The sequence below is a fragment of the Melospiza georgiana genome, chromosome 5 (assembly GCF_028018845.1).
Source record: "Melospiza georgiana isolate bMelGeo1 chromosome 5, bMelGeo1.pri, whole genome shotgun sequence".
Classification (NCBI taxonomy): domain Eukaryota; kingdom Metazoa; phylum Chordata; class Aves; order Passeriformes; family Passerellidae; genus Melospiza; species Melospiza georgiana.
In genome coordinates, this window is record NC_080434.1 from 53,608,760 (window position 1) to 53,730,831 (window position 122,072).

At 39.9% G+C, this 122,072-nt stretch overlaps 2 protein-coding genes across 3 annotated transcripts in view; both read right to left on the bottom strand.

Moving 5' to 3' along the window:
- The window catches only part of MSANTD1 (Myb/SANT DNA binding domain containing 1), a 20,095-nt gene extending 18,547 nt beyond the window's left edge, over positions 1–1,548 (bottom strand). The window contains exons 1-2 of the mRNA XM_058024600.1: positions 1,496–1,548; positions 1,113–1,377 (exon numbers count right to left, since the gene is read on the bottom strand). Coding sequence (XP_057880583.1) covers positions 1,113–1,366 — 254 coding nt within the window. The 5' untranslated portion in view covers positions 1,367–1,377; positions 1,496–1,548. The remainder of the gene's footprint in view (positions 1–1,112; positions 1,378–1,495) is intronic.
- Positions 1,549–38,949: 37,401 nt separating this feature from the next.
- HTT (huntingtin) lies at positions 38,950–120,213 on the bottom strand. 2 transcript variants are annotated; one of them, XM_058025367.1, is made up of 67 exons: positions 119,915–120,213; positions 114,299–114,382; positions 113,719–113,839; positions 110,143–110,202; positions 108,140–108,219; positions 107,587–107,725; positions 107,213–107,354; positions 105,630–105,808; positions 105,056–105,260; positions 104,166–104,213; positions 100,811–100,891; positions 100,090–100,454; positions 98,156–98,279; positions 97,762–97,880; positions 96,766–96,877; positions 96,103–96,243; positions 95,289–95,447; positions 95,100–95,197; positions 93,512–93,651; positions 92,635–92,698; positions 92,131–92,231; positions 90,447–90,593; positions 89,294–89,414; positions 88,970–89,046; positions 86,671–86,822; positions 86,076–86,278; positions 85,086–85,212; positions 84,287–84,414; positions 83,533–83,643; positions 82,898–82,975; positions 81,591–81,814; positions 81,006–81,084; positions 80,711–80,872; positions 79,751–79,806; positions 78,775–78,923; positions 77,982–78,118; positions 75,894–76,010; positions 74,379–74,501; positions 73,576–73,814; positions 72,118–72,260; positions 69,029–69,236; positions 67,386–67,527; positions 65,960–66,139; positions 64,350–64,526; positions 63,423–63,499; positions 62,053–62,191; positions 60,404–60,526; positions 59,338–59,551; positions 58,990–59,135; positions 58,272–58,449; positions 57,893–57,985; positions 57,284–57,471; positions 56,523–56,649; positions 55,569–55,669; positions 53,587–53,741; positions 53,081–53,220; positions 52,829–52,911; positions 52,424–52,554; positions 52,128–52,257; positions 51,211–51,366; positions 48,454–48,644; positions 47,904–48,018; positions 47,518–47,731; positions 47,268–47,373; positions 45,746–45,908; positions 44,947–45,107; positions 38,950–43,964 (listed from the first exon to the last, which is right to left on the bottom strand). In XM_058025367.1, the coding sequence occupies exons 1-67, from the start codon at positions 120,013–120,015 to the stop codon at positions 43,751–43,753; spliced, it is 9,288 nt and encodes a 3,095-aa protein (XP_057881350.1). In that variant the 5' UTR covers positions 120,016–120,213; the 3' UTR covers positions 38,950–43,750. The 2 variants fall into 2 exon arrangements, with proteins under 2 accessions (XP_057881350.1, XP_057881351.1); XM_058025368.1 differs by lacking the exon at positions 104,166–104,213.
- Between the last annotated feature and the right edge of the window lie 1,859 nt (positions 120,214–122,072).

Below are 122,072 nucleotides of genomic sequence, written 5' to 3' on the forward strand. Positions count from 1 at the left end.
AAACATTATGCTTGTGGATCACAGAAACGTGGAAGGACATTCAAAGTTAAGGGGTTTACAGGATTTTCCCTAGTTTTCTATTTGATGAGCAGTCTCTGCATTAAATACAGTGAGGGTGCCTTACAGAAAAGCGAGCAGTTTTAACATGGTTGCCTGCTGTAATAACCTTTTTTATTATTAATATGAGCTTTGAGGAGAGATTAAATAAAAGAGTCACATATTTGATTTTCTTGCATTACAAGCACCTAGCTCAAATCACCACTCAGGATTTCCAGTATGAGGCAGTTTGTGCTTCGCAGAGATAAGAATTTAAAAAAAAAAAGAAGAAGAGAAAAAAAAATGGAAATATTTCTGTTAAGTTCTAATTATTTTTCTCCCTGCAAACAACAAATCCACAAATGCCTCACGTTTTCTGAAGCCAACTTCCCCTCCTGACTGCTTGCCTGTTCTTTATCATCCCCTCATAGACACCTCCGCCCTCCCCCCGACTCCTTTGGAGCAGTATTGACGGTGCACATTGATTCTCTCTGCAGATATAATAGTTCTTTCACTGCTGCTGCTTATAATTATAGCAATGTGTGTCACTCAGTAATAAGACATTCAATTATTCTTGGCCCCGTGAAGTGTAACCCTTCAACTCACGAGACCAAAATCGAGGAGCATCAGCCCCCCCAAACATTATTCTGTTCTAGTTTTCTTCTTTTTTTTTTTAACTTTGCCTTGCAATTCCGATCCTCAGTGGCCACTTGAAACTGCAGGAGTTTCACTGCAAGGAATTGGCTGCCAAGCTAACACAATCAGTCCCCTCAGCAAAGACCAAAAAAAAAAACAAAATCTCTTTTCCCCATTAAATACATTTCCATCCCTCTGCATCATAACAGTGCCAGCTAATTTTAAAGCAACAAAGTTGTCCCAGAGTTTGACATGAAATGGGGGGGACAAATTAACAATGACGTAACAGCATTGGCAAGAGAGAATTTTAAAAGCGATATGAACAATCTTTAATCTTTTATCGACAGATTTCCTCCAGGAGACTTCTTTCTGAAAGGCAAAAATCACTGCGCCGTCCCTGCTAAAATCTCTTAAAATAAAAAGAATTAACTGAAGCTTACCTGTACTGGAATGTCATATTTGTAATTTTTATCTTTATTTCCTCTCCGTGGCGAATTTCTCCAGTCATTTCAAAGAGTTTGTTAGCCATTTTCTCATAAACTTTGGCATTCCTTTTAGTTTGTTTCAGCTCATCAAAAAATTCTTCCCAAACCAGCATTAAACCTCTCATTTCTGCATCAGTCCAGTTCCTGGCCCTCCTGTGTTTCTCAGTCTGAGAGGAGACAATGTAACTGGGAATTTCTGCTGCAGCCATTGCTGACTGACCTAAAAGGGTTTTAAAAGAGGACACTTAATATAGATTGAGTTTTTAGTTTAGGTTTTTTGTAGTGCAAGACATGCATATGTGGATAAAGAATTTGAATGACAACAGAACATATGAAACCTTTTTGCAACAGCTTGAAGCTTGAGTGCACAAAATGGGGCCTACATCTGACAGGCAGGAATTTAGTTAAAAGCTTTTAAACAGAGAAACGTCATTTTGATGTCACGTTTCCATAGCAACAGAGCAACTGCATAAGCTACAACAACAAAAACCTTTTAACTGAAAGCCAAAGAATCAGGACAAAGTTGACAGGCCATCAATATTAAAGCTTTTAAACACTTTAGGTTTAACAAAAAAAAAAAAAGATCTATGCAGCCTTTGAGAAGCTACTTTTAAGTTTCTACTTCTTTTTTAGCTTTCCCTTACCTTTTAGGCAGACAATCTGCTAGCAGGGGGTCATGGTCGCCTGAACGAGCTTTTAAGTTGTGCCTTGACAGACTCTCTAGGAGGTTGCAAGGACTGAGGCCATGTACACAAAAAAAAAAGCTTTTTTTTTTTTTGCAAAGATATTCTGCAAAAAGAATCAGCCAGCTTTATGAAAACTATACATCTCTAAGCTAATAAATGTTTAAGCAGGCAGGCTCATTAAAAAGGAGCCTGCATCTGGGCTTTAGAACATGCAAAAAATAGTATTTAAGTGTTTATATAGAGAGAAATATATACAAAATTTCAATATAAAGCCACTTTTTTTTTTCCCCGAGATGTTTTGCTGCTGATAAGCACACACTGCAGTCCTGTCAGTATGAATTTGCCTTTGTAGGTATGTATTACTGTATGTGTATTTTGTATTCCTAGTAATTTAGATGCTATTTATGCAGCCTGTGTTCTGCCTTAGGACTGCAGCAGAAGCATTTCACCTGCTTTATGGGCAACCTAAAAGGATTATTCAACGAGTTAAAAAAAGGCTGCGAGATGCTTAGAACTGTGAATAAATTGCTTTGCTGTAAAACAAGCATTTTGAGCTGGTTTTTATATAGGGCTAAATTGTGCCAGCAGTAATATCAGAGAAGCAGGGCATATTCATTGTATTAAACACTGCAATACAAGCAGTGGGCCAAATCCTGCCCCACTTACACTCCTGCAGTCTGACAATAATCTTCCACAAAAGAGTGAGATGCAGGAACTGCATTAATTCCAGCTTACCACCAGCTAAATAGAAAGATGTTCATTTCCTACAGTCCCAATAGAATTGTGTTATGTAAAATATAAATAAATAATCCACGGACATTTCTTATTATTATTTTTGTGTTTCAGCATATAACAGCAATAACGACCTCACTGCAGGGCATTTCCTGAAGATTAATGGCAGGCAGGGGTTAATGGCCCGAGGCTCACCCAGTCAGTCGTTAATCCCCAGGAAATGTTCCGTGCCTCAATCCTTAATGCTTAAGTATCCTATAAATTGTAAGTCTTCTCATAACCACATCCTTGATCTTAACAATAGTTAAAAAATGCAGAGGCTTGGTTTGCATCCTGGAGATGGCAAAGAGAGTACATACTGTTCCTAAAAGGTACACTAGTGACATTTGTGGGACTATTGCCTTCTTTCTATTTTATTTATTCTACTGCATATTACAAAAGGCACAACAGCATACCACAGAACAGGGTGGGGGTATGAGGGGGTAGAATTACATGTACTTTACACAGGAACTTCCACTGAATCCAACCCTGAACATGTCTCTGTCAGAAATATACCTGCTGAGTCACTGCCTTCCTAAGGGAAAAGATGAAAAGGAGAGAAATAAAGAAAAAATCCTCTAGCTTCCAAATAACTGCTTTTAACTACTAATATGACAGCCTAGCAACTATTACCTTTAAAAATGTGTAAATAGCAGCATATGTTGTGATGATGATCTTGCATGGTTTGTCTCTTGGGTGGCCAGCTGGGAGACGTCACATGATCAGGGGACAGATGGTGGTCAGAAGAGGATCAGCTGATGACACATTCATTTTATTAATTTATTGTTTTGTTTTGAAATTCCTGTCACTTAACCTTGGGCTTCAGGCAGCTCTTTTAATAAAACCGAACCAACCTCGGCTTCCTGTGGTCACAGCCACTGCTGGACATCACCAGGACAAATTTAAGGAAGCAGGGCAGAGTCCAAGAGGAAAACACCATGGCTTTGGGTCTGATTTGGAGCTAATACACATTAATGTAAAGCCAGGCTTGCTGTTCAACCTTTAATCATCCATTAGAGGTTTGCTTTTCTCCCTCAGACTTTAAACCACCTATGTTGTGAAGATGCCGATTAACACCAGGGAAACCCATAGCATGGCACACACAACTTGTCAAAACCCAAAGGTATGTGTGGTCTCTGCTTTAAGGATATTTTTAATCCAGTTACAAGTACAACAACAAGGACAGGGTCAGTGAAAACCTTTCCATCTGCACCAAGTTTTTCCTGTCATAGTCCACAAGTTTCCCTTCCCCTCTCCACCCACATGTGCCTGGCATATGTGTGGCTGCTCCTTGGGCTCTGTGCTGGCCCCCAGACCCCAGGATCCTGCAGAAGGGATTGTTCCCCTGTGAAATTCACATCTCAGCTTTTCTAGATGCTGTTTCCTATTAGTGTACTTGACAGATTGATATAGTGGAATAGTGCTATTTAACGTCTGTTAAATAAAACAAATGCTTTCTACTAATACCTCCCTTATTCCCCTCCTCTCAGCACCTGAAGGGGATCTAAGTTTCAAGGACTCAGGTTCTACCCCCTCCTCCTTTAAAAAATCGTTGATAATAATTATGGACACCCCACATTGCCTACATTGCCTCCTCTGCCTTGCCAAAGCCCATGTGCCAAGTGGTTGACAAAGTGACTGTTTTCCTATGTGGGTCTGAAAGCAAGAGGAGTTTTTTAATCCCCAAGTAATTCCTGCAGTCTTTGCCAGAGCCAGGGGAGGGAAGATACACCTCTCCAGGCTGTGCCTCTGCAGATGTTCTGCAGATCTGTGCAGTCCCTAGGCATCATTAAGCCCCTGTCCTGGTCCCTGAGCCCTGGATCTGTTTGTCCTGGATAAACAGCTAAGGCAGGAGCAGCAAACTTTTCAGGGGAAGAGCAGCTCTGTGTCAGCAAGAGCAGTCCCTGCCCAGGAGGAGGGCACTGGCAGGAGAAGCTCTATTAGCATTTGGCTGCTTCTTGTCCCTCTCCAGCTAAAGGCCAGTCAAGATTTGTCATTTACCTCAAAGACTGGCTGGTCACCAAACCCAGAATAACTGCTGACATGGCAAGCTGCAGCTCTGCCAGACTGAAGGCACTGACACCCCTCCTGCTCTCCCCTCTAACACCTGATGGCAGAGTCCTCCAGCACCAGCTTCCTCCAAATCAAGGACCAAGCTGGCACCAAGCACCACACAAGCAACTGAAGTTGCAACTGTTCTCATCAATAAAATAAGGATATTAAAGTCTTGGAAACCAGTGAAATACAAAACTGAGGTACTGAGTACACCTTTGTACATGACTTCCCTCTGTAGGGGAAAATTGTTCTCCTCCACTCTCCTGCTCACCCCAGCCCCTCCTCTGATGGGCAGTGACAAGTTCAGAAGATATTCTTGTGAACACCTCACTGTGCTCGAGTATCTCACTTGTGCTTTTTCCTTCCAATGCACACCAGCTCAGAGGAACATGAATTTAAAGATCTTCTTGCAAATCTGTTCTTCATATCTGTCTAAACACCCTACCTTTTTTGCAATCATTATATATCAGCTTGAATAATAGCTCTCACAGCTGTTCCACCTTTCATGGTGATCTCTAAAGATAACAAACCTCAAACAGGGTAGAACGGTTTATAATTTGCAGCTGTGGATCTAATGAAGTTCCCCTATAAATGCTGCTCTCACAGAGTTAAGACAACTCCATTAATCCTTACATATCTGTTGACTAAACCTCAGGTGATCTCTGCTAACTGACTGTGTATACAGCCTTCAGCTTTGCAAGGGTGGGATAATGCATGCCAAATAAAACTTCCTTCAGCCAAGTTTTAGGGAATGGTGTTTTCCCCTGTGCCTGCAGGGGAATAACGGCTCCAGTCACTCAAGCACCAGAGCCCAGCCCACAAACTGAGCCATTACACCTTGATTACAGCAGAGCATGTCCCGTCCTGCTGATAGGGACTGTGGTAGAAGCCCGGCAGAAACCTCTGTGCAAATCAGAATTTATTCCACTAAAGACACAAGAGCTTTCTCCAACTTCTCCTAAATGTGCTTCTGTGTCTGAAATCCCCACGGGAGCTGTCTACAGGGATGCTGACACACAGGTCACTGCCTATAGGGATTTTTAGAAATGGAAGAACACTAGCTTTGGTCCAGGAGAGTCTTGATGCCAACTGGCAGCAAACACCAGTGACACCAGGAGGAGGAGTTTCCTGCTGAAGGAGCATCACCCCTCAAAGCCACAGGTCCAACTCTACAACACATGGGTACCTCAGTACCGACCTGCAGTAGACTATTTTGTAATGTCTTGATTACATTTAAAAAATTTTAAAAAAATCCCACTCACCAATCAACAAAAGCTGCTTTCACCTTTTGTGTTTGGGGCAAGCTGTTAAAAACAAGGCTATCCAAAGCACAGGCTGGTCGCTGCCCTTTGCAATCCTGTGGTCTGGCCCAACAGGAGCTTAACACATGGATAATAACACATCTTGGAACTGGATAGTAACAGCAGAGCTTTCTCTGGGAATTTCAGTGCAGACACACCTTGATAACTGCTTAAAAGGGTGCAGTACTGTGTACATGTTTGTCTAAAAGCATTTGGAGTTTGCATTGCAGGGGGGATACTATTTTGTAAGTTCAAAAAGGCTGCATGTGTTGGGAGGCTGCCTCCTGCCCCACATTTTGCTATCCACTGGGCTAAGGCCCACTTTCTAGAGTCTTACAGAGAATTTAGTATCTCTGACTGCTGCCTACTGCAATTTGCAAAGATGATTAAATGCAATGCCAGTGCAGACAGACTGGGGAATGAGGCAGTGGAGAGCAGCAACTGTGAAAAAGGACCTGGGAGTCTTGGTCAATGGCAAAAGCTGAGTATGAGTCAGCAGTGCCCTAGCAGACAGGAGAGACATCCATGTCCTGGGCTGCATCCTTGTGGATCCCTTCCAACTCAGGATCCTTTGTGATACTTTGATCCTCTCTGAGAGAAGAAATACTCTGTGGGAGAGGAAACATTCTTCCAATACCTCTGAAAAGCTTGGCCAGAGAAGCTAGGCTAGGACAGATGATCAGGAGGAGAAGTTGCCTTTTTTTCCTCCATGAAACCAGCAATGAAGCTGCTGTGCTCAGGAGGAGCTGGGAAGGAGGAGCTCACCCAGAGGTAGGGAAGCACCCTGCAGGCAGTGGTGCCTGGCTTAGGAACTCCAGCAAGGTCCCTGCACTGTTCAGACTGCCAGTGTCCTTGGGTGATGGGGTCATGGGGGTTTGTAAAGGCTCAGAAGTGACAGAAAACCACAGGGCTGTGAACACAGAACCATCAGATCAATGCTGTGGAGCACAGACACAGCTCGTGCAGCCTACTGCCTGTGAGGGAATTTTAACAATACAGCAGCAAAGGAAGCCCAGAGGTATCCAAACTGCAGAAGAGTGCATTACAAATACAGAACAAAAAAAAATTATTCAGGCTGAGGAAAAACAGTAGCTGTCTCGAGATACATAAAAAAGGGCAATCCCTTTCCTCAGAGGGCCTGCAACTTAATTGGGACATGCCACAAGGGACACAAACAGGAGAGAACACAAGAGACAAGTGACAGCAACACATCACTGAGCAAAGGCCATTGCATGGCTAGATAGCTTTTATGTATATCAAAATAAATAACACCTGCACAGAATTCTGACAACAGACATGGGTGCTGTGCAGGAGGCTGGTTGAAGGGAAGGCTGACATGGCTAACGTGGGGCAGAGAAGATTTTGACAACACTTAGAACAAAAGCAAGAAAAATAAATGTTTCCACCCAAAAGCCCTGCCACAGGGCTGTCTGAGTGACAAGTCTCCCTGATGGTGGAGCAGGGCACTGGGCAGCCCACAGGGACTGTGTTCTGGGAAGGTGCAGGTGAGCTGCAGGAAGCTGGAGTGGGTTTTCTATTTCATTTTGCAAGAAATGTCCTGCTTAAATTTCACTGCATTCAGAACATTTCCCAAAAGCATTTTGCTCTTGCTGAACTGGCAGATTCTGACCAAAAATATCTGCTTTGCCTATTTTAGCAGTAACCATGGAAGCCAGCTTTGCACCGACATTCAGTTGGAGAGAGGATGGCGAGAGACAGCGAGGTGAATGCAGACAAGCTGGGAAATGAGGCTTCAGCAGTTTTTGTGGTCAGATCAGGAAGCATTAGCAGGCAAAGGGGAGAACTGGAATTACATGGGGCTTTAGAAGAAGGAGCTCATGGACTGCAGGGAACCTAGAGAATCCACTGTTTGCAGAAACCAGGTACAGACTGCTATGTTCATAGTAATTAGATTAAAAATTACAACACTGAGATTTTTCTTAATGACTTTTTTTTTTCAAGTTTAGCAGAAACACAGACACTCGTGTTACAGACCCTAGTTTAGCATACTGGAGAGGGGGAAAAAATTCCCTTAAGTCCAGAAGGTACAAGTAATCACTGCCCAAACGTCTGGCACTTACGATATTACGCAGGCAGGATGCCAAACTAGATGGACTTTGAGTCACACATGTTCCTAAATTTTCAAGCATACAGGAATAGACAAGCCAAATTATTAAAAATTTAGCTATATAACATTGAAAACAAAGTACATCAGTTCTACATGTGTCATATTCCCAATTTATAACAAACAGAGAATTCCTAGATTTCCTTACTCTTTCGAAATAATTTGCAGGTTGTTAGCATATGGAACAACTCTGCAGAATGTAGTACTGACATACTCCTTTTCTGGCAAGCAAGCAACAAATCATATTACAATGAAAATCGCTCAGTTCCCAATGAATGGCTTCCCAAGTCCCACTTGAAAAAAATTATTTTGGCCCTGCTTACTTAGAGGGGTTAGTCAATAAGTCCTCCTGCCTGGTTTGGTTTTTAGCACATTTGAGCAAATTACATGCTGAAAAGTGTCTAATCCATTAAAAACTGCTGCTACTATGCTATGCAAATATTGCTCTTCCAGTAGCAAATTCCTCTGAGAACCTGCCCTAAACATTTCACTTTAGACATAAACCGTGAGTTAATCCAGTTCGAATTTGAGATATATCACAAAAGAAAAAAAATAATCCCTGTTGTGCACAAGTGTGCCTTGTGCCGAGTGCGGTTCCCATGACTCAGCAGGGCAGGGAGAAAAAGCCGCGTCAGGAACACGGCGATGAGGCAGCTGTTCCATCGGCTGCTGCTGCCGCCGCCGTGCCCCGGCAGGAACGAACGAGCGCTGCCGGTGTCACCCCGTGCTCGCTGCACTGTGAGGGGCAGTGGGAATCACATAACGGTGGGAGGAGGTGATCGATGATCGATCCTCCAGCGAGGGGTCAGCCCCGGACCGGGCAGAGGGAGCCGAGCGCCCGGAGCGCAACGCTCCGGCCCAGCGGGTTCGGGAGCGCGGGGCTCCCTCGGCCCTACGGGTTCGGGAGTGAGCGGGGCTCCCTCGGCCCGGCGGGTTCGGGAGCGCCCGGCTCCGGCCCAGGGGTTCCAACCCGGGGCCCCGGCTCGGCGGGTTTGGAGCGAGCGGCAGCGCTGCCTTCCCCAAGCGGCTTCCAGCTCGTTGCTCTTCCCGAAGAAGAGCGTGTGGGCCCTTTTCCAGCCACCTCAGAGGACTGCAGTGCAAGTTGCTGGCAATTCGCTGCCAGAAGCCCGGCCTCGTCACAGCCTGCTACTGGCTTGGCAGCCGGCTGCATGCACCTCCAGCTGTGCGCATCCCCTCAGTGTGTCCCTGACTCCCTGCCAGGGCTGGCAATGGACGCGGGAAGGCCGCAGCAGTCCCTTGTCACCGCTGCCCTCAGGCCACAGCCGCGCTCCAGGTGAGCTCCCGGGAACACCTCGCACCATGGGATCAGCTCCTGCTGCTCTGCACTTTAAACACACACAGGTTTTCAAAATAAAAAGCATTAAAATCTAAAGATATCTGCCAAATGGAGAAAGTCAGAAAAGCTCCTGCCTATCTTGCATTTCTGCTTGGGGACCCAAGACTACCCCCAGCTGCAGCCCTTTTGCCTGAAAAGGTTCATTCAGCTCTTGAGCCCCTCAGAGGAAAATTTACAGATTTTTAAAAAAATATTTCAGATAAAATATTTAGGGCACTGGAGATTTTCATATCAGTTCATAAAAGATTTAAATACTAAAATGTAAATGGTGTTTTGGGTATTGCTGCAAAGCAGCCTCAGGAATGGAAATTCAAGAAAATTGTTGCAACCTATAAAGTTCAGACAGTACTCTTAAAAGTATTCTTACAAGCCTGTCCCACCTGAGAGCTGCCAAAAACATAAATTAAATCAAATTCACCAGCACCCTAATGCTGTGATAGAAAACAAGCATAGAGCATATCCACTTCAGTGGCTGCTGATGGAAGCTGAGACCATAAAAGAGGGAGATGCCAGTTCTGGGATGGGCTGACAGCAACATCACCCATCCCACACCATCCATGTCCTGACACTGGAAGCATATACATCTTCTGAGCAAACTACACTTTATTCCCAATGCCATGCTCAAACTCTTTCAGGGGAATTAAGTTTCCCCGAGAGTTACTGATGGTGCCCGTGAAGTCCTCTGTGGTCTGTGTTTGCAAATCTTTGCCCCAAAAGGATGACTTCTGCCTTTGTGCAGATGGTCCACACAAATTCTTCAGCTACCACAACACTGGGCAGCATCTCCAAGACAAAGACAGGATTGGGAACCTAAGCATCAACTCTCAGCTCTTGTAAGAGTCAGGAGGATGACCCATCTCAATGTAGAAAGGTTTATTGCAATATGCATGTCTAACATTGTCCCTTTTAACACAGAGGTTTGCAGTATTTGGGGTCCTGTGATCCTGATGCCTTCAGAGGGTACCTAGAACACAGGCTAGATGGTGTTAAAGGAATAAAATAGGTATTTATTAAAAGGCTTTCAAAGGATACACCTTGGGCAGTACAAGAGCTGGGCCATGGCTCCATCCAATATGGGCCCTGGGTCACGAGTTTTCACACTTTTATAAGTTTTGGTCCATTTACCAAATTGGGATTCATTGTCCAATTTCAGCTTCAGGTTAAGAAGTGCCACCCTCCCAGACTGCTCTCCTCAATTCACTGTTGTTTATACTCTTTGGGCCTGAAGCTGCAATGGTGTCCTTGGTTCTCAAGGTGTCCTCCTTGGAAAAGGATTGTTTTGTCTAACTAAACTGTGAGGAGAACTTGCTTACACTTTATATGAAGTTCAGAGTTATATATTAATGCAGTACAGAATCTGGAAAATATGAAAGCTAAAGCTTAAGGCATCAATCCCTCTTGATTAAAGGATCAAGTCTTGTTCCCTGGTCATCCCATGGACAGTCAGGAGGGATCATCCACCCCTCTCACCTCCAAGCGTGCCCCTCCAGCCAGGACCCAACATCTCCCCTTGCTGCCTTCACCATAAGCCTGCACTGCAATTGCTGTTATGTTCCTCATTGACTCCTGGCTTCTCCCAGCTGTTTTCCCCTCACATTGGCTCTCTGCTGTTTATCACACATTACTCTGCTCCAGTCACCCTCCACCACCAGGGTTCAGTTTATATTCCAGCCTTAGCATGCCACTCTGATCCAGGTATTATCTTCCATTGTTCTGGCTAAAACTAAACCAAGGATTGTGTCCTTGCTTCCTCTCATGGCTGCAATGCTGCCAGCAAACCCATCAGCCCACAGCCCACTCCCAGCTGGCACAGGAGCATTCTAGCCAGCCTGAGGAAGCTCATCTGCCTCCTTTCATAAGTTCTCCTGAACTAATGCACACCCACAAACCACATTTGGATGCAAACTTCTCCAGATTCAAGACCAGCTGTCCAGTACCGCCAGTGGTTTTAAAATCCTGCCTGGTGCTTTTCATTCAAGGTGGCATTCAGTGTTGTAGCCTGGAGGATATGCCCCAAGTGCAGGTAAAACAGCATAATTTGCTTGGCTATAAATGCCCAGTGCAATAGGGTTATTCACAGAATCATAGACTATCTCAATTGGGAAAGGACCCATCAGGATCTTCAACTCCCTGCTACTCACAGGACTACCAAAAACTGAACCATACTACCAAGAGCATCATTTAGACACTCCTTGAACTTAGCCAGGCTTAGTGCCATGGCCACCTTCTTAGAGCCTATTCAGTGACTGACCAGCCTCCCAGTGAAGAATCCCTTTCTAATGTCCAATCTGAACTTCCCCTAATGCAGATGTGGATGCAAGCAAAGCTAAGACTACACCAAAAGGAGTGACAGTGTACCTGCCATCATCCATTTCTCAGCTGAGTCAATTATGTAATCAAAAGGATTAATTTAAATTATGGATTAACTGGCCTCAGTTCGCCTGTGGCAAATTAGCAAGCACTCAAATGACTTCTTTTTGGCAGAAAAACTGCCTTCAGTAAGTCAGCGAAGATTTTTCTGAAGAGTAACAAAACTGAAGAGCTTCGGACCAGATTTTCAGTACTGGAGAGCTGAACCTGTTTCCAGCTGAGCTTCATAGGGGACCAGCTTAAATAAGAAACCTAGGTGGGAAACTTGAGGGGGAAGTGCAGACCTGAAGTGTATGGAACCTAAAACCACCCAGATGCAGGAGACACGCAGCGTGAAGATGCAAGTACAGACAAGCTGTCTGAAGGGAGTCTGTGGCAGATGTGAATGGCACCAGGGAATTCTATTTTTGTTTCATCCCTGAATATTCAATTGACAGATTTCTGCACAGCCAGAAGGATCCCCATCTTCTTAGCAATTCTTCAATTGCTCAGAAGGTTGGGATTCTTCTGTTATAAAATGCAGCTTTAATGACTGTAGGACAAGGGACCTAAACAAAGAAACAAGGAAACACCATCTGATTGCAGAGAAACAAGACTAAACAATTTACAGAAAATCAAACCAGTTCACAGCACAGTGTCTCATTCTCTTTTAGTGGCCAGTGTTTTCCATTCTCTGTGCAAACAGGAGGACACAGTGTGTTTCCCAGGGGAGCCACTCTCGCAACTGCTATTAGAGGCAATTGCCAACTCCAAAAGACTTAAAAAGTCAGCCCTCTTCTCCCCCCCATTGTAAAAACTACTTGGACTGGCTTTAGCTCCTCTTTTGCTGTGGTTTTAAAAGAGCTCAACAGCCTGATCCACAAACCTTGCCAAGCAAGGGCTGAAAAAGTACAACTGCCTCTTGTCAGCATCTCACCAGCTGTACAGATGAAAATATTCCCCATGCTGACTTTAATGCCCAGTAGCAACATCCCAGGGGCTGAAGCCACTCAAGCAGACCAAAAATGCATCACAGGCAGCAGTCTAAAACATTCAGGGCTTGTGTCATGGTTTTCTCCATTTGCTGCTTCTTTCCTCTCTGCACACTGCACTTCATGATAACTGGACAGGCAGATTATATTAAAGCTCATGCCTACTCTGTCAAATGATTTCTCATCAAGTCTCAGCAGGAACTAATTGAAGATTAACCTAATCATTCCTTGAGGCCTCTTCTGGAGTGTTTTATCACTTTTTGCGAATCCATTAAGGAGAACTTAAGTGAAGTGCTGATCTGGCAGGACCACTGAGCACACAAGCTGGAGTGACTGGACAACCCAACAAACATGTGAGAAACGAGGGCTTCAGACATTCTCTATAAATGAGGCAAGACCAACCTTTATCAATTTCTTTGGCTGTAAAAACCAGCCTAGCAAAACGGCAATAAGTGTTTTCTAAAATAACATCCTGCCTTCCTGTAAACAAAGGAGCAAGGCTGACAAGAGCTGCTTGATGTTACAAGAAATATTCCTGCAGAATTCTCTGATCTTCTCTGCCTGAAATCTGGAGAATACCACAAGCAGCCACCAATTACCAGCCACTGTAGCTTGTGTTGATCCCTGCTTTAACCTGCTTCCACAATAGCCAAATTCTTCCATCAACAGATCTGTAGCTTCATCCCTGACCTCTGATCCAGCCAGCGCCTCTCTGGGTATTGTACACAGCTATCAGATAACGACAATTGACATCCAGCCCTCCTCCAGCCTCAGGGTAAAAGCCATAACCACTGGGGCATGGCAGACCCCCAGATGAAAAAATTAATGTACTTTTTCTGCAGTGCCTTGCAGGGTTAAAGGAGTCATTTATCCAGACATGAAAGCTGAAAGAAAGGTCCAAAAAGCTTTTTTTTTGTTTTGAAGCAAAAGAAAACACCCCTTGGAATGGCAGAACCAGACACTTCACTCAGTAATAAGATTCATAGTCCCAAAAGCAGGATCAGACTTAGACTTACTAGTGTTTGGTTTGAAAAAAAATACACATTTTGAAGCCTCTTCTACATTAAAAGCAGAAGAAAACCCTGAATATTGGTCACCAGAACTATCAGGATTATTTTGAGAGTATTGTATACATCTCATTACTGTAAATGTTTTAGAACCATTTCTGTGCTATATTCTACTCTGCCTCCCATGTTGTTTTTATCATACAAGCAAGAACTCCTTAAGGCAGGCATCTCATCTAAGTTCCATCTAAGCCTTTAAAATACAACAGGCGGTGTGAGTTTCTGGAATCAGCCAAAGTTTCTGGAATCATTCTCATTTTAAAGATAATTTAGATGCCTCTCAATACTTTCAAAGTGCTACAATGCGAGAAAGCAAGATCAGCTTTGGTTTAGATTATTAACATAATACGATTGCAGTGCACTCAGAAATGGTAAAAAAATCAACTCTCTTTCATTCCCAATTGCTCAATTCAATATGCAACCACAGTAAAACTGTAAGCAAATCTTGTGAATAAGGTTTTCATTTGAACTTGACAGAGAGCCAACATCTGTGTTGCTATTTATTTACACACATATATATAAATACATGCAGTTTTCATACTTATATATATATATACACACATGCACATTATTTAACCTGGTTGCTTTCTAACAGTAGCTATTCCTATGCAAGTCTTGGAACAGAAGAAAGAACAGCTGAAGCAAGACCAGGCCATGGCCTCACCACAGAGCCCAGGGAAAGGTCTCTACAGGCACGTTAAACCTCACAAAGTGGAAAAGCATTGTATTTTCCCTCCAAAAGCTCAGAAAAGCATTGTATGTCCTTACAGACTGCACCATCTCAGGACAAAACCAAGACTACTAAAAATCAAAACCATGCTTGTATGCCACAAGTCGTTTTGCTGTGTCCTGCAGCGTTACATAAGCATCACCTAAAAAAGAAATTACTTTGCCTGTCTTTAAAGCAATATTCTCATCAGGGAATTCTGCAGGTAAAAGCTTGGGGAAATAATAAGTCAAATATGGACCTGCAAGAAGGCCTTTCCTTCATGAGGCACAAAAAAATGCTGGACTCATAAACCATGAAGAAAAAGGTCAACACATTTCAAAATACACCCCTTCATCCTACTGGCTAAAATCTCTGAAATGGTCCATCCACAGAGCACCCCCAGAGCCAGTGCATCAGAAGGAATCAAATGGTTCAAGGACAAAGCCTTGCCAGTTAAACCCTGGGAAAACTCAGGTCAGTGATCACAGAGAGCAGGTGTCACATCAGGGGCTGCTCTGCCCAGGAGGTACCAACCTCCTGTGTGAAGTGACTCCCCACAAGGGACTGAAACAGTGACCATCTTGACCTCCTCTGGATGAAGACAGCACAGCACCTTCTACACACTCTCAAGTTGCAGCCCTGAACCACTTGGCTCCATTCCCTTCCCCAGCTTTTCAGAGCAGCACAGGCTCAAGCCCCAAACCTGCCCTTTTATAACTGTAAGAATTTTATGGTGTGGAAGTAAAGCTTCAGTACCTGCTGTCCTAGGAACAGAAGATCCTCCATGAGCCCTAAAGTCACCACAGGACTCTCACAGCAGATCACAGACCCAGAGCAGAGCTTCACATCTGGGGGGAGAGAGTTTGGCAGGACAAGGCTCTGTGTGGGGAAGGGACTGAGGGGACACTTCCTACCAGCCCAGAGAGTCACCCACACTCTGCCAGGGCTATCTTGAAAAGGTGTAGAGAGGTAGGTTTGGTTTAGTTTTCAAACTCTAGACTTTCAAACTGCACCAACAAATGCCTTCCCCATTCCCATCATAAGTGACCTGAATCAGCCCATAAGCCTTCAAACCTGTGTCCTGAAAGCTGCTCACTTGAAGCCTAAAGAATATGACAGACACTCTCACCTGCACATCTCACCACTGCCAACCAAAGATGTCTCCTTAAAAGTCATTCTCACCCAGGGCACCAGCGGGTTTAATTCTTCCCAACTTTTCTCATCTGCCCAAATCCTCCATTAGCAAGTTAACACTCAATGCTCAGCTTGCTGATCTTTAGAGGATCACAGATCTTTCTTTTACATATGGTGGGTCCTCAAGGTTCTGTAGTTGCTATTTTACGCAAGGAGAAGGCAGAGACAAGCAAAGGGGAAAAAATTTCTAAAGCTTCTAAATGACTGTGAAACTGAAGTAATTTTCAAAAGAGAATTGGACTCTCCAGAGCTGAAGTTAACCTTGCATGTCCTTGAGTCACATCTCACAATGAAACCCCCTTAGTTCACTTCAGGCAAGGTCCTCAAAGCCACACAGGGACCTGAAAGGTATCACAACAGGAAATTCCAAATCTAAAATGCAGAGCTAAATGAGCCATGACTTCTCCCTTCCTCCAACCCAAGAAAATCAACTTTTTCACCAAAAGAAGGTTTTTGGGTACCTCAAGTTTCCTTTCCTCCATGCTGAGATCCAGACATTGTGGCTAAGCTGAACCTCTCAGCACTGATGCCCGTGAAGCCCCCTCGTGTCTGGGAAGTCCTGGGCACAGCCAGCTCTCCTCAGCTGGCTCTGGGGTCCGTGTGAGGGAGCAGCCACTCGAGTTCCATTTAAAGATGTGGCTGGGGCAAGAGGGTGTGGCTGGGGTGGCACCAAACAGCACCCGCTGCCAGGGCAAGGTGGTTGCAACCTCTCCCTGTGGATAGAGGCACTGGGCTTGGACTCTGCCTCTAGGGCTGGTTTTGATTTTTATCCAGAGATGTTTTAATGCAAATTATATAGTAAGCAGCCTTGGGAATGCTGCCAGATACCTGCTCCCCACCTCCCTCAGGTAGGCAACAGTCAGGCCCCCACTTGCTTCTCCTCTCTGGGTCTGCGAATCCTTCTCTGCGCCATGGCACAACTTCAATAGGAAGGGCTGAGAGGTTGCCTACAGCCTGGGAAGGGACAGGTGGATTTGAATATCCCTTGGGAGAAGGAGGACCCAAACCCAAGTTCGACCACTTTTGAGATGAATATTAAAACCATTAAGTTATTATATGAAAACCACCACACCAATCATTTGTATCTTAAGCAGCAAGTGCAGGGCTGTGAGCTCAGACCTGAGCAGCAGGGGCAGGTTTGACTCACCTGGCTGGGTTTGGAGCTCACAGAGTGTGGGAGCTGCTCATGGGACACAGCGTGAGAGCTGGCGTGGGGATACAGGTGGGAAAAAGGGATACATGGGGATACAGGTGGGAAAAGGGTCTCCAGGAGCCTCAGCAGACACGAAGGATCTGGAGGGAACCAGATCCTGCAAACATCATCTGCTCCCACCATTTGAAGTCCTCACCTCACTTTAGGGTTAAAATGTCAAACTAAAATCTCTCTTATCTCCACCAAAGTGCTTTTACCTTGAAATTTTAAGCATTTGTTTAAGCTGAGGTTAAAAAGAGTCTGGGCTCCTTGACTGCAAAGCAGATTGTCAAACCCTCTGGATTACAATAGGCTATAGAAAGTTTTCTAAGTTTTCCCAATTACTGAGTGCCTGATTAGCTTCTTGCACCTTCTTCATCCTCAAACTAAAAGAGCTTAGCTGCAAAAGTTTAACTAAAGGCATTTCTTAAAGGAATTTTGAGAGTAGCTGTTAAAAACACATTGTTAGCCAATGTGTTTTTATCACAACCCAACACAATAAAGTATCAGCTAGCTCTACATTTTATTGTTAGGAAAAAGGCTTTAATTAAAGAGAAGGTCTACACGTGTGGTTTTAAATAGTGTGAGCCTGATTTTCTTCAAATTTGTTGTTTCTTCCAATTCTTTAGATACACATTTGAAAGAAGAGAAGGGCAGGCAGCACTATTTGGAAGTTGCATATAAGTATTTTTAGAAAATAAATATATTTTAATCTCACAGAAACAGACTAACCCTAAAAATAGGAGGTATGAAGTAGAAAAGTGGTACTTTTTGACAAAACAGAGGAGGTGTCCCTCAAAATAAGGATAGATGAATAGGCTGATTGGAAATGGAATTATTTACAATTAATTTTAGATATTAGCAAGATAGTTTTGTAGGTAGATGTGTACAAGATCTCCAGAATTTGTTTCAGGCCCACTCAGAAATAAAATCTGACACAAGACTTTGATTTAGATTTCAGACTCATCTCGGTGACACAGTCATTAGTTTATCCAGCAGCATTAAAAGTGAACAGCAAGTGCCCTAAACTTCCTCCCACACACTAAGAAAGTGAGAGGTAAAGATCTCTGTCATTCCACGCTGATGATTTTTAGACAGAATTTCCCACTCACCTTAGCAAGGTGATAATTAAAAAATCTGTGCCAAGGAACACAACCTCCTCACTGGCCCCCCGCAGCTCTGAGCACTCCTGCTGCTGGAATTTCATATCCTGTACCTAGAGCATCACAAAGTGCTGGGGACACTTGTGTTAGCAAAAAGTACATGGTTGCACAGAGATTAAGTTCTTTGGAAGTCCTTTTTTTTTGAATTTTCATTCTAAGGAAAAAGAAGAGGGAATCCTGCATTTTGCTAAGTCTGAACACAAGGACACAGACACAGCTTATGATCCATCCAGCCAAGCACCTGATGGCTACTGAAGAAATTCCACACTGCTGTGTCTCCAGTGGCTTGATACAGTTATTTTTTCAGCATTTGCTGTGGTGTGGGAGCCTTACAAAGTTTAATATTACTTTTGTCTTTTGGAGAGGAATGCCAGCCAATCCTCCTTGCACTATCACATTATTTAATCAAACATCCAAAAATTAATTACACCACATTCCAATACAGAGTACAGTTTTACTGGCCCTAAATTAAGGCTGGGTTGTGCTTTTGTAACTAGTACTCTCGCTAAATATGCTCAACTTGAATGAGCTGTACCCTCTGCCTGTTGGGAAGGATTTCCCACGTGTACTTCACAGGAAGGATCCACACCCCACAGGGGATATCTGAGCTCAGACTTTTATTTTCCCCCACAGAACATCAAGGTGCAGATCAGAGCTTGCCTGATATCCACAGCAGTTGCTGTATTATCTGTCAGTGTGTGTTCTGCACCACAAAGAAGAGGAATCCAGGCTGCAGAAAACCCTGCTGCACACACTATCACCTTCCTCTGAATCCCACGGTGAGGAAAGCCTCTGTGCCCACTGAGCCACTCTCCCAGCATGGGCTGCCACCCAAACCCAAGGCTGGCACCACCACCACCACTTATTGAGAGGTAAGCAAGCTCCCATTGCCCTGCATCCCTCCTCTTTCACATCTCAGTTGAGAATTTTCCTGCTTGGCACTGGAGCTCAGCACTGATTTAACTCCCCATGATTTGGCAGCGTTTGTTTTCTAAGACTGACCACCATCATTCTCCCAAAACATGGAAGGCAGCAAAGATCATGTGAATATCCAAAGCTCCCACACAGCACTGCAGAGGTGTCTTACAGCCCTCAGCAGCCTGTCCTTCCTCAGCAGCCTGTCCTTGCTGCCAGCCTACAACACCTCCCAGGCCTTCAGCCCCGCTCCTGGGCAGATGTTCCAGTGAGAAGGACATTCACTGCAGAACTTTGTCAATGACACAGTTGCTTCTGTGGTTGCAAAACACAGCCTAAATCTGAAAAAATACCCCCTCTAGTTCACACTTCTGTCTAGGTCAGTCACCAAGGATGCTCCACATAAGCTAGAGATTGGGTGTTGGTGCAGCACTCAGTAGCCCTAAGAAGCAGAAACTCCCAAAGAATGCTAAAAAGACAGCTTCTACTCAGATTCAAGCTATGTCCCTAGACAGAAAGGGTGGTTCATCAGGAGACTGGTCTGGCCCCTGAAACAAATGCATCAAATTCTAAATATTACTTGATTTGATCCAGATTGATGCCTTTAATTGGGCCTGGCACTAACCAAGATACACCTGCATGCTTCAAACAAGAAGCAGCACCAGGATTGCAAATACATTTTCCATAGACCAGGGCAGCAGCTCACCTTTTCTCTTCTGACACAGCCAGAGAGTGCCCAGAGCCCTCCCAGTAGTTCCCCTGACCCTCAGAACAGTCTCTAGGATGTATTGTAATAGTATAGATCTAAAATGGTTATGTGGATCACTAAAGGCATCTTCCACTGATTTGTGATGCATTTCAAGAACTTTGCAAGCAAGAAAGCAACATGCCTCAAGTAATGAAAATGAAGGAATTTTTTTTTCGTATGTGGATTATATAAATAATTTTGGCCCACTTAAAACAGACATCCTCAATTAAAATTGTATCAGGCCACAATGAGGTAGTGCTCTTCTTGTGACTGATTCATTATTGCACAGACTTGATTTTTAGGGTGGGGGGAAAGGGGGTTCACTGGTATGGAACTGTTTCTCAGATAAAGTAAGGAAAACTGATATAACAAAAGGGAAGAATTCCTTTAACTATGGCTATATGGGGGATTTTGTCAGCCTAACTATTCTGCAACAGAAACAACCATGAACTCTTCTCTCCCAATGATTATCTCAACCATCTCTCTGTATGAGCAAAAAATTCCTCTGTATCTTCCTTCCTTTAATGAGGGCTATGGGAAACAGCAGAGACAACAGACATTTTACATGCTTACCTCTCCCCATATGTCCCACAGATGCCAAAACTCAAAAATTTCCTTTCCTTGATGTCAAAATAAATATGAAAAAGGATTTTCACAAACATAAAAGAGACGAGGAAGGGAAAATTGGGCAGCTTTTCAGTGGATATGATAGATAATTCAGATGCAACCAAAAAAAAAAATTGTTTTAGAATCTAGCTCAGTTTTCAGGATGAGTGACACTGCTGAACAAGGGGGGAAGGCACAATAGGTGGTGTAACAAGACTAGGACAGCTGTCTCCTGACATGTAGGCAGAGCTGAACAAGCTTTATGCATTCAGGGACCAGACAGTTCTCTGGCAGCATTTGAGAAACACATGAAAAAGCTGAGTGCCATGGTGCCAGCAGGAGGAGAGTCTGGACACAGTGATCACAGGGGTCCTTTCCAACCTGTGCTTAAATCTCTTGGCAGAGAAACCCTTCTGTGCCTATGGCCATTCTTGCAGCTTTCATATGTCTTATTTCTACTTCTCCTCTATCCCAGACACAGTTATCACACTGTGCAACACTTGGGTACATTGTGGATTTACACACAAACCTTTTTTGGTTTTATTTTAGGTCTATTTAAAGTCTTTAACATCCCATTTACCATCCTGATCACTCCTAAGGATTGAGCTGATACCTTCCAAGGGCTACTCACAATGACAACAAGATATTTTCCTGAGTGGTGACATCTCTGTGGATGCCTGTGTATGCTTCTATTCCCTTTCTGCATTACTTTGCAGATGTCTGGATTAGGTGAGAAAATGGAGAATATTCACAGCCAGTTTTAATTTTAACCTACCTTGTAAATTTCTTACTGGTGAGTTTGTCAATACTCCTTTTTCCCTAGAGCTTTAGTGGGTAATTTAACAATAGAGAAACCAACAGAGATTCATCACCACCTGGTGATGTCCTGAAATTTGAAAAAGGATGACTCAGTCCTCACCCTGTGTTTTGCCTTTACCTAATTAGAACCATGACCAGTTCAAAACTACAGGAACACATTCCTTTTTATAGCTTGACTATTTAGGGGGGTTGATGACTATTGCTAAGGGACCTTGGAAGTCTAGCTATGCCTTATGAGCTGAATCATCTCTGCACAGGGCCTGCTGGGCTTCAAAACACATAGATATGTGACAGCTTCCTACTACAAAATTCATTTTTACATTGACTCAATATGTCATATTTACAGGTCTTCATTTTATTTTCCATAAATAAAATAAAAATCAACCAGTGCAGGCTCGATTTACCAGTGTAGCCAGCCCTTTAAACATCAGTTGCATTTGCCACCTTCACTTGCCACATCAGTTATTTAGATCATATCAAAGGAAACCATTAATTTAAAAACTCCACATTTGGGACTCTTGGGTGGCTACCATGGCTACCACCTATTTTTATCAAAAGTATTACGCATTTATCCAATTGTTCTAAACCTGTTCTGCTGACACTTCAGTTTAAAACACACTTTTAAATGCTTCCAGATACCAAAATTTTCCAGAAAGGAGAGTTCCCTGAGATGTTTTGTAATGAACAGCAAAGCAAAGATTTATTTAGCCTTGCTGTAACAGCCCTGTGTACTTTGAGTGTTCTTATTACCCTGCAATTGCCTATCAAGCCTGCTGATGGACAGACTCCCTACCCTTCATGTGTTTGAAGGGGTTTTCTCATTGCTTCTATGAGTTTTGCAAGTTGCTCCTCAAAATTGATTTTACCTGCCTTGTTTAACTTGCCTTATTTAACTTGCCTGTATGCTCTTTTCTATTTTCTCTGCTCAAACATAACCTCCACTTTCTGAAAGATGTCTTTGCACTCCTAACATCATTCTGCTCTTCTACTGAACACCACCAGCTTTTCAGAGTCCTCCTCAATCCTTTTGATGGAAGAGGATACATGCTTTTTCAAGCTCATATTATAAAGTTTTCTCACCAGCTGCCCATTCTCTGCAAGTATCTTACCCTTTTAGCTGCTCCTTTGAACAGCAAAATTCATATAATCATTCATACATTTACCCATTCCACCTCTTAAAAATTGCATTGTTGGCACAGGGACAAGAGAACTGAGTTTGTCATGCTCATTGCTCTGGGTTAAAAATCAACATTGTCCTTTCCCCCTTACAGTAAATCACAGAATCATAGAACAATTTTATGTTGTTTCACACCCCAGCATTGCTTTCCCTGCTGTCTCTTACATCAAGGTCTCTCTCCTTTTCTGATCCTCAGTTCAGTTTGGTATTTCTCCATTCACCTTGGCAGAGAAAGGCCCTTTCTTCCCTTGGACTTCACTGATTTCTCTGGATAAGAAGCGTCTCAAACAAACACCAGTCTCTCCTCCAAATTAAACTGCCCCTCTTGCCAAGGCAAGGGCAGCCCGTATTTCCAAAAGGGAGTCCTCGCATTTCCTCAGCAGCATTTTAACAGAGAATTTCCCAGAGAGTTTCACGACCATGTTTCAGTCATCACTGCAAGGACATCAATTACAAACACAGTCAACATCAGCACCAACACTGCCCCTCCACACCTCCCCAGGACAAGAGGGGAAAATGGCTATTCCTCCAGCCATTTTTTCCTTTGTTTCCCACCAGAGAACTGAAGTTCCCTGGAAGGGCAGTTTCTTCACGCCTCCAGGATAGTTTGGATGACAAGCCTAAGAAGATTAGCTTTTGTAATTCTTCCTAAAAACCACTGTAAGGAGGATCACTGACACGGATGACTGATTTTCATCCAGGAGATTCCAGCACTGTTCCACTATCTCATGCATTTCTTAGGATTTCATTTCCTTCTGGAGCCTCAAGGGAAGTTTCATAATCAGCACACCTGGTATGTGTAGTATAAATAATGAAGGGGATGCCCTCTCTAACAATCTATGCAGAAAGGCTGTTCTGCTGTAAGGAACTGCCTGGATCAGCCTTGTTAGAAGAAAGAACTATTAGGATTATGAGATCCTTTCCATTTCCAGACTCAAACGACCTCATGAACGTTTTCTGAACCAAATGGAGTCAAGGTAGAGGGACCTACTCAATCAGTGTTTTTATGAATTTTTTCAACATTATTCTTTCTATGCTGTCAGCATAAATGGTATGTTGTCACCATTTTTCTATCCCACAATTTAATTTATTGCTTGCCTTAAGAAAAAAGAGCATGACACCAATTTAGCTTATAATCACATCAAGAAAAACATTTTATGTGACAAATCTGGTAATAATCCAGCACTACAAACTGGTTTGCTGACAAAAATATTTAGGGCAGACCATGTAAAAGGGGATAGAGATCACAAGATGCCCTCCACGTTTGGCTTTATCTGTTCAGCAGTTTGTGAGGGCAGTATCTGTTACAGCCCAGGCTCTCGTGGTCTCTGGTGGTTTTTCTCACAGAAATTAAGAGCATCAAAGTCCTCACAGAGTGGACATTACTACAAGAAGGAATTACTTTATTATCACAAATGGATAAAATATGCAGGACATACAAATGCATGTCTGACAGCTCACCCTAACATGGTGGTAGCAATCTTCACAATTTTGATCTGAAAGAGCACTTTTGATTGGTTTGGGGTTTTTTCCTCATAAAAGTAAAGCCCTTCAGTAGCTGGATACAGATGGTGCATCTAGAAACTTTCACTTTAATGCTTTATGCCTCTCTCTGCTTTACCAAAATAACCCTTTGTTCTGAATTCTTCTTTCTGCTACTTTTGATCAATCCCTTGTCTTTATCTGTATTTATTACTTACTCTACAGATCCCTCATTGGAAACATTTCTTTTCTTTCCCTAAATCCAAACTCGGGTTTTACTTTAAAGCTTCTAAAAACAGTTTTATCATATCGTGTGCTTCACTTTATGGTGCCATCTGTAACTAAAGTACAGCACAGTAAATGACATATTTGTGATTTGGAATCCAGTTTTACAGATAACAGAGGTTAAGCAGCTCATTTAAATATGCCTTTTTGATACATAACTGAAATAGATTCAAACACTGAGATTTGCTCACCATCATTACTCCCACTTTCCAACACATTAATTGGATATAGGAAGTCAAATCAAGAAATTCAGCTTCTCATCAAGGACTGTGTTTTAGATTCTGATTTTTTTTTACAGCTGAAAAAATTATAATGAATCATTTGGCACCAGAATATTACACCTGATATGAACAGCACCAGACATGACATTGTGTAAACACACTCTCACCCTTTCAACTGGCCCACTTACCTCAGGTCCATCTAAAGCTCTTACATGTTTTTTTCTAAAGCAGATTTGAAAGACCTATGACTAATTAAATGTATTGCTATTAGTGTGAGTTGTCCATACTTAAATTAAATTTTTAAGAAGTTATGAACCAGCAGCACATTCATTACCAGAGTTTCTCTCTTTCTAGAAGATAATTGGATGTCATAATTGGACTGATGGGGCACATCCTTACACCTGCATGTTGCTTCAAGGGGACTCTGCTTGCATGCAAGGGTTCTCCAGACCCTCCAGGCACAGCATGATGAACTGTCACAGGATTACAGTCATTCTGCCAAGACAAGGACTCAGCTTACCCTTCTAACTTTGTCTTGGTAACACCTAAACCTTACCCCTCAGTTTTGAAAAAGATAAGGAAAAAGTTACCCAGGTAGAAGGATCCAGGCACCCCATGATAAAATTCAGTATTTGGTTTCAGTGCAGCAGGATGCACGAGATGTGTTAAACCCATTTCAGAAGCCTCAGCAAAAAGTGGGTTTCAGTGTAGGGGGTGGTAACAGGTGGGCTCTGGGCATGTCTGCAGTGAACAGCCCACCAGTAAATCTCCCCAAGCTAAGCAATATTTTCCCCACTTTGAGAAGTACATGTGTGATTAGAAAAGTACTTCCACAGAACAAGCACCGAGGAGCTTCAGGTGCTCTGTGCAACTCAAGACTCCCCTTTCTCCTGTGCCTGCTCCAGCGGGGTCCCCCTGCCCTGCCCTGCTCCCCTGAGCCCAGTTCCTGCTCTGCAGGGCACAGCTGTAAGTGGTGCACAGCTCCAGCCCACTGACACAACTGTGAGTGCTGTGAGTGGGGACTAAGGGGTTAACCCGGCTCGCAGGCATGCATTAAACCGTGCTGAGAGCATTCCACAGAAATACCATCCCAGAAGGAATAGCCAACCTGACAGACTCTGTGTCTGGGCAACACACAAATCCACTGGCTTTTGAGGGCAGCAGCAATAGGGCATTTTGTCGGGTGCTCAGGAACTTAAGAAATCCAGGGCACAGAAAATTAGCCATTGTATGGACAGCTGCAGGGGGGGAAAAAGCCCTGGAAAGCCATTTATGCAGTATTAGCTGTGAAAGATGCACTCTGCTTTAAGCAGACTCATTTCGAGTTCTACCACCTGTTTAAAAGGCAAAATACTTCCTCATTCCTTTTAAAAGCTGTGGCTCTGTCCCCCCTTCTCCCTGCACACACCTAGAGGAGAGCACAGAACCTGTGGCTGTATCCCAGACCCTGATCCCTATCAGGCTGCCCAAACCAGAGCCTGAGCAGCCTCTCAGGAGTTTGCTGTAAAAGCAATTGGAACTGCAATTAACAACAGCACATCTTAGCACAGGGAAAGACTTCTAACTAGAAGCTAATTAGGAGGGCAAACACTGAAGCTTGTTAGCTGAGATGCTAATGAGAATTATACTTGAGTGGCAGCAGACTAGCTATTCAGAGTTAATTAGAAACCTCAGCTGATGGTATATTGCTCTTAAGAGCTTTCAAAACAAACAACTGGAAAAACTGTCCTGCAGCTAAGGATCCAGCATGCCACGTTGAGTAATTCATGGGCAGCCAGAAGATTACACTGAGGCATCAGGGCAATTTAACAGCATGCGGAGATGGAGGAGAGGAGGTTTTTAGGAGGTGCTCCCCTGGATTTTCAGAGGATCTGCTCATCCTCATCCGTGGGTGGCAGCCCTGCCCCTGCACCACACAGTGCTGATGGAACAGCACCCAGCTGCACGGAGGGTGGGCAGGGCAGCTGCCACATGCCCAGGGAATCCTCACCAGCCTTGTGCAGAGTGGGATAAGGACCTGGGCTGCCTCAAGAGCACCTGGCAGCTTTCCTATCCCAGCCCTCAGCTCTCCTCCAGGACAGCTGCTGCTGGGAGCTGCACCAGGTGAAGCTGCAGCTGGGTGCAAGGTGCTCTCACCATGCCTTTGCCTTCCTGGGGCACAGGAGGGGTTTACTCTCCTCCTCTCTTTGTGCAGCGAGGGGGCAAAGAGTAAATCAGGGCGCTTAGAGGGGGAGAACCTGTTAAATGTAACGTGGCTGCAATGGGGATGGTGAAGTGTGGCCTTACCTGGGCTGAGTTGCATGGCTGATTCCTGCTCTGAGCACAGCCAGGGAGGCTGAGCAAAGGGGCTGCGTGTTTAAATGTTTCCTCTGAGCCTGATTGGAAGCACAAGAGCCAGTCAGGGGCAGGGGAGAGGCTGCTAAACTCAAAGTAGGTTGCTTGTTTCAGGAAAAGGTTGGATACTGGAGAACCTCCACAAGGCGCTCATGAAAACACATGAAAACGTTCAGTCTCACAGAGGAGAGAAATGCTCCAGAATAATTGGGGGATTTTCAGTTTTGCAGAGGCCCTGTTTGCACTAAAACTTGCAGCAATTTAAGCAAAACCTGGTTTTAATTCTACTTATTGAAACCAATTGCAAACCCATGTGGGTACTCTTAAACAGATTCAGCTTTTCCAAAAGCAAAAACACTGCAAATCAGATTTCAATTAAAGCACAGAGGAGCATCCACAAACGGTTTTACACCAGTGTAATTAAGTAGATTTCAAAGTTTAACTTCAGTTTAACTAACTTAACTTAAAAAAAACTTTAAAAAGCTTAACTTAAAACAAATGTGACTTTTAATGCAGATGGGACCTGGCAGTCACTGGCTGTTGGAATATGGGAGAGTAGGGATCTTTGCATACTGAAACCTCCCTGTGAGAGTGCTGGGAGTGAATAGCTGTAAATACACCCTTCACACAAACCTTTAAGTGTCTGCAGTAGTCAGTGTGAAAATATAAAAATGAAGAGTCGACACTAACACTGTCAACTATAATCCATACATCCATTTCTTTCATAAAGGAAAAGAAAATCCTGGTGCATGAGCAGTATCCTGAAGAGAAAAATTTACTTCACTAGAGCTTTGGGAGCCCTCATTTTCACTCAATGTATTTGAAGCAAGAGTCCTGGATTGTGGCTATTCAGGTTTAACAGGACTTGGAAATGCTGACTGAAGCTAGAGGCAGAATTCCCCCACACCAGAGGGATGCAGCTCTGGGTCTGGCCACGCTGCAGCTGGCTGGAGATCATCCCAGCCCCAGCCAGAGGCTGGGCTCAGCAGGAGCATCCCACAGTGACCAGGACATGATGGGGGGTTTCACAAAACATTTCAAACTTTTCCAAACCTACCAGAGGCTGTGCCTGCCATCCCAGGGCTGGATGCATGGCCTGGGGGTCGCCTTGCACAGCTGCTCTGGGTTTAGTGCAAAGTGTAATAAGCTGCTTGGCAACTCAAACCAGGCTAAATAAAAGCAGCAGAAGAGATTTAAGTAACTCATAATAATGCTTCAGAGAAGATTTACTGGTGGGTAACTAAGGGTAGGGATAGAGGTACCTGTAGGCAGTGCTGACAAACTGCCTGGACACAATCCAGCACGGCACACGATGAAAGGCAGCTGCTGTCCTCTCCAACCCCCATCACCCAGGGCTTCTGGTGGGTTTTCCCTGTGTGAAAGGCTGTGAAAGGAGCCTTCCCAGAGCTGCAGCCCAGCTTGGAAGCAAACCAGGGCGAGGCTCTGGGTGTTCCTAGGGTTTGTACTGCTGACAGCAAGCAGGTACAGCTGCAGGGACAGGTGGGCAGAGCTTGGCCACAGCCTTGTTGGCATCTCTCTGCCCTTTGTGACCATCCCAGGGCCTGGAGTGGGAGGCTGGGACACTGCTCTCAGACACAGCTTCATCCACAGGGTGTGTGTCTCCAAGAGTGCTGGACAGCAATTCCAGAGCCTGAGCTGACAGTATAAAGTACTTACCCATAAACTGACCACTAAAAGGTGAATTTAGCTAAGACTAATCTTTTTCTCAGAATCAGAGCTGAAAACTGAGTTCTCTGGTTACTTTATGCTATCTTGCTAAGCAATCTCCTTGTTCCACTGACTCCCCAAACACAGCAATAATTTTCCCCCATGGATTGAGGAGGATGGCACCGTCTCTTAACATCCTAGCAAGCAAACTGTAACTTTCCCCATTTGTTATGTGTGCTTGTTGCAATCTTCCCTCTGCAGAGATAAATGTACAGCTTTAACCCTGAATTTCATCTATTTCCTTTCTCCTGACTGTGAATCCCTTTCAGTATTGCTAACTTCACACTGGCTTGCACACAGCATCCAGCTCCACAAGAGCCCAATTTTCCTTTCAGGCTGATGATCTCCTGCTGCAGCAGCATCAGCTCCCCCTGCCAAGGAGCCCTCCCTGCCAGCCCTCCTCTCCTGGCCCACGCTGTACACCTGCAGCAAAACTACACAATCTGTGGCAGATTTTGCCTCTTTTTCTCCCCCAGAACGGGGCTGCTGCTTGGCTTGCATTGCAGCTCCCTGGGGATCAGTGTTTTAGCTCTGCAGGACATACTACCCCAGGTCTCTCTCTTGTAATGGTTTTAATTTTTCATCATGCTCAGAGCACTGCCTGCTGTCTCTTAAGCTTTCATATGCACTGGGGAATTTCTTTTGCTTGGCAAATATTCATGGGTTTATCAAAGATTATGTCTGGGTTTTCTAATAAAGGGGTTTCTAGTAATGCCTCTGAATTGACTTTTTTTCCCCTAATTCACAGTCTGATCTCTCACAACTGATATAATGCCCCAAAATTGCAACACTGCACCTTTAATCTTAGATCACTCACCAGTCCTTTTTTCTTCAGGGAAGAAAAGAGAGAGAAAAAAAGGTAGTATCAGGAGCAGAAGTCTCTTCTTTGTTGAAGTCTTTGGCCTCAGGTCAAGAAGGCTTTTCATGGGAAAGCCCTGCCTTCCCTGGAGAACTTGCATAAAACCCCATTCTCTGCTGCTGCCTTCACCCCTGTGCCCTCCAAAGGCAGGGCTGTGTCTGTTTTCCTGTGCTGCTTCCTTCCCTCCACATTTATTTTTTGCTAATCAGGTGCAGCTATTGCATCACGCAGGAGGTGACTGAAGGAACTTTCAGCCTAGAGAAAGTAGTGAATTCATGATGCTGCTTTCACTATTCTATGGATTACTAGTATCTGTTTTGTCTGGCTATGTGTTGCTAAAACAATTTGGCCACAGTTTAACACAGGCAGGTTCCTACTTTCACATGTGTTAAGCAGTTCTGTATTTTTGGCATGACTGTAATCCCAGCATGCTGAAATTCCCAAACTCCCTGTATGCCACTTATTCTGTCCTTACCACACAACAGTCACACTGTCACTTGATTTTCACTCAGCTTCCTGCAAGTTTCTCTTCTCTCACACAGGCAGAGGCAGTCCCTGGACCCCACCTGTCCCTCTCTGCATCCCTGCCCTCTGTGCTGATGGCAGCAGTGCAGCTTTCCCTGAGTATTTCCTTTTTCCTTTTCCCTGGCACTGCTGTGCTCTCCACTGATCACTTCTGCTGCTCTGCACTACTACCTGCACAGTCTGATTCTCCAAGCCACCACTTGTGTCCCTTCTCTAACTTTATTCATTTTATTGCATTTTACTTCCTCGATGTCTTTGTGTCTTTCCTTTGCACAAACACAGGAGCACTACTCAAAGCACTTTCCATTATGTCTCTGAGCTCACAAATTTCCTTTGCTTGCATCCCTTCCTTCCCAGAGGTTCCCCATAGGCCCTGCAGGCTGTGGGAGATGGGCAGGAGAATCCATGTGTGATTTTCTGGGCAGAAGGAAGTTTATTGTACCCATGCTCTACCAAACAACTGCATCAGTGCAGTGCTGGGGCAGAACCAGCACACCCTGCTCCTCACTGGGGCTTCTCATCCTGGCCTTGGTTCTGCAAGAAGGGCAGCACTGCAGGGATCACTGGGCTCACATCTGCCCAGTTTATACTGGTGCAAACACCAGCAGCAGGAATCACAGACATTAGTGAGCTAACACCAACTTCAAGTACTCTCCAACATTTTTGCTCAAGTTTTTATTCTCCTTAATCACTGCTGAGTTCATCTCGAAGATTTGTGAACATCCTGCATAGCTTGGCCATTTAACTGCCACTTTTCCTGATTCATGTTAATACTTGTCAATTTTCCTATCAAAACTCATTAAAGGATTTTTTTTCCCTTCATTTTTCAAAAATAGGATTTTCCCTTAGCTTGGCAAGTCTGTTCCTGTTCCCATCCTAATCCTGCTAGAGAATGGGTATTGCTCATTACCCTCAACAACACATCTACTCTTTTTCTTGCTTTTCCCTTTTCTGCATGTCTGGCAGTTCTGCAGCTTTACTCTTGTAAGTTGAATAAAGCTCAGTTTCTGCACCCATTTCTTTTCCTATGAGTCCAGCTGAGGCAGAAAGCCAAGGAGCCTTCACTGTGCCCTCCACTCACAAAGCAATTCTGAATTTCTGGTTGTATGCACAGATAGATACAACAGCTCACAATTGCCACTGGGTGCAAGCACAAAAAGGTACCTGCTCCAGAACAACAACTCAGTTCTATTCCTGTGAGTATCCACATGGGAGACAAGGTGATCAGCAGCCAGCATGGATTCGCTAAAGGAAAATCAGCCTTGACCACCTGACTGCCTCCTACAAAGGAACAACTGCCTGTGTGGCTGAGGGGAGATTTTTGTCTACCTTGACAAAAAATGGATTTTGTCTACCTTGACTTCAGCAGGGCTTCATGACATCCTTGTAGGCAAACTCAGGAGTTGTGGGCAGTGTGAGTGGGCAGTGAGGTGCATTGAGAACTGCCTGAATGGCAGATGCCAGAGGATCATGATGAGTGGCACAGGGTCCAGCTGGAGACCTGTCACCACTGGTGTCCCCCAGGGTGCTATACTGGGCCCTGTGTTGTTTAACTTGTTTATCAATGGCCTGGATGAAGGAACAGATGCCTCCTGTGCAAGTTCCCTGCCAACACAAAGCTGGGAGGAGTGGCCAGTGCCCCAGGGAGCTGTGCAGCCCTTCAGAAGGACCTCAATAGGCTGGAGAGGTGGGCAGAGAGGAACCTTCTGAAGTTCAGCAAGGGCAAATGCAGGGTGCTGCTCCTGGGCAGGAACAAGCCCATGGAGCAGCCCAGGCTGGGGCTGATCTGCTGGGGGGCAGCTCTGCAGAGAAGGGCCTGGGGGCCTGGTGGACACAAGGTGTCCATGGGCCAGCAGTGTGTCCTTGTGCCTGAGAGGGCCAATGGGGTCCTGGGGTGGGTTAGGAGGAGCAATGGTGCCAGCAGGTCTGGGGAGATCCTGCCCCTCTGCTCAGCCCTGGTGGGACACATCTGGAGTGCTGTGTCCAGTTCTGGGCTCCTCAGGACAAGAGACACATGGAGATCCTGGAGTGGGTCCAGTGACAAAGATGATGAAGGGACTGGGGAGTCTCTCTTGTAAGGAAAGGCTGAGCCTGATCAGCCTCAAACTGAGAGGGGACCCCATCAATGTCTGCCAGTTCCTGCAGGGAGGGTGTCAAGAGGGTGGATCAGGCTCTGCTCAGGGGTGCCAGCAACAGGACAGGAGGCAATGAGCAGAAACTGGTGCACAGGAAGTTCCACCTGGTTATGAGGAAGAACTTTACTGTTCTGAGCACTGGAACAGATTGCACAGAGAGGGTGTGGGGTCTCCCTCACTGGAGATATTCAAGAACCATCTGGACACAATCCCATGCCATGTGCTCTGGGATGATCCTGCTTCAGCAGGGTAGGACCAGATGCCCCACTGTGGCCCCTTCCAACCTCACTCATAGTTTGATTCAGTGGGTCTCCTCAACCATGTCCTGAAAGGAAAGTTCTCCCTCTTCAGCACAGCCCCCTGTTGCAGCACTCCCTGTCATAAAAACATCTACCTTTTGCTTGTAAGTTACCAGATACTGCAGAAATCCCCGTTGAAGTGTGTGCAGGACTATCCCCCAGAATGAAAGGCTCTGTGTGCATTTAATAATGAAATGCCCATTTGATGTGTAGAACCAGATGAAAGCACAGATAAGAGCAACTGGAAACAGCTTGGATATTCCAGCTTCAGCCTGATAAGACTATGCTTTTACCCTACTATTCTAAATGTCTTTTTTCAAAACAAAAATATTTCATAAGGAATTTTATAATAATGGGGGAGCTTTCATGTCCCATCTGAAAGGGCTCCTTGAAACAGATTTAAAAAGCAAACATCAAGGAAGACATTAGGACTGTACCTCACTCTTTCATCAGTATATATAGTTCCTAATGCACATCAGGTGCCACGGGAACTGCTGCTCAAGGTTAAAGCAAGGTCCCTATGAAAGGGGCAATTACTCTCTAGTGACAGATAAGGAGAAGAAAGTCAAAGCTAAACCGTGCGAGCGGGAAAGGCAGCAGTGCTTAAAGTGAACTGGAAAAGCTACAAAAGCCTTTAGCTCAGGAAGAGGCCCCTTCAGCACCTGGCTGTGAATTCAGGTTTTAATCTGTCACCAACAGTCCCTGGCAGGCTGTCCCTCAAAGGCAGCTGGCAGGAGCCCCAGTGTGGAGCAGACCTGCAGGGATGGGGGCTCATGGGCTGAGGGAGAAAAGCCTGGCCTCAGCATTCTTCTTCAGTACTAAAAGCATAATTAAAGCATGTTTTTGAAAGGAAAATGAAAACCAAAGCTCATGTCCAGGAGCACCAAGTTTGGTGGACGATCCAGGAATCCCCATTCCACCCATGGGAAGGTCTGGAGCCAGGAAGGCTGACCCTCAGTGGGGGAGAATGAAACTGGGGAACATTTAGACAAGAGAGGCAAACACAGGATGGTGTGGGATGCATCCGTGGGGCTGAGGAAGCTGGCTGATGTCACACAGGCTGTGGCCATCAGAGGAGGTTCCTGAGGACTGGAAACAAGCATCACTTCTGTCCCCCAGCAGGAGGATCTGGGAAACCAGTGCCTGTCACCATGATATTTTCTGAAAAATCCCTTTGCCAGGATTTTTCTCCTGAGCTGAGAGGCCTCAGAAATGAAATGTAAACAATGATTATCTGCTGCTGTGGAATGCAACAGGTGCATCTGTGATTGGTCTCATGTGGTTGTTTTTAATTAATGGCCAATCACAGTCAGCTGGCTTGGACTCTCTGGTCAGTCACAAGATTTTATTATCATTCCTTTCTATTCCTTGCAAGCCTTCTGATGAAATCCTTTCTTCTATTCTTTTAGTATAGTTTTAATATATCATTTTCTTTTCATATAATATATATAATAAAATAATCAATCAGCCTTCAAGACTCTCATCTCTCCCCTCGTGCTGGGACCCCATGAACACCATCACATGTGTCTGATAAGCCTGAATGTTCCAATGGGCACTGGTACATCAAAATTTTGTAACACCTTTTCAAAGAAGAAGCTCTCTGGAATGTGATCAAGAAACCAAATAAGGCAAGAATAATACCTGTGAAAATTCAAATCATCAGATTCTCACTAGAGAAAAATGCAGCAATATGAGGAGATGCAACTGTAACTAGAAAAAGGAGAAAAACTTTTAGTATTTTTGATTTTCAGGAGAAGAAAAAAAAGCATATTTGCTTTCCTCATTTCCTCATGAAAGGATGAAAGGCACCTGTATAAAAAGAATAAAGACAGTTCTGGCTGACTCTGGAATAGTAATTTACAGGGAAAATTGTAGTTCAAAGAAAAAATTAAGTATTTATTCTTTTCATAATCAAATACAAAGGAACACTCAAGGTCTAAGTCGAAGGAAAAAGAACACTACTAAGAAGCAGTTTCAAGTTCTGCAACCTTCTTTCAACTTATGTTGGAATGCATGAAATAAAAACCTCTCTGAGTCCCTCAGAGAGAGAAAGGAATGCAGGGATTGAATTGGAACCTTTAGAGAAACTGAAATATATTAAAGCACATATTAATAATATAATATAGCTATATAAAATAATAATATATGAAAGTAAGAGTGTAAGTTTTAGTTTTAACTAGAAATATATCTTAAGTGCCTTAAGACACTGTGTTAGCCAGTAAAAAGCCCTAGAGCCTAGTTTAAAGTTCAGTATTGATATCTTTCACAAAATTAACTTAGCTCCAGACATAATGAAAACAGCAGAACATTGCTTGCATTTCTAGATAGATCAGAGAGAACTATTTGTGTGAACAGATAGAACTACATGGGTAAATTTTGTGTAAGAACTGACACTACTTTCACACATTAGAATTAAGCTCAGAGGGCTGTAGGAAGAATGTTTTAGAATTGTGGGTTTAGCTGATTGGATGATTTGTGAATAAAATCTCAATATTGGGGTGCAAAAAAGGTGGCAATAACTTCTGCTGCTGCTGGGAACATCAGGACTCTATGCCAAAAGCTTTTAGCACAGACTTTAATACTCTGAACTCTTTGCCTTCAAGACTGATGTATTCATGCAACAAACAACTTCACAACAAATGCTCCTGTCTCTGTGCAGACCCAAGACCCACTCAAAACTCAATAAACTTACTACCACAGCTTACTGAAAATGGGTTTCTTTCCCTTGCTGCTCTATAAACACCTAGAGTGCAAGAGAAAGCTAAACACAACAATCAAAAATGCTCTCACACCTTTAATAACAGGCATCTTCAGGCATAATATGGTGAGGGGGACAAAGCCATTGAAGGTGAGGAATGAGAAGATGCTGTTTCCTACCATCCCTTGGTCCTTGGGCTGAATTTTGCAATCACATTACATGAAGCCTCCCTTTCCCAGGAGGAACCATGCTGGCTCTGTCCTGCAATGTCCTTAAAAGTATCGTAAATGCTTCTCTGTCCTTGGGTGCACCACAGCTGTTTGTTCTCCAAGGAGACCTCTTCAAGGTCTGCCTGGACTGTGATATATTCTATAGGATATAGCCAGTGATGATGTATCATATATTTGCACAGAGAAAAAGTAATGACCTGCAGCAGGCAGCAATGAACCATGCAACTGTGGGTGGTTAGGATTTTTTTTTAAACAAACATGGATACTTTTCCCTGTCCATAACTGGCCCTCAGCGGACAAAAGGTCCTTTACTCACAAAAAGCACACACCAAGCTGCTGCACTAATCCTATCCTTTCTTCCTGCATCACATCCTGGAGCTTTAGAGCAGAAAAGCACAAGGGAATAAACATATGTCAGACAACCCTCATCACTACCCCTTTTTGGGCCCTGTAAAAAGTTAACTTTTAATTATTTTCTTTTGAATGCATGCCCATCTCATGACAGGCTTTGAAAATCTCTTCAAAATATGTAATTTAGAGGTAAATTCTTGTTTATGCTACTCAACTTCTAAAGTTATCCTGTCTACATGAGATTTTATAGCCAATAAAACATGACTGAGTACACATGAAATAATAAATTTGATCTCCTGTCCTGATTTTTTTTTCATGCAATTAAGCTACAGAGAATAATACAGTTTAATCATTGTTAGTTTAGGACTGGCATTTATATTTCATCCAGAATTAATGCAGTCAAACTGAGAACAAAAGCAGCACAGACAAGGAGAGGCAGACCTCACTAAGTTAATAATTAATAACCACTTTTGATGATATTTAACCCATCAGCAAAAACACAAAAGAACTTTGGGCACTCCAAGTCTCACTGTAACAAACTGAGCACCTCATGCTTTCCCCAGTGCCCATGGGGCAGCAATCTTTTCAAGTGTAACACGATATCTCAATGTGACTTCTTGCAATGCTCCAGCATCACCCCAGACTCATCATTATTTTCACAGGTACAATGTGCACTTTGGATTTTTATGGATCTAATAGAAATAGATTTGCTTCATCCTGTCATCTGAGACAACTCAACTGGAATCAGACCAGGTTTGCTGTATGTTTCCCATGCAGGGATACTCTCCAACCCCACAGTGGGAGAGCTGGAAAATTAACCTGTCAGCATAACACAAGCCTCTGTTTACCACTGAGAATGTGACTTGGTCCCAGATAATGTTTTCTGAAGCAGCAGGTCCTTTCACCATTACTGTTAGTGCTGCCTGCAAGTGTCCCAGCTGCCAGATCACGTTTCTCACTTTTTTTTTAATGTTATCAGATCACACAGCAATGGGAACAGGTATTATCCACAAGCTCACATTTAAATAACTGCAGTATATAAATATGTTGCTTCAGTAAGCACAGACAGAGCCATCCCCAAGACAACCACAAAAGCAGCAAAAGTATAGATTGAAACATTTGTGGAAGCATTTGATTTTGGTACTGATGAATGTAAACATCTGAACAATATTCTTAGATTGCTACATTAGGTAGTAAAAATTTGCAGGTTTATTTGGTCCCCTTCTAAAGGTTCACTTCTTCAGGATTTCCAATTAATTAATAAACTCCAGGTACTTTGGATCACTCAGCCATATCCTGTTAGTCACATACCAATCTATTGATGACATACAAACTTTTATTTTAAAGCATTCAACAGGTGAAATATTTACTCTGGCAGCCAAGGCAGAGGAAAGAAGACAGGAGGAGAAGGATTGAGCTTAAGCCACATTACCAAGAGATGGAAGGATCAGAAGCCTGGAAAGCACTTAAAAATACCTCCCAGATCTGCAGCATCCAGTGTTCATTTAAAACAGTGGTAGTCAGAGGCAGTTAAGAAGGCAAAGAAAAATTGCTATGAACAAAGTGTAATTAAGAGTATCTGCCCAAACTTGCCTGAAATAAAAGTTAAACAATGAATCGTGTTATTTTCATAGATGTTAAATCAAATGCCAAAGATGATATTTGAAATGTCAACATTAACAAGACACACCAAGAAAAGTTAAGTGAGCAAGCTTTACACTTGCCTTTCCATTGGACAAGACAGATGCTTCAATCCTAGAGCCATTTAACAGCAAGACAGGGATGGAAACACATTCAGTGCCTCTTCCTCAGGGGAAGAAAGGGGTGGAAAAGACTAAGATTCTAATTTGGAGATGTTATTTCAACACTGACTTGAAGTTTTACAGTGCATAGAATTCAAGATGAGCTAGATTAGCAAAAATTTTGTATTTAAATGGTCTGACTTAATCTGGCTCACAGCTCTGTGGGCATCTGGTGCATGGTCAAACCCAGCCCTCAGGGATGCATTTAGCTTGGAGCCCAAACACTGCAGCCTGGCTGAAAGAACTCCTAAATGTAAATAATGAGATAAAACAATAAGGTTGCACTTGATCAAAATCTACCCATGACGTTTGCAGCTTGAAGGGTAAGAAAATAGCACCTGGGGTAAGGGACTGTTCTGCCATATTTGGATGTGTACACCATGGGAAAGATCAGAAACAAAATTAAGGTGGAATTATGGCTGCAATAGAAGAGCAGAAGGCTTGGCTCACCCCAAAGATAACATTCTATATAAACTGTATTAACTTTTTCATGTTCATACTTCCAAGTTTTTAACAAACCTACAAGTTACAAATCTTTTCATCTCTTCAAACAGTTATGCAAAACTTATGGTATAATTATGTTTAATTCTACAGGCAATCAAAGCCTTTTGTCTTGTAACTGGGGTGGAGCCATGCCAATTCCCAAATGATGGCTGCAATATTCTTTACAGCTGCACTGTGAAAAAGCAGGAAAAAAAGCACAATACCTATACAGGGCAGGAAAGGCAGTGGGGAAAGCAAAAAAGTTCTAACAAATTAAAAAGTGCTAGTCTGCTAAGTGCAATGCTTCATCTGCCTGTGCCTGGCAATTCATCTTTAGGGGTAATACCTCCAGAAATTAAATGTTTTTTCTTCTCTGAGTGACAAAACAATGAAGGCTTTATGACTCCAGCAAGTGTCCAGCTCTGCAGACAAAGGCACTTACCACAGCCCAGCTCTGTCCCCCAGCTCCACGGCTGCACTCAAAGGTGGCACAGAGGCCGATCAGCCGCCACCAACGCCGACAGGGAACAACAAGATGTACAAGAAGTTACTTTGACTCAGGACAAAACCAGCACGTGCTTTCTACATTAAGCTACTACTTCAAACTTTATGCCAGAGTTTCCAGGGAACAGCCAAGAGCTGCAAAGTTAATCAAAACAAGATGTCTCTGAGCCGTTGAGTACTGCAAGAGATCCTCCAGTGTTCAGCAGCAGGACCACCCAGAAATTTCTTTTAAGATGCAAGCCCAACAGCTGGGAAACCAAGCTTCAGCAAGTTAAACCATTTCTTCTCCTGTGTAACATTATCCCTCCCCAGGACTGCTGTGGATAAATACACTCTCATTCACAAATACAGCTGTACACTTGAATTTTGCCTTTTCTGATCTCATCTAGAATCCCAGAGAAGTTTTGGCAAGCATGACTGTTAGATACAATTAAAAGCTCAGCCGTGATAGCTCTTGGTTAATTGCAAACAGCACTGTGATTGTGCAGCATGGCTACATTTGCAGAAAGTTCAAGTATTCTTGCATATCTTAATAATACTCAGTATTTGATAGTTGCTGGAAAGAAGAGATACTAGGGAAAAACTAGTAAAACACATCAAGGCCTTCTTTTTAAATAACCAGAGAAAAATCACTTACAGTAATAGTTGCATTTTATTTTCTCTTTTCGTTTCAATGTGCAGTATTTTCAGCATTTTTTTTTTTAAACTTAAACATACATCTAAAATTATATGCTTTTCTTTTCCCTTGAGTACAATTGCTTTTCAGGTTGGGGCTCCAAGCTTTTGCTCATCATTGCCCTCAAACTCTATCCCACCACAGGGTGCGTTACCTTATCCTTGTCAAGTTTATCCAGCTGGATGGTGTGTACACACAGACTGATGGGAATGATAAACTCACACAAAATGCACATGACTAAAGCAGCACATGCTTCACAAATGCTCTGCAGCATTTATACCCAGTTACCTGAATGCAGCTAAAAACTTTATCAAGATATACCGTAGAAGCTCTCCTGGGTACGACTGTGGGATTCTCAAGATTTCAAATGGATACTTAGGTAGCATGCACAATGAATTTCGAGTTCACCCGAAATCTCTGTATTAGGTTAAATTAACATCATTAATTTCCCCCAAATTTTGCTACATTGTTTACTCTAGTTTTTACAGCAGCTTGTTTTCACTTTAAAACACTTAAACTACTTAAAAACTAGCAAAGTATTTTGTCCTCTTGTAACTTTCAGCAATTGTGTCCTTATAACCAAAACTGTTTTAAGAGCAAAGCACCTCCATTGCCCCTCAGCTGATTTCTACCTTTAGCAGGAAGTTTAGTTGAGATTGTACTTGGAAAAAATCTGATTTACACCATAAATGTACTCATTTAGTTCCCCGTCTTCTCCCATCCTTTCAATGACTGGGTAAGATCCTGAAGAACTGAATTTAATTAAACTGCTTATTGCTATTATTTATTGCTCATTATACCCTAAAATTTCTTTTATTATGGAAGCATAAATGCCCAGCCCTGACAGCTCCACAAAATGCTAAGACAAACCAGGTCTGCTGCTCTTGGAGAACTGTCTTTGCAGTGCTTTTGACACAACCTCCTTATCTGCTATACAGTTAACAGCCACTAAAAAAAGGAGAATGACAAGACAGAATGCTCTTAAGGCAAGCTACTAGATATCAACAAATTACTTTTATCCCAAAAGGTTCCACTTGTTCCTCCCTTCATTTGACCAAAATTTGTCCAGTCATTACTCAGTGCTTTTGGAATGCTGCTGGTGTTAAAAAACAAGCAATGTCTTGGTGCTAAGAAGGCATTCCTACCAAAGCAAAAGTAACACACAGTCATTTGCTAGGTGCTTTAGGCAAGAAATGACATCTGAGTATACACTTCAGAGAAGATTTAAATAAACTCACATTCAATTGCAACCGGAAAACAACATAAATAGTAAAGAAAATACTTTGAACCCCACAAATAAGAACAGGTTTACAATAAGTTGTTGTTTGCAACTCCTCATTCTTGCACTCAGCACAAGGGAGGGGGCAGGCTGAAATGAAACACAAAGCAAACTTTATTCAATAGGTCAGTGGGTAGCTGGTCCAAAAGCCATTTATAACAAGTTGGCTGGCATACAGTGTTCTCAGGGGAGGGCCACATTATAGATTTAGTAATGCAGTTTCTTTGACAACTGAATTGTAACTGAAGTTTTAAATATTAATCTGTCTCAAGTATGCTCCCAGTCATGCCACACCTCTCATCTTGTAAGGCTGCAAAGAAGCCACTTCTACTGCAAAGCACATTAAAGATGCTTCTGCTTTGTTTAGCCAGGACAACAAATGTATGTCTAAAGACCAAACATATTTCTACCCTGATCTCAATGAAAATATGAACAGCCTGGTTTTCAGAATTAGCTTTCTGTTTACAGCAAGTTAAAAACACTGTGAAATAAAATCTTGCATAGAGTCAGTCTCAAAGGACAAGCAGTATTTTTATTTCCTTTAAATGGAACATCAGAATCCCTTAATGGCCACTGTTCTGCTGTTACTACCCCTATGGCACACCTCATGGCTTGTGTCACTAAAAGCAGACAGGAGTGATTCTGAGTATGATTTCATTCCCAAAGAAATGAGGGTGTGGAAAGAATGTCCAGGAAGAAGAGAGGAAAGTGTGCTGCAGGGAAATGTCTGAACTGAAGCACTACTGCAGTGTGCTCCCACACTAGGAAGACCCTTAAGCTCCAACTCCTTCAGGTCACAGAGGATTTCCTAAGAGGAGGTGCCCTTCTTTAGACACTTGGGACACATTACAGGAGGTACAGACACTACAACAACCTCCAGGAGAGGTTAAAACAGATGAAGTTATTCCCAGTGAATCTGTGTGAGGTTAGAACTGAGTGCATCAGCTCTAGAGCTTGTCTTGAAACAGGCAATGCAAATTCTTGCTCTAAGGCTGGCAAGAGGCATTTGAGAAATGGGAGTCTGTCACATCTATAATGTTTTAACCCAGCTGTGCTGACTGCTTAATTCAATGTATTTCTTCACTGGCTTGAAAGATTCTATAGCAAGTCCCAAGCTGGTTTGGAAAGTTTCAGAAAGGGTCTAGCTCCTGTGATCCCAAGGTAAAGTAATCAGCTGGTCTGTGTTAATCATGAGGAGCTTAAAATTATGAAGAATTTAACAGTTTCATAACACAACATATACTGTTATATGGTGAGAATTTGACTAACCTGATGCTTAAAAAATATATTAAAATCTATTTTTAAATTCTGGAAAATAGCTTACAAAAATATCTTCACTTAAACTATATATCATACAAAAACTGACTGGTGTGTGGGTTTACAGTACAAAACGATTATTGGTGATTACAAAAGGGAAGAGTGATCTATACTACCCCTTAATGCAAACACAGGGCATTATATTTCACTGCCTGGAATTAGACTTTTATCAGAATTAAGATAATTTCCAATATAACACAAAAACTTTCAAACAGTATCTATTTTATTAAACCTTTTTCTGAAACCCTGTTCAGTTTCTTTTAAAAATCACCACAGTGCTGTGGGCCAAGGAAGAAGAGTAACCCAACTTAGGACTGAAATAATTGCTCTAGATAATAAGACCTGTAGAGAGCTAAATACAGCAACATCTACAGTTGTTTCTACTGCCCATACTATCAATTTCCTCTACCAGTTTCTAAAAGGAAGCGACAGCAGTGGACAATTCCTTTGTAATCAATTTAAGGGCAGAAGCAACAATTTTTGGTCTAGATTGGAATTAGTTTAAATACATGGGTTTAATAAATACAAATATACACATCTGTATACATTAAATGTTGTCACATGTGTATAATTTCAACATATACATTATATACAGAAATACATACAGTACATGCTCCTCCTGACAACACTATCTCATTTTTCCAAGTGTCACCAAAAGGTGTGATAAGAAAATGAAGAGAGGTTGAATGTAGGATCTGACTGAGAACCAAGGTATCATTTCTCTATAATGAAAGACTTAAGTACAACTAAAGACAAATGCTGTGCTAGATTTCCTCTTGTAAAGCTTAGGAATCAATGGCATTCCCTGGGTGGTGAGTAAAAGCTAAATCTGGCCCTGTGTAGTGTCCTGAAATTCATGGATATTTGTGTTTGTGTCTAAAGCATTATGGATACAACAGGTAATAAAAGAGGTTGTGTAATCTAACACTTTAGCCAGTCCCAAAGTAGACCACAGCAGCCTTCTGATTCTTTACTGCTACCACATATTTGTTCACATGAGAGTGGTCCAGATGACTCCATGGTCTCAGTTAGGAAAGGTCAAATGGTTGTTGACTACTGGGGAGCTTGCACCATTTTGTCTCTTAAAATGCTGTGCAGCAAATAAGAACAGTTTCTTAAGTATCTAAAGTTTGATCCAGAGTGACTAGTCCTCTTTCTTACCATTATGTCTCAAAATTAAGGAATTACAAAGAAGCTACAGTAAAGTGGATCACAAGAATGCCTCCTTAGTACAGTTTCTCAAGACAAATTAATCAACATATTCCAGTTTTAAAGCACTTTAAGAAAAAGTGAGATGCAAAACAAGATGTAATCTGTACATTAAGATGGATTTCCAAAAGGAACATGAATTCAAGAATGAGGAAAAAAAATGAGGACAATACAGATGTCAAGACATTCAGTAGCATGGCTTTTGTTCATCTCCAATTACAGCACAGCTCATGCACCACACATCTTACAATTTTACATACTGTACATAATATAGAAATATTTAAGTTAAAATTTCTTTCACTGATATACTGTACTCAAATTTGAAAACCTGAGAAGAAAAAAGAAAAACGTGTGGTTACGTATGTGCACTATATCTCTGGTATCACCAACACATACACCACTGGATATCAGAAAATCCAGAGAGAGAAATTACATGCTGGAAGTGTAAATCATAAAAGCCGTTTTCTCTTTTCCTTGTTTGGGAGAGACATTAGGAAACAAATTCTATTCTGTACTACACAACAGTATATACAGGTACATAAAACTATGAAGTTGGCTAATGACTGCGTGTTGCAATAACAGTCTGTCAGTGCTTTACTGCTGCACCACAGTGGCTTCAGCTGCATATTGGGAAGAAGAGGAATATCAAATACCTTGCATGTGGTACTAGCTCATATTTTACAGCTTGGATGTGTGACTTCTTTAGTCCCCACCATCACTTGAAAAACACTGACATACTTCATTCCACTTAGAGGTGTTTGGTGTCAACAACAACTACACTTGACTTCTCAGGTGATTTCCAGTGCTGCAGAGCACTTGTCCATGCATGCTGGAAGGAAAACTGACAGGTCCGTATTTATCACAAATGCAACCCCAGGTATTTTCTTCATCTTGCATTCCTCATAACTCATATTCCAACACTAGTCATGCAGTTCCGCTACACATCAGGATGTTCAGCATGCTGTGACCTTGTGGACATTTTGCAAACAGGTCAGGAGGCGGTGGTATGGGGTTCCAGGAGATGCCACCACCTCAAACACCGACTGGAAGGCTCTCCGATCCAGCTCCTCATCGATCTGGTGCCGGTAGAAGTCTATGGCCACCAAACAGAAGATGTTAACATCCACCTGCTCTGATTTCCCCATTCTGCTGATAATATGTGGAAGACTGAAATACAAGTTAAGGTCATAAAATGACAGACATTGTCTCTCTTTTGGTTTAGCAAAGAGTTTAGTTTAAACTCTGTTCTCCATTAAAACACCTTATTCTTAAGTTCACCAACAACGCTCAAGTGCAAATGCTGTCATCTGGCCATTAACTGCTACTACATAAATCCTATTTCTTCCTTAACATCCCACAATTTCTTATCCTCAGAAATTAATTTCAAGCTAGCAGTAGTTTTCTTTATCCATTGGAGCAAATGATGCAATCAGCAACTGCTGAGGGCCAAAGAGCACTGCTGAGGTTGGGACTCATTAGGATGTCTCAAACATGACAAATGGCCATTTTTTTGTCTGCACACAAGATGCACTAGTTATTTTTCTGTTTGTTTCAGGGGTTTGTTTATTTGTTTTTAAATAAACCCAGCACTAATACCTCACAAACATGTATATATAAAGATAGATATATAGATAAGTAGGAGTAAGTCTGTTCCAATTTATTTGACCAATACAATTCCATTGCCAAAGCCCACTATTACTGCAGTGCACAGCCAGGGTGATAACTGCAAAATACAGTTTGGATGTAGAGGATAATTCTCTTGATTTTGAGTTTGTTGGCTTCTTACATTTTCTTCAATATATTTTATCTTGCAGAAGGAATACAGAGCAAAGCTTTTAAAGGTCACAGCAATACTATCTTGATGAAGCTTTTAAAAAGTCCTTCAAAGTAAGGACTTTCCCAATCATCTTGCATAGCCAAAAGGAACTGATCTTAAAGCAGTAGTTTTAGATAACTTTGCTCTCACAATGTGTTTAGATGTTCTCTTTTTTCCCTACAAACCTGAGGTACCAACAGCACAAAGCAATATACACCCATTACTATCTGCAGTAAAACTGCCTTTTTTGTGTCTTACACTTGTACTCTTATCCTTCAAGGCTTTACACTATAATTACCCAGAAATGGCACACATTCCATCTTTTTAGGATACATTGCTGAAATCCATTGACTGGTGGAAGCACTGACAAAAAAACAGGAAAGACTCCACATAGCCATTGCCACAGGTGTTCTTTGTGTGAAATTGGAGAGGGAGAGCATCACCCAGTCACGGACCATGGAGGATTGTCCAGTGCTATGCAGTGTCTGGAACACCTGCAAAATATTGTACACAGGAATAAAGACAGGGTGCATGGATATGGGAAAAAGTTCAGTTTCTCTTGTAAAGGTTCTCTCTGGCTACAAAGCTCTGAGGGTCACAAACTGGATTCCTGGGGACAACTCTGAGTCAAATGAATTAGTGAACTGGACTTGTGACAAATGTACCAAGCTGAAGTAATCACACAGAAATATACAACTTGTGTGGGGTATTTGCTTTTTATAGATCACATGTGCTGTGCACATGCACTCTCCAGTGATGCAAAAGTCCAGCAGGTGCTGAAGAGCCAAAAGCCCAGAGGCCCAGCTGAAGCCACAGGGGCTTGCCTGTTAGGCTCACAAGGTAATGGTTCTCTCAGATCTAGAATCTGAGCACCAGGATCACAACCACTAACTTTCTCTTTATTTCTCATTATCAGGGACTGGACTGTCCTGCTGTGAGCTTTGGCCTCTAGGTGACATGGCAATTCTAGCCCTTGATGCTGCCTGGAAGGCAAAGCTCACAGCAGGACAGCTCAACCATGGCAGGTTTTTTAGATCTAATTAACAAAAGTGGCATATGGCCCTTCAGCTGAGCTGTCAATTATTTAGAAATTTTCTGAAACATTTAAGAAAAATAAATGTATCAATACTACCTTATAAACTACTGTTGCCATGAATTGTGGGTATGGCTGCTGATTGGACAGAAATTCCCCAATGACTTTGTTCATTACATCTTGTGGGGGGAAAAAATCATCAAGGAACTGTGGAAGAATCCGGGCCACTACTCGAGCTTCAAAGGGAAATCCCTTCCTGATCCTGAAAATAATAAAAAATTAAATACATTATGATTGAATGTCAACACATATCTAGTTCTTTTCCAATTTAATTGGCAATGGAAAGAACATTTTCCTTTCATCTCTGGGTAGGCAAGCTCTCAGCACTGATGAATCCAAATCTTCATGTAATCTTAATAACAGACTACCCAGAGAGGTCTATCAAAGCTGTCAGAAGCTGTTACAGGTGTGTCCTTACCCCACACTCTCCCCTTTTCTGTTTTGAATAATCATATTTTTTGAAGGTGTGGAATTGTATCAGAGATGAGACTTACCAACAGGAATACTGAAAAAACTAAACAAGAACAAAAAAGGACAGGGAGATCACTCCTCCTAGTTATCAGAGGAAAGACCATTTATAAACAGAACACTAGTTTTCATTCATAACATCTTGGCATTTTTTATTCAAGTTCAGAATGACCAACATATCAAATGAGAAAAGCAAGCTGTATTGCTGTGTAAAGTGGGGAAAAGACACTCCAACCTAAAGACAACTTTGTTTAAATAACACTAATTGGAAAGTCTTGCTAATAAAGGCAGCATCTGTTGATGTATCAAGATCAAGTTACCATCATGTGATTCTTCCCTGCAAAAGTTATTTTTTGCTTGTAGTAGTCACATTTGTTTTGCTAGCTCTTCAGAGTGATATATTCAAAAACACTCAAGCACTGCTCTAGTTCTGTTCTCACCAAGTACAGAAGTGAAACCCTCCTCCAGTTTTATGGAAAAACCACTGAACACTTTAAAAAATGTAAACCATTACCCACAAACTACTACACAAAATCTAACATGCTATACTCACTTAAGACAGCTTGAGATTGTCAGATCAAAACAGGGGTTTTGAAATGTTCCCATTAATGAGTTCCATGTGAATACAGAAGTTTTACTGTATCCTTCGCCTGCAATTACTTAACAGCCTCAGAAAGAGCAACTCTTGTGAGGAGGGAAGGAGGGAAAAAGTTTTAAAGTCTTAGGGTGGTTAGAAAGATTATTTCCTGTAAACTGGATTTATATCCTTGATTATGTAGAAGACATCCTGAAAAGCACTTAAGAGTTTGACCTGAAGGGAGCTGGAAATACATTTATGAAGTAGTATGGTTTGTGCAACACACAGTATCAGTTTGGACATGTCTGGTTTTCATTTACATTCCTGCACATTTGTGCTGCCTTCAGCAATTCCATCAGTGTTACTGTGTATACCAGGAGTGTAACTTTCAAGCAACAATAAGTAGAGAAACATAATTAATTAACTGTAAGAACTGTCAAATAGAGAAATGACCAAGCAGTGGCAAACACAATCCTTTCCCTCTCAGAGCCCCATTTACACACTTTGTCCTCTTACCTATCAAAAAGGACAGATACTCGTTCCATAGCAACAATCACAGATTCACTGTCAGGAGCACCAGGATTTGCATCTGGGATACGGCTGGGGCTGATTTTTTCCTTTCCTAAACCAAAATAATTTGTTACAAGTTCACCGTGGATGTTAAAATACACTTCTTTTACTCTTGGTAACAAAAATAAATTAAGAAAATTAGCACTGTTAGCAAGCCAGTCTCCCAGCACATCAGAAGTATAAAAAAAGTGAATACCTGTGTACATGCAAGTCAGCATCAATCCCAGGGCTGCCATTGCTCTGTGAGGGCTCTGCACATTCACCCTGTCAACACTCAGCTTAACCAGGGACTCACTGTCCAGCCTGGAAAGCTGCTCTGAAAGAAGGAGTCGTTCCAATCCTCTCAGGACACAGTGATAAATAATGGATGGTGTTGATTCATCACTTCCAGACACCATGACTCCACACATCTGAAATAAAGCAAAAAAAAAAAAACAAACTACTTGGTTTTGAGGTGTATTTAGGTCATCTTCTAGCAGCACACCAGAACAGCCTGAACAGCATCAGATATTAACAAAAAGACAGCTAATGTGGTGGTCTCAGGTTACACAACCACCCCTCACTGGAGGCATCACAACATACCTGTATAATTCCTGCAGAGAATTCAGGCCCTACATCAAGTGGGTAATTCTCAATCAAATAGAAAGCAGCTGCACACATGACCAAAATGTGCTCCTGGTTATGGATATTCACACAACTGCAAATGAGCAAAAACACTAGTGGTCACACCAAAGTTGTTTAGGTCACAGAGACATTATAAACAATTTCTAGAAATTCTAAGTATTTTTGAGATGAAACCTAAGCCCTTTTTAAAATCACTGAAAGTATTGCTGAGGTGCCATAAGAGAACATTGATTATCATGAAAATGACAGAAAAATGAGGTTTAAGTAACACAGTTTACCAAAGACATGAAAGCCTGTACTATCAAACAGTTTTCTCATCCTCAAATACCATTTCACTCTGTAAATTAAACCTAAAATTGGATGATATTTTCAATGAAAATGCCAAAACCTGCTTGATACAACAGCCTGCTCTAAAATGTACTGGCAACTGCCAACAACAGAGAGCCCTTTTGTTCAGGCATAAACATGCAACAGTTTGGAGCCAGGGGGAAAGGGAGAAGAGTCTTACTGTGCTACTCCTCTCAAATTGGAGAGCAGATACTCGCTGATAATTGGAATGAGCTGCTTTGCTGTCTCATCCAGCAAGTCACACTCAAGGATATAAAGAATTCCATGCAGGGCTCCAATCCGACTTGGCATGTGGGTGCTCCTCAGGGTTGATTCCAGCAGTCGACTTACTGGTTCAGCCACAGCTTTATCCTAATACACCCAACAAGAGCACTCATTAGAAATCAACACTGTTTAAATACTGGCAAATCCTGTTGTTCAGAAATACTTGGAACAAATTAAAGAGCAGAAAATAGGGAACAAACCAGAGCCTTGCTTTAACTACTTTGAATAGATGCCACAAGACTAATACAATAAGACAAGAGATGAGTTGTAGATTAACTAGGAAATTGATGCTATTTTGTTTTACTTGTAAAAAGTTATGTCATGATTTAAAATCTAAAAAACCCAAATAAGATAAGGATTAGCTCAGTAAATAGTACGTGCTATTAAGAATATAGGACTTGCATGATTGAAATTTTGTGGCCTTCCAAGTAAGCACAAAGGATGCTTCCATCTGAAACAGACTGGCACCAGACAACTATACTCTGCCATCTACTATATGTCTACTCAACTCATAGCCCATCATTCCATTCACAGAGTCACAGAATAATGAGGCTGGAAGAGACCTCTAAGATTGAGTCCCACCTGTGCCCTAACACCTCAACTAGACTACAGCACCAAGTGCCATGTCCAGTCTTTTTTTAAACACATCCAGAGATGGTGATTCTACCACCTCCCTGGGAAGATCACTCATTTATTATTCTCTGAGACCACTGGTACTCAGACCTGCACATCTTTCTCTCCATCAATTCTGTGATCTGGATGAGGGAATTAAGTGTACTTTCAGCTGGGCAGGAATGTTGATCTGCTGGAAGTGAGGGAGACTGCAAAGGGATCTGGACAGGCTGGATCAGTGGGCCCAGGGGTCTGAGGTTCAACAAGGCCGAGTGCTGGGTCCTGCCCCTGGCTCACAGCAACCCCTGCAGTGCCACAGCTGGGGCAGAGTGGCTGGAAAGGGCCCCATGGAAAAGGACCTGGGGGTGCTGGGTGAGAGTGGCTGAACACGAGCCAGGGGTGCCCAGGTGGCCAAGAAGGCCAATGGCAGCTGGGCTGGATCAGCAGTGCTGTGGCCAGCAGGAGCAGGGCAGCGACTGCCACCCTGTACTTCACAGAATCATTAAGGTTGGAAAAGCCCTCCAAGATCATGAAGTCCAGCCTTTGACCAAGCTGACCACCATCAACTCAACCACAGCACTAAGTGCCATGTCCAGTCATTTCTGAAACACCTGCAGGGATGGTGACTCTACCACTTCCCTGGGCAGCCCATTCCAATGCTTAACCACCCTTCTAGTGAAAAAATTCTTCCTAACAGCCAACCCAAACCTCCTCTGGCACAACCTGAAGCCATTTCCTCTTGTCCTGTCACCTGAGAGAAGAGACTGACCCTTACTTTGCTATAATCTTTCAGCAACTTGAAGAGTCATAAGATCCCCCCTTCAGCCTCCTTAGGCTCCATCCTTAGGGAAATGGTGAAACTCAATGATTAAGGGTCTTTTCCAACCTAAATCATTCTACAACTTTATGTACAGTATTCAAGGTCAAGCTGGTATCAAATACTTCACTTCCTGTTACCAAAGTTATCAAATACCACAACTTACTGGAATGTACAAAATCTATTTTGAATTTTAGTTTTGGAAAGTCTTCTCCTTACTATCTAAGTAATTAGTGGAAATTACTTGCTTTATCTTGTCCCCTTACTCATGAAGTATCTAAGATACACGCCAGTTTGAGACAGTGTCTGCTCTCCAACTGCTCTTTTTAAGCAGGTTTTCTATGTAGCTGAGCACAGAACAACAAGCAACTCCTGATGGAACCAGCTTCTTGTTTTTTAAGTCCCACCAAGCTGTTATATTCAGCTGTTTGCTTGTGAGAAGGTGTTATTAGCTCACTGAGTGGGAAATGACAGCCTAGTCAAAATAAGCTGATCTCTAAAACTGTTTCTGTATGTTTGCCATCACATTCCCAGCCTTCCCTTGCAGAGTTGCTGCTGCAATAGCTACTGAAAGCCCCACCCTAAAAGCCTTTCAGAATTTCTGTTACCACTATTACCCATATAGCTTTATATTAGTATCAGATTTTCTAGAAGTGCTAACTCCTTCCAAAATGATTTGTCATTTTTTTCCTAAATAACTACACTCTGAAATGTTCACTGGAAAGTACTTCTGGTCTACACATCTCAAGACAGAATGATGCAGTGGAGGGAAGAGTGAGGGAGAGAAAAGGGACACCTGGTTATCTGGGACTATATTTTCATCACATGCACTGTCCCAGCCTCCCATGAGAATACAGCCACGCCCCAGCAATACAAATCTAGCAAAAGCTGTTTCTGGCCTGAAGTGTAACAAATGAGGAGTCCAGGGCAAAGGCAACACTGAACTCCATGCAACAAACCAAAAAGCACATTAAATTATGATCAAACCTCAAAAAAAATCAAATCAAACAACCTTTCTGCTTGAATACAGGGCAATTGGAGATAATGTTTGCAAACTCTGAAAGCCCAGAATACATATTCTATTACTTCTTACAGCCATGCAGATCAGCTAAAGGATATTCTTAGAGACAAACCCCCCTTAACAAGTATACCAAGTTCTGCAGCAGAAGCTGGGTTAACCTAAACACTCATGAATTTGCAATAAACTTTCTGAGAATTTCTTACCATTCCAAGAACAGCAGCAGCTTTACAAGTAGCTGGTATCAAATACTGTACAAGAATCTCATCTTCTGATGGATGCACCTTTCTCAACTCTGTCAGTGTTGTGTACATCATCTCAAACTGATTCCTTTCTGTAAATAAGTCTGACACTGCCAGAAGCTATAAGGAAATTAAAATTGAATATAAAAAAATTCCCATTAGGAGACAGCCAAAAATTGACTCTCCCTTCTGTTAAAATTGTGAGCAAAATATTCCTCAATTGATCTATTAAACGTGTAAACATTTACTCAAGGGTCTGAAATAACTATTACTATTGTTGTCCAGATTTAATTCCACCATTCACCTCTGATAATAATGACCTCCAAGAAGTCCTTTTTACCAAAAAGTTTACAAAATCAAAGCCACTATAGGAAGTAACTCTGGGACATGAACATTGCTATTTACAATGTACTAATCCCAAAATATACAACACATACTTCTCTTGCAGGGATAGTTTCATTTTAAATCATAAGAATGATGGCTGTCAAGACACATGCCACACCTGTGTTCTTTAGTTTTGCTTCTACACTTAATAATCAACTTAATTCTCAAATATATTGTTGTTCCATCTTCATTTTCTTACAAAAAGATAGGATAAGAAAATCTTGCTCTAGCAAGTAGTCAAGTAAAATATAAACCGCCATTAAGTAGCAATAAAGCATTCGTAATGTAGCAGCAGAATATGAAATTCAGATGCTTAGAGAGCTTCAATCAGTCTAATGCTGTAGTTGCCCAAGCTGTATTTCTGTATTGCCCACAGAATAGCAGTGCCAAGAAAATTCTGTGTGTTCCATACATTAAAAGATGCTTTATAAATGCTACTTAGTTCTGAACACTTGTAACAGAAGCTCAGTTATGACTGAATAACAACCGAGACTTACTGATCGCACCACTTCACTGATCAGAATCACTGGTGTTCTCTTGCTGGGGTTGGATGGCAATATCCACTGACTGTACAGCTCAAGCAGGAACTGAGAACAAGAATGGATATCCACACCAGCTCGGTGTTTCCTGCAAGGAACAATAAACAAGTAGCTATTCTTAAACCCTGCTAAAATGCTTGATTTGAAATAATACAGTTATTTAACAGCACTCGATTTATAAAGCCAGCTTATTGAACTCAATGAAGAAATAAAACCTTATCTCTGACTCAAAAGTGAGAAAAAAAAAAAGATACCTAGTGTTGATAGGAGAGGTAGGTGGTGAGGAAGGAGCAGGTACATCGTTCTCATCTTCTTCATCCTCACCCCACTCTTCTTCTCTCAGTGGAGTGATATTATTTCCTAACCATATAGAGTGTATAGAGACCTTGCAACACACACAAAAGAGAAAAACAAATAGCAAAGAAGTGCATTCAATTCCCCAGTAGTCAGCCTAGAAGAATCTTAGAAGCCAAACATATTTTCATTTAAATGACAGGCAAAACACAGCCTCTAGCTGAGGAGACACCCAGTTATGACCTATCCTGCATCATTCAGAGCTTTTAGTTTCTATATGATGTCAAGCAATGCTTCTTAACTATTTTTTCAGAACTGGAGGAAATGTAATGAAAATCAAGTTTAAAGTTGAGCATTTAACAAACCTGTCCCAATTTATAATCCATATCTCCTATTTCTCGTTCAGTATTGATCTGCAGTAAGAGTTTTTCATGGCTGATAAGAGCACCTGCAATGAAACAGAGGATGAATTTTTTTAAAAGTGCATAATAAAGCACATGTGAAAATGGCTTAATTTTCCACAAACTGGAATTCAAATTCTTTTGAGAGTACCTTTCCCACATTTTAAATGTGAAAGAAATTCAGTCTCCCCTTCCCGCCCACAAACAAGCACTTACCTGTAGTAGCAGGAGAAAGTGATGGAACAGGGTCCCAAGCTTGGTATAAGTGATGAGTAGCAATATTATCTCTCTTAGACACCATTGCCTGGATTTCCTGTTCAACAATTCCCCTGATAACACTTAGCTTCCTCCCAAACCTAAAAGCCCAAGAGAAATCAATTTTAGCAGATTTTTCATTTAACAGTTTTTTGCAAGTCTGGCTCACACTGTAATGTTGTGTGTCTATGCTTATTTTCAGTATCAGGGAAATGAAAATGTTGAAAAATATGTTCTGCACAGTGTTTACTAGATTTTATTAAGATGTTATCTTTTCCAGATAATCTTTTAAGTCAGCAGGTTCACATACCTAAATCCATGCAACTTGTATGTAAATAGATCCATCCACACATACTCTAACTTAAAAAATACAATCTACACATATTTTTTCTACAACTAGACTAAGCAGCTGTTGTTATGTATTAACCACAAGTTTTATGTATTTGAAAACGAGTGAAAACAAATACCTTGTGTCCAGAGCTTTTAAAGCTTTGTTGCGGGGCTGCTGCTCCAAGCAGCTGACTGCTGGATTGCCTGCAACAGGGATGGTCATGGCACTCAGCACCAGGGAGGTTATGGCTTGCACTGCCAGAACATTGATCTGGGTCCTCTCAGTATCCTCCTGTAAAATGAACTCACTGTAATTTGAATTGTTAAAAAAAAATTCCAAAAGCTTTGAATATCAGTTTGTCAGGTTTCACTAACTTATTGTTAATAAGCCTGACACCTGCTCTTTTTCCCATCCAGAAATATATGTGACATAAAAAATGCACACAAAGCACTGACTGCAGCACCAGGACATCGATCCTTCTCATCAGTCACTCTGCATGCACCCTTCTCTTTTCCCAACAGCATTAAAATCTCAAGATGTCCATTTCAGAACTTCTTTTAAAGTGTTCAGCCTCTTTCTTTGCAGCTACCCATTAGTTACTTGTTGAAACAAACCATCAGACCACAAATGCATCTGATGTTCTTTAGAAGATGGTAACCAATGTTCAACTTCAAAAAAATTTTATTTTTATTTCAGAAAATATTAACATACTGAAATTTACAACAGCACTTAAAATATCTGCAATTTTGAACATATGGATCTGCCTTGGAAAGCAAGGGAGCAATATTATTCTTGTTCAACAAATACTCTCTACATGACAAATAAGGAAAAACCAAGGGCTAGATTACTCTAAGTCTGACCCAACATGGCCATTAAGCAGAAAGCAGTTAAGTCAAGGTGTCCAAGCCTGTATAACCAACAGAAAATGCTAACCCAGGGAAGAGGGATGATGATTTCCTATTCCTTTTTGCAGTCTGACACATAGGAAGCAAGAGAAGCAAAACTCTTTGTCTGCTACTCAGGATCCACAGTTTGTCCTCTAAATTCTTCAAACTGCTTTAGGCTCTGCACCTACCATCAGGATCATGAACAAGCCTATGGAAAGAACCTTTCAGGTCAAAGAACTAGAACGCACTAAAATCAGTTTGCTAGTAGGTTAATACAACTGAAGAGGGAAAATCTCTTTCATGATAGCCAAGTTCACTCTCATCTTGACTTTTCACAGCATCATCAAGGTTGGAAGAGACCTTCAGAGACCATCCAGTACAATCATTAATCCACTCCCACCATAATCACCCCTAGACCACATCTCTAAGTGCCACATCCCTAGGAACACTTACAAAGACAGTGACTCCATCACCTCCCTGGGAAACTTATTCCAATGCCTAACCCCTCTTTCAGTGCAAATTCCTTTCCTAATATCCAATCTGAACCTCCCCTGGTGCAACTTAAGGAGTTAATTTGAGAGATGGCAGAAAAGATCAACCCCCACCTGGCTACACCCTCCTTTCAGGTAGCTGTGGAGAGTGATGAGGATCCCCCTGAGCCTTTATGAGACTAAACACCTTCAGCTCTCTTAGCCCCAGCCTCAGTTTTGTTGCTGCTCTTTGGACAGAAATATTTGGTATAGGAATTGGTACATAAATGCATATATTTTGTTATATAAATTAGACACAAATTCTGCTCTAAATTTCTTCAGCTGTGATCCCCAAATGCTCTCCACTGAATTTTGAACATTGACCTAAGCTAGAAGCCCAGATATCCAATACACAATCTAAAAGTGGGAGCAAGGCACATGAACATGCATCTTCAGGTCAACTAATTTCTAGTCAAGAATCTTACAAAAAAAAAAACCCCAAAAACTGTGTTGAGTAATGTACTAATAAAGAGTTGAAATAGCTTCATTAATTTTTTTCCTCACTATTTGCATGCTTGCAGAGGCTCTAAGCCAGAAGATGGATGTGTCTGATCTCACTAGGATATGAGAAAAAGGAAATACAAAATAGAAAAAAAATTCCTTAGTGTTGATCACTTCTTTTCTGCTTTACAGTTTTATTAATAGAAACACTTTTCTTGGTTTAAGTAAAATTTCCTTTAAAAATACAATGAATACATTACCTCTTGCTGGTTTTCCTCCTGGTCCATTACAATGGGCTGAGTTACAAGCACACCAAGCAAAGTAGCCCAAGTCTCTTCAAACTGAGTACGGCTGATCCACCCTATGGAAACACTCAGAGATAGCCATTGATGTCTCAATACAAAGCTAAACAAGGAACAGCACTAAAAAAAGGTACATTGCTTCCACAGGTTTAGTTTCATACCACTTCCTATTCATTTTGGTGGTTCTTGTAATGGAACAGGCTTTCCAGGGAAGTGGTCACAGCACCAAGCCTGACGGATTTTAATAAATGTTTGGACAATACTCTCAGGCCCATGGTGTGACTCTTGGGGATGGTGCTGTGCAGGGCCAGGAGCTGGGACTCAATGATCCTTGTGGGTCCCTTAAAATTCAGCTTATTCTGTGATTCTGTGATCTGCTAGGTGTGGACGGGAATGGCAGAGAACAACATTGCAGTTTCTCTCCTTCAGCTCCAAGACAAAGGAGAGGAATGGAAACACTGTGCTAAGACACTCATAGAATGGTTTGGGTAGGAAGTACTTTTTCAGGACCTTCTTGTCCAACCCAAATATCTGATGTCTGAGCTGAAGGTAGGTTACAGAGGTATCTTATCCCAGGACTTTATACTGTGTATTAATAGAAAAAAGTGGGGGGGGGGGGAGCAAAATATTCTCAAACATACTGTCAAGCATATGCTCCAGAAAACAAATGGTCATTCTGCAAGAACACACTGAAATCGCCATGAGCTGGAATAATTTTTGGCTTTATTTCTATAATTTATTCTCTTCACTGAACAAAATCTACACAATTACTAACCTGCTCTGAAATATTACCTGTCTTCCACATAAGCAACAAAAGTCAGCAAACAGTTTCAGATACAGTTATTCAGTAATTTCAAAACACAGGTAAATGCCCAATAAGAGCCAAGTGTATTCATTTAATTTTGTACATACCAAGTGTATTAATGCGGTAGATGAACTCCTTAAAGATTTCCTTTTCTTGAAGAAATTCTACTGGGATTTCAGGAAAAACTGTGCCAAAGTCACCTGAAGGCTTTGGTGACCAGCCTAATTTCCAGACCTAAAGAAGTATAATGAAAATTTAATTACCCAAACCAGATCTAGTATTTATATCACAGCTCTAAATATACAGGCACCCTTCAAAGGCAACAAGACATCAGCAAACAAAAGTAGTTCTCTAAACAGAAAAATACTCAAAGGAAGATGGAACATCTAACAAAACTTATATACAGTGGACACCACAATTGTTATTTTAGGGCTTTTTCCATCATACTTCCCACTGTAAATTAATTATCCAGTTTTATGGTCCAAGTTTAGATATAGAAGCAAGGAAGTTCCTGTCACATATTTCAGTTTAGATATTGTGCAGAAATGATGCTGAAATGGAATTTAAGGAAGACAGTTCACATACTATTGATGCCTGAAAAAGCACACTGATACCTCAGAGAGGGGCAAAAAAGTTTCAACCAAAGAACTTACGTTTTTACATCCCTTCAGAAACAGAGTGCTGAGAAACAAAGAAGTGGCCTTGCACATGTTGTTTGTTACTCAGTGTTCAAAAAGAAAACTGATTGATCAAACCAGCTGAAGGTTGAAGTCCTACTGTAGTAGAACTTCAGATGCAGCACCATGTTTGGTTTTCAAAGTTTTTCAATAACTTTTAAAGTCCTGAAAGCAAAGCATAATAAACATACCAAGGGAGGTACTCTGGTGTAGCTGTTCACTAGAGGCAGCCTTGCTAAACTGATGATGATGTTCTTGAGGACAGGAGTGAGAAATGCAGGGATGCTGCTGTTTCTTTTGTGCCCCAGTGACAAGACAGTCTGCAAGCATTCCACCATCTCAGCTATCATTTCACATGCTGCAATTATGTGTTTTGTTTCTTTGTTGGGAGAGAAAGAAATTAAACTTTACAAATCCACTCAAAATACAAATAATTTAAAAAGACAGAAACACAAAAAATTCTTAACAAAAGAGTATGTTAATTAAAGAGGATAAAACCACAATAAGGACACAAACCATTTTTTAAAATTTAAAATCTCACACTTTAAAAAGCTCAGTCTGTAGCATGCCGCACAGCTAACAGAAACCCCCAAAAGAAAAATCTGCATTAATGTATCCCTTTCAAGAAAAAGCAACTATACCTGTAAAAATATGGCAACCTATATTTAATAGGCATTTACCAAATACAAATAAGGTCTCAGATGAACTTGCATTGTTAAAAATAGTAGTAATGGAAAGGGTACCAAAAATATTTCTTCAGTGAACGTTCAGGGTAGAAGCAAAATTCAGTGTTTACTTACTCTGTACATTTGAATCACTTTCCCCCTCACTTAAAGGTTTTGAAGTATTCTTTCTTTCAGGACTCAGAAGTTGATTACCAGGTTCCACAGCAACTGAATTGGAGAAAATATTTGAATGATACAGCTATTACCTATTTCATATTCCATTTTTTAATCAACACCACGTAGTAGTCAAATGTTTTACACATCCAAGGCATTTGCCAAGTTCAAAAGTAAACACTAAATTTTAAACAGAAAATTAAAGTAGTAAAAGCTAAATGTGTCAAACTAATTATTAATAAGAACTCCAAGGAAATATTCCAGACACACAGCAATTGATCAATGATGACTGGCAATCTATTAACAAAACTTTTCTCCTAGCTGATCAAACGGCACTCACCTGCTTCTATGATGAATCTAATGCAGTTAATTAAGGAGCAAGCATATGTCACATGAGCTGCAGAAGACAGCAAATTCCAGAGACTAGGCTGCTGTAGTGTCAGACAGCAACAATCCAGACCAGCTTGAAGATCTACACTTAATGGAATCTGGTCATGCACTAAATGCCATGATAGTGCCTGTAAAAAAAGAGAAGTTCCCCATTAACAGCAAACTCTCAAAACAGAAATTCTAACCGAGAGTGAATTTTTTTAACTCAGCAAAATGTAAAGTATTAGTAGCAAATAATATTGGTTTTTTTCCCCTGAGAAAACACTACTTATTTTAAGTACAAGAAAATTATCTATATACTGTTAAGTGTCCCAAAAATCAGTGCAAGACCCATTCTCCCAAATGCCAGCAGCAGTCCATCAGTCAATCAACCTCTCCTTGTATAAAGCTGTCCTTGTCCCACAACCCAAACCTGATTTACTAGCAAAAGTCAAACATAAACACTAAGAAGAAATTTCTACAGTTAAGACAAAAGAATTGCCCCAAACAAAATTACTCAGTGCCGATCAGTTTAAGACTTTTTCCCATCCTGAAATATATGTGACATAAACAATGCACACAAAGCACTGACTACAACAGCAACACATCCTTCCTTCTCATCAGTCACATCAGAGTTGTTCCCTCTCCCAACATTTCATCACATCTTTAATTATGGTGTACTTTCTTACCTCTACTGACATCACTACGAATTTCAGGATGTCACCCTCTTTGTCAGGAGGAACACGGAGACCAGCTGGTAGTTTTGAGAGTAACAACAAATACTGAGCCAGTGCACGACAAAGTGTCATCATAGACTGATACATCACCTCATCTCCTATAAAATAAGACTGGATGAAATCTAGCAGTTGGAATTTTTTTCCATTCAATAAACCTTTTTCAGAACTATTTCATAAGCACTTTTATGCCAGGTATCTTGATTTTTTTTTTTAAATAGTAAGTTCATGTATTCACAAGACATCTGTAAAGTATCTTTGCAGAGGAGAGAATAAACTTTAAAAGACCATTATTTCTATTACCAAAGATGTCGCTTAGTTTTTTCCAGTAGGCTGATGGCTCAGTTGGCAATAGTGGCTGAAAAACCTGATGGTTGGCTGGAAGGTTTTGTACAGCAGAAGACACATGGTCCAGAGTTACCCTCCGAGCTGTTTCAAAGAGGCTGCTCTTCTGCTCCCTTGAGATCTCATTCATGCCAAGGCTTAAACAAGGTGCTAGCAAGCTTAGGTTGAATTCCTGAAATCAAAGAGGAAATTTTTAAAAATTGCTTTTAAAGTCAAACTAAGTAACTGGTGGTATTATTCTAATACACTAATGTGAAGGCAAATTTAGAGTTTATTGATTAACTAACTTATTATTAGCACCTCTGCTCTACTGTGGTGTAACAACATGGTTTAGCTCACACTGGCTCCAAATTTCAATTCCAACCAGTACCATTTTGGAAAGAAAAATCAATACGCTTATTCCAAATTTTCAGGACAATGTGTGAATAAAGCTTAAGGATGACATATGTAAAGGAATCTTCAAGTAATAATTTTTCAAACAAATCAAGTATCTTTTTAGAAACAGCTTTTTTACTACTATTTCTGCATACCAGCAGCAAATATCATGGTGATAATTTGAACAAAAGACATCCTTAGATACAAGTTGTCCTTTATGCCAGATTTACTGTCTGTGGCCTGTTACTAGCTTACTGCAAGTCATCCAGCACAGATATTGAAGAGGTGACAGAAACAGCTGGCCTTGGAAGAGACTGTATGGTAAATCAAGATTATGTAAAACTGTAAAATCGGATTTTTCTGATTGCAATACATAAATAAACCTTTGCTTCCACTCAATCTACTCAACCTGTACTACTAGTAAGTTACTATTAGCAACATTGCTAGACAGATATCCACTGTTTTACACAAATATCTACAATTTTAGTTTCTAATATTAAGTGAATTAGTATTATCAGTATATATTACCAGCATTATACAAATTTGAAATGTTTACATTTAAGAATCTAAACACTTCAGAATGTAATCTATTAATACTACCAATAGGAACACTTGAACTAATTTCATCATCTTCCTCTGACCAAGTTACCTTGCTGGTCATGAAGGAGTTGAGGTCAGGCTGAGGAATCCTATTTACCAGCTCTGCTCCTTCCAGAAGTGCTGAGTCAGACCTGATGTAACACTGTGACCGCACTAGGGACACATACCAGTCCTTCAACAATCAAAAAAGGAAATTTATTACATACTTGTTTCCAAAAAACAACACAGGATATGGAGGGAGAACTGCTCATTAGCATTGAATGTCTAAGACATTCATAGGCTACATTATTTAAGAAAACCAAAACCCTTAAATTAAAAATCAAGGCAAAACAAACAAGTGGTGAATGGAAATGGAACATCTTAAACTGGACCAATGAATGTTCAGTGACAAGCTGTCTATTTCCATAAGGTCTGCACAGGAAATGAGGAAAAACTGATCTTAATATAGAGTGCAGGTACTTGTATTAGGATCCTAAACCTGACCAGACAATCTAGAAAAAAAACATGGGATACTCAATAGTCACACAAATATAACACTAATTAGAGAAAAAACAATATAACAATATTATAATGAAGGAAGAAAAGTCTTCAAATTATATATATATATATGAAAATAAAAAAAATTAATGTAAATTATATATTTTTTTTCAGACATTCAAATAAATTTGCTGACACTAAATAATTAGAACACAACTAAACCTGTCAGAGTTCAAGGAGCACCAGGACAATGCTATTAGTGATAGGATTTATTTTTATGTAGCCCTGTGAGAAGTAGAGAGTTGGACTCATTGATCCTTATGAGTCCCTTCCAATGTAAGATATTCTATGATTCTGTGAACCATGCACAAATTGTAGGGGAAGCACAAAAACTACTTTTGCTTAGAATTTACAGAGACAGACAAAGGAGATTTTGGGGGTAATTTGAAGACAAAGCTATGGGTAAATGGTTTCTGGGCACAGCATTTTCTCCTGCTGTCCAAGTAGGTCCCAACATCTCCCCTAAGCCAGTGACTGCTCAGACTCATCCCAACTTCCAGCTAATCAAATAATTTTTGCCATCTCAGTTACACAAGTTTCCTATCACTGTGTATCACTATAGAACATGGACAGAAGAAAAGGAGAAATTATTCGTACCATGGGACAAACTAGAAAAAAGGAAGACAGAAGGCCCCAAGACTTGCTGTTAGCCTTCCAATTCTCTTGGAAATAAACATGTCTAAGTTCATGAAAGACAGAAACATTTCAGTATTCTTGATTGTTCTCTGAAAGTAATTTGAAGCTCAGAAGGACAAACTGAACAAGCAATGTTTAACTTCCAAGAGACAGCCAACAACTTTCAGCAAATGAATTAAACTAATAACTGTAGTAAAACACATCAAGAAAACAAGATTTAGCTGTCTCTATTGAACTGCATATAAATCTTTCCATTAAAGTTGAACAAAGAAACCAAACTTGGTAAATTTTTCACAGCACTGTCAATATAACAAACATCTATGTTTGTGCTAATCATCCATCCTAAGTTCAACAGTCAGCCAATACACATGAAATTAATCACTGATCTATATTTGAGATACAATATGACAATCCTGAGAGGATTAGCTGCACAGTAAAAATAAGCTGCATTTAAATATTTTGTAAAGAATAAAGCTTGTTTATAGCCAAGGCAGTTCTAGTGACTCTTTCTAAACATAATCTTACTTTGTCTAGAACTACATTCTCTAAAGGTGGTTGATCTTCTCCATCCAGTGGGTGTGAGGTGACCAGAGGTGAGGGACTGGTTGTGTCTGGAGCTACCATGAGACGAAACCTATCCAGGAGTGAGTAGAGTCTTTGGTGTCTGAAAACAGAAGAACACATCAGCAGAGGGCTACCTCAGCTTTGTAAATAATTTAAAAATAGAAAGACATCCAGTGACTCAATTCCAATCCCAGGACAGAAAAGCAGTAGGGTCTTCAGTTTTTTGTTAGATACATGCAGTCACATGATGCAAACTTTCTTCAGGTATCAGAGGTCAAAATTAACTAACTCAGCATCATCAACAAATAAAGATGGAAATTTAATTTAGTGTTAAAATTAGTGATATACCTAAGCTTAAAATACAGCTTTCTTTATCCAACACATCTTTTAATGAGTAAGAAGAGTCAAAGTTAGTGTACTGATTATTTGACTATAAGAAAATACATTTTAACAGATGCTAACCAATAATCCACTAAAACTATACTTCTATTAAAAAAAATGATCCCTCACTGTACTAAAAACTCCAGTTTCTGGATTTATATCAGTGTCAGAATTTTTTGTTTTGTTCAGGTTTTTTTTGCGGGTTTTTTTTCAAATTCCCCTACTGCTATCAAGAACTTGTACAAAGTAATTTTAAATATTTTTTTTTCTTATTAAATTGAACATTACCTACGTAGGCACATTACTACTGATATACTGCAGTCTTGCATTTTAGGTTCTTTCCCCTACTTATTTCAGCCAACAGATATTAACCTCAAACAGCAATGACAAGAAGAGTAAATAAGAATCTTTCCAACATCAAATAGAAGTTTTTTAAAAAATTAGTAATTTACTCCTTTTTATACAAGCAGTTTAAACAGCCAGAAGACTAAACAGTTAAAACTTTTAACACAGTATTCTGGGAGGAAAAAAAACAAACTAAAAAAAACCCCAAGCCCATTTGGCTTGAACTGACAATATTTTGCAAGTTTGAGGAAAATAAAGTTCGCTTTAGTAAAACACATTTTGTCAAGAAATTAATTTGCAGCTGCTGTCTCTCAAAAGTTAAATACTGAGTGGGATGCAGGAAAGACAATTTGAAGCAACCCTATAGAGCCTGCTTCAGTTCTTAAGTAGTTCTTATTACAAATTCAACTCAGCCAGCACAACTGCCCCTTGGGCCAGAACATGCCAGCATCTTATGAGAGGCTTTAATCCCAGTTTACTCCCCAAACCAACCCACTATCTGACCTCTAGGAAAAAAGCTAAAATGTGGGAAAACAGAATCAACACAATTTGTATTAGAACATTACTTAGTTTGACATTTTAATGGTATTGTTGGTATTTTTTACCTTGCTGCTAATCCACTGTTTTGAAGGTACTCCTGAATCCTATCCAGTTCTTCAACTGGTAACTGAGCAATGCTATTCTATATGAAAAAAATCACAAGAATTTCACAGGACAGACAGAGGTAAAACCCCAAAAATACTTTTACCAGATCAACAATAAAGAGAAATAAAGTAAACATTCATTCTTGGGTTTCTGCGCTTGAAATGGCTCCCAGGGTATTAGAAAGTCTCTTCTTTCCCAGCCCCATGACTGAAGAGGTCGAAATTCATTGGTTCTGCTTTTCAAGGTTGTTTATTTGTTCTTATCTATTACATTCCTTCTCTGACCTGCTGAGATCTGTCTGGCAGGTCAGTTTGTGGCACACTGACCGCCCTTGGGGTGGTGTTAGCTTTTTATACTAAGAATTACGTGTACTTTATTTACAATAATTTTCCAATACCTATCATCTAACAGTCTGTCTCTACTCTAAACCAATCTATAAGTGTCACCATCACAGCAAAAGATGGAGGACAGGAAGAAGAAGGACAGGACACGCCCAGATTCCTCCACCTTGCCCCTTGAAGCCCCATTCTAAATCCCCAAAATTCTACTTTTTCGCTCTGTGATAAATTAACTATTATTCTACTCAAACTCTTGTGCCTTGTAACTCTTCACACAAAGTTGGTAATTGTTTCCATGGGCTAAAATCGAAGGCACAGGTGTTTTTGACTCTGTGCCAAGGTCTCTGAGCCCCTTGTCAGGGTCTCAAGCCATCCAGGGCAGTTAGAGGAATGTCCTGTGTTCCGACAATTCATGCATCTCTATACAAAGTAAAAAACTTTGTCAAATGAAATAACTCGATCATATTTTGATGTCCTTTAAACCATTGCTCTTGACAAGCCTGGTAGCACCAAAAGTGCCTTCCAGGGCAGGCAGGGATCGCTGTGTACCTGCAGCGTTGCTGCCAGCAGCATCTCCACGCGGCGGCAGGCCAGGGTGTCCACCATGCGCGCCAGCACGCGGAAGGGCGTGCACAGCAGCTTGTCCACGTACAGCGTCAGCACTGCCCCCGACTGGCTCAGGTGGATTCCCTCCAAGCACTGCAAGGTCTTCTTGAGGGTTGTGGGCTTCATGTTCAGCATGGAACAGAGAAACACACAAAAAATTACAATCAGTTCGGAATACAGAGATCTTAGAGGGAAAGACACTCAGAAAAAACTACCTGATCAATATAATCGTCTTTGTGTGAATGAGTTACTGGGTCATTTAATTAATATGAACAATAAGTTGTTTGATATGTAGCTGTAAAAGCTCACTCTTATACAAGAAAAGAAAACATAGGGAGAAAAACTTTTAGGGGAAAGAAGTTACAGATTTAAGTGAAATTGCAAAAAGCTTCATATAGAGTGAGAAGATTCATCTCTTTCTGGAAGTAGGCAGGAACATGTGCATAGTCAAGACGTGACAGTACAGAAATCCAGACAATCCTTGGGGGGTTTTCTGAGCATATGTTAAGAATATGTTTTGATCCTGCAGCAGCAACTCAGGATCAAAAGGACGTGCAAATAACTTTTTTATTTTCTTTTTTTTTTTTTAAATATAAGCACTAATTCAGCATTAATATTCTAGAGGGAGAAACACAGAGACAAACTAGTTTGACTCATGAAACCAATCTTGGTTTAGAGCAGTGTTAATACCAGCTATTTTAATTTTACTGTCTTTCCTGATAATCACTAAGCATTTGACATAGTGACTACCTCTTCCACTAAAACATATTCAGTTTAATTCATTCTGCTGATTCTCAGCTAGTGAAGCCCAGGCTAATATCACATAACTTTAAAGCTGCCCTAGATTTGCACAGAGACAATGGGAAGAGATAGGAAACAGCACTGAAGCTACTCAGGGTGCAGGTGGCACAATTATCTCTAGATTATTATCACATTAATCACAATTATCTCTAGAGAAAGTCCAGCAAATGAAATTTCCCATGATTAAGAGATACATACAACCTTATATCCCTACAAAATATCATCTCCTCCTTTTAATTTGAAAACTAAAATAATCAAGACAAATAATACCCTGAATTTCTTGGTGATTTTCCCTCACCAAGCGGCTACAACTTTCAGAACAGATCAATGGGGAAGGCATGAGCTCACAAACCATTTTCATATTGCCAGAGCCTATGAAGATGAACTGGTTCCTACTCCTGCCTCTATAGTTAGTTTGCTATTTACACTACTAAGGTACTGAAGTCAAAGTTGAAAGTTACAGCTTTAATTTACCCATCAGATATTGATTATGTGGGAAAATGACCATTAAGGAAGAAAAGCAGCTTAACCATCTCCACCTGAATTCATAGATTTGATGGACTGGAACACATCTAATGCTGAAGTTGCTAATATAAGGTTTGCTGCTTGCATTTTTAAGTAAGTGACTTTAAAAATAAAATTACAAGTTGATAAATGACCCAGAAATGTCAAACTTTGCATACTTATCAGTTAAACTTATGCTGACATGAAGTGACTTTATTCTTTACAAGAAGTCAAGAAGTTAAACTTACAGCTGCAAGATTCTCACAGCGTGACTGAATGGCCTGGATAAAGAGACCACTGGCTGCTGAATTCCTGTGAACAGCACTGATAAAATCTTGCACTGGAGGCTCATGGGACAGATGAATCAAGTCTTGAACGTGATTCACAATAAGCCAGGTCAGGTGTTCTGAATCATGTAGGTTTTGACACTGAAGGGGAAAAAATTAAAATTTTATTTCAGAAATTAAAACTAAGATTTTAATTACTAAACATGACACAACATAAAGTTTCTCATATATAATTCTGGTAGCTACTTTGCAATAGAATGGTATTAAGATGGTATCTCATTACCACCATCATTATTTTTACATGATAGATTTTCCATATGTTTTGCTTTTGTTGCAAATTAAGGTATTTACCATGAATATGCAGCTTATTTTTCTAAAAACACTAAAAAACAGGTTAGAAATAAGTAAATTGAGAAGGCTGATTCAAAGATGCTGCTTTCAATGAAATGGGTTTGAAATAAACATACACACAGAACTGTCTTGCAAAATGTGATTTTCATTTAGGCTTCTTAAAAATTTCTTATCACTACTGGCCTTTAACACAAAATGAAGAATTTCTGGAAAGTAAATCCAAAGACATCTATCAATAATTAATGTCAAACCTCTAAAGGCTTGTGTATATCAACAAGCAGTGGAATGCAACACAAAAATATCTGTAGAGTTATCCAGGCAATGCTGAAAGCTTGTACAGTACCTCAGTAAAGAGGTTTTGGAGGATTTTACATTGGATGACCTCTAATCTGACCCTAGTGACTGTCCATTAGTACTTGAAGTGATTCCTAAACAAAGCTTTCTGTTCAGTTGAACCTGAAAGGAATGCAGTTTCCTTACCTCAAAACTGATCTGAGGTGCAAAGCCAAGTGCAACACCTCCTATTACTGAAAATTCACTTCAGAAGTTCCCAGTGAACTAAAACTCTAATACTGAGGCAGCAAAAGGCCAAAGCCACAGAAATTTTTGCTTTACTGGAGAACCAAAATGGAAGTTAAAATGTTTATGTAAAACCACTTTTCTTACAGTGTAGAGATGGAAATTTGTTGTCGCTCTGACACTGCACTGCTACTGATGTTGGGAAGTCTGAACTACTTAGGGTGCCCCAAGCACCTCCCAAGTAAGGGATGTGATACCCAGAAGGTAATTCTATTGCCCACTAGGTAAACTTTACAAGCCAAGAGAACTCTCAGCTCAGAACAGAAAACAATGCCAAATGAGGTCACATCTAAGCTTACAGAAGCACCATCTGAAAATGAAATTACTAGTTTCACAGATCTTCATTTTTCACTTAACACACTTCACTCTTCAGTTAACACATATCAGTAATAAATGACTGTCAGCATCCTAAAATAACTCAAAACTGTAGTTATAAAAGTCATAATTCAAAACTTACAACATAGTCACAGAAGAGAATGAGTGCTCCTCTTCTCACTATCTCACGATTGCACATGCCACGCTTGGATTCCAGGTCAGATTCATCACTGTCTCCAGATATATGAGGGCTCAGCAATTTTGTAGTAGAAAGGCTGTGTCTCCTGCAAAAAGTACATTATATGGTGTTATTATTTTCTTGGTATGGCTAGTGAAACATGAAAAAAGTGCTTGGAGTATCCTACCTATGCCCTTACATGACATGTCTTTCCCTGTAAATTTCATTCAAACATTACACGTCCTTGAAGCAGACACTTTGCTTTCCATCGTATTTTTATTTTTTTAATAATTGCAGCATTGTCTGAAAAAGTAATAAGCAATCTAAAGAACCAAAAGAACTATTTAAAAGAAAAACACGGGCTGTTGCAACTCTGGTAGGATAATAGAACCTAACACTGTATTTTCTTCTCAAACCAAACCAGTGTTCTTGAACATTTATTCTAGTGTCAGATTAAAAGTGATGCCCAACCCAGAAAAGAGAAGATACTGGTAAATAAATAAAAAATGTACTACTATTTTAGCTCACAGAATCATCAAAGTTGCCTGTAAGATCATCAAATCCTACCTTTAACCTAGCACCATATCATGGCTCACCACTAAGCCATATACTGAAGTGCCACATGCACACACCTTTTCAACACTTCCAGGGATGGTAATTCCACCCTTCCCTAGACAGCTTTTTCCAATGCCTGAGAAGCTGCCCTGTTTTGCTCATAATCCTGGTAATTCTATGTTTCCACAAATTAGAATAATATATTTTCAATATATAAGGTTGAACTGAAGCAAGAATCTCACATTTGTGAAAGTATTTATGCACTTCAGTTGTAGAGCAAGATGAGACTGCCCAACACTCACTGCACAAGCACCAGAAACATCCCTCAAGTCACTTGTTCACCTCCCTCTACAATTAGCACAGAGGAATACCCACCCTCACAGAAGGTCCCTTCCTTATCCACTGAGGACAAATCATTCCAATGCCTGACTGGTGGGATAAACTAACTTCAGACAAAGAGAATACCCATTTTAGATCCAATCTCCAAATTTCACACAACGAGTGTTAAGTGAGGTTGTTACAGTTCTCAATGCTAATGACCCAGCAGGGTGCTAATACCATGTTTTGACAGCATTTAGCAACAGACCCACTGAGAACAGATAATCCTGCAGCTACAGTTACAGTTATATGATCAAATTGTATTATCACAAACACAACAGTGTCCGTTGTCTCCACTGGCTGGTTATTGCCTAGAAAGTGAAATATGAGCTCCGCATGAAACACTGAGTATTTTGCTATAGTTATTTCCATAGTTTCAACAAAAAGTAGCACGAAGATGAAGTTTTCTTGCCGTAGAAGTGGAGAGATTACCTGGCAGCTCTTCTGAGGAGTAACTGAGTGCAGGACACATTTCCTGAGTTTGGAAGTCACACCAATATCAGAACAGACAATATGTACACATATGAAGTAAATGCAGAACTACATTTCATAATCCAAGCAGCACCATTCAGTGGGCTGACAGGCTTGGAAGAAAGCAGCCTGATTGTTTTAATATCGTTTTAGAAAATATAATTATATGAAACACACTACTAGAGAACAAAACCAAAACTTACTTTGGGGTTTGATGCACTTCTGACCACCAGTTGTAGTTGGTATAATTGACAAGAAGCAAAATGTGACACCAGAGGAGAACTAAAGAAGGATGAGTGGGAATCATGGACTGAACAAGGTCACTCAGACTTTCAAGTGTGTAGAAACTACCATCAGATCCATCTCCTGTAAAAAGTCTGGTGGCTGCAGCTGTGATTCTTCTAAACATCCCTGAAAACAATGAAACCATGTTAGAGTAACAAAGCTGTAGTCTGAATTCTGAAGTTTTAAAATTATTCAGGGTAGAATTTCTGCAAGAAAGGCAAATTCTAAGCAGTTTTACAAATTTAAGGTAAGTGATGAAGTTTGCCAAAGGGCAGTGTGTAAACCAGTAATTACCAGCTGTCAGACTCAATAAATCATGCTTACATAGGTTTCATGGCAATTCTCATTTATCTGATACATGAAAACCTTCATTAAACTTAAAACTGTCACCTGTGGACCAGGGTTAGTTTGTTTGTAAATTAAAACACAGATGTTCTACTTAAGAACCATGAGGTAACTACTACTCTGCATGTTAAGGAAGAATACCTATGAGCCATTCTCCTTCAGAGAATGGCTTTCCAAACATATTTAGTTGAAACTAAATTTATTCTCTTTCATCCAATTATCCAATTTCTAAAGTGCAAAAATTAGGTATTTCTGCCATTACCCTGAAAATGGAACACTCAGCAAAAAAGCAGAATTTTGCTTTTTGAATGGCTGACTCTGTGTTTGTATGTCAAAACAAATGTTGGGAAAAAAGAAATTAGAAAATGGTGGGAAAACAAGGAAAGTTGTCTAAAAAGGTATAAGGTAGTCTTAAGGTATAGGACTTTGAGTTTCTATGAGAAGATAAGATCAGGGGGAAAAAAAAAAATCTTCAGAGCCAGTTAGGAACCAAGAGCTAATGAGAATAATGAAGGAAATCCGCAGTGTTAGTTGCTTTCTTTGCCAGACACACAGAAGAATGAAGCTGTAAATTCCACAGCCATGTGGACCAATTTAAGCTGCCCCCAGGAGTGACAAACACACAATGTAAATAGCAAAGAATGGGAAAAATAGCTGAGTCTCAAATCTCTGGTTCCACTTATTAGCAAAGCAGTGCTAACCCCATTCCAGCTCCCTGCATTTGCAGAAACTACACCATCTAGTGACTTCCTACAGTCATAAAAAACATTGCATGCTCATCCTTTTACTTTGTTCATGCCTTTTATTTCTAACTTCAGAGGAACAGATTGAGAATGTTCATTTATCTAGTAGCTTCCTACAGTTGGAAACAGGAGTCAGCAACGCTCACATTTTGAAAAAAAACTGCAATGGGTGAGAAGAAAAAACATCCAAGTAGAACAGTGGTTAGAAATTACAGAATACAGCTAATGTTTCACACACAAATTGCTGTAAGCTACACCCATAGTTAGGAGAATGTAACTTAAAGAGAAAATAATTGTGGAGGTTCTAACTGAACAAAAGAAAAGCATTACAAATTCAGGCAGTTAGTTAATCCTCAACCTAAATAAATATGTTACGACATAAAAATACAGCCCAGATGTCTGAACAACTTTTCTTTTACCCTATTACACCATACTGGTACTAGTGGTAGTAATATACCTGAAGTTATTTGTAGTTTTACATTAAATTAATTTCTAGAGATCATCTAATCCACATATCCCAATGTTCTGCATGAGTATTTTAATATTTAATTTTAAATTTTGCATGAAAATTTCTACATAATTCCTGGCAAGACTCCCAGAGCAGCCTGGCAGCCAGTCACAGCAGCAGAACTAGGTGAGCCTTCCTTTCAATTATCCCCAGCTCCCACTGTGGAAGAACCCACTGCCCCAATTTCAATCACCAGCTTCACTTTCTGACTTCATTGCTCCTGGCTTGACACCATTTAATCACTTTATGCCAAAACACCCTGGTGTAAGTTATTTGTAAAATATTTGATTCAAACATTTTTCCTAAACATAAATTAATATATAATGAAAATATGTACTATTATAATTACATAATTTTATATAATCAAATAGTATAAAAACATAATAAAATTATTACTGTAACAGACACATGGGAAGAGAACAGTCCCTCTGTCCAGAGTTGTGGGCCCTAAAGCACACCTAAAACAAAGATTAATTTTGTGTTTCTTCACACACACTCCTGGAGCCTTTGCACCAAGAACCTCAGTTTGGAAGACTCCCATTTTACAATCCAAGGCAACAGAACACAGAGTTCCTTGTCCCATGTCGCCAAGGAAGCCCATGAAGAACCAGGGACTTGTACCAAGACCTTTTAAATTGCAGACAACTAAGAGTAAACCAAGGCTGCATGTCAGCTGCAAGCTGAAAATCAGAAGGCAAAAGGGGCAGTCATAGCAAAGAAAGAATAAAGAAAAAAGAAAGTCACACTAGTTCCACTATTCAGAAAATAAGACCAAGGAATCGAGCTAGGGACTAAGGAATTACCAAAGGGGAAGGCATTGAGTATCCAGCAGAAGAAACCTAAGGGAAAATTTCCAAACCTGAAGCAAGGAACTCAAGACTGGCTAGCTAGAAAAGTGCCACCTTTCCTGGTTTTCTGGGGTGCTTTTTTGGTTTTGGTTGGTTAGCTTTTTGTTTGGTTTGTTGGTTTTTGGTTTTTTTGCTTGTTTGTTTTATATATTTTTACTAATTATGGCAAAAGCCAGGAACCTTCCTTGTCATGAGCCTGAGTTAATGGTCAGTGACTCAGTATTTTAAGCCAGACATACCAACCAACCTCTAAACTAAGATAAAACATGAGAATTACAGCTACAAATTTGGACTGCTTTGTGTTTTCTGGACTGAAAAATTTTAGACAGTTACAAGGAGAGACGAAGAATCACTGCTTACATTTTGTTCCACAAAGACAGAAGAAATGTGCAAAATGTGCCCTGTGTGCATAAGCACCATGTTTGGTAAGTTCTCTACATGGAGTAAAATGTAACATCTTCAGCACTTACATATTCCTTCTCAGCAGTTCAATGCATTTATGAGTTGTCTTGGAACTTAAAAACCACTGCATGCTATGACCTGGGCAACATTTCAAGTATTACCTGATTTGAAGATGTGTATTAAGCACATAAGCAGTGTTCCCAGCTCCTGGCAGTAGAAAGTGTGCTGCTGCTCATTCATGTCCACTTTTAATTGCTTGGTGACAATATCTTCCAGTAGAATGCCAACCAGTTGTAGTAAGAATCTTGAAAGAAACACATACAGTCGATAGGAAAATTATCAATCTTCCAGAAAAAGATGAGGTTAGCCAATGAAACTTGGGATTGAAAAACAAAATACAAAGCTCTTGTCCACCCATTCTAAATAACATACTAAATGAAATGCTACAGAACAGGTTAACCTAAAACAAATAGCATGCTATATGATCACAAGCATGTCAATAATTACATATTAAATCCAGATTATCTCTCATCAGCTACAGTCACAGTAGCATTGGCCCAATTAACTTACAAAGCAAATATTCAGAATGCTGTGGTGTCTTTATAGTGATTTGCTAAAAGTGATTGAATTAAATCAAACTAAAACCAAGCTGTGACAGTGACCACAGCTCAGCTGAACAGGGGTAATTCAGCAAGGCACAGTAATTCACCTGTTTACCTCACCTCACCCATCCACATTCTACTACACAGGTTCTTTATCAAACCTCCAGCTGGAACAACATGTGGTGTCAAAAGAAGCACCAAAAGAGGGCATTTGAGGAAAGCCATCCTTGCTCCTAGCCATGACCATGACTCCATTACTCACATCACTGCTGTTGGACATCAGGTCACAGTATGGGTGTCCGGAAGACCCTCTTCCCTCTACCTACAACCCTCAGAGTGAGCTGAATGACATGAAACAGCAATCTATTCCTATCTGAAGTTCCCTACTTGAGTAAAATGTTATTATTTTCTTAAACAAACAGCTATTTCAAATGCTTCCCACCACATTAAAACATAATGCCTTAATGACAAACATTATGTCAACATAATACTGCTGCCATTTCTCCACACTTCTTTTGCCTGAAGTTTGTCATTGTCCGAGGACATCAACATGGGAAGTCAACTAGACAAAGCTGGGTCTTAAAAAAAAGAAAGAGCAGAACTGACTCAATAGATTTGAATCCCACTGCTGCCAAGTTTCTAATACAGAACCTGGGCTTCCACTTACAGGGACGTTTCATCATTCAATCCCCACAGAGAAAGGAAGGAAAGCAGTGAAGTTTCTGGATCTGGTTTTCCTAAATCCAGGATTCACTCATTTTATCAGCTCTATTAGGTCTTTCACTTGGCTTGAGAAGATGTACCAAAACAATTCAAAGTTCTACTAAAAGCTGCTCAACTTCTCCATCTCTGTCCATCTCAATATTCCTCCCTACACACACACTTGTCCCATGTCAACTTATTAACAGACTTGATTCCATTTACACAGAAGTTTTATACATGTTAAATATTACCCAATGTACTTGTGATTTCTCAGAACTCTTTACATTTCCCCAGGTTACTCAAAAGACAATGTACCTGGAAAATGTCTCTTCAGGTGGGTATTTCACCTGTTTGACCTCAGTGCGATCCTCTGGTGTGGACATTTTATTTTCTCCACATCTCAGCCTGTTGATTACTTGACATGAAATCAAGTATGGTGAGAAGGAAAGCTCTTGTATGCGGGACAGAACGATGTCTTCTGTTGACTGTGAAATCAGAACTCTAAGGATAGCTAAAATTCCAGAAATCCACAGCTGGACAGTGCTCACTGATGCCTAACACAAACACAGAAATACAGAAGACTGAATACTTTTGAAGTTAAATGACACAACATAGAAAGGCATTAAAAAATTAGCATTTTCATTCACTTTTAAAAAATCAGACCCTTTTAAGAATGGAGCAAACCAGAAGTAAATTTTAAGTGCAGATCTTACAAAATGCTACTCCTGTGGTAACGGTCAAGCTCATATTCACTTAAACAATCTCTCAGCTATAAAAGCATTGGTAAACAATCTCTCAGCTATAAAAGCATTACTAATACTTGTGTAAGAAAAATGTAATTTGCCTATAAAATTGCATTTTATTTTATTATAACAGTACCTTCTTCTACATTCCTGATCCTCAACATACAAAATGAAGGAAAGTAATTCACAAGCAGAACACTTCAGTATCAAGTGCTCTCAGCTGGTAAATCACATTAGTTCTGGCCAATTTGTTCCCAAATTCTGCTGCTGGTACTTTAACATCACTTAGCAAATTATTAAAGAGAAACACATTCTCTTTAGTTTTGCATGAAAGATATCAGAAAAGATTTCTCTTTTCTGAAAACATTAGCTTACCATTGTTTTAGGAGTAACAAACATGCTCCTTAAAAGCATGTCCACAGGGCGAAGGGATGAAGGGGCCAAAATTTCAAACAAAGTGTTCAGTACTCCCAAAGCATCATGAGAGTCTATATGCATCTGTGAAAGAAAAAACACAAAACTCATTTCTAACTGTCCACTAAAGGTAATTTCTACATAAAATTTACAATCTGTGTTTTAAACATTTCTGTAACAACCTGTAAGAAAGCGGTTCTTTACAGTACAAAATTCAGAGCAACCAAAAGCTATAAAAGATAAAATTTAAATTCCATTGCAGGCCTTCCTAGACATGAGTTTTAAGAACATGGACAAAAATCTGTCATATGAAATCCAGTGTGCATACCACATGTATTTCATTTGGAGAAATAGGCCTTATTCAGAGAATGAGACCAAAAGACTGATTTGTCACAAAATTTAGAGACTTTTCTCTCACTGCACATCCTACCAGGTTTATTTATAGACTGCAATGCTGGTCACGATTAAACTTCGGCAGGCAACTAGGAGAAAAGAAACCTAATTATCAGAAAAGTGAACAGCTACAGTGGCAGGACAGCTTACTTGAACAGTTTTCTAGATAAATTATAAAGTAATCAACTGCAAAAAGCAAAGGACTGGCCTACAAATCTGGATGACCCTATCCTTGCTTAAATAATTTGGAAGATGATCGTGTGCAGTCACACAAAACAACAGCAATTTCACTTTGTCAGCATTTCAGCTCGCTCTAAAACTGTTGTGTGATCCTGCCCACTCTCCCCACACATGAGATCTCCTCGCAGGATTGGGGAACTGCCATCATGGAGCAAAGAATATCTGGGGCTAGAGCACCTCTGCTATGGAGACAGCTGGGAGAGCTGGGGTTGTTCAGTCTGGAGAAGGCTCTTCCAGTACCTACAGGGGCTACAAGAGAACAGGAAAGGGACTTGTGCACAGGCAGGTGGACAAAGGTGCACAGAGGACAAGGGGGAATGGCTTTACACTGAAAGCATGTGGATTTGTATCAGGAAGAAATTCTTTACTGTGAAGGTGGTGGGGCACTGGAATAGGCTGCACAGAGAAGGGATGGCTGTCCCATTCATGGAAGTGCTCAAGGCCAGGTTGGATGGGGCTTTGAGTAATCTGGTCTGCAGTTGAACCCACTGTAGCCATAAAAAAAAGTCATTCTGACATTGTATGAACATGGGACCATCTTCACACCCTTTAGTAAGTGTTCTGATATAATCATGTACCTAAGAGAAACAGAATGACCTTCCTCTAGAGACAGTCTTGATCATACTGCATATACTTAATGCATTTCAATATGAACTTCATCACTTCAAAGACTTAACTTTACCTTGCAGCAGTTGTTTTTTCCATATATGGCAACCACAATTTCAATAAAATTTGTCTTCATACAAAAAAAAAGGAAAAATCAAATACTCAAAGCCACTATTGATACATATATTACAGCAATTATTTAAGGTGTTTGTAGAATTAAAACAATGATAGAACCACCTGTTGTTTTGCAAGCATTGGGAGAATGATGTCAGCTATTTGCCGAGACAATCTCTTCCATTTGTCTTCATTTTCTTTATGACACTGCTGCAATACCAAGATGAACATTTCTAGCACCTAAGGAAAAGTAAAGAAAAAAGTAAGTAAACACCAATACTAACAGAAAACATTCCAGTAATATCATAGTAGGAAAGAATATTCATTTCAACCACCTACCAAAAAGACAAAAGAGAAAAAAAACCCCACATGAGAGAATTGCACATTTTTAAAACCCCATTTTCAGATTAAAAGTCTGTTCTTAGTAACAAGTTTTTTGGGGGTGGTTTTTAAAGGATTTTCCAGTTATTTTTTTAAACTAGAAAAATGTTTGCTTTGTACTTTTAAAAATGGTATTTGTCAAAGACTACTCAAACAACTGGGAAAAAAATCATAAATCTAAATACCACACCACTTATTCAACAAAAAGGGCAGGAAGAAAGAGAGCAATTTTACACGTGTATATTCTGTCTTGACTCTAGCTTCAATAAAATTTAAATTTGGTCAAGGAAACAAAACAGACATTTTTATGAGGCTCATTCACCTGAGACATGTCAGTTTCATAAAAAAGTTTTAAGAGACAACATAATGGAGCACACCAAGCAAGGAGCACTTCTAGTAGCTGGATGTGTTATAGGTTTGGGGGTAATAGAGACCACACGTTGAAGGACAGGCAGACAAGAGACACAGCAAGCAAGAATGTTAATGTATGAACTGGCAAGGGGGACTGTTTCAGGAAACAAGTTAGAGCATTTGTAAAAGCAAATTCAGGTAGTTCAGATTAGAGAGAGGGAGATTCCCAGGTGACTTTCTTCCCAAAAGATTTTCTCAGGAGAGGAGATAGGAGCAATTCCAGGCTACAAAACTTAACTCTGGAGCTCCATGGGTGGCAGCTCCAGTTGCAACAGAAAAAAGTTGAAGGCTGCAGCTCTAGGACCCTCTCAAATGTCCAGGGAAACCAGTGCAGACCATCCCAGCCACAGCCAGGGAAGAACAGAATAGCCCAGGGTTGGTTTAGACATATTGCAGCAGCAGAACAGGGCAGAGTAAGAACTACAAATGGGGTGGTGTGGGAAGAGCAGTGCATGGGTGGTCTTTAATAGGTTAAGTGTGTCAGAAGGAGATCTGCCAGCAATTGCAGTACCTTATATAACAAAGTTATTCACTATTTCACATCATGTGTCTACAGAGTGTCATTTCATACAGTTATATTAGTCATTTTATGATTATAAAACTACAAATTCAAAAGAAAATGTGGATACACAAAATTACCCCAATCTGAACACGCAGTTCTAACAAATTATTTTGACAAGATGTACTGACTTTTTTCAGAAAATACAGTGCTTCCATTAGCATACACCAGAACTGCATTTTCACATTATGAAAGAAAGGCACATTAGGTTTGTTAAGCACCTGAATAAGCAGTAAGATCCCATGTTGATCATGACACTTCTCTCAAAATTACTTTTATGTTTTTCTTTAAAACAAAGTGTATTGACAAAAGTCATTGTTACACTCCTACAAAGCAGAAACATGTTTTCCAAGTCTGGGTCAAAGTAGTAAGTCATAATAAATACCTAATTACCAGTGTCATTACCTTGTTCAAGTGTTATTCAAGATACTGTTATAGCACAGCAATACCTAAATCATCTCCATGCAGCATCTTTCCTAATTTTAAACTTGTCTCCTTCTCCATTTTACTCCCATTCTTTCAATTTTCTTCTCTTCACCAACCTTCTGTTTATTCTGTCTGCAACACAGCCAAGATCATGATCCTAACTGGAGCTTTTTAGTTTTTTGTTTTCTAGGCTTGACTAGGAAAGTCTACAGGTATGTTACTTGACCTCAAATACTAATTTGTAGTGCAGAACCTTTCCCATACCCTTAAAAAATCTTTGCATATTCGCTCTATAAGGAAAGACATCACACAGAGTCCAGCTATTCCAGCTTTGTAGAGAAAATGATTAATACTGCCTGAAGCACTTTTAGCAGTCACAGCAATGTTACCCTTTCACAGACCACAAAGGGAGACCCTTCATCCTCCTCTCCTACCTGATGGTACTGGATAAGTCTCAGCAGCATTGACACTACAACCTCCTTCTGAGTTTCCAGCTCTTTTCCAGCATCAGCTTTATTTGTTCCTCTTAACACAAAGAGATCATGAACAATGGGTTGCAGAGCTGGTATTGCTGAAATGAGATGTATTTGTTTTAGTATGAGACAAATCAGTCCTGAACAGTGATTTCTTGAACTAACAGGTCAGTTACTAATAGTAAGCTGGGTTCTAGCTCATTAAAGGTTTTATCCATACCTAAAACCCCACAAACCCTGTAATTATCATGCATAATGATGGATATTTTTTTACTTGTTGTTAAAAAATTATGGACACATTTGCCCATTCGCACAGAACTAAAAAAAAGTTATTTTTATACAGTATTGCTCTACAGAATCACTGGAAAATATGAGAGAGATGCTTCTTCTTAAAGGCTGAAAGTAGAAGGAAAGGGAAGTGGACAAAAAATTAAAATCAAAGCTTTGCACATACTGCTAAGTTGTGAACTTATTACTGAATAAAGTTTCAAATAAAAGCTTTGTTGCAATTATGAACAATGCAGAATGTAGAGCAGCAGAGTTAGTGTGATATAATAAATTTCCTGAGGGAATTAAGTGAAAAGAATTGCATGTCTTAAAAGTTAGGGTCTTCTGGAACACTACTAGCTATAGCTTTCTATAGCTAGTAGTCATCATTGGATTTATTGCTGAACTATTACTAATAAGTGTTGATGCCTTTTTTCTGTCTTTCTTTTTTTTGATAGTTTTTGTTGTTGTTCTGTTTTTGAATTACCATGTGTAACAGCTTTCCTCCCACTGGCCATGATACCATCACACAGCTGAATGATCTTGGGAATTCCAATTATTTGTTTGGAATGATATCGCTCATAAGACAGCAACACCAGGAAAAAGAAGATATTAGGAATAATTGCTTCAGACTCCCTGAAAACAAAACAAAACAAAAAATTCAAGTGTCAAGTTTGAATTGCACAGCTTTGTTCAGGAAAACCTATCTTTTCACAGTCCAGGTTTCTTTGCAGAATATGTTGCTCTGGTTTCATACAGTACTTCTGTAATTTTTGTGCCCTGTTCTGTACAATAGGATTTTTCCCCAGGGATTTCTTTCAATCTTTGACCATTACAGTTACTAATATTATAACATACTGTCTAATGCACATTAGATTATTTCTGTGGAAGATCCACAGAGCAAAAGAACAACTTCTCTCTTTATTAAAACTCAAGTGTGAGAAAAAACAGAAATAACTGACAGTAAAAATTTCACTGATTTCCTTACGATCTATTAGATCCTATACAATGTGTACCAGGTGACCAAAGAACATAGGGATTCACTCTGAATCCACAATAGGAAAAAGCAGCTCTCCCTTAAGCAATTGCATCTAGCAATGAAATGCTGATTTCTGGAAGCATAGCTTTGGCAGGGGGGCCCAAAGGAATGGGTTTACAATACCAAAACGGAGAAACAAAACAACACAGTTGTAGATTATTACTATTATTATTATTATTATTATTATTATTTTCAATTTTGCTTCTTGACTTGTTCAGTCACATGGAACCTAAAATATCTGGAAGAGTTACCACTGGAGCCAGAGAATAAACCAGCACATTGCCCAGAAGAAAACTCTCCCTTTCTCATAAGGCAGAAATAACCAGCAGATCTAATCCCCACTTGTAACACATCACTGATCTGTCTTTCAGAACAAGACAGTTGCAAACCCTCATTGTTCAAAGACTCTTTGCCAATTCCATACCTGAACTGTCCTACTTCAATGTATTCAAACTGCTTTAGCACAAATCCAATAAACACCTAAAGAGAGAAAAAAGTGTGCATCAGAACAGAGACATTAATTTTCATTTGAAACCATTCTGACAGTTATAGACAGGCACTGAAAATCATTTGCACCACGTTATGAAATGTTCCCTCTGCAGTTACAGAAGATGGAGAAACCTGCTGAAGCTTAATTACAGCTTGCATGAACTTAAGCCACATTTAACCTGTAGTCTGTATATTTTTAAGTATAACTTAATCTTTCACTCATGAAATACAATATTTGAGGTATTACAGTCAAGAAATTAAGAATTAGCCAAAAATCTAAACTGAGATAAAATCCAAAATCCACTTATGCATTTAGAAGAATTATCTCTTCATGAATTTACAGAAAACTTAAGTATTGCAAGTCACATTTTCAGGTTTATAAATGAACAACTGTACTAAATAAAACACTTCTAAGTAAACCATTTAAATTTTATATTACAAATTCCCTGCTTCTGTGGACAACTACACAGACTACTGCATTTGCCACTAGCTCCCCTCACTGCCATTAACATCAAACAATAGTTGTCACCCACGATGCTCATTACAGTGATAAGGAAGTCCATACTCTCAGTATGGAAGAAGGTATTTCCATTTGTAAATGAAGTTTTATTGAATAAAAGTGACTTTATTGTCCACATCATTTTATTCCTAAAGTCCATCTTACAAGCAGTTCTTAAATAGTTGTGGCAGAACTCAAAAAGTCATTTACATGCAAAAAAACCCCAGAGGTCTGAAGCTATTTGTGGCTGAGGGCTGGGAAATTGAGTCTCACCCTCCTGCAAGTCTTCACTTTTAGTATAATGAACGGACTGCTGGAAATATTTTTGCTGCAGATGTTAATTGAGCCTGCTGGTGAGATGTGTATGACAATTTGCCAATGTGGTGAGGTACCAACCTGATCTGAATCCAGAAGACAGTAGTTAACTCGCAGCTGAACCAGTTGAGCAAGCAAGTCTAGAACTTGTCTCTGCAGCTGTACCGACGTTGTTGTTGTGTATTGTTTCAATGCTTTTATGACAAGGGGTTCAAATAAACGAATGTGATTGTGAATAGCATTCTGTAATAGAGAGATTTTAAAGTAATCTAACATCTGAACACGTCTCTGATTCAAAGCCAAATTAGTTTTGAAAGGAGGAAAAATGTTTTAAATCTAAGGTACAGCTCTTTCAGGAGAACACAGATACAAGTACCTTATCAGCACGATGTTTTGCTGCACTGGAAATGCTAGTTTTCAGCTGTGTAGAAACTTTCTGCAGCACATCAAACCATCTGTTACAAAAAAAAAATACAAAAAACCCCACACACATTAAAAAAAATTACAACAAATACACTGTCCTTAGATGCATTTTACTGTGCCAATGCCAACTTCTCTTAATCTACTTGACTGCTTCAACAATTTTAGTAAAAACAAAGGGCAGAGACAACCTACAATACACTTTGATCAGAGAAAGATGTTCTAGTCTTTGCTTAGTTATCCTTCTGCCTTTCCTTTAACACACTATTTGCTGTGTTTATAAATTAATAATATACTTTTGAATACAAGCATTTAAAATTATTATGCTTTTAAAAACTTCAATGATATTCATTTTAATGACTTAATTTTGCTTTGGAAAACACTTTAGTGATAACTGCATCCAGGATGTGCTCACCAAGACAAGTTCCTCTGCTTAACTCTGTATTTTCAAGTTACACAGCACCCCAATGATACATTTATGAAAACCACTAAGAACAGACTCTAGTTCAAGTGAACATTATGATGTAAGGGAAGGAATTACCCTGAAGCATCATGCTCCTGCTCAGCCTGCACCATGTTCCTCAGACTGGCATCAGCAAGGGCCTGTGTGAAGTGTGTGTAGGGTGCCATGAAGCAATAGTGGTAGAGGCCAGGCCTGAGGTTGGAGGAACCCAAGCGCTGAGCTTTGCCTTGAGCTTTGCTGGGGTTTGAAGATGAGCCATCATACTGAGAAGCCAGATTTGTCCCAAACAATGTTTTCAATAACTAGAGAAAAAAATTGGAAGGAAAAGAAGAAAAGTTAACTCTCGAGGCTTTAGCTGCTCAGAGTGACCCTGAGATGCATTACAAAGTCTCTTTTCCCAGCCCAGCAACCAAAGAAGGAGTCAGAACTCTTCAGTTCTCGGTCTCAAGGTTGTTTATTGTTTCTTATCTATAAAATTCTTTCTCCTGTCCAGCCGAGGTCTGCTCAGCAGGACAGCCAGAGGCACTCTGCCTCCCCTGGGGCGGTGTTGTCTTTTTAAACTAAAAACCACGTGTACAATGTTTACAATTACTTTTCAATACCTATCACCTATGTTAGACAGTGAGCTTCTACTCTAAACCAATCTAAAAGTGCCACCATCACAGCAGAAGATGGAGGCCAAGAAGGAGAAAGGCTGGACACGCCCAGATTCCTCCATCTCGCCCCCCGGAACCCCCACTCTAAAAACCCCCAAAAAATATATTTTTCACCCCATGACAAACTGATTATTATTCTACTTATACTTTTGTGGTTTGCACATCCTCATATAAGATTGGTAACTTGCTCCATGGGTCATAATCAAAACCACAGGCATCTTGGGCTCTGTGCCAGGGTCTCTGAGCCCCCTGGCAGGGGTCCTTGCAATCCAGGACAGCCAGAGGGATGTCCTGAATTCCGACAGGTAACATTCCAGGAAAAAAAAGCCTTGACTTGTCTCTCAGTGTAATTAACCTTGGAGGACTTAAACCTAAATATTTAATTGGAAGCCGGCAGGAAATCCATCACTAAGGCAGTCAGTTCTTTGCTTTCTAGGGTTTTTTGATACAGTTGACTAGCTGAAGAACACTTTTGGTAAGGTAGGAAGCAAGCTTGTTTTCTGAACATCAGCTAAAATATTTCTGTGAACTGGAAGCAGTTCAAGAGGGAACTAATATCAAGTCACCAAACAAACAGTGAAAATGAAATAAAATATGCTCTCTTTGCTCCACTTGGGCAAATGTTTCTACATACCACTTCCCTTACAAGCATGGCCATCCTTAGCATCCAACTGACAAAAGGACATCACGATTAACACACACACAACACATAAAAAAATAACTCCTTACCTGCTGTACACACACTGTTGCCATTGTTGGCTCTCTGTTGAAACATGATTTTAGATATCCCAAAATTTCTTCTACACACTAGAATATCAGAAAAACAAGTGCATTAAATTGATGTTTTTTTCATTATACAAAACATTACAGTGAAAAACTGTCAGTAACATAGGTTTTTGTACTAAGTAAAACTATATTAATTTAAAGGAAATCAAGGAATTACAGAAAGAAATAAAAATTCAACATTTTCCTCCTAATCTTAAAATACTACAATGTCTAACACCACAGTTAAGGAGAAAAAAAATAGCAAAACATAGGAGAGGAAGGAGGGCAATAGGTCTTCTGACATTTTGTATATTTAGACATATGAATATAGGGAATGACTGAAGGCAAATGATTTGGCTGAAAAGAAAAATCCCCAAGCGAAATTTAAAAAGCAAAAAATTATTCCAGTTTTCAACAGCAGCAATTTAACCTGGAGAATCTGCTTTAGCCCTTTATTCAACTTTGTGGAAGCACAACATCTGTAAAACTGTCCCTTGGAAGAGTAGCAATTTGAAATCAGTGATACGTGTTTTCTCCCAGTAAGGACCATAGATACTGGACAAGTTAACTATAAAATACAAAACAAACCAATCTTATACCTTTCCAATGTCCTGAAGAGTAGCAAGTTCCAAGATTTGAGAGAGAACATCTAAGGCAGACCGCAAGAAACATCCAAACTTCTCATTTGTGTTCTGGAGATCCAAAGTAACCTGTTCCCAGAAAATAAAACCACATTACTTGAGAAAGCGACAAATTACTGGAAGAAGTGGGTATTGACACAAAATGATCTTTTGTATAAAATTTCACTGACAGCTTAGACTTGCATTGCTGGAAAGGCAGGACTCCATTTTGACTAAGGGAAAAAAAAGGGATCTTCTTGCTTGAGGATGGCCTAGGGCATTGACAAGCCATGGAGCTGGATGATGCATTTCTGATAAACACAGCAGGTGTAATAAGAACACAGTCCTTGAAGTACATATCAGATGACCAACTCTCTAGGGAATGCATCTTCTGTTACCTGAATTAATGAGGAAAAAGCTTCCCCATCTTGGAATAAAGTGCAGACACAACAGACATGGGGATTTATTTGGGACTGCCAAACCAGCAAAGAATCATTTGGTACCAGCAATAATGACAGCAGAGAAACAACAGGGTGACAGTGCCTATCATGGGTTGTTATTTGGCCACTTTGTTTTTATTGGAGGTAGTTGTGATCTATAACTTTTTTGTGTGTGTGTGTACCAACTGTTTATACAGGAAAACCAGTGAGCCGACAGAGACAGAGCCTGTTTGAAAGAAATAAAGTGATTATTCAACCCCACTGCAGTCCAATAAAACAATATCATGCAGTACCTTATAATTAGCATGGGTTGCTTTCAAGACATCATACAACTTCAGGTATGATGGAAGATGATAAAAGCTTCCTACTGAAGATGATTTACTTATTGGAACAGGTCCTGTAGCATCAGTTTGCCTAGAAGCTTAAAAGAGTATCATAGATTAGCACAATATGCCTTTTCTAGGCTGCTCATAACAAGTACACAATATAATTTACTACATCTGCATTATTAAGGAGCATGCATTTTTCAATCCATGTGTATATTCCAAACTGAAGACACAAACTGTGCACAACTTGAAAATGAGCACTCCAACCATCCAGCCTGCTGTGGAGAGAGAAATTAACCCAGAGGGCTTAATACTGAAGTGCATGTACAATTAACAAAACAGAATTAACATGTGTTTCCTTCATTCATTACTAATGAAAGAAAAGGTTTCAAGATTCAGAATCTCATTTCCAAAAGCAATATAAGTCACTCCTGCCAAAAGCTGGAAAGCAACTTTCAAATTTCTTTTAAGTAACATATGTGCTAAAATTATTTTAGTCAATAGCTGAGGAGATTCATAAAAAGTGAGGAAAAGGATTCAGCATTGCTTTGGTTCTGAAAAGTACAGTTAATTTTCAGCTTACAGTCAATAAAAACCAAAACAGTAAAGAAGCTCCCACCCACAGCTGCCTTCCCACCAGTGCAGTACCCTGCCAGCCTCTTGAACTGAAATTCCAGAAGAGTTACTCAGTTTTATCTCTTCTCTCTGCCATAACCACGTGGTGTGGGGCAGGCAGCTGGAAGGGTTAACAAAGCGATGTGCCTACCTGGACTTGCTTCACCACTCTTCTTAGGGCTCATGGGCACAGATGCCTGCTCCACAGACTCCCTCTCCTTCCCCTTTCTCCGAATTGGACTAAGAGAAGGTGGGTTTGTGAGAGAAGGTAATGCTGCCTAGAATTAAAAGAACCTTTATTCGTTTTGTGAGCAAGTAGTTTTTTTTCTTCTATAAAAATACAAGCCTATTCCTCTTTTGTTTAAACTCCCCTTCATTTGACTGTCAGTTAAATTGAAATGTTTCAGGTTCAGGACATGAATTTCCTGTGTGAAAAGGAAATAGTTTATAATATATTCTCCACTTTATTTTCAACTTCAGCATAGGCCAATGAGATAAAATTTTCAACTTCAGCATAAGCCAATGAGATGAAATTAGAGCTCAATGACTACACTTCCTTTTGATTCCAAATAAAGGAGTGTCAAAATTATATTCAAACATTTTTAAAATATGAAGAAATTACTGATCTTAACAATACTGTCTTACAGTTTCTAAATCAGTCTCTAAATGCATATGCCTCAAAAAAATCTCGAAAATCCCCGAGCCTGGAAGTACCTGATATAAGCTCTTTAAAAGTCAAAATATTTTACAGGATATTCAGAAGATAAAAGTTATTTTTAACCTCAAAAGGAGCTGAGTGCATTACAACCAGCCAACCAACCCAAAAGTCAACACACTTCCCAGAGTATGCCATCCAATAATTCACGTACTCTATATACTCCTCAGTGAATTAATGTTTAAAGTGAAGTCAGCAGGAATTAAAGACTCAAAATTTAGGGTAATATTTTAAACACTGCAGAACTAAAGAAAAACCTCTTATGTGAAGAAAAATATGCATTTTTTTCATGGTACTTGTTTTACTATACAAAGTGGAGTCATCAAGGAATTAGATACTTACCTATATCAAGTCTAAAATGTGAAGAGGTCTATAGCACAACAGTATTTAAGTCACATAATTTTATTTTTTATTTTTAATATATACCTTTACTGCTGGACCAGGAGCAACATCATCCATCACATGTGCACAAATATTGATGACCTTCAGCAGATGAGAAAAGAGCTGTTCTACTAAAGTGACCAGAGCTCGATCTGACAGAGCTGGCCAGGGCTCCTCCTGCTTTGCAGCACCTTGGTTTGCATCCTCTTCAGCACTCCAGGGATTCTTTAAGCACTTGGGAGCACTTGCTACAATTTCAGGAAAGAAAAGACAAAACTTGGAATTAAGCACCAGAAAATTTTGAAGGCAGATATGGTTATCATCTCTGTATGAACAGAAGTTCAATCAGAATTTCAAAGCCAGGAGTAGCTGCACAGTTTAAAACAAAACCAACAAAATCTGAGCTCTTTGTACCCAGCTTGTACTAAGCATGCCCTTTGGCAACTGGAGGAAATTTGCAACTCAGCTACAAAGAGGCAGTTTCTTGTCAAACCTCCTGGGTGGAAGTTCCTTCTTTATTTCTTCTGCTTAATCTTGGAAGTTGTTCATGGCATACAATCAGAATAGAGTGAGATATGGACCTTCTAATGCTAATGGTAAAAATATTAGGACAATCCTACTTTTTCTTATCCTGGCTTACCTGCAAGCAAGTTTCCAGTCAAAATCAAAGCATCCTGATGTGCTGAGAGGTCCAGTGGGAACCAAGCTGATGAAAGCAGAGACAGGACCAAGCCAGCCATACCAATGGTGCAGCCCTTCTGAGCTTCATCTGAAGAGCTTGGCTGGGAAACACTGCAAGTTTAATTTTGGAATGTCATGACTTTTTATCTCCCTTTTGGCAAATTAAAAGTCTTGAGAAAACCAAGTCAAGCAGATGGCTAATCTAATGAAATTAAATCTGTGCTACAGAAATACACATTTAACACTCAAATACAACTTCAAAAAGCAATTTACAGCAGAGACCTGACAATACTCTGGTTTCTTGAAGAGCCATTACCTTCCTTTTAGTAGCAAATATCAAGGCTATAGTGACACCTACTGATAAACTGAAGAATTCTGTATTTATTTGCTACCCACTACAGTCCTGAACTATCTTCAGTTAAGTCTTGTGCATACGCAAGGTAAGGACAGGAGACATTAGCTGTAGTATTTTAATGTAACAAGACAGTGCTTTAAAGTGACAAGAAATTAATTAAACAATTGCATTACAACAAATCTTCTATATTTTTTGAGTGAACACAATCCAAGATGGTAGTTTTCTGCTGCATTCTGTATTTTCCTTGACAATAATTATAAAATCAGATTTTCCCATGGAAGTCAAGTTTAAGAAAGGGCAGGCAGAGATCACAGTAAGATGTTTGGTGATGCTCTGTGAATTACACACATCACTTCAAAGCTGTAAGACCTAAATACTTCAGATTCTTTCAGGAGAAGATCTTACATAATCTCTAAATAAAGGGAATCTGGAAATCGTTCAAAATATTTTTAAATTTGAAATAATTAAAATCTTCTAATACAGTTACTCTAGTCTCACACAACAGGAATTTCAGAAAATTAACCTGACACTAAGTATGGCTATAATTCTGATAAAGCTTCAGAGGTAATCACAGTGCCTTTCTTTGGTTTCTGTAAAGTATTTTCACAGGCAACTGTTATTTATTTCACATCCAGTCAGAAGTCCATTACTTAATCTATGTTGAGCTGTACAGTGTTGGAATGCAGCAGTTCCAGTAACTTGTTAATCATAAGAACAACAACACTTAAGATAGGAAGGAATTTTTGGCAAAATTCTCATGTTACTATCCATGTCATCCAGAACAAGAAATGTCTATATCATTCCACAAAAATAAAATTACAGTCTAAATTCATATAAACACTGGCCAAAAATTTGTGAAGAAGGAATGAGAGGAAAGGGCAAAGGCTACACCATTGGATCATTTATAAATATTACATGCATCTTTAGAACAACATTTTTAAGCTAGGTAGAAGAGAAGATATATTGATTTTATTTTTCAGCTAAGTACTGCTCACATCCTAAATTACTTGATTTGTTACCACTGGACCACATTTTTTATTCTACACATACAGAGCACACCACAGTTAGGGCCAGCAAGGGAAGCAAGGGCTTGCTGACAAGAAAAGCATCTGAGGGATGCTCATTTTTTGTGTCTGGGATTTGGTTTTAAAATAAGACAAAATTTTCCAACTGAACAGAGTAAGAGACACAATGTCAGCAACAAAGAAAATCAACAAAAATTATATTAAATGTATTTAAAAAGCCAACAGGTCTCCAGGTGCATATCTCCAGTAGCTACTTTTGCTGCTCACATGGCACAGCACCAATAATCAGAGGCAAAATCAGAACTTTTAGGCTACCAGCTGTACATTTTCATCTGAAGAAACTCTTCAGAATGTAAGTAATTTGGGCCTATCATGTATTACTTATATTAACAATGAAGTATTATAGATACCCAATTTGCTGTTCCCCCTCAGTGTGCCAAATCAGAACAATTTAAATGCATCTGACACTATTATAGCAGCCAAGATAAACTAGCTTCCTTGACCCACCATTTTTCAACCCAGACATGAAATGAAGATGAAAATTTCAATGTTCAAATTTTAGAGAGATACTACAAAATATAATATCCCAAAGATAAACATCCTTTCAAAAGTTCTTAAGCACAGAATATTTCATAGATGCTGACTATATCTATCTTTTTGTAAAAGCAGCGACAGCTAATCCCTGTGAATCCCTGGTTCCAGAGGTGACAAATGCTGGTACTTAATACCCTGACAACATGAAGTTACCATCTTCTGTATTCTGTACAAAGTTCTTAAAGAACTGCTAAGATAAATCAGGACTTCAATGCCTAAGCAAGTCCACTTCTGTTTCATAAATGTGACTTCCAGAAGCTTGATTAACAAAAGAGGGAACATACCCACAGTGCCATCCCACACTCCAAGTGCACACTGGAAATGTTGTGGAGAGAAGACACAAAGCCTCACAGCAGCCAAACTGAAAAGCAGACACCAAGAATCAAATTAGTTTCACCACAGGAAGAGTTAGCAACACAATATCTTAAGAGTGAGAATTAAATCTATTACTACTGCCATTGTCACAGTACAAAAGCATCAAATACAAATACAGTCAGGAGATCACAAAAAAAAAAAAAAAGCAGCATGTAAAACAGGAAACAGTCAGCCACCATAGCAAGAAAACTCAAAGAAACTCATATGTACAACTCATATGTACAAAAACTCACTGTAAGTGCTCTTGTAGTGGATATTGTCAGTGCATGGGAAATTGCTGCAATAACCCTTGAAAGGTTGTTTTCCATAGTGACATCTGTTGGACTTTGCAGCATATTGTAACCTCTGTATGCTCTGAAACAAAAACATTTATATCCACTAAAACACGTCCTTAAAAAACCCCATCCCAATCAAAAATTATTAATTTTATTACTTAATATTTAAGCTTAAATTATTAGCATGTATTTCACAGACTGCTTGTAACACACAAAACCAGAAAACAGTCTAAATACCACCTTATATTGTTGTATTTTTGGAGCTGTATTAAATGCTATTTGGTTTATAAATAAATCCTCTTTGTTAGCGAACAGAAGTAGTAGATCAACTGTCAGTTTCTAACTAGATACTTGAGAAATGACCACCCAATTTACTTTGCTGTGGTCTTTGCTGTAGCTCAAATGGATTCAACATTTTTGCACATTCACAAAGTTTGGATTATTGCTGTAGAAACTCCATTTTCTATGCAGAATAACACTAGATCCACAAAGTACTATTGCTTCCATACTATAGCATATATCTTAAGTGAGAGGATCAAGACCATATACCAATAGATATATAATTAAAAACTTCTATGACAAACTGATAGAATCCAACAACCCCTACAAATATATACAACTCATACTGTCTTAAGACTGAAAAAGTACAACTGGCAGCAAAAATACAACAACATCACACTATCAAAACTAGAATTTATTTTTCAGTTATAAAGGGAGTACAACCTTCTGCAACTACAATCATTAAACAGAATGTGGAGAGTTATAAACCTGGGTGAACACACCTGAAGAATAGTAACATACATACAATTAGCTTGAAAAGCTGGATCTGGTTTTATGATTTAATGGCCAAGTAGGGTGACTTCAGGATGAAGGGAAGAAACTATCTCAAAACAAGGACTCTCAGTGTGTGAGCAGTCGCCAGTAACTCACAACATACTCTTTGAACATGAGTCAGTTTCTGCAGAGCTTAAACCTACTACAGGTGCTCCTACAGACTAAACAAGGAATTCATAAGCACATGGATTTGTAGGATTTAACTACAGTCCTAGACCTTGCAAAGTGAAATTTGGGTCTCCATTCCTTTGGAAGCAAGGCCGGGCAGGAAACACACCTGGTGATAGTGCTCACTGCAAAGTGAGATGGGGGCTGTGTTTCATGCATGAGGAGTTTCAGGTAGACACTACTTTGGTCTCGTGCCACTGCCACCACTGGGTCAGCCTGTCCTTGATCACAGTTATAAAACAGCTTTGGAACAAGCCTGAAAGAAAATTAAGTGTCAAAAAGATCATCAGATATTATTTAAACACCCAGTTTAAATACAGTTAATATACAGTTCAGCAAGCTACATATATTAAATTACATATATCAAACTGTAAATAGCTATTACCTAAATTCATTAAGCTGAATATACCTTTATATAACTGCTCTTCATTATAATCAAGGAGCTCAAGTTAGGACAAATCAACTGCTCCAGACATACAGTAATTTTAAAAAAAAGTATTTTATGAAGATACTTCCTCATACATACAACAAACACTTACATAGATTATTTCTCTCTTGCTGTTCCCTGATCTCCCCAGATATTTTCCCCATGAGTATCTGTATCAACTGAGAACTCATTTTTACTGAAAAAAAACATTTTTTACCATCTGATCTCTATGCAGCAACACGGAAACATAAAATCAAATCCAGTCTTCTTGAACAGTATTTTCAACTTACATTAAATGAAAAGCTATTTTACATGTTTTTATAATCTCAGGGGTACTCCAAATTAATGTCCTTACTGGATGTTTCAAGGGGTTTCTACAAGCTTGTAGTAGTTTTCTTGGGCAGGTTGTCTTTTCCAATCTTAACACACCTCCTGTCACTATGTCAGCATGAAGACAGAAAAAACTTCAACTTGTTACCACCCAGTTAATAAAATAACTCAATTTCAGAATCAAGTCCCTTAATAAAAGCCATAAGCTCTATGATGCAACAGTTCATGACTCCTCTGCTGAGCTGCTTTGGCAATATAAACACTTTAAAATGTCAGAACTTTAAAAGTTTAGTTGTCCTTTATTTGTTATTAGGAATGGATGGCAATTAACACCATGAAAAAATAGGAAAGAAAACTCCTCTGATAATAAAATATACCAGGAATTCAGTATTACATGCTCCCAACTTCTTTAAACATAAAATTTAGGTCTTAGAATTCCAGCAAATAAACTACCAACTAATCCTTACCCTTTGGTGCATTTATCTGTACAGCAACTATAACTGTAGTAGGTTACAGCAAACATCTGCTTTGCAAACAAAATTAGCTGCTGCACTGTAATCAGTGAGCACAAAAGTTTTAAGATACACTGTGTATGACCATGTGAAAACTACAGTGCTTGGGAGTTGGGACAAATCTGTAGAACTGTAACATTTTAAGTCAGTCAGCCACTGCCAGGATACTGAACAAACCACTTCAGCATGAAAAAAAAAATATTCTGAAGAAGTTGAAACTGAAAGTGACCCTCAGAATGTAATACAATGTAATACCCTCAGAATGTAATTTAATGTAAATGGATTGCTAATAGAAAGCAAAGTACAATTACCTGATCAGTCAGAATGATGCATGTCCCAGGTACCACAAAGATGCATTTGTTTCCCATCTCTCTTTTGAACAAATATATATACATGCATATAGATATATATATATGTATTTTAAAAACACCCAAGTGATTATTTTAGTTATAGGTACACATCAATATGCAAGTATCTTCCTAAACTACTTTTTCTTTTCCTATAAATGAAAATGTCACATGTACCTCGTTAATGAAGCTGCAGCCACATGTCTCACTCTTGGATCCTCATCTCCAAGTAGACTTATTACAACATTTTCAAGTACTCTCTCCTGAAGCTTTAATAGCTAGAAAATAAATGAGCACAGTAAATAAAGTTCACTGACCATTTTCATCATTTGACCTTATTGTGAAAGGAGAGTTCACAAGTGAGATTTCATCTGTCATACAAGCCTGCAAGACCATCTTCACCTTAACACTGTCAACCACATTCTCTGACTACACAAATGTCAATTTTTTTTTAAGTTTAAAGAGAACAAGCTACAAAACACACAAACAGACCAGAGAAAACAAAGATATCTGAATCACCATAGTAAATGTATTCCCAATTGTAGTAAGTTTTAGAATGTGAATTATTTACACAAAAAACACAGCGGCCATCCGTGTTGACAGAATTTAAAAACAAAGCGATGACATTGCACTGGTACCTTAATCCAGAAACACAATATACTGATTAAATAATTTACTTACACCAGTATAATGATGAATACCTCTGTGCAAGCTCTCAGTTTTTCCTTCCAAGAAGTTGACTAGCCTATCACAAAATAGAATTTATAGTACATTAGTGAACATTGTGTGTTATTCCTCCCTTCACTGCTCTGAGGGTTCTTTTTTTTTTTTTTTTAAACCGCTATAGGGAAAATGTAAATAGTAAACACTTTTTGCAAGCTTTAGAAAAGGTAAGTTATTTGCTAGCCTACTATCTGGCTAGTGTAACTGAAGAAAAATAGTCCTTCCATTTAAAAAACCCATTATTTAAAGACCATGATTTTAATTGTATTTTTTCCCATGCACAGAATCATCAGACTAATTTGAAAAGACAGTAACACATTCCAAACATCACTATTCACAAGGAATCCACTTTTGTATGACTAAGAATTTTCATATAAACATCTTCTATCTTTCAACTTGGAAGAATCAATACAGGATGAGAGAATGCAAGAAAAAGAACAAGTCACATTTATTTCAGTATTAAAAGAAACCGAGTGACTACAGAGAGCTGATAACAGAGTACATGTCAGGGACTTTCTCTTTAAAAAACACATAAAACTGGATGGAGAAACTAAGTTGGATTCCAAATGATGTGGTCCCTCTCTGATCACACATTTAGAGAAGACTTGATACAACAGACTAATGAACAATAAACTTCAATACAGTGTTACTAGGATTGGGCTTGGTTGTGCAGTCAGTGGTAACTTTACAAAGGAATTCATACAGGATTGACCGATCTGAATTAGTTTTATGAAACTCATTAATGCTTCAGAAGAAATTGTGCCATTACAGTTTCAGTTTCCTGTACTTCCCTGCACTTCAGCTACCACACCCATGGAAAAATAGGAACACTCACCGAAAATCTACCTCTGCAAGTGTTTCCAGAAGTTCTGTCCTTACAAGCCAATAGGAGCTGTTCTTCAGAGCAAGGAGGTCAACAATCAATTGCAAACCTAGCTCACTGTAACTGCTACTGCATAAGCTCATGATGCAATGCTGAGAAGAAAAAACAACTTTCAGTTATATTACAGGAGTGGTTATCTGAAAAGCAGAATGAAAGTCATCAAAAAAAAAAAAAACCTGTTTTCTTTAGAATACTTGAAAAAATTATTTCATAAGAGCTAGGATAAGCACCAGAGCTAGGTACCCTACAAGGCCAGAAAACCATCTCTATGTGAACTGCTAAAACCTGCTGATAAAATTAACCTCTGGAGAGGAATGCAGGCCACACAGATCAGAGGGCAATCCTCTAAAGGAGGACTCACAAGGCTTAAACACCACAGACACTATATTGTCATCTGTTCAAAAACAGTCTCCCAATTTCCACAGGGTACTTTGAGACACCTGGTTCTGGTTTCCAAAATCTTGGATGTTCAACTATATATATATCTGGATGTTCAACTATAGGCATAATGTGTGACCTTTAGAAAAAGTTATAGAACTCCACATTTCCATGTCTTATTTAACTACACAAAATGTACCTTCTTCTTTGAGGATTAACAACCAAACAGGCTTAGAACATTTCTGCCAAAATGTCAAACCATACCGTATACTGAGAAAAAGCAAGAGCCAAAGTTGACTAGTACTACTAAGTTGCCTGAACTGAACAATTCCAGTGGTCTTCTGAAAAGCCATTATGACAAGTGTAGTCACACATTAAACACTACACACAAACATGAAGATTGCTGAACAGAAGGTAAAAAAAAAAGCCAGCATTTACCTGGATTTCCTTCCCCCAGCTGTATCACAAGCCCCTCCTCTTTGCATATAAACCCATAATTCCCATACACAAACTATGCATGTTTTACTCAAATTTATGCTTTGCCTCACAGGTTCTTAAGTCTCTGATTTGTCTGTGTTCTACTTTATTGGAAAAACTCTCAAAGAAAACTCCCTCCTTCACCCCTCTGCTTTTTCATCAAACACTTTCCACAGATTTTATTCAAGAAATAAAATTCATATCCTCTAAATTCCACTCGCCAATTCAGCTGTCACCTCTGTTTTAACAATTGCCTGAGGGATCTTTCACCCAATTTTAACCGCTTGTTTCATGACACTTTTCCACTTTTAAAAATTACTGTTTCAGAAAATAATCACTATTTTAGTTGTCATTTCTCACATTTAATTTTTATTCTCCAAACACAGGCTACAGCCAGGTGTTATATGTTCACACTCCCCTGTTTAGCCTAGATAGCCTTTCTATTTAGTGCACTCATCCTACTCTTGGTTAATGTAACATTAAAGCTCATATCAGTACATTTCTCATGAGAAACAAAATTATTAGATTACAATGATCTAACCACATAATTATTTTCAGTGCCAATAAAGTTCTTCAGGAAGAAATCAGTTTATGCTGGATGTTTAGACATCTGCACATAGCAGCATCCCAGAAATGAATCACAACCTTGTGATCTGTGTGGTGCAAATAAATTCCTACTGCTTACCCTCACAGCTGTACAAGCCAGTTTGCATGTAACAGAGGACTCATCTTTCAATGTTTTCTGTAACAGAGGTATGCAGTCTATTAAGGAAAAGAGATTTCCTAAAAAAAAAGAAAAAAAACAATTTTGAGCAATGAAACATTGCAATCTTAGATTAAAAGACAAAAAGATACCCATAAAATAAATTGTTACCTGTTGAGCTTCTGACATTTATTAGCCATTTTTCCACATCGAAGCGGGATTTAATTAGAATGGAGTTGACAATTGTTCCACAGAGAATGGCAGTAGCTCCTCTGATCTGGGGATCCCCATGGTCAATATAGTTCAGAACGTCCGACACATATTGCTCCTCTAAGAAAATAAGTTACAACTACTTTATTTTAAAAACACTAGTATTAGACTTTACTGATTCATAAAAATGTTACAGTGGACGTCTCAACTATTAGACAATCAACATCAGCACATCCAAAACTTGCCCACCATAGCTCTCCCCTCTTGAGATCCCTTTCTGTGCATGCAATCTACAGATCAATCACACCATTCAGACCAATCATCACCTATATAAAAACACTAACAATTTATTTCAACTGTACACAAAATGCTCCAGGGAAAAAGAAGAAGCATTTTGGTCAATGTATCAAACCAGCTGCACACTCCAGGTCCCTGGGATTCATTTGTAAAAGTGAACCTAATGACTTAGAAACAATCTGTAAGATGGACTAAATTAAATCAGAAGAAAACATCTGTAAAATAAACAACCCCTTCCACATACTCATTGTTTCAAAACAGCTTCAACTTGTCAGAAGCTCTACAAGGTCATCCACTGAAACTTAAATTTTGCTATAAAAAATATACCTCATCACAGGCACAGCACATTCAATCCAATCTGTGCAATATTTGTTCACAAACACCAAATTGGGTTTGGAGCTTTCAGGGTAGATGCTGCCTCACTTATTTGAAAACTCAAACAACACTATTAAAATGGGATATGTGAACTGCAACATACCATACTCTTCTCCCATTGCCTCCAGAGGTGTTTTATACAGTTTACTGAAGAAAGACTCAGGGTGAAGTGCAACAGCTGCTCCAACACAACTTACTGCCAAGGCTTTTACACTGACTCTCACATCTCTATCAGGAACTACAGCTGCAGGGAAGAAACAAAAATTATTAAAAGGAAGGTATTTAAAGGTTGCTGAATTTAATTTTAAATTTAATTAGTAACATTATATAAAATAAAATAGCTTAGCCTGTACAAAAACATGAAGGCAGAGCAAGCAGTTGCAGTTTGTCAGTGGCAGCAGTGATATATGACCTATTTGCTTTTCTCAAATGAGCTGTGTTTGAAATATACTTGAAATACTCAAATACAGCCAGCCATAACATACTTCCAGCTCACCTCCTTCAAAAAACAATATATTACATGGGCATGTGGGCAAGTAAGAGTTTAGAAAAGGGAAAAATGAACAAACACCTTAAATCAGTCATATACCACGACAGGAATGTATGTATTGGATGTATTTTTAAAAAATGGAAATGTGGTGCTTAGGGACTGCCACAGAAAAACATCCAACATTTCTAATAAAGCGACATCAAAACCAAGACAGAGCAAAATGATCACATTTCCACCTTTGTGCAGAGAACCAATGAAGCTCAAAGACAAGCATACCTCCTTTGTCCCCAGTGAGCAGGAAGGAGGCCGACAGCAGCCTGACGCAGTGCACCAAAGGAGCACAGTCTCTGTCAGTGTAGTGCCCGATGTCCCCCTTTACCCTGGAGGGCTATTGAAGGCAAATCACAGCGTTTATACAGAGAAAAATTTATCTTCACTTGAAAAAAATATTAGCACAAGATTTAGAAATACTGTACATCCTCAAATGTCTAAATGGTTTAATATAAAATGAATATATAACATTCATATGTAGTTTAATATATATTCAAAAAAAGGCCTCAAAGTGCAATGCTTTGGAGAAGCTTATAGCTTGTATCAGAACTGGTTCAATTTTATTACAGAAATATTTTATTGTAGATTTTTCTAAACTATCTAGACTTGCTGTTTGCATGTGAAGAGCATGCTAAAGCATTTGTTGCCATCAAACTTTGGAAACTTCATTATTTCTAGGTTGTTTTCTGTAGTTTCACATTTAGAATTCCCCAATAGTCCAAGCTGATCTAATTCTGCCTTCCACAAATGAAACTTTCACCCCAGCTCAGAACAAGGTCCAAAGATAAAGTCAGAAAAATGTAAAGAGGAAATGAGTAACTTGTAGTTAGAATGGCACCAGGCTCAAAGACTAACCTCTGAGGAGATCATGAAGTTACCTACACAGGCAGCAATCAGCACAAAGATATTTCAAGTAAGAAAGTATCAGTCTAGCCTACTAATGCACAGAAAAAAAGGGTTTGTGTTCTCAGCAGGGTGTTCTAGTATGGCTTTGCTAGTGATTGCATTTAAGATATCAATACTTTTGTATTCACCTTATGTTAAATGAAATTCAGGCTGTAACTCAAGATTCCCTACACAACCCGAGTTACTTTGACCTATAACAAGGTACATCATATATACATGCTTCCCACATTTACCACTTCATCATAACTGTAATTTAATTTTTTAAAAATTTCATTGTTTTGAACTTTAAATCTGACCACTGTGACGACTTCTCACCTTGTTCTCGTGTTCACCAGCATCTGCTGCATCCTCTTTGGATGTAAATCGATCCACGCTGCTATCAGAGGGCTGCCTGCTATGGCTCATGGTTTTCAGCAGGTGAGACTGTTGAAGAGCTTTAGAAAAAGACAATTCATGAAATACCATTTCAGATGCAAACTAAAAGCACTTTAATTACACTAATTATACAAACATGAAAAACAAATTAGCAGTGATCACAACAAGTAATTGATCACAAGTGTTGAAATATATTCCTTATTGCACGTATCCATCTAGTTATTTGTTTTTCATATCCATTAAATGAGTCTTCACTCCCCTGAAGTGCAGATGCACCTGAACACCTGTCTAATGGTGTCCCCAGTCTGACCCACCCCTGTATTTATCCACATACCAAGAGAAGAATTTCTGAAGGACTCTGACGAATCATCTTGGAGAATATTTGCAGCTTCATCTTCCTCATCCTGCAGCTGCCCAATTTGCATTCCAGAATACTGTCCTTCAGCACCCTCCAAAACCTATACAGTGCAAGGACAGGGCTTAAACTAATTTATCTTTACAAAGAGCATTAAATTTGAAACATGCAGTGTTAGTAATCTACAAATAGTCTGAAAGCAAACATGAGCCTGATAAATATTAGTGCCCAGCTGCATGTAAGCCCCAAAGCACTTCCCCTCCTCCTGCAGCTCTGGGGCTATTGGAGGCCATAGTTCCACTGGAGAGTCTCTCAGCTGAGATATGAGCTTGGCTACCAACAGGAACCAAGTAAAACTCAGTCCACTGCTCCCCTGCAGCTCCCCTTGCTCCCTCATCACAAATGTTTCTCTCTCAGCAGTTACAAATCACAACCAACACCTTTACTGCCACAAACTGAAGTTAGCCCTTGCAGTTAAAATCCCCCATAACCTCACTTGTCCTGTATATGTGAAATCAAACCGAGAACACGCTGTGTAGGACAAGAAAGGACAAAGAAGTTTAAAGTATTTCAATTTCTTCACTCAAAACTAGAGACTGCTAAAATGGACTCATCTGGAAAAGAGTTTGACCCTTGGAACCAAGGCAATATATAGGCAGTAGGTATATGAAAAAATAACCATAAAAGTTAATCATAATGATCAATTACAGTAAAGTAAAAAAACCAATTTCACTAATTTTTTCAGAAAACAGGACACTTCTTCAGTTACTTCCTGTTTTTAAAAGCACCTGGAAATTGTTCATTAAAAAGCTTGCGTGTCAGTAATTTGGACAACCACTTAGTCTCAATTATGAATGGATAATTTTACACATAATCACTGCTTGTAAACAGTATGCCAACTGACAAGAATTTGCATAAACACATCATGCCAATAAACACATCTTGTCAATAAATGCCTGCTCACTTTGGCCTCTGCACTGCCTTCATTTAATTCAGAGAGCAATTATCATCACCCCTTTGGTTCTTGAATTCTCACACTTGCAGAAGTATTTTCTTAGCATGATTATAAATTTACTATTTTTTATAGTGCTAAGAGACTACTACTCTTCCAAATTACTATCAGAAAACGAGAGCCAAAAGTTTGATACATTTGAAAAGCTCTTAACTTGTTCTAAATTTTTGCCCTTTTGAATTTTCTCCTCTGGTTCCCAGTAATTGTATTTTTGTGTTTTTACTACTAGCTCACAATACATTTGCCCAAGAGAGACAAATGTCTTAAAATAGATTTAGTGTATGCACATTTCAGGTGTTTATTAGATATGTAACTGCTACATTTGTAAATCATGCAGCGTTTGCCCATTATAGGAGAAATCCTTAAGATGGAATAAAAAGTCAAAAAAAAAGAGTTCGTGCTGCCAAGTGTAAAAGCACAGGCAGAAGGCAGCGTGAAGCATTGTGCTCCAAAAATATTTCTTTATCATTCCAAAAAAACTGCTCACCCTTTAACACTTCCATTAACCCTCCTGCACCAAAACAATTATTAATATATATATATATATATACACACAAAATTAAGGATATACTACTAAGAGAAGATATTTATGGCAAGACTTTGATAATTGCTATTCTTCCAGTGAGCGACATCTGTAATGCCTTCACATGACCTACCCAGAGAACACACTGATTCCAGCTTTGTAGCTTTTCATTATTGCTGAAGTGAAAGTGTTAAAAGGAGGTCAAGCTCTCCAATAGAGGTGTGAGCTGCTGACCTTTCCACTGTTACTAGCTGAGGATTGAAAAGTAGAAGACGAGTAAGGAGACGAATCCAAGTCTGGGCCCTCCATGGAAGAGCTCTGAGATATGTCGGGCCCCTCAGTAGAAGGAGATCCCCCCTCTGCCCGCTGCACACTTACAATTTCAGAGCTGTCTGAAGGGGTTACAGCAGAGTCTGGACCTTCTGTAGTGGTCTGAGAGCTATCACTAATTGGTGAGGAAGCCTGCGTGCCATCATTCAAATCCATAGTGGCATCTGACTGGACAGCACTGATCTGGCTGGAGCTTCGACTGAGCATTTCCTCCTCCTCCCCTTCAGCAGCTGCACTGGCCAGCTCACAGCTGGGCAGCTCCACGGGCTCCGACTGCAGCGTGTGCTGCGAGCGCGGCTGCTCCGTGATGATGTCGTGGCCCGTGGCGTCCGCAGCTGAGCTCCCCACCGAGCCAGCTGTCGACACTCCTGATGAAGAAGCCAGCTCACTGGTTATCTCACCCTTCACAGAAGCTGCAAAACACAGGCATTTATCAGTCAGCCCAGTGCTTGAATTTGTGTTTCACTCTTGACATGAAAACGCAGGCTAAACCACATCTTAAACTAGGCTAAGGAAAGTGTGTAATGGAACAGTTAAACTACAGGTAGGAAAACAGGCATCTTAGAAAGATTCCACCCCATCTCTTTAAAAAAAGAATGCACTCAATTTCCTTATGTTTTACACTCCACAGTATTTATGGTTTTTGTTCACCATGTCTTTTGAATGCCCAAAAACTTCCTTACCACCACAACACATCCCTTGGACATTTTGCATAGAGCAATAACAGAATGTATTTGCTGACTGCACTGCTAAAGAGAAAGGCAGGTACCTGCAAATGATGCAGAGCTGACATCAGATCGGGTTTCAGAATCATCATCCAAGCCTTCTTCTTCACCAAGAAGTACTTTACCTGAGAAGTGATACAAGAAAAACCTTTAGTTGTCAAAAATTATAGTCAGTTTGAAATGCTGAACAGCTGAAGTCAGATGTGAAATCTATTTTTAGTAAGCTTATCCAAATAATTTTTCATAGCTATGAGGGGTAACAGGTGAAAGGAATGAATAAAGTGCACATCCAGTCCCTCACTAATTCATCAGGAAAGAAAGAGGCAACAGTGACAAGAAAACAGAGTTAAGCAATTTTATTTACCAGTGCAACCATTCAGGAAACAACCTACAATCTTATTACTTCTAGCTTATTTTTGTGGACAACATTTAGGATCCCACTAATTTCATCAAGTATGTGCTATTCCTAAGGACTGGATATCTAGCATCTGGAAGTCTGCCCTCAACTCTAAAAGGCATTAATGCACCACAAGTAATAGAATAAATGACCTCTTCCTCCTTAAGGCTATAAAAATTATCAAAGGCTGCTCAGAACTCCAAAGATGACAGTACAGAAAAAGCCCAGGGGGAAGAGCAGTGCAGAGTAGAAGCACAAGGCAACACAGGTGGGAGAGGGTGATGAACCATGGACAACCATGGAGAGCTAAGGATTACTAAGGCAAAAAATCTTCAGAGATGCTTTTGCCATAAGAAACTTGAGAACCACTTCTAACATAACCCAACCACCACATCTCTTACTCACAGAGCATTATCTACTTATGTTACAGGCAGTGGAAAGAGAAAGATACCTGCAGATGCACACTGCCTGGAAGGCAACCAAGGACACAACTGCACTGCAAATCTGTCCCTGGGACAGCACAGGGAGTGCAGAGGGAGCTGCTAAGCTCATCCTTCTACAGGTTGCAACTCCCTTGCTGAGACGGAGGGACTCACACCAAGTGCTCTGAGAAGGATTTTGCTTAGACTACCAAGCTGCACTGGTAGTCTAAGTTTCAGAATGCAAGAAACTAATGTTTGGAAAACTCTGGGTGAATATCTTTGTACCTTATTCAAGTTAACTAGGCGTAAAAAAGCATTAATACACTTTTGTATTTTGTGGGTTTTTGTATTAATTTTTCTCCACTGCTTTCATACATAGCAGTACCACTGTAGAATTCCCTTCCTCTGAAAAGCATGATTTATGATACTCAAAACTGTAAGTAAGGCAGAAAAGTAAACATGGCATTTCCATATACCTTCCATGTAAAATGACAGTAATGGAGAACTACACACTCCTATGAATGAATGAGTAAAATCCTGCTAGGAGTTCCCAACAAAAAGCACAAAATATAATATATTCTTCTCTATTATTTTGCACATTTACATCCATTTCACTGAAACAAACCAGGATGTTCTTCTGCTTTCCATGGCTGTCCACCTCTAAAAGTAAGTGAAAGAATAAGAACACTGAAAACCAGTCATTAGGCACATTAGATTTTGTATGCTTAAATGTATTAATGAGTATATAACACACACAGCAAGATACTTTTCCTCTATTTGACAAGAAAAAAATCCAGTTAAGTTGCTTTCAAAACATAGGCTTTGGTATCAAAAGGAATTTTCAGCCTTTTTTGCAAATAAACTTCTGAAGTTGAAACAAAAATGAACCAATGCAGGCCAGCTGCTCAGAACTGAAGTTGATCTGATGCAGCAAGATTGCAAAGATGTGAAACAGAATTCTGTAGATCAGCCTCACTTCACACCTCTACACACAAAGGAGCATTGCAGCTTGAGAAGTCCCATCCATTGCCCACTACTCTGTATGACTGCAGAATGACTTCAAGAAGGAAGTGGAAATAGGCTTGGATTTTCCCTCTTTTCTACAATGGAGAGCAACAGGAAATGAACAATTCACAATTTGAAAATAAACCTGTACAAAGCACAAAACTGTGAAGGGATTTCTTCAAATTGTTTATGCCATTGTTTAGACCTCAAAATCTTCATGCCATAATCTTGAAAAAGGATGAAAGCTGATGACTCATACACGTTTTCTCACCAAGTGAAAGATTAGTATTTTAATAAGTACTTTAATTGAATTTACTCTATTATTAATACTTCAAAATTACACTGAAGACTACCAAAAAGACAAAGATCCTAAAGGACAATTTACTATTTTTTATTTACATGTGATATATGTAGTTATTCTGATTTGTTGCATTCTGTCTCACCTTTGAATGCTGCAGCAATATCTACTTTCAGATACCCATTCTTTCAATATGACCTTTCTAAACTAGAAATGATGGTGCTTACAGATGCAGTTATTTCATTCAGCTTTAACCACTAATTTACATTTTTGTACACTCTTAAGGCATACAGATGAGGTTATTTAGGAACGCTTAAATAATCTTATCTGTATGCTTTAAGAGTATACCAAAATGTAAAGTAGTGATTGAAGAGTGGTTAATGCGATTCCTTGCAAAGGACATATTTGGAAAAAGTATAAGCTGCAATGGTGCTTCCAGTTTATATAATCTCACTTAGTTTTAATCTACTTTTCCTTGAAGTTTTTCTCTTCAGCATTGCACATCTCTTGCTTACGAATTCTTGCAGTGACTACACTACACTCACACAGTTTCACTGCAGCATTTTGCTCATCTAACTCAGGTGATGAAGGTGTTACACAGCTGTACCTAGACTGAGTCTGTCATAGTGATAAGACTGGTTTAAATCAAAACATACAACTAAATATTAAGTACTGTCATGCACAAACTGGGAAAAGAATACTTCAGAGCAAACTGTATTCTTTAAAATCCTGCTACATGAACAACCTATTGAAGAAAGAAAATCTACACAGGCAAGACAAAAATGTGTAATCATCAAGAACAGAAAAAGAAATTAAAAAAACATCATATTGAAGCATGCAAACATACACATGCATTAGTGAATTGCAGAGAAAAATCAGGCCTAACAAAACCAGGAAAGTTAACTGTTTAGCAAGTTATATTAATGGTTAAGTATTACCATGAAAAAGAAGAATGCCCTGTTCAGAGAGATTATTTTTCCATGTGCTCTTAAGTAGTTAAAACTGCATCATAATCATCAACATAACTTTGACAGTGAACTACAGTAAAAATAAAATTATACTGCTTTATATTATTGTAGAATATCTTGATTGCAATATCAGATATTGCATCAGAATCTTTTCACTATTTATAATGATTAAGCTCAGCTGATAACACAGGCAATTGTGAATGAAGACCCAAGTTCAGCAAGACAATGAAGTGGAGAGGGGGAAAAAAAACAACCCCAAAAAAAGTCAGGAAGGAATGCAATTAAAGATTGGTTTTCAAAAATAATCACCTTTATGCTTTCTTGCAAGAACAGGGCTGCATGAAGACCCCCCTCCAGCTGCAAATCACAGAAAGTAACACATCAGGGCAAAGACAGAGCTAATGAAATCATGAAGGAATTCTAATAGCCACAAGTGGAAAACAAAACAAAACAAAAAAAAGCCAACAAAGCAAAACAAAAAACCCACAAAACCAAAACAAAAACAAAAACCAAAGCCAGGAAGAAATAGCAAACTTGTTGCTTTTGAAGTCTGAGGTTTTTTGATCATTTGACACCAAATTACTTTTAATATTCTGTGCCACTTGTGTGTAGTTTGCTTTCAAAAATGTGTTCTAAATTTCCATGCTATGATTGCTTCCAGCTAACAATTTACCTTCCAGAAGCAGCAATATTGGCTGACCCATTAGTTCAATACAGACTCCTTACAAAAACCCAATCAGAGACTGATTCTTTTGAAACAGGTATGTAGCAGTTAAAGAGAATTTCAAGAACATGCACTCCACAGACAAGAAAGCTGATTTTAATAGTTAAGGATAAGCTTAAGTCATGCTTTAATTTCATGCTGGTTTTGGTATTCAGCAAGGAGCTCTCAGTTAATACAAACTCTGATTAGATCTGCTTTTATGAATCACAGTTGTCAGATGATTGGTAAGAACATTCATTTTGTGAGGTTAAAAAAAGTCAGCATATTAAACTTGCTTTGTGTAACAAAAAAAAAAAAAACATCAACACAAACTGTAAAAAAACCCTCAGAAGTTTGTAATGAATAAATGAATGTATACCCACTTAAAAGGAGGGAAGGAATTTCATTTAACCCTCATGCTTTGCTAACATTGAGAACTAGAGCTGATGATGTATGCTCATTTCCTTGTACTCCAACTGCCAAGAGCAGAGCTCACCTATCAGTTCCACAATGCTCCCGCTGCGGCTCCTGCTGGCAGGTTCATCTTTGGATACACTGACCTGAGCAATGCCCCCACAGGCAGTCAGGGCATGGAGCAGTTCAGGGGGGGGAGTTCTAAAGAGCTGCTGCAGCAATTCTAAAGCTCCAGTCACAACATTATGGTCCTGATGCTGGGTATAGTGCAGAGTCAGTTCATAAACCTGAAAGCCAGCAGAGTATTGGAGTAAGTCTCTATGAAGACAGACCATATTACCTGTGTTATCCTACACAACATCAAATTTCAGCAATGAATTAAGAATAACACATGTTTGGTATATATGATCTTCACCACAATCTTCCAAGGGGGAAATATCAAGCAATTGTAGCCACTTAAATGCCTTTTTGGTAGAAGTCTGGTCATTACTTATCAATAATTCCACTCACTGGACCAACTATCACTCATCAAGATAAACAGGAATTTGAGAAGTCAGAGTGTTCAGTATCAAACTAATCTATTTATTTAGATCACTATTTATTTATCTCCCTCCCAATTAGTACTCCACAGGTAAGGGTTATTATTCATATTTTACCTGTATAAGTTGTTCTGGTGAAGGTGAAATCTCTGTTTCTTTCCTTGTTACACCAAAACTGCCTTTCAGGCTGGTATCTTTTACTTGCTGTTGCAACAAAGGTATGAGATACCTTAGTGTAAGTAAAACACCCAGAATTAAAAGAGTAGGACGATCATCTTCTACAGGAACCAACAAGCCTGAGGGGAGAAACAAAGTTGCCAAATAGCTATTGACAGTGGCTAGTTTCAATACAAATGTTATTTCATGTAGTCCATATAATAGTTTCTTAAAATAAAAAAAAAAAAACAACAAAAAAAAACAACAACAAACCTAGCAGCCACTTAAGAGTGTTTCCAAATGTAGAAACATTTGAAAATATGCATTTTATACTACTAAGAATCAATTAAGCAGCATGGGAGAATGATCAGAGGGCCCTGTCTCACCTTCCCTGTTTCCCACCTCTTTTTACTCCATAAAAGCACAAGTTGTTTTGGGGTTTTTTTGTAATAGCTGATGCTGTCGTGAGATGATCTAGAGATTCTTGCTCCTCTCACCTGCCTCCTCTCTCCACTTGACAGCTTACACCCAAGTGTAATTCCCTTGCTCACAGATGCACTGCTATCCTAATGGAAGATATTTGCACTTTGCCCTGTTTTGGGAACTTTCTTCCATATACCTACCTGCTAATCACAACCAATCCCAAAGCATATTACAAACTAATGTAAGTTATGGAAGAAAACACAATCTTCTATCCAGGGAAGAGAAAAAAATTCAGAATCAATTCTTGGAGTTCCCATTCATGTTTCTGTTTGAATTCTGCATCATTGCCAAGGACATTATCACACATCACTTTAGAGGGAGGAAAGTCACAATGTAACTGTTGAATTTTTCACACTTCTTGAAAGCAGCAAGGCTAACATGATAACACCTTATGTCTCTGCTGGTCTTCCTCATCTCTCCTTTTGCAAGACAGTCTACATAGTAAAGAACCCCTTGTCAAAGACAAAACTGAGGCAAGTTTCCACTGAAAGCCAGAGATGCCTCTTGCCATGACTTGCAAAACAAGCAGAAGACCATGCAAACTTCCCAGCTGAAGAAATAAGGAAGCAATATCTGATACAAAGTTGTGCACTTTAAATTAAAATAAAAAAATCTTCAATTTCTGCTCTAAGTTATAATAGAATCTATGCAGTGATCCTCTAACAAAGATCAGGGGGTATGTGATCATGGCCCAGAGCACAGCAGGGTACTCTGCATCTCAGACCTGCTGCACTAGCAACCAAGCTGATGGACCACGCAAGTCTTCAGACTCCCGAAGTTCACCCAGAATCCTCAAACCTCATTTTCCAGCAAGCTACTTGTTTCCCAAGCCTCAGCTACCTCTTTTTAATATTACTTACTAGCACTGCAGCACAGAGAGACAAATAGCTTTAGAAGTATCTTCCTCTAACTTAACACCAGATAGAGAAAGTATCAGCAGTTTTCAGTCAAAGTATCCTTCCTTTACCTGAAAACCTTTCACATATTCAAAGTGATACATATTCTTACATGTAATGTTACTTACACAAAAAGCCAATTAATTTTTTTGCCCTGAATCTTACCTAAAAGCACATTCAATAACCAGGCATAAAAATACTGTGTTCTTCGTGAATGTTGGCAGATGCTCACTGCTGATCCTGCTGCTGTTCGACGGATAGTGGGGGAACTGGACTTAAGATTAGCTATGAAAGCCTTCAACAAAACCTAAAAACAAAGACACCTTACTTAACTTTTAATCAGAAGTGAACTAAGAAGCCAGCAAATGTATTTTTCATTTATTCAAAGCATTACTTCATGCACATCAAGCAAAGGCAACTACTGCCTTAATTCAGATGTGCAGCTGTAACACTGCTTTCTGTACCATGGGATGGTAATGCTGCTAACTCACCATGCTTTGGGATTTAACAGGGAGCACTAATAGGGTAAAGAAAGGTACCTTAATCTCATTGTCATTTGCAAAATTGCCAAAGGCTGCCATGATTTTGGGTATTGCTGCAGCCAGCGTCTCCTGCACCGATTCCTCGGGTCTCTTACTGATCCGTGTCAGACAGGGCAAAAGGTTCACCAGGTATGGCCTAAGTACGGCATAGGAGAAAAACTGATTTGAGAGCAGAACTACTGAACCCTTCTAAGTATTTTTAATTCATACTCCAGTTCTGTGGTACTACTAAATCACACAAAAATGTACCTGTTAGCTACACAGAACTCAGGAAAAAAAGAAGAATCTTCTGAATGCAAGAGAAGAATACACTTAAAAAATATACAAGTCATTATCTTCACAAGTTTTCCCCCCACTACAGTAATGTATAGCATAGAACTAAAACTCCATTAAATAAACACACTGATGAAATAAACTCAGAGAGAATACGGTAATAGCAATTCCTCCAACCTCCTAATTACATACTTAAAACTTCCCAACAGTAACATTCTGTTAACATCTATATTTCTTTAAAGGTTCTTTGGAAAGTTCATTATTAGAATGTGTTTACCTGCACTTCTGAGGCCGCACTAGATGGGCAAGCTCAGCAAATCTCCAGAGTGCAGCACGCAGACTTCTTGAAGCACCATTCTAGACAGAGTATATAACTATCACATTTCATCATGCAAAACCATTTCCTACAAAAAATTGCCTACAACATACAATATTGTATATTTTACTTAAACAGATAAAAATATAAGGTGTCTGGAAATCATAAATTTCCTTTAGCCAAAAGGAAGTCAGGTCAGTTCCATGACTACCTTCACTTTTCTAGCTGGCATTGGGAGTTTTCTGAGTAATCTAAAAGGAATAATAAGGAACACCACAACAGAAAAGGAAGTGTCTGAGTTCTCTGCTCTGCTGAAATCTGCTTAAAATACCACAGAGAAAAGAAACACTGATGAGAGTCTGAAAATCACTGTAACACTTGCAGAGATATAAATACAGCGCAAAATTGACAGCAGAGAAGATATGCAAATAAACAACATTCAGCTTTTCTGAGTGCACCAAAGGAAAAATCAATATATTGATCTGTAGCACTTCATAATGGATTGACTGCTGAAGTTTATTATCTATTTGCCTGGACTGACATCTTCCATTGTGCACCTGACCTGAACCAGAATGCCCTTACATTAGCGTCCAGGGATGTAGCACAATTCCTTAGTGTTGTTGGAAATACAGAGAAATGTGGAAGTCAGGATGCCTAGGAGGGTGTCTACCTAATGTAGTTCAAACCCAACCAAAATGCTTCTCAAATTGACTCCCCTGAAGATAAAGCTGAGATGTTTGAAAACTGTCATTTCTTTATTACTTTCTTCAGCTGGTATATCAAAGGCTTGCAGCCTTGTTAGCATGACAAGTAAAAAATACTTGCATCTGAATTACAAGACATGCATTTCCCAGGTTCACAGCCAAACAACAGATTCTGGCATGGTTTCTGAAGTGATCCTGATGCACAAACAAATTCAGTCTGCTGGGTGCTCCTGTTGCATATGCTACCTCTCTCTCACCTGTCATGAATCCAAGAGCACCTTTCAAGAAGTACACGCCAACTGAACAACAAAATATTTCCTCCTACACCCAGTTAAAAATATGCAGAAACTTTGGAGCAATTTGTATGTTGGCTGCTTTCTGTTAATTAAGTAATGTCCATTTCCAAACTCTCAAAAATATTGCATGACATAAAGGTACAGTAATACAGTAAAATATCCACACATGGCCCTACATCTAACACAAGAAAAGCTATGCATATTGGTTTTGTGACTTATCTTCTAGAGCTCTATTATTCCCTCCACAAACAAAAAAAAACCAGTATCATGACAGTCTGACAAGTAACACCTTTATTTTCAGTCTGTACAAGCCTGACCCCATGTTTATAGATGCAAGAGACACAATTTCAGTGATACTGTTCTAAACATGATATTTCTCTTCTGCAGTCACAAACTTCAAAAAGGCTATTACTAAATTCATTCCTGTGGACATAACTGAATTGTAGCTTTTGATACCTACAGAGATGCCTCAGTATTTTTCCCTATGCCTCTGTAAGAAACTCTAAGTACACATCATACATTCATAAAGTAGTTGCAGCAGGTTACTTCAAGCCTTAATTCTCCATGAGGTTGTGTCAATTAAGAATGCCCCTGTCCTCTATCTACTTTCCATCACCCTCTTGGTTTGAGTTATTCTTTCCAGCTTAGTCAGTGGAGGAAGCATCATGAATTATTCCTTTGGGTGGGGAATCACTAAGGCTAACTCAAACTGCCATTCAAACCAAATGCTCACATTTTCTGCCAGATAAACTTTCAGGAGTGGTTAAATCCAAACAATGGGGACAGCAGTGAGGAATTCAGTAAAATAATACTTTAAAACAGTCACAAATCCTTCTAAAAATGAAGATTTGACCTTGATCTTAAAAGACAAACTACTAATTTATACTAATACTACATTCCAATATACTAGAACACAGACTGAATACATTTTTAGAAGAAAGAACACAAAGGAAAAATCACTCACCTTTTTAATCTCTTTATAGAGTTCTAACTGTAACCTGGGAAGATTGGAATCCATCAAAGCCTGCAATAAAATGCATTGAGAACATACTGTATCACAGGGGAGGTGCTTTAGAGAAAAAATGTTACACTTGCAGTAAAACAGCTTCAAACAAGGCACAGAACTATCTAATGGTCCCTATATTTGATGTATAACTGAGGAAGTGATAAATATTGAGAGGAGACACCTTTATCCTTCACACAAATGTGGACAAACTCCACAAACTCTAACAGTATTTGCAGTAAATATTGACTGTTTTACTGACTCTACCTGCAAAAGGCCATATGGGATCAGCCTACAAGCAGAACTGACCTCTTGTGCTTTCTGGCAATCACCAGAAACAGCTACTCATGAACAGAACATTAAACCACAAGAACAGCATTCACAAGCAGGAAAAAGGCACTCCCTGCTACACGCCCCCACTGTCAAGCTGGCTTCTACTATTTCTCAAACTGAAGCTGTATTTGTACCATTACCTTTAACAGCCCCTGAAAACCCTTTGTTTCATGAATCAGCCAATTTTCTGCATCCAGTTAGTACACACACCACAAGGAGCTCTGCACACCAGAAGTGTCACATCTCAGGATCCAATCAAGCATACAGCAACAGGGTTCAAACCTGCAGCCTGGCTAAAACTCAGTGCACATGACATGAAAGCAAGCACATAGAAGTAGAAATTTTCTGTTCACCCCAACAATTCTCCACCTTCAAAGTATCAGAGAATAAGAAGATATGAAAATATAATCTTTTTATAGAGAACAATTTGTATATATATGGTTACCCTTCCTCCACTTTTTTCCCTAGTGTATACTACGATTTATGAACATTTCCATCAGCTCATCCTCTGAGGAGATGAGACCCTCATACAATCTGAAAGTGCCTACATTGTGAATTCATACAGTGCTATATTGTGGAGTATTTAATTTTTTATTCCTTGCCCAATAATTTCTCCATTTCTAATTTTCTAACTGCCTGCCTGGCCACCACCATTAAACTCCCATCTTCACAGGATTACTCATCATGACTACAAAATCTTATGGTACCCACTGAGCTAGAAGCCACAACTGCTTCAGCACAGTGAGTGGAGTGCCTGTGGCTCCTCCAGAGCCTGATCTCCCCAGCTAAAATTGTATGCTACAAAACTCCATTCACCCCAATTACACCTTACAATGGCATTGCCTTCCCCAGAAAAATCTTGGCTGGGTTGGATCTTTATATAAACATAAGCACCCCAACTATAGACGGAAGGTGCCAGGATGACAGCAGGTAGGATTTACTTCACAAAACTTTGTTTTTATGAGAAGTTCACTGCCTATATATATATATATATATATATATATATATATATATATATATATATGAGGATATCAAGCAACACAAAAAGGCCCCAGCTATTATTTGGTATTATTTGGCCTTGAGGCTAACTTGTCCTTACAACACACCCAACTACAGGAACTCTTTTTGTTAGTGTACAGCTGTATTTTTAGCAGAACAGAATCTATAATGTCATCACTGGAAAAAAAGCATAGTAAGCTCTAAACTGCTACAAGAATAAACTCCAATTACTGAGGCCAATTGTACTGCAATCCGTGTGAACAGTCCCACCAGTATCATTAGCACAGAGAATACTACAACATCATGCATCAGCTTTAGAGACAAGGCAGCTTGACCTTATCCACAGAAACCTGCAAAGTCCCAACTTGGTGTTTTTTCTTTTAAATGTATCACCACAGTTATTTAAATTTTGAGCCATTTACACTGTCTTTGAGGTACTGACAGGTGGGTGTCGTTATACTTGAAGATGACTTACAGTGTTTATCTAAAGTTAAGTGCTCAGCCTTGTCTGCACAGAGGAGTTCATTTTCTAGTTACAGTAATGAGCATAAACTCCAGATAGACACATGGTTACATGAGTAATGCTTACATCTATAGTCTTTCATTTCAACAGAAGCTACAAAGTATCTTTTGCTAACCAGCAAAAGAATTAGCCTCTAAAAATGCCTGAGATACTAAAAAATGGCTGAAATTTGACTAAAATGCAAGCTTAGGAGTCCAACAGCTCTGTTCTACTTACCACAAGCATCACTGGCACTCGCACAACCAAAAAGTAAAACTGGACAGCTTTTTGTTTCTGCATTTATACACAAGTGTCTGCCCAAGTTTTTAAATTGCTTCCACACAAGATAAAGCATAGAAACAGAATACAAAGTACATCCAGCCTCCATAACAGCCTGATACATCCATGTGTTTAGAATATCACAAATGTTACCACTTAAGAGCTGAGACCAACTGCCAAGCTTAATGGCTGAGAGAAAATGCCAGCATTTAAAAACATTTTAATCTTGGAAACAAAACAAACTACCTTGTAGGTTTTTCAAGTTACTCTGAAACATGCCAGAAAGCAAAAATATTAAATAGATTAAAGAATTTATGAGGTAAATTTTATACAAGTCTACATAAGTGTTTCATGGAAAGTAAGAAATAAGCTTATATTCTTTAGGACTGTTTCAAAGTAGCTTTTAAAGCAAATTGAGTTAAATAATAATGCATGCATTTCACAGAGTGCACTCCCTCCAATAGAAAAACAGTCAAATCAGAGTGAAAAGAGCAAAGTGCTATTGGGCCAAACAAAAAAAAGCAAAGAACTCACACCTCCTCATTCCCTATCATTATGGAACACACTACACAATCTGTAAGCTTCTCCATACAACTTCCAATCCCCAACACTTAATTCATTCAGATATGAATGTTCAGTTTTCTTGCTTCTACACACCTCTCCATATGAAAGAAAATTATTATTTGCATATTTCTAAAGCACTTTGCATCAACTAGATTATTTATGTAGGTACATAACAGTGTCTTAAAGTTCAATTATTTCAGGAAAAAAACAAACCCCAAAAAAGGAAGTGAACACAAGCCCCTCCTTGAAGCAGCAGCTACAAATTACTCATAAGGTTAATTTTAAGATACTTTGAATCAAGATTTAGACTTTGCATGACCTCCTGCAAATGCCCATCTGCTGTTCTCCAACAAGCTCTTCATTCTTCATCACAGCAGGGGAACAAACAATCTCCAGAATACTATATTTATTCTAATTTCTGCCTGAAATCTCCTCCTCCAAGTCTCAGCAAACCACACTACCTTTCAATCAGCTTTTAAAAAATATTTTTACCTTTCCTCATGCTAAGTGTCTTTATGTTTACAGAACAATAATAGGACTATTCCTCCCACACAGGATGATTTTAGAAAAGCCCACATTCCTGTTTTGGTTAACTTAAAGAGAACAAAGTTAATGAACAACTGAAGACAAGAATAGATCAGAACAATGAATTACATAAGGCAAGTTAAATATGTTGATCTGGGCACAGAAACCTCTCCTAAGAGAGAAAGAGCACACACAGAATTTAGTACAGAAACTTACTGAGCCTCTTACATTGAGATATTATCAACAGTAAGAAAGGCAACTAAAGGAACATCAGTGGGAATTCATACAGGACACTGCATCAAGAAGAGACAAAATGTGATAGTAAAAGCTCTTACTTTAATAACTTTATTAAGGCATTCATCTGCAACCATCCGGACATCAGATTCTGCATCCTCACTGCAGAGGAGAAAGAGCTCCATAGCAATGCCCAGCAGCTTCTGAAATTCTGGGGAATTCCTAAATAAACAAACATTAGAAAATTACAATGTGAACCATGAAAATGAACACCAATGATGTTTTTGAAAGGGTTTCATAATCCAACTACATATATACCATACACACATATGCAAGAGGAGAAGACATTTAGTGTACTAGAGCACTTCATTATGAGTTGGGAGATCATTTCCCAACTCTTTCCTACATAACCTGGTAAGGTATTTGATCTCTGTGCCTAAATTTTTCTGTCTGCAGTAGAAGGAATGTGCCCACTCCACCAAGAGGTAAACAAAAGTCCTTCTTAGATTTTGAGTTGGTTTAAAAAAAACCCCACACCATTTCAGTTTTAAATAGAAGCTCAGCATTTAAACCAAACAATTATAAGGAATCCTCCCAACAACTAACACTCTAAAGTTGTTATTCATCCTAATGAATTAAAGACATTAATAAATAATCAATAAATGAAAGACACTGCCTTACCTTAATGACTGAGCAACTATGTTTTCACATATTGTTAGACAGTGATTCACCCGATCTTTCTTGGTAGCTGCAAGTTCTTTCTTTCTAAAGGAAGAACACAATGATGATGTGTGTGAGACAAGAGTTCAACAGTGACCATTCAAACACTTGCTAAAGTAGTGTCTAATCATTGCTCAAGAAAAAGCTGCATTTGCACTCTCTGGTCACTCCATAAACAGCTCTACACCAACTACCTGCAGAGCCAGGACTCCATCTGCAGCTGGCAGCATATGGGCACACAAGCAAAGGAGAAATATAAACTTAGAAAAAGAATGAAGAATGAATCATTTAACAGGGAATATCACATTAATTCCATAACTTTCACTGACAAAATGCTTGGGAATGAAAATTGAAGAATGAAGAGTAAAGGGAAAGGACAGAAAAAATGATGCAGTCCTAGAAGAAAGCAAAAATAAAAGAAATTGATAGAGGAAAGTTGGAGAAAATAAGCCATGATAACAAAAAATAGCTCTTTTAAAAAGACCCTCCTCCTACATAGCATCACCTTAGCCTTTTTTGTCTGCCAGTGTCTTGAAACTTCAAGTTGTATTAAATGGACCACTTTGAATCTGAAGTGCAAAGGATGACAAAGCAATGCCATCACACACTGCATTCCTCCAAAGGTCACCACAAAAACAGCAAAGCTCAAGGCACAATCTGCCCATTGAGAATAACATCCCTACAGTAACACTTGGTATAGCCCAGGAAAGGCCAAGCTGAGTGCACAATAAAGAGAACAAAATGCACAGAAACAAAGAATGTGTATTTACAAACAATAGAGAGCACAATATGAAACATTTCTCCTTTGCAAAATGTGTTTAACATTCACTTCCACGTGATACAAGCTCTTGGAATAGCAGCTCTTCCCTGCTCCACCCCCAATGAAGGAACTGAAAAGAGAGTGAGACAGACTCCCAGTTCTGACTGGGAAATGTTATTCAAGTCTGCAGTCTCTCCTACTCCTAACTTTACTGGCACAGAATCACTTCTAGGAAAGCAGATGTTACTTTTAAATAATTAACCAGCAGCAATACTGGAGCAAAACCGCCCACCCAAAGATACCTCTGCTGAGTGTTTCACAATAAAGAATTACCAGATTTTCACTCACATTCACAGAGAATCCTGCCTTTTGCTTTCCAAATGAAAACTGATAATTTTTAGTATTTCATTCTCTCAGTAAAAAATAGCAAAAATCATGAAATAGCAAAAGAGTGTTTCTGAACTAGAAGCTGGAAAACAATGTGAACAGCCTTGAGTTACATTAATAGCAGTAACACAACATCAAGGGCCAACAGCAAGTAGCCAATAAGCACATTAAATTCAGCTAACTCAAAATACAGAGTTAGACAAGTGTTTTTAAAGAACTACACTGCATTATTTAGGAACTTCAGCTCAAATAATAGAAGAGGTTTTCAAAAAATTCATTAGTACACCAGTATCCCTGTCCCTGGAACTGAGGGGTTCAAAAGTCTGTGTTCCCAAGATTTCAATTTTTCTCACAAAGAAAATCTCATCCCAGAAATACTTTCTACTTTTTAAAGTTTAAGGAATAGCTCTGAACAAAGCCATTTTTTCTGTTTTAGTTTGGCAGCATTTTATTTAGGCAAGCTAAACAGCCAAGAGGATCTCTTCTTGGACTTGAGATACTGGCAGAATATGAGCAGACAACCTGAATTTGCTCAAGATACACAATGTCTTTCTTTCTCTCCATCTTGAAAAAGTGTCAGAGTCCTTAGGAGCATTTCAGATCATCTCTAACAAAAAACAAATACTGTCCAAGATGTCCAACTGATTTTGCAACATCAGCACCACTGATGTGAGCAGGCACCTCAGAAAATGATTAAATAATTTCAACTTTCATGCTAATTTTACCCAGCAGTCCCAATCTCTTATGAGCACCATTTTCAGTACACATTTAACCCAAAACCAGAACAGGCACATCTGAACTTGCCCATAAGCTCAGTATTTCAGATACAAGACACATTGAAAATCCTGCTGACAAAGGTTACTTCCAGAATAAAGTTCTCTATTATCTACACATAACACAGCCCTGAGCAAGGCAGGCAGTGTCTGAGTTCAATGCTCTTCAATACTGCTCAGACTAGCAGAGATCAATCTCTTGGGCCAATTTCTGTAAACAGAGAGCACCACTAACACAAAATCTACACCTTGCTGAAATTAGTAACTTCAAAGCTTAAAAAGGCCCAGCTGGAGAAAATATAACTTCCAAAAAGATAATTTAAAGAAATGAAAGGTGGAAGGAAAATGCTTAATGTATATTATGTATGTGCACATATTTTCTATTACCTCCTCTCCCTCTGTAGGCACAGAACATTATCCAGAGAGAAAACACATGATATTTTTTAGTTCAAAAAAACAAATAAAGCTCTATTCAGAAGTATCATGAAGTCCACAGAAAAACTGCTGATGAGCATACCCAGGGGGCCAACAACAGCATCACACATTTGATGAATCAATCACACACATCTGATGAGTAACAGAAGGCAGGAGATATGGAAGCAGCAGTTATCTACAGGAAAGCTCCATCTCACTTACACAGGAGTTTAATCCCCTGTGTACTTCTACACTCCAGGAAGAGTAACAAACAATGTAAGAAAACCAGCAAGCCCAGATAATTTTGCCCTGAGTTCAGATGAGCTGACTACAAGGAGTTGCAGCTCCAATGCTCATTTTTATGACACCTTGAAATTAAGAATATGTGAAGAGTACAGAAATTCTAAAGCTCGGCCAGTGATAAGAAAAAAGGGCCAAACCAAATAGCTTGACATTAATCTTGATAAAAGTAACAAAACTAAAACCTGCTCTTCAATAACAAACAGAAATATGAGTGGATCAAGAAATAACTCAGTCCAAATATAGGGGACACTGGAAACAAGGTGCAGTAATACAGGATTATGGTGATGGATTGTCAAATTAACCAGAACTGCTCTGCTACACACCCTAGACATGGTAATGCCAAAAAACCATCAAGGAGCCACTTCTGACAAGCAGGGCAATAGGTAAAACCCAGGCAGTTCATGTGATCTTCAGTAAAACAACAAATTCATGCTAGGCCTCCATATAGCACTGACCAAACCAATCCCTGACCACAGCTCCAGTCAAACATAAAAGACACAGAAAAATTGAAGAATACAGAAAAAAGCATATTCCTTGGGCTTTTACAGCACCTTTTGCTGTAAAGGTAATGGTTAGAATCAAATGTAAAAAAAAAATTACAATAAGTGACTATTAGAATAAATTGACAAGAGAAAATGTAAAGAATCCACTTTTGGATTCACAAATCAATTACACCATATTAGTAAACTTTTAAGTAAATGGGAGCTTTGTGGTCCAAAACAAAACATCCAATTTCTAACAAAATGTCAGAGTCTGAAAAAGCTGAAAAAATATAAGGAAGAAAATTAGTTGCTTCAGCAGAAGTGTAGAGAAGCAATATGACAGAGAACTCAAGTTAAGTTTACATAGAAGGGAAAAATCCCAACAAGAGATAAGAAAGAGGGGACCAGAGACTGACATCTGACTGTAAGGCATGATGTAAGCATAACACATGATTATTGCTGATTAAAATCTCTTGAAACAGAAAAAGGTCCTATCTTCTTGGTAAAAGCTTGGATTTAATTAAGATTTGATTTAAAAAGGAGAGGATATCAGTATTATCAAAAGTTCTGGAGTCATTGTCTTACAATAAAGTGAAGAAAGATGTAGACACCTGCTGGGTAAACAATTAATTCTTCTCAACTCCAATCTCTCTGATCTTAAAACATTTCATAGGAGGAACAGTCCTCAGTAGGATGGTAGGAACTTACTACACAGAACTACAAGAGATTTACCTGTTATTTACAGAGAACCACAACAAAGATGAACACCCCAATCACAGAGACAATTTTCCTTTCCAGTCTACTACAAACAAGAAAAAATAAATGCAGATAATGTTGTGAATTACATTCAATATGTGACCTTCTATTTCACTAGAAGTCTGGGAGGCCTCAGCAGAGGCTGCCACAACAGCTTTTCACTGGCTTTTCTGAGGCTCAGTGCTGTCACGGAGTTTGTCCAGTTCCTGGGGGCATACAGTCCCATCAGCTTTCTGAAAACAGCCTATTTTTAAACACAAAGCAAAGTCAACGAGGACAACTCCAACAATAATTTTTAATGTTTACAGTAGAATATACCTAAATTTAGACCACCAAACCAAGCATAATATCACAAGCACCACAAATGATTCTAAAGATTTTCTCTTGCAATACCATGACCTCTCTCACCACTAACTTTCAAAACAGAAATTTGAAATTTGAACAGCACCTAGGAAAAACTGGAAATAAGAACAACTAGCTCATGAAGAAGATGAGTTTTCTCACCTATTAAGCATCAGAAGTGTGGAAATGCACCGTGATTGTTTGAGACAACACTCTCCAGAGACAAACAGCACCAACCGTGATAATTTAGTTGGCAACCGTGTCAGAACGTGCAGAGGGAGCAGGTGGCCAAGAGCCCAGAGCCACTGCTCTGCTCCTCTGCCAGCTCCGCAGCAAAGTGCCAAGGGAGAAGTTACCTGCTCCTCAACCCTGCTGCTTCTCCCTTCTCCCCAACAGCAGGAGAACAAGTATTAGTGTGACTCGTGTGTTTATCCCTGAAAAGCTCCGTGCCCTCTCACGGGCTCGGTAAAAGGCGCTGGCGGAGGGTGCAAACGCAAGGGGCAGCACCGCGGCACTGAACAGCTCCTTGCCCTGCTCCACCCAGTAATGCCCCCCAACGGGAAAGCTGAGTATCTCACGGACCTAACACATTTATCCCTCACATTTAAGAAAGAAAAAAGGTATCAGGAATATTTAAACGAACTTCTCTTAGGTGTCTGTGCAGTACATCTCAGCACGAGACTTGAAATGAACTTGGTCACAAACAGACATCCTTCTGAAAGCATCAGAGCTCAGACTTCAACTCTAAACTTTCGATTCACAAATACCAAAACTTGTTTTTAACTTCAACGTGAACTTTCAGGGCACTGCTCTTACAGGAAAGAAGAAATCCGACCGAAAAATAACCAATACTTAAAGATATGAAAAGTGAATAACAGAGTGGAAGAGATTTCTCTTGCTCAGCCTTGAATTCTCATTTCAAGGAAGCTGCAGTCAGCTGCAGAGTTCAGAGAAAAGACATTCGTGCAGAAAGCATCAAGCACAGAAAAGCAATGTCTCACAAAAAGCACTTCAGCAGTTATCAGAAATGCTGAAAGTAGCGCTTCATTCAAGTTATGCTAAGTTTTTGTCTTTTTTGCAGCAGTGCACTAGGAGAAAAAAAGCTTTTCCTTCCTAGAACCAGCCTGTGAAACGCACACAGCATCGCTGTGCGTCCCGCTCATCTCCCGCACTGGGGACTTTTCAAACGCACTCGCCCCAAAGTTACTCCAGATGTGAGCTTGGGCAGAGAGCGGGCAGAGCACCGCGACCCTGCGCTGTGTGTGTGTGTGTGTGTGCGGGAGCCGCCAGCGGCCAGGGACCGGCCGGGCGCCGGACACGCGTGTGAGGAACCCCCGAGTTCCGGGCGCGGATCACTCACGGTCTCTGGAGCGGCTCCTCGGGGAGGGCAGCGGGGCCCTGCTGCTGCTGGAAGGAGCGCAGCGACTCGAAGGCCTTCGTCAGCTTCTCCATGGTGGCCATGTCCGCTCCGCCCGCGCCGGCGGCACCGGCCCGCGCTCCGACCCGCCCTGTCACGGGCGCCTGGCGGGTCCGAGTGCTGTCCCGCTACCGCTGGCGCTGCCCCCGGGCTCGCTCCCGGCGCTCTGCCGGCGCTCTGGTGAGCCCCGGCCCGTCACAGCCGCGATGAATGGGGCGGGCGCAGCTCGGGGCCGCGGGCGCTTCCCGGCCGCCCCGCCGCCATCTTGATCCGTCCCGTCGGCCCCCGCGCGCGGGCCCCGCCCCCGGGGCTGCCCCGCCCCTCCTGGAGCTGCCCCGCGGCGCGGGGCCCGAGCGCGCATGCGCACGCGGCACCACCGGCCTGGCGTCACGCGCGCCTTTACGTTGGAACACACAGGGGAACGCGGGCAGCGAAAGGGGCGGGGCAGCGGCGAGAGCGACAGGCGCCTTGACCAATCAGAAGGAGGCTCCGCCCCTCGCCCCTTGCCAGAGGCGCCGTGCGCCGCTCTGCGGCGCCCCCTGTCGGCAGCGGCCGCGCGCGGCTCCGGGCAGGAGCGAGCCGGGCAGGGCAGAGCCGCCGTGCCGCGGGCGGAAAGCCGGCCCTGGGAGCCCATGGGATGCCATGGGAGCCCCTGGCACCGGCCCGCGGGGAGCCGCGTTCTCAGAGGCACCGCACGGACCCCCCCGGCAAGGCGGCAGCAGCCGCTCCGGCGCCGCGCGTCACGGGGCACAGCGGGTAACGCCGCAGCCCCGCAGCACAAGCGGCGGCCAAAGGCGCTGCCGGCGCTCCGGTTTTATTTTAGGCTGCGGAGACTCTTGCCGGAACAGGACTTAAAACTTGGCAGCGTACTGCCCTTTCAGCCCTTTGGTGCTGCCCTTTCAGCGCTCCTCTCCTGAGCGGGGACCTGCTTCAGCAAGGATATTTCTGCACACACATATTAAACATACAGGATACAAGAGAGACAGTATAGAATATTTAAATCATTGATTCCATTACTAAACACTTAGAAAAAATCAACAGTACTGTGAAGTTTCCAATTGCGACCACTGATTTTATATATCTACTTGTTCATACAGACATTAAATGACAGCTGATAAGAACAGGCAATTCAACTTATCTCGCACACATGAAACTGGTTCCAGCAATAAAAATGGAGAACAGCTCTTGTGAATTCTAAGAAAATAAATTTCCAGTAATTCAACTTGGTTGAATTAACATGAAGGAATGAAGCTCATGTCTCTGAACATTCAGGCCGACAGAAGTCCTAGCTAACATTCTTGCCAAATATTCACTAGAACAGTGCTCTGCCAGTTACCTTTATTAGCATGTTAATAAAAGACAAACCATTTGAAAGAGTCCTCTGAACAGAAACCTATCCTTAGTCCTGAAAGCAATTCAGCTTAAAGCAAAGCCTTATTTCAATACAGAAGTGCTACAAAATGTGAACTTTTAAGGTAAAACCAGTATTTCTCCCGATTATTTTATGATAAAGCTTGCAGAAACATTTCTCTGGAACATGTGGATAATCATGAATTTTTTATTTAGCAAATGAGACATGATAAAAGATGACAGCAGAGTTGGAACGCTGCACACTCTGTGCATGTGCCACTCCACACTTCGAAATACATTTAAGCACAGTAAGAAGAGCACAAGCTCTTATCAAAGATTAAACAAGGCACCAGCCAAGGCTTTTGAGAAGGTTTTGATCAGTGTGCCAGTCCCCGTGGGCTGCTGACTCACGGCAGGAGCCCAGGCAGTGCCTGCCCACAAGCTCGCTGCTCTTTGTTCTCCCTGCCTGAGCGGCTCATTAGTGAGAGCTAACTGGGAGGTATCTCAGGGTATCAGGTTTTTCTTTGGTCAATACCTTATCACTAAGTTCTCCTGGCCCAAACTGATCCGTGGTGTTTTTGCCTGGATCATGTCACTGATCTGCCCCACAACACCCACACTGGCAAAAATAAAGTGGTGCAAACCAGGCAAGGGGCAAGAAAAAGCAAGGCAGGATTAGAGAACAAGCATTTTTGTAAAGTCGGTGTTGCCACAAAGAAAAATGTTCCAATTAACAGTGCATAGCTAAAAT

Bases quoted from the DNA above. Each gene is read 5' to 3' on its own strand.
- HTT (XM_058025367.1), bottom strand. From the start codon at position 120,015: ATGGCCACCATGGAGAAGCTGACGAAGGCCTTCGAGTCGCTGCGCTCC. The intron at 105,261-105,629 runs GTAAAATATGAA...GCTGGCTTTCAG, and splicing joins CACCAGAACAACTTATACAG to GTTTATGAACTGACTCTGCA. The intron at 57,986-58,271 runs GTGAGTGCCGTT...TCTCCAATTCAG, and splicing joins TAGATTCATCATAGAAGCAG to TTGCTGTGGAACCTGGTAAT.